Genomic DNA, 144,179 nt, shown 5'->3' on the forward strand with positions numbered 1-144,179 from the left:
GAGAAGTGCTTCGAGTGCCTGCATCTTGAGATTTAGACTTCTGGCGTTGAGCAGCATTACCCTTAATTTTTTTCCATTTTGTTTATTACGGAGGTTGATTTGTCTTTTGAGCATTGCCTAAAAAAGGCACTATGGGGGTGGCAAGAGCCTTGGCTTTGTTTAGTGCTACAGTAGTGCTTTGCATAGAAATGAAAAGTAGCATAAATGCCATAGAAGTTCTGGCAATTGGCAAATCACTGGCAGATCTTTGACTAAAGTCAGAAAATAATGATGACATTCAGGACATCAGAAATAACATTTGATTTTCAGACTTCATCCTTCAGAAAATTTATGCTTTGCAAAATCTGTTATTCTGTCAATGTTCTAAGTTTACGGAAGTGCAATATTTAAAAAGTGTCACTATTTTTGTGCCTTTGTTTTGTCCCCCCATTATTTGTGGTTTTGTCCAGATTTTTTGCTTTAAGCGATTGAGAGTTATGAGCATGAGCAGTCTGTCTGGCTATTCTGAATCATTATGAGCTAAGAAAATATGCATATGTTTATAATCTGTGATCAGTAGCCTTTGGAAAAACCTTGCTTTCAAATATAAACTTTTGAGAAGCTACCTTAAAGCTGAAGGCTGAATGCATTTACATTTGTAGTGATAATCTGGAGATGAAGCATGAATGTAGTCTTAACAGCAGGTGCAGAAGCAGTTGATTTTATTTTTATAAAACAAAATCATATTTTAGTTTTGCACAAATTCAAAGTTTGATACAAGTTTAAATATTAACACAAATAAAACAGTATTGTTCTGTTTATTTTCTATTTAATATTTTGTTCAGTGTGTGTTTAAAAGTCAGTATCCAACAATTCCATTGGAGTGGGTGGGGTTACATAATTATGCATGCAAATTTTCTGTTAATTGTCTTACAGATTTTTGGCCAGCTGTACCTATTTTCATGGGCCTTTCTTCAGATTTTTTATGATTCCAGGTTGAGAGGTATATATATATATAAGATATTAAGTCAAGAAATATTCAGAGACTTTAAGTATAGAAGAACAATTCCTTTTATGAAAAGAAAGAGAAATATATAAAATTAATCAAATTAAAATTAATAACTTGTTATATTAACAAAAATATTGTTTTTGAGTAAAATAAAGGCAGGAAAAATAATCAGAGAATTAAAAAAATAAGGAAAGTAAGCAAATAAGACAGCAAGAAGGAATATACAAAATAATTAAATAATATGTACTGGAATTATTTGTTAAAAGAGAAGAAAGCAGAACAAATTTATAAAGGTGAAAAATTAAATAACAAAGATAATGAGTATTTAGAACAAAAATAACTATGAAAGAAATGAATAAAATTCTAAAATATATTAACATGAATTCTGCAACAGGACTGGACATAATTGAATATGGTATATATAAAGAAGTGAAGGAGTGACAAAACAATTTTTATAGAAGTTATGAATGAATGTTTAGAAACTGGAATTAAAAAAAGAGATATGTACAGGAGTTGTACAATGTATATTTAAAAAGAAATAAAGTGGAGATAAAAATTGGAGACGTATAACATTGAATAATAAGGATTATAACATTTTTATGAGAATAAAAACAAAAAGGTTACAAAAATGGATAGAATATATGACCAAAATGTATTCAGAAGAAAAAGAAAATGAAGTCAAGAGTTATTATGAATAATAAGATAAATAATTGATTATATAAATAAAAATGTAGAAGCGAAGGTTAGGATAGGGAATATAAGTAAAGCCTATGATAGTAGTCAATATAAATCATTATGGGGAATTTTGCAGGCATATAATATAAGCAAAAAATATTACAAGTAATAAAATGTGTTCATGAAAGGAACTATATGAAACTAAATGTAAATGGCTTGATTGGGGAATAAATAAAAATAGAATGTGGAATAAATCAGGGGTGCCCAGCTAATAGTGTAATTTTCTCATTAGTTATGAATGTAATAGTGGAGGAAGTACAATTGCCAGTAATGTATAATTATGTGGATGATATTGTACTAATTGTTAAAAATAAAGTATGGACGGAAGAAGTAAATGAAAAATGAAGTATATGCACACACACACACACACACACACACACACACACACACACACACACACACACACACACACACACACACACACACATATATATATATACATATATATAAGTTGGTTTAAGTATAAATAAAGAGAAAAGTGAAGGATTTGGTTTTAAAGGCATGATAGGAAGTATTGAGTTCAATGACAAATATATAGATATATTAGGAACAATATTTTGAAGGAATGACTACAGACAACAGTGAGATAATGTACTCAAGGATATAAAAGATATGACTAATTTTTGGAAATCATATAGATTTTCATATAGAAAAAAAGAACGTTTGTTGAACACTATGGTAATAGTAAAAATTGCTTATGTTGCTAACATCTATATGATTCATATTAAGTATGAAAAGGAACTAATGATGATTATATTTATGTTATATAAGACTATAGACTGAATCCAGTCAAGAGAGGGATTCTATATATGAAAGAAGAACAAGGAGGTTTGGGTTTAATAAACCCAATATTAGATGCAGCATCTTTAATTTTATATAAGGTATTAAAAGGAATTATAAAGGAAAATAAGAACTTGATATAAATGATACTATATTATAAATACAAAGAATTGTGGGTAGGAATGGAAGTTAAAAAGAAGTGAAAGCATTATGAATGAAGAAATGAAATAGTACCAAAACAAATTTGTGTTATGGAAAATAATAAAAAGAATATATGTGAAAAAATAGAAATGAATGGTACTTAAATATTATGAAAGCATTTTATTGCATTGATCCATGGAAACATTTAGAAGTAAATAAGAAAAAAAAATAATGATGAGATATAATAACTATAAAAAGATTAAAAAATGTAATGATTTTTTATGAAGATTGTCTATTAGAAAACTTCCAGTTAAGGCAAATATGCCATACAAGAAAAAGCAAGATAGAATATTTAATAATTGTGGAGAGTTTGAGACTACTGAACATGTGTTTTTGTAATGTGAAAGAGTTAAGAATTTGTGGAAAAAAAATATGTAAACATAATAGGGTGAAAAGTTTGTTAAAATCTGAGCAAATAAATATGGACATAATAGAATTTGCTTATTATGGTGCATGAAAACAGGAAGAAGTGAAGAAAATGGACAGAGTAATATTTTATGTTTCATGGACTATATTGAACGAGAGACTAAATTAAATCAAATACAATGAAAAATGTACTTTGAAAAATATTCTGGAGTAATAATGTTTTGGTTGTGGATAAAAGAGTGGGGAGGGATGCTTAAATTGAAGTTTATAATGTATGGAGATTTGTAAATAGATGTAAATAATCTAAATATGCAAATATGTAAATAATATGTAATGGATATATATATATATATATATATATATATATATATATATATATATATATATATATATATTCTTTGCAGTAGGGGAAGAGATTGGGTGTTACACATCCTGACTTCCACTGGAACTGGAACTGGAACCAGGAGGAACAGGGAGAAAACATGGCTGCTAACATCAAGGCGATTTGGAAGTTAAATGAAGAAAAAATTGTAGAATCACTACCAGAAATGTTTTCAGGCGATGTGAGAGCAGAAGAAATGTTGTCTGCTGATGGTGAGGATATCAGGAAGGAGATGAAGTGAAATGCAGTGGTGGAGATGGATTCAGAAGAAAATTTCCAACAGAATCTGTTTAAAATGCAGAAACGGCAGAATAATGTATCATTTTAACCCTCCAGTGGAGAGGGGTGTGGGATGAGTATCTGGAGGAGTTAATTAACCAGAGTGGGCCAGAAAGTGGTACTGCTGTATCCTGGAGTGACATTATGGAAAAAAATTGAAGCGGGAGAAAAAGAAAAGGAAAAGCAGCCAGAGAAGGTTCCAGAAAAAAAGTGCTATGCTCAGACAGTGGAAGAAGAAGCTAAGGAGAAGACAGAGATGAAGGAAATAAAGAAAAAAAATATGTTGTTTGGGTGAGCAGTAAAAAACAAACAGGCCTGGACAGATATGAGGTATGGGATGTTATTGCACCTCTGGGAGTAAAAGCTGAAGAGCTAAGAGCTTTCATTTTAATTAACAAGGAATATTCTCGGGACTTAATTTTTGAAACTGGCCAGGCTATGGAACATTTTTTTGGGGGGGTATGAAAAAAGAAAGCAGACTTTCCATGGTCAGAATATGTTGTGCAAGCCTTTATTCAGGCAAACAAAAAATGAATCTTGATTCAGTTTAGAACAGAAGTGGGAGCAAAAGAACTGACAGAATATTTGTTGACAATATGTAAGGAAGTGGTGGACTCTATTAAAGTCTATGATGAAAGAGGATTATGGACTGGGGTTTGGGAATGTGGAATAATTTAAAAAATAGAAAATGATAATGTGATACGCATACTTAGTATTATGAATGTGCATGGTAACAGAGGTTTTGTGAGGAACAGCATGTCGTTTATCCGGTCAGGATAAAACAGACAAACAGTTGTGGGTTTGATTCAAACAGCTTTATTATATACAAACACATCAGGATTGAGGCTTAGTAACTTAAACTTAGATAAACTTATAAACAAACTGACTACTGCACTCATGCATGCTAACACTCTGGCTGTTCTCTCAAAATGGCACCGATGCCTGCACATGCTCTCTATATGCATGCCCTCACTTTGAAATGCTTCTTAAAGTCATCACACACATCTGTTCTACATTCTCCCTCTTTGAGAAATGAGTCATACACAGTAATAATGACAGTAATCATTGACATGCAATTGTACAGAAATAATCCTTTGACATGCAATTATACAGAACTAATTAAAAGTAAAACAATCATGTCCAGGTTGCTGTGTGTTTTACACTAGGTCTAGAAGTATGACCTGATCATGTGACATAAAAATTTGGACTGGGTCTAGCAACATGGACTGTCTTTAATGAATGTTCAACTTCAGAAACATCTGAGACATCATCAGGAATGGGAATAGGTACTGAGACATGTCCTTCAACAGGAACATCGTCTGGGTTGCTCTGAGATCTAGAGTCTGTATCACAGGTACAATGCTGTGATATCATTTCAGACACTGGAAGAAGATGCTTGTGATTTCTTCTGTATTCTATACCCTCAGATTCTACTAAGTAAGATCTCGACTCAGCACATACACCTCTCACTTGACCAATTCGATCAAAGCCTCTCACTGTTTACATCCTTACTATCTCCCATTCATTCAGTGGACAAATAAATCTGCTCATTTTATCATAGCAGGACTTCTGGAATTAATGCTTTTTGAATAGTTTGGCATTGATTGTTCTGGTGTTTTTAGCATTAAGCACCAACAGACTGGAACTGATAGCAAGGTTGCTCTGGTTTGCCTAGATAGAAGTCGTTGAGCAGGTGAGCCTAGTAAATTGCCATGGAGTATATTTCTGAGATTAAGCAAATTCAAGAAAATATCGGTATTGTCATGCTTTGACCTCTCTAGTAATTGTCTTGCACTTTGTACTACATGTTACTAATGCTATTAAAAAACTTCTTAGAAAACTAAAGCTCACTTCTCTAGCTTCGGACCACTTACCACTTGAGTTTCTAAAACTATCCAGCGAAGTAATTGCATATCCAGTCGCCATTCTAATAAACAGATCTATATCAGAACAATATGTTCTCACCATCTGGAAAACTTCATATATCACTCCACTCCACAAGGCTGGCAATTCTACTGAATTATCTAGCTACCACCCTATCACAATTCTATCCCCACTGCCTAAAATACTGGAAAAAGTTGTTCACAAGCAAATCATGGTTCACTTGGGTGCTAACAGATTGCTAACCATAACACAACATGACTTTCGCCAACACCACAGCACCACCACTGCACTTATGTCATTTACTAATACAGTTAACAACCACAGAAATAACAGTAAGCATGTATCCTCCATCTTTTTAGACTTATCAAAAGCTTTTGATCTGGTAGATCATAACAAACTCCCACATGCCCTCTCAGACTTGGCCTTACCGCAGTCTACTCTTACCTTTTTCCAGAGCTACTTATCTGGAAGACAGCACGCAGTATGCTGGCACCAACATCTATCTCCTCTGCTTCCTGGGGGTCTATTCTTGGCCCCCTACTCTTGTCCATATTTACAAACAACCTCTATACTGCAGCCCTTTCTGCCAGAGTTATACAATACACCGATGATTCCACAATAATATGGGCTGACAAAACCCTTCAAGAACTATAAACACTCACTCAGTCATCCTTTCTCAAAATAGAATCTGTTAATTTTAAACCCCAACAAAACAAAACTCATGCTATTCCATCCCAATAAGTTTACTATACCCACAGCATCTTTCTACATTGCCTCCACAAATAACACTATTATCACCCCCTCTATTTATTAGGTGTGGAAATAGACACTAATTTGCGATTTGACATCCACATACCCAATCAGTTAAAAAAAGTCCACAAAAAACTAGGTACACTCTATAAGAACAAACAGTATCTCACAAAAAAAAAAAAACACAAGAGTAACTATAGCCCAAACTCACTTGACCTCAACTCTTCTTTATGCATCACCCATACTAATAAACCTCAGGAAAACTAAATTGGCAAAACTAAAATCTTGTTACAACAAAATAGCTAGGTATGCAGCAAACACTACATGCAGATCTCACCACTGTTCTGCATTAAAACAATCAAACTGGTTAGAGCTTCCCCAACTCTTACACCTTTCCCAGCTTAACAAGGCTTATAAAAGCCTTGATCATCCTGAAAATACTCCATCACTACAAGGACTACTAAAGCCCTATTCCTGTAGCAGAATGCTGCGTTCCAACAATAAACCCCTCTTACAGATCTCAATAGCACACAACTGTGCCGGAGAATCCATCTACTCACATTATCTTGCTAAGGTTTGGAATTCTCTACCTAGTAAGATCACATCTAGCACTACTTTAGCTAATTTTAAACAAACACTAAAATCTCACCTTACCACTAAATGGTCCTGCCTCTGCTTTACCCCAGATTAAATATGCTGTGGTAGCGTTGTCGCCTAACAGTAAGGCGCTGTCCGGTTCGATTCTCAGCTAGAGCATCTACTGCGTGGAGACATGCGTGAATTCGTTGAAGGTTGTGTGTCAGGGCTGTTAACTCGGCATGTAAAAATCAACTACCAATCATTAGCGGACCGGAGTTCCGCTGTGGCGACCCCTAACCGGGAAAAGCCGAAAGACACAACAACAACAACAACTTTTTCTTCATACTAACACTAATACCATTGACTTCTTTTTGATTTATGTATTTTAGTACTATTAACCCTTAAGCACCCACTCAAGTGGGAACTCTGCTAATCAACAAAATTTATACTAATTTAACTCATTTTTATCTTCAGTCACCTTATGTTAAGTACATTACTGTATCTTTATTTGTACATATTTGCTGATATCAACCTCTGTAAACGTATATACCATGTCCAATTTTATATCATGTTCTAAAGATATTGCCTCACTTAGGCTACTATTTGTTAACTCTTCTTTACATTGTTAATTATGTTTTTGTCTTTTGTATTTTTCTCTGTGAGGAGCTTTTCTCCCCAGGCCTCCACTGAAAAAGGATATGTTGTCCAGTCGGACTATTCCAGTAAACAAATATAAAATAAAAAAATAAAATAAATTGTTCAGCTAGGCCATTTGACTGTGGGTACTCAGGACTGGTGGGAATATGGATAAAGGACCACTCTTTTGCAAATTTCTGAAATAGCTGAATGATAAAGTGGGCACCGTTGTCAGAAATAACCTTGTGTGGACTACCATGGACTAAGAAGTAACTTTTCATCTTGGTAAAGATAATACTGGACTTTAGGTTAGGTAGCAGATCAATCTCGAACCAGTTTGAATAAGAGACTACCAACACCAAGTAATTTTGATTATTACACTCGAATATGTCAGCTACTGTTGAACAAGGTAGTTCAGGAATCTGGTGTAGCTGAAGTGGCTCTATTTGCAAATGCGGTTTAGTACTATTGCACACTGAAGAAGATGAAAGTACTTCATTGATATCTTTTGACAGAGTAGGCCAAAATACTAGTCGTCTCACGCTTCATTTGGTAGCTTCGAAACGTAGGTGACCACGATGCAAAATCTGGATGTACTCATGTTGTAAGGAAGTAGGAACAACAAATTTAGGACGTTTGAAAATGTTACCATCTTCCATCAACATCTCATCTCTGTAAGGAAAATAAGGTTGCACTTCTATTGGTACACAAGATTGCTTTGATGGCCATCAACATGGATGAAGTGGTTGAGCTTTTGTAAAATTGGGTCAGCCTCTGTATGATCTCTCAGCTCATCAAGTCTTGTGGTAGAAAAATTATGCACTTCCATGACATCGAAGTCAAATATTCTCTGCATCAAGCTATTCTGTAGTATTTATGGGTGATCTGGATAAGGTATCAGCCAAATAAAGGAGTTTGCCTTTTGTATAGACCATTTTGAAGATGTACTTTTGTAATCTCAGTATCATTAATTGTAGTCTTGCTGGAGCTGTTATGTACAGACTTCTTCAAAATTGTGACTAGAGGTTGATGATTAGTCTCAATCTGAATAGCTCAACCATAATACTTTGAACATGCGAACACAATTGCTAAAAGTTCCTTCTCAATCTGAGCATACTGCATCTCAGGTTTGGTAAGAGTTCTAGATGCATAGGCTACTGGTGTGCCCTCTTGAAGAATAACTGCACCAAGACCAAACTTTGAAGCATCACAGGAAAGAATTACTGGTTTGTGGTCATCATAGCATCTTAACATAGGTGGATTGGCAATTTTCTGTTTCAGGTCATCAAATGTTCTCTGGTGTTGTTCCAACCATGATCAGGTAACATTTTTGCCTGTCAGCTCTCTTAAAAACACTGATAATTGACTGAAGTCTGGTATAAACTTGCCCAAATAGTTAACCATAACAAGAAAATGCTGTAAGACTTGGCCATTGTCTGGAGATTGCATCACAAATGGCTGTTTGTTTGGAAGGATCTGGTCATAAATCTGAACTGGTAAATAAATAAACAACATAATTAACTTCTGGTAGCCTGAATTTACATTTCAGAGGATTCAGCTTTAGACTCACTTCACATGCTCTGCCCAGAACCTCCCTGAAGTTTCTGTCATGCTCTGCTTCACCATTACCTCCAACTAGTAAATTATCTACTATTACAGCACACAGAAAGCCTGAAATAATTTGCTCCATTGCATGCTGAAAGACTTCACTGGAAGAATTTATACCAAAAGGCATTTTGAGAAATTTGTATCTACCAAATGGCGTACTGAATGTAGTCAGTACTAAAGATCTGTGATCAAGCATTACTTGCCAAAATGAACATTTTACATCTAAGACAGAAAAAAACAGTGACATTTGGCAGGAGGGTAGCAACTTTCTTGACTGTACACATAGGATGGTGGGGTTTCTTTAATGCTTTGTTTAAGTCTCTTGAGTCAATACATATTCTGATTTCATCTGAGCTTGTCTTATGAGTGACCACCATGGAAGACATCCATTCAGTTAGTTCTGTAACTAGACAAATCACACCTTGCTGCACCATTTTATCTAACTGGACTTTGACATTGTCCTGCATAGCTATTGGAACTCTTCTTGCTGGTCTGACCTCTGGGCTGACCTCTGGGACTAATTTAATGGAGTACACAACTGGAAGTTTCCCTAGCCTGTCTTCAAAAATGTCAGCATACTCTGTGAAAATAGCATCGGTGAAACTGGAACTGGGACATGTGCTTACATAATGGGCTTCTTTGGAAAAAGAAAGCAGTTTCATTTTTAGACTGTCTCTGAGACCTAATAATGACTGTACAAGTCTTCTGAATACATAAAATTGCAAGCTGTAATTGCTCCCAGCTGAATGGCATGAAAGCACTACTGAGCCTTCAGTTTGAATCTTTTCACCTCCATCAGCTACATGCTTCACACAGTTTGCCAAATTAAGTTGTTCACCAGCTCTTACTCTAACAAATGTTCTGCTAACATAACATTACACTTTGAACCAGTGTCCACTTTGAGCTCCGTGGGTTTACCATTAATCAGCACAGTACAAAACACTTCATTTTTGCCAACAAATCTACTGCATTAACCTTTTCACCAGCCACTGATACACCATCTACATAGAAAGTAGAGTTGCAGCTTTCTATATGATAAACTTGCTTTTTTGAGTGACCTTTCTTAATAAATGAATGAGACTTGCTTGATTTACAAAGCTTTTGAAAGTGGTTCCATTTTTTTACACTTGTGGCATTGCTGACCAAATGCTAAGCACTTTTCTCTTTTAGACTCATGATTGGCACCACAATTATGACATTTAACAATGAGACTTGACTTGGGTTTTGCTGACTCACCCTTATGCTGCACTGAGCATGCCCATTTTACTGGGCTAGTCTTAGAACTTGCTGGAAAATTACGGGTTCTCCATGGAAATCTCACAGGGGCTGCAGCTACCATGTGCTTAGGCCTGTTTCTGTTAGCCACGTGTTGCATGCTGTCTATGTTTGCTCTAGAGGCTGCTGAAACCATGCTCTTATCACTTGCAAGCATATTTGTGTGCCTTTCTGTAAGTTCATATATTTGAAAGATCTCAATGGCTTTGCTCAACGTTACTGTAGCATTATTAACACCACACACAAGCCTATCCTTTATTAACTTGTCTTTCAAATCACCAAATCTGCACATTTTAGCCTTGTTTCTCAAGTCAGTAATATAAGCCTCAAAAGCTTCTCCTGGCTTTTGATCTCTTGTGTAAAATAAGTGCCTTCCCAATGTAACATTTTCTGGGGGTTATACATTTCTCTAAATGTACAGTTCAAGCACTCAGGGTCCTCCCTTGATTCAGCTTGTACAACAATATGATGGTTTTTCCCTTCTCCTGCATATAATGCTGGTGCATAAACAAATGAATTATCTCTTTAAATGGCTTCTGACCCCACTAGATTAAACAAAATAAACGCCCTTGTATGTGCATCTTTATCAGAAAAGCTGCTTGTATAAAACATCATATTCCTGTTCAAATACTCTCCAATTCTCTGCAACATTATGATCAAACACAAGTGGACTGGGTCTGTGAAATGCCTCTGCCATGTCAGTACAGTAATAAAGACCCTTGTAACTATGTACAAACATGCATACATACATGTCAGAAATTTATGTCATAAACTCGTAATTATGCCCAACTAGTACAATACACTCTTCAAATAACTTTACTTTGTGAAATAAGTCTCCATAGCACATGAACACTTTGAAATCAGTATGCTTTGTGAAACCACCCTTATCAGTGTAAGAAATACTTCAAAATTACTGCACTTTGCAAATGAACTGTACACAGCACAAAAACATCTCAAAATGACTGTACTTTGTGAATGAACTGTACACAGGAAAAGAAACTTTTCGAAATTACTGTACTTGTGAAATGACTCTGTACAGTGTAAGAAACACTTTGAAATGACTGCACTTTGTGAAATAACTGTACTTTGCACACTGTAAACTCTCCGAAATAACTGTACTGTAATAAAGCACACAGTGCAAGCACTAGCTTTAGGCAATGCAAAATAGCTCATATCAAAAAAGTGGTCATTTACTAAAAACATTCAGCTGCTTTGCTCTTCCATGTTCATTTTCCCCTTTTATTGTACTTATGTTAATTTGACTTGTATCATGCTTGTTTGACTTTTATCATGCTCGTTATACTTTGCTTGTGCTCATTTTACTTTTAACATGCTCATTATGCAAATCAGAAGTAACTCTAAATGCTCTCATAAGTATTTTGAAAACTTCTATCATATATTTTGGTTTCAAACATTTCATTTAATTGATGCCAACACCACAGCACCACCACTGCACTTATGTCATTTACTAATACAGTTAACAACCACAGAAATAACAGTAAGCATGTATCCTCCATCTTTTTAGACTTATCAAAAGCTTTTGATCTGGTAGATCATAACAAACTTCTACATGCCCTCTCAGACTTGGCCTTATCGCAGTCTATTCTTACCTGGTTCCAGAGCTACGTATCTGGAAGACAGCAAGCAGTACGCTGGCACCAACATCTATCTCCTCTGCTTCCTGTCACCCTAGGAGTTCCCCAAGGGTCTATTCTTGGCCCCCTACTCTTGTCCATATTTACAAACAACCTCTATACTGCAGCCCTTTCTGCCAGAGTTATACAATACACCGATGATTCTACAATAATATGTGCTGACAAAACCCTTCAAGAACTATAAACACTCACTCAGTCATCCTTTCTCAAAATAGAATCTGTTAATTTTAAACCCCAACAAAACAAAACTCATGCTATTCCATCCCAATAAATTTACTATACCCACAGCATCTTTCTACATTGCCTCCACAAATAACACTATTATCACCCCCTCTATTTATTAGGTGTGGAAATAGAAACTAATTTGCGATTTGACATCCACATACCCAATCAGTTAAAAAAGTCCACAAAAAACTAGGTACACTATATAAGAACAAACAGTATCTCACAAAAAAAAAAAAACACAAGAGTAACTATAGCCCAAACTCACTTGACCTCAACTCTTCTTTATGCATCACCCATACTAATAAACCTCAGGAAAACTAAATTGGCAAAACTAAAATCTTGTTACAACAAAATAGCTAGGTATGCAGCAAACACTACATGCAGATCTCACCACTGTTCTGCATTAAAACAATCAAACTGGTTAGAGCTTCCCCAACTCTTACACCTTTCCCAGCTTAACAAGGCTTATAAAATCCTTTATCATCCTGAAAATACTCCATCACTACAAGGTCTACTAAAGCCCTATTCCTGTAGCAGAATGCTGCGTTCCAACAATAAACCCCTCTTACAGATCTCAATAGCACACAACTGTGCCGGAGAATCCATCTACTCACATTATCTTGCTAAGGTTTGGAATTCTCTACCTAGTAAGATCACATCTAGCACTACTTTAGCTAATTTTAAACAAACACTAAAATCTCACCTTACCACTAAATGGTCCTGCCTCTGCTTTACCCCAGATTAAATATGCTGTGGTAGCATTGTCGCCTAACAGTAAGGCGCTGTCCGGTTCGATTCTCAGCTAGAGCATCTACTGCGTGGAGACATGCGTGAATTCGTTGAAGGTTGTGTGTCAGGGCTGTTAACTCGGCATGTAAAAATCAACTACCAATCATTAGCGGACCGGAGTTCCGCTGTGGCGACTTCCTAACCGGAAAAGCCGAAAGACACAACAACAACAACAACTTTTTCTTCATACTAACACTAATACCATTGACTTCTTTTTGATTTATGTATTTTAGTACTATTAACTCTTAAGCACCCACTCAAGTGGGAACTCTGCTAATCAACAAAATTTATACTAATTTAACTCATTTTTATCTTCAGTCACCTTATGTTAAGTACATTACTGTATCTTTATTTGTACATATTTGCTGATATCAACCTCTGTAAACCTATATACCATGTCCAATTTTATATCATGTTCTAAAGATATTGCCTCACTTAGGCTACTATTTGTTAACTCTTTTTTACATTGTTAATTATGTTTTTGTCTTTTGTATTTTTCTCTGTGAGGAGCTTTTCTCCCCAGGCCTCCACTGAAAAAGGATATTTTGTCCAGTCGGACTATTCCAGTAAACAAATATAAAATAAAAAAATAAAATAAATTGTTCAGCTAGGCCATTTGACTGTGGGTACTCAGGACTGGTGGGAATATGGATAAAGGCCCACTCTTTTGCAAATTTCTGAAATAGCTGAATGATAAAGTGGGCACCGTTGTCAGAAATAACCTTGTGTGGACTACCATGGACTAAGAAGTAACTTTTCAACTTGGTAATGACAATACTGGACTTTAGGTTAGGTAGCAGATCAATCTCGAACCAGTTTGAATAAGAGTCTACCAACACTAAGTAATTTTGATTATTACACTCGAATATGTCAGCTACTGTTGAACAAGGTAGTTCAGGAATCTGGTGTAGCTGAAGTGGCTCTATTTGCAAATGCGGTTTAGTACTATTGCATGCTGAAGAAGATGAAAGTACTTCATTGATGTCTTTTGACAGAGAAGGCCAAAATACTAGTCGTCTCACGCTTCATTTGGTAGCTTCGAAACGTGGGTGACCACGATGCAAAATCTGGATGTACTCATGTTGTAAGGAAGTAGGAACAACAAATTTAGGACGTTTGAAAATGTTACCATCTTCCATCAACATCTCATCTCTGTAAGGAAAATAAGGTTGCACTTCTATTGGTACACAAGATTGCTTTGATGGCCATCAACATGGATGAAGTGGTTGAGCTTTTGTAAAATTGGGTCAGCCTCTGTATGATCTCTCAGCTCATCAAGTCTTGTGGTAGAAAAATTATTGACTTCCATGACATTGAAGTCAAATATTCTCTGCATCAAGCTATTCTGTAGTATTTATGGGTGATCTGGATAAGGTATCAGCCGAATAATGAAGTTTGCCTTTTGTATAGACCATTTTGAAGATGTACTTTTGTAATCTGAGCATCATTAATTGTAGTCTTGCTGGAGCTGTTATGTACAGACTTCTTCAAAATTGTGACTAGAGGTTGATGATTAGTCTCAATCTGAATAGCTCAACCATAATACTTTGAACATGCGAACACAATTGCTAAAAGTTCCTTCTCAATCTGAGCATACTGCATCTCAGGTTTGGTAAGAGTTCTAGATGCATAGGCTACTGGTGTGCCCTCTTGAAGAATAACTGCACCAAGACCAAACTTTGAAGCATCACAGGAAAGAAGTACTGATTTGTGGTCATCATAGCATCTTAACATAGGTGGATTGGCAATTTTCTGTTTCAGGTCATCAAATATTCTCTGGTGTTGTTCCAACCATGATCGGGTAACATTTTTGCCTGTCAGCTCTCTTAAAAACACTGATAATTGACTGAAGTCTGGTATAAACTTGCCCAAATAGTTAACCATAACAAGAAAATGCTGTAAGGCTTGGCCATTGTCTGGAGATTGCATTAAGAATGGCTGTTTGTTTGGAAGGATCTGGTCATAAATCTGAACTGGTAAATAAATAAATAAACAACATAATTAACTTCTGGTAGCCTGAATTTACATTTCAGAGGATTCAGCTTTAGACTCACTTCACATGCTCTGCCCAGAACCTCCCTGAAGTTTCTGTCATGCTCTGCTTCACCATTACCTCCAACTAGTAAATTATCTACTATTACAGCACACAGAAAGCCTGAAATAATTTGCTCCATTGCATGCTGAAAGACTTCACTGGAAGAATTTATACCAAAAGGCATTTTGAGAAATTTGTATCTACCAAATGGCGTACTGAATGTAGTCAGTACTAAAGATCTGTGATCAAGCATTACTTGCCAAAATGAACATTTTACATCTAAGACAGAAAAAAACAGTGACATTTGGCAGAAGGGTAGCAACTTTCTTGACTGTACGCATAGGATGGTGGGGTTTCTTTAATGCTTTGTTTAAGTCTCTTGAGTCAATACATATTCTGATTTCATCTGAGCTTGTCTTATGAGTGACCACCATGGAAGACATCCATTCAGTTAGTTCTGTAACTAGACAAATCACACCTTGCTGCACCATTTTATCTAACTGGACTTTGACATTGTCCTGCATAGCTATTGGAACTCTTCTTGCTGGTCTGACCTCTGGGCTGACCTCTGGGACTAATTTAATGGAGTACACAACTGGAAGTTTCCCTAGCCTGTCTTCAAAAATGTCAGCATACTCTGTGAAAATAGCATCGGTGAAACTGGAACTGGGACATGTGCTTACATAATGGGCTTCTTTGGAAAAAGAAAGCAGTTTCATTTTTAGACTGTCTCTGAGACCTAATAATGACTGTACAAGTCTTCTGAATACATAAAATTGCAAGCTGTAATTGCTCCCAGCTGAATGGCATGAAAGCACTACTGAGCCTTCAGTTTGAATCTTTTCACCTCCATCAGCTACATGCTTCACACAGTTTGCCAAATTAAGTTGTTCACCAGCTCTTACTCTAACAAATGTTCTGCTAACATAACATTACACTTTGAACCAGTGTCCACTTTGAGCTCCGTGGGTTTACCATTAATCAGCACAGTACAAAACACTTCATTTTTGCCAACAAATCTACTGCATTAACCTTTTCACCAGCCACTGATACACCATCTACATAGAAAGTAGAGTTGCAGCTTTCTATATGATAAACTTGCTTTTTTGAGTGACCTTTCTTAATAAATGAATGAGACTTGCTTGATTTACAAAGCTTTTGAAAGTGGTTCCATTTTTTACACTTGTGGCATTGCTGACCAAATGCTAAGCACTTTTCTCTTTTAGACTCATGATTGGCACCACAATTATGACATTTAACAATGAGACTTGACTTGGGTTTTGCTGACTCACCCTTATGCTGCACTGAGCATGCCCATTTTACTGGGCTAGTCTTAGAACTTGCTGGAAAATTACGGGTTCTCCATGGAAATCTCACAGGGGCTGCAGCTACCATGTGCTTAGGCCTGTTTCTGTTAGCCACGTGTTGCATGCTGTCTATGTTTGCTCTAGAGGCTGCTGAAACCATGCTCTTATCACTTGCAAGCATATTTGTGTGCCTTTCTGTAAGTTCATATATTTGAAAGATCTCAATGGCTTTGCTCAACGTTACTGTAGCATTATTAACACCACACACAAGCCTATCCTTTATTAACTTGTCTTTCAAATCACCAAATCTGCACATTTTAGCCTTGTTTCTCAAGTCAGTAATATAAACCTCAAAAGCTTCTCCTGGCTTTGGATCTCTTGTGTAAAATAAGTGCCTTCCCAATGTAACATTTTCTGGGGGTTATACATTTCTCTAAATGTACAGTTCAAGCACTCAGGGTCCTCCCTTGATTCAGCTTGTACAACAATATGATGGTTTTTCCCTTCTCCTGCATATAATGCTGGTGCATAAACAAATGAATTATCTCTTTAAATGGCTTCTGACCCCACTAGATTAAACAAAATAAACGCCCTTGTATGTGCATCTTTATCAGAAAAAGCTGCTTGTATAAAAACATCATATTCCTGTTCAAATACTCTCCAATTCTCTGCAACATTATGATCAAACACAAGTGGACTGGGTCTGTGAAATGCCTCTGCCATGTCAGTACAGTAATAAAGACCCTTGTAACTATGTACAAACATGCATACATACATGTCAGAAATTTATGTCATAAACTCGTAATTATGCCCAACTAGTACAATACACTCTTCGAAATAACTTTACTTTGTGAAATAAGTCTCCATAGCACATGAACACTTTGAAATCAGTATGCTTTGTGAAACCACCCTTATCAGTGTAAGAAATACTTCAAAATTACTGCACTTTGCAAATGAACTGTACACAGCACAAAAACATCTCAAAATGACTGTACTTTGTGAATGAACTGTACACAGGAAAAGAAACTTTTCGAAATTACTGTACTTGTGAAATGACTCTGTACAGTGTAAGAAACACTTTGAAATGACTGCACTTTGTGAAATAACTGTACTTTGCACACTGTAAACTCTCCGAAATAACTGTACTGTAATAAAGCACACAGTGCAAGCACTAGCTTTAGGCAATGCAAAATAGCTCATATCAAAAAAGTGGTCATTTACTAAAAACATTCAGCTGCTTTGCTCTTCCATGCTCATTTTCCCCTTTTATTGTACTTATGCTCATTTGACTTGTATCATGCTTGCTTGACTTTTATCATGCTCGTTATACTTTGCTTGTGCTCATTTTACTTTTAACATGCTCATTATGCAAATCAGAAGTAACTCTAAATGCTCTCATAAGTATTTTGAAAACTTCTATCAAATATTTTGGTTTCAAACATTTCATTTAATTGATAATGCGTTTTGTGCTTTACATTTGATTAATAATGCGTTTTATGCTTTTTGAATGCTTCATATCATTTTCTTTATGAAACAAAATAATTTATGTGAGTTTTAATTACCTGAAATTCATTTCTGGCCTTTTTAAATTGTTTGAGCACTGGCTCACCCAAACTGCTCAGTGTACCTTCACCGTTAACTCTGCACCTCATGGCTTGAAGAAGTTTCATTCTGGATCCCATTCGGACACCATGTCGTGCGTCCGGCCAGGATAAAACAGATGAACAGTTGTGGGTTTGATTCAAACAGCTTTATTATATACAAACACATCAGGACTGAGGCTCAGTAACTTAAACTTAGATAAAGTTATAAACTGACTACCACACTCATACATGCTAACACGCTGGCTGTTCTCTCAAAATGGCACCACTGCCTGCACGTGCTCTCTATATGCACGTTCCCTCACTTTGAAATGCTTCTTAAAGTCACCACACATGCTCTATTCTACACAGAGGGCAACCAAAGACTTGTTATTTTTGTGGAAAAAAGTGATCATTTAATTAATGAATTGACAAAAAAAAAGATGTTATTTATGTGGTCAAACAAGTAATAATGCAAAGAAAAATTAAGTGAAATGTAAGAAATGTGGTAATACAGGACATTCATGATTAGAATGTGAGGTAGAAATAAAAGAAAATGAAAATGACATTATATAAAAAAGAGTTAGAAAAGAATGCTATATGAGAACACACAATACAACAAGAAAAAACATAGAAATGGTATTCAAATTTAAAGGGAATGACAAAAGGAAAGAAAAAGAAAAAGAAAGAGAGACAGATGAAACAAGTGAAGAAGAGTGGCATGTATTAAAAGGCAAATAAAAAGAAATCAATAGGAAAGACAGTTAGGGAAAAAAGAACATTTAAAAATATAATGGTAAGAAAGAATAAGCAAGGTAGAAGATAGAAAAATTATTCTAATAACTGTTCTATAAAGCTGAAAATATCAGCTTTAAATGTGAACAGTATAAACAATAGTAAGAGAAGAATTAGTAGATGCTGAAGTAACAGTATTAGAAGACATTATAATGCTAACAGAATCAGCAAGACATTGTCGCATTCGATTCTCAGCTAGAGCATCTTCTGTGTGGAGGCATGCATGAATGGGCGTGCCTTCGTTGAAGGTTGTGCATCAGGGCTGGTAACGCGGCACATAAAAATCAACTACCAATTATTAGCGGACCAGAGTTCTGCTGTGGCGACCCCTAACCGGGATAAGCCGAAAGACACAACAACAGTAGTAGAACTGGTCCGAATAACAGTAGTGGATATAAGATTGAAAATTATGTATATAGACTTATAGCTTTATATGCACGTGACAAAACAAGAAAGAGAAACAATGTTTAAGTATACCTAATTATGTCTGTGTTACATGGATATAATAATGACAGGTGAGTTTAATTGTGATTTGAGAAATAAAAAGAATAGTTGTGATATTAAAATTGTTACTGATATTATGAAAATTGGAAAATTAAAAATATGGGAAAATAAACTTTGGACTTAAAAAAGAAATGCAATTAAGACAGAAATTGATTATTTTTTTTATATCAGAAGGCCTAAAAATTATGCAAAAATGAATTAAATATAATGGTTCTCTGATGTGGTGATTTGAATAAGAATTCATGAAAATGAGGAATATATTAAATAGGTAAAGGCATAAAAAGAGTAAATGAAAAAGAGTTAGATTCGGGAAAAAGAAAAGAAATGACAGAATTATGGCAACAACATAGTATGAGAGATTTTTACAAAAATTGCACAATATGGTGGATTCACTTCAAAAAGAAATATAAAAAAGTATGTTTAGAATGTATAGAAAAGAAAACGAAAAAATAAAAAATGGAATACAACATATTAAGTCAAAAATATTTAAAGACTTGATAGAGAAGAAAAAAAATAATTTTATGAAAAAGAAAACAAATTATATAGAAGAAATCAAAATACAGTTAATTGTTATATAAGTAAAAATATTGCTTATAAGGAAAAAAAGAAATAGTACCATACTTGTGCAAGGTAGGAAAAAAAGGAAAAACAATAAGAGAATTAAAAAGTAAAGAAGGGAAACAAGTTAGAAAAATAAGGAGAAATCTATGAAATAATTAAAGAATATGTATTAGATTTATATAGTAAAAAAGAAGTTAACATAGAACAAATTTAGAATGGTGAAAAATTAAATAAGAAAGATAACAAGTATTTAGAGAGAAAAATAAATATAAATAAGTTGAATAAGATCATGAAAGATATTAACATTAATTCAGCTACAGGTCTGGATAAAATTGAATATAGTATCTTTAAAGAAATATATGACTGGCAAAAAATGCTGTTTATAGAAGTAATGAATTAGTGGCTAGAAAGAAGAATTAAGTATAAAGACATTTGCACAAGTGTGACAAAATTTATATTAAAGAAAGGGGATAAAGATGAAGTAAAAATGGTGGCAAACTGCACTGAATAATACAGACTATAACATTTTCATGAGAATAGTTATTAAAAGACTACAATTTAAAACTGAAAGATTATATGATCAGAATTTGGGAGAAAAGGAAATGGGAGTCAAGACCTATTGTGACTAATAAGGGAAGAAATTGATGATATTATTAATAAAAAAGTGGAAACAAAACTATGACAGGTGATGAGGTCAGTAAGGCATATGATAATATTCAGTATAAAGCATTATGAAGAATTTTACAAGCATACAACATAAGTGAAAAAAATATTACAAGTAATTAAATCAGTATATGAAAAGAATTATGTGAAATTGAAAGTAAACAGTTGGATTGGGGGAAATTTGAAAATAGAGTGTGGTATAAAACAAGGATGTCCTGCAAGCAGTATGATTTTTGCTATAATCATGAAATTAATAAAATGTCAAGTAAGGGAGGATATAGAATGATGGAGACGGTGCAGCTACCAATAATATATACTTTCACTGATGATATTGTAGTAATAGCAAAAAATAAAGTCTGGATGGAAAAAAGCAATGAAACATTGAGTACATAGTTGAAGAAATTTGGTTTAAGCATAAATAAAGAGAAAAGCAAGGGATTTGGGTATGAAGGTATTATATGAGGTGTGGAATATAAAGAAAAGAGTTTAGATATTTTAGAAATAGTATTTGGAAGGACAGAATATAGACATGAATAATGAGATAAAGTTATTAAAGGAATCAAAGACATGATTACATCCTGGAAGACATATAGGCTTTTATACAAAAAGAAGGCATATTTAATAAACTCCATAATAATAGACAAAATAGCTTATATTGAAAATGTTTATATGATGCCAATGAAATATAAAAAAGAAATCATGCAGATGATCTTTTCATTTATTTGCAGTCAAGACTGAACCCAGTTAAGAGGGGAATTTTGTGTATGGAAGATGAACAAGGGGGATTGGGCTGATAAATCTGATTGCACATGCAGCCTCTTTAAGTATGTATAAAGTACTAAAAGGAATAATGAAAAATAATAAAGATTTGACAGAAACAATAATGTATTGTAAATATAGAAAAATTGGGAAGAAATGGAAATGGAAAAAAAGAAATTAAAGTGTTATTAATGAAGAAATGAAAGACTTTTACAGTATAGCTGTATTGTGGAAATTTTGCAAAAGAATGTGATAGAAAAGAATGATATATTAACATTATGATATCCTTTTATTTCGTGGATCCATGGAAAGATTTAGAAATAGATAAGAAGGAAACAATAATGAGATACAGAAATTATAAAAAAAATTAAAGAATGCAATTTATTTTTTTGTGGAGGTTGTCCATAGGAAAATTACCAATTGGGGCAAATATAACATACAAGAGAAAACATGCTAGAATATGTAATAAATGTAAAGAATTGGAAACTACAGAACATTTTTTTTAATGCAAGTGAATTCAACAACTGTAGGAAGAAGTATATAAACACAATTTGATTAAACGTTATTTAAATTTTGAAATGTTAAACTGGACATGATAGAGTATGGGTTTTATGGGACAAGATCCCAGAATGAAACTAAGAAAATGGACAGAATCATATTCTATGTAACATGGACTATATGGAATGAAAGACTTAATGAAATCAGATACATTGGAAAATGGACATTGACAAAAATACTGGAACAATGTGGTTTTGGTTGTGGGTAAAAGAGTGGGGGAATACTTAAAAATGCAAATATCAATGTATTGAATTATGCTAAACTAAGTACATATTGTAAATATGTAAATATATAAAAATGTGAATTGTATATATGTATACAAATAAATACCCCTACTCATTAGGAGACTGCTAGTTCTAATTCTAGAGCAGCGGCAGCTGGGAGAACAGTACTCAAGGAGGTCCAAGATTGTGGATAGCTTAGAGACAAATGCAAGTGCAGTGTTTGAGGCTCTACAGGATTCTGAGGAGATGTTTTAGAAAATTTTGTTTGTTTCATTAGATGAGATTATCATAATGTACTGAAAATGATGAAAGAAAACATAATATTCCTAGTATAATACATCTAAAAGGCAACAGGGGTATTGTAAAATATCAGGGACAACCTAAAACATGTTTTTTTTTCCTGTGGAAAAGATGATAATTTGATAATGACTGTGATAAGAGAAAATGTTATATTTGCGGGGAAACAGGTCATGATGCAAAATAAAAAAAGTGTGAATTGAAGTGTTATAAATGTAACAAAATTGAGCATTAATAGATGGATTTTAATATAGAGAAAAAGGATGAAGAAGAAGCAAACAAAAGTGAGGGTAGTACACTGAGAGAAGAAACAGTCCCAATAAAAGGTATAGAGGAAGTAGGGAAGCAAGATCAGGGTAAAAATAAAGATAAGGATAACAAGAAAAATGAAACAGAAGATAATATGGAAGAAGGTTCTGAAATAATTAATGAGGAAGATATAGACTGGAAATAATGAAAGGTAAAAATAATTATATCGGCAAAAGAGTAAAAATGAGAAAAAGAAAGTTTAAAGAGGTAAGTGTAAAAGAGAAAAAGAAAAGAAATAGATAATGCAAATTAGATAAATGCTTTAGAGTTGCATAATTTCTAGTAAGCTACAGCACAGACATAATTACAATTTTCGAGTTCTTTCAGTAAATGTAAATAGTTTTAAAAATATAAGTAGACTAGGCATCTTAAATTGGTATAGTAAGTGTGATGTTAACATAATAATATTGGAAGATATAAGATCTGTTAACACAAGAAGACAGATTACAAGCAAAGAAACTTTGGCAAGGAGATACAATAGGGAACCTAGGAAAAGAGCTATGTTCCGGCATAGTTGTACTATGTAGGAGTCAGCAAAAATACTGAATGTAACTTTTGTAATGATGGTAAGATTAACTATTGTAGATCTCATATGGCATAATTAGGTTTGTCCCGGTCCCCTTCAATAAACACATCACACCAAATTAAATTTGACGACCTTTATTAAATTTCCATAACATAGCTTTGTTCAGCACATTCATTAATTACAACTATTCACAATATAATTGATTCTAAACACAGCATAACATCCTTGTAATGTTAATCAGGCCAGCGTACCTACTCACCCTGCCCCAGTAAGCAGCATCCATACCTCTGCTTGCTTACTTTACTTATGAAGCACCATCCTTGTAATGTTAATCAGGGCAGCATACCTACTCACCCTGCCCGACAAGCAGGGTCCATACCTCTGCTCACTTACTTTACTTGTGAAGCAGCATCCCATCTTACTTCATACACCATTCATTGAATTACCTTCACCAAATAAGCAGCATCCTTACCTCAGTTTGCTTATTTATTCAGCAAGCTTCCTCCAGCTGCTCATTTTTGTTTCCCCAGATCCTTGAAATGAACATCCAAACACCAGAGTGGGAACAGAAGAGGGCAAGCCTATCCCTCTTCTCTGCCTACCCCCACTGATTAACAACCCTAATCCCCCCAACCCACCAAAAAAAAAGAGGGAGGGTGGGTGGGTAGCAAGTTCACACCGAAATGTGATTGCTTAACCCAATTACACTAGACTAAACCTCTTAAGTCCCTCCCCATCCTTATCTCATTTCCTCCCAACCATCCTTGCCTCCACTTAACCCTTTCACCTCCTCAATGCACTTAACTTCCCCTAATATCAACCTAACCCCCCATGAAGATGTCCCGGGACAACTTGGTTTGTTGCCAAACTTCATTTGTCCCTCCCCTTCTATAAACACATCACACCAAATGACATTTCACGACCTTTATTAAATTTCCATAACATAGCTTTGTTCACCACATTCATTAATTACAACTATTCTCAATATAATTGATTCTAAACACAGCATAACATCCTTGTAATGTTAATTAGGGCAGCGTACCTACTCACCCTGCCCCAGTAAGCAGCATCCATATCTCTGCTTGATTACTTTACTTATGAAGCACCATCCTTATAATGTTAATCAGGGCAGCGTACCTACTCACCCTGCCCAACAAGCAGGGTCCATACCTCTGCTCGCTTACTTTACTTATGAAGCAGCATCCCATCTCACTTCATACACCATTCATTCAATTGCCTTCATCCAAATAAGCAGCATCCTTACCTCAGTTTACTTATCTATTCATCAAGCTTCCTCCAACTACTCATTTTCCTTTCCCCAGATCCTTGGAATGAACATCCAGACAGCAGAGGGGGAACAGAAGAGGGCAAGCGTGTCCTCCTTCTCCACCAACCAGCCTGACCAGGCTGTTCCCCCTCTCTTCTACCCAAAATTGTTCAACCCACTACTTTCCAAAAAGGGAAGGGTCAAGCCAAACATCATTTGGTGTACCCATCATCTGTAAAGCACTTTAGAATCCTGTCATAAACCCACCTTGCCATACCATCACTGAAACACACCCTAATGAAACTAAATAAAGTAGGATTACTGTGACCCTACTGTATCACCAGAACATCCACATCAAGAAAATACATACCCTTTTAGCCTGCTTCCTTCAAAGCTGAAATCATGGCTCAACCTAAACAGCTTGACAACCTATAACCACAACAAAAGCCACAAACTATAACCCCTTGAACTCAAATCGACACCCAGTCAAAACAACTAGTATCAAATCTCAAACCCAGGACCCTGTAACTGTAGCCTATCACCTTAGCCCACCAACTACCCAGTTCTGGATGTGCAACAACTCAATTACCGTAGGGAATAGTCTTACTCCAAATAATGTCCTAATCTTAGATGGCAGAAAACCATCACCCCTTGACCTAGTTCCTGAAAACTCTCCTGTGCTCAGCAATGAATGTGCCCAGCCATAAACACTCCTAATTCACTCATTACCAAACCATTCTTAACCCTTGTTTGTCCCTGGCCTTTCCCCTTGAAAGCTCTCTTTCCTTATGTTACCTATACCACTAATAGGTAATTAAGACCTGTCATACAGCTGCCTTATTCTGCAACCAAGCATCCTTTAAACCTTCTAACTCCCTTGTAACAACACACCCAGTTACTAAAACTACCCCAACACAGCCACCAACCTACCATGCTTCCTAAAAACCCTATAAAAACAAAAAACACTGCCACAGTCAGAGACCACCAAGTACAAATTAGCGTAAACTTCTTTAATCAATGCTTTCGTCAGCAAGACTTCATCAGAATTGTATAAATCTTACACACAACTGGCTATAAATACTCAAAGCATAATAGAAATGCAATACAAATCATTCAATGTAATTGATTATTATACAATTAAGAACAATACTCATTTATATATGTAACCACACATTAAAAAATGACAAAATATATACTCACTTTTTGACGTATACCCTATGGTTCTTTAAAAAGCATTTAATATTAATGACATTGTTCAAACCTGGTATTTTATCTACCCTTAAATTAATTTGCTATTTGGTCTCTCTTTGTTCTAAATACTTTTTAAAATCGCCTCCTCTTAAACTCAATCTACCCTGTTCTAAAACGGAGAATTAAAAACTTATTGAAACCAATGCATTCCATGCTATGTCTGTAAAGAGCATTCTTGGTGTCCCTTCTTTTCATACTATTTATGTGTTCTCTTATCCTGATATTTAAACATCTGGTGGTCATACCGACATAAAATTTTAAACACTTGGAACAGACAGCTATATAAACCATTCCATAACTTTTACAAGAAAAAACTCCTGGAACTGGAATAGTATATGAAATGTGGGACAGTTCCACATATGGTACCTCTAGAATGTACCTGCACATGGCACACCCATAGCATTTGTACATGCCATATGGCTTGTTTGTAAAATTTGTTTCACAAGTCACAGAATCCCTGCCCTTTTCCCAAAATGTTTTTAAATTATAATCATGTCTATACACAAATCTAGGTCTCAGCCATACCTCTGCTCACTTACTTTACTTATGAAGCACCATCCTTGTAATGTTAATCAGGCAATACCTCTGCTTACTTACTTTACTTATGAAGCAGCATCCCATCTCACTACATACACCATTCATTGAATTACCTTCCACCAAATAAGCAGCATCCTTACCTCAGTTTGCTTCTCTATTCAGCAAGCTTCCTCCAACTACTCATTTTCCTTTCCTCAGATCTGTGAAATGAACATCCAGACACCAGAGTGGGAACAGAAGAGGGCAAGCCTATCCCTGTTCTCCACCAAGCAGCCTGACCAGGCTGTTCCCCCTCCCTTCTACCCAAAATTGTTCAATCCACTACTTTCCAAAAAAGGGAAGGATCAAGCCAAACATCATTCAGTGTACCCATCATCTGTAAAGCACCTTAGAATCCCGTCATAAACCCACTTTGCCATACCATCACTGAAACACACCCCAATGAAACTAAATAAAGTATGATTATCATGACACCAATGTACCACCGGAACATCCACACCAAGAGAATGCATACCCTTTTAGCCTGCTTTCTTCAAAGTTGAAATCATGGCTCAACCTGAACGGATTTACAACCTATAACCACAATAAAAAACACAAACTATAACCCCTTGAACTCAAATCGACACCCAGTCAAAACAACTAGTATCAAGTCTCACACCCAGGACCCTGTCAACTGTAGCCTATCACCTTAGCCCACCAACTACCCAGTTCTGAATCTGCAACAACTCAATTACTGTAGGGAATAGTCTAACTCCAAATAATGTCCTAACCTTAGATGACAGAAAACCAGCACCCCTTGACCTAGTTCCTGAAAACTCGCCTATGCTCAGCAATGAAGTAGTCTACGTGCCCAGCCAAAAACACCCCCAATTTACTCATTACCAAACCATTCTTAACCCCTGTTTGTCCCTGGTCTTTCCCCTCGAAAGGTCTCTTTCCTTATGTTACCTATACCACTAGTAGGTAATTAAGACCTGTCCTACAGCTGCCTTATCGTGCAACCAAGCATCCTTTAAACCTTCTAACTCCCCTGTAACAACACACCCAGTTTCTAAAACTACCCCAACACAGCCACCTTCCTTCCATGCTTCCTAAAACCCTATCTACAAAATTCACCCAAACCCCAAGTGAAATGATCATTGTGCTATTCTGTAAAACCTTAACCTGGTATGTAACATTAACACTACCTACTGAAGGAACAAATTTGTCACCTGAAAGATACCACCCGTTAGGAACAAACTCTGGCATCCTGTCAAACACCTCATTGGCCCTTCCCCCATATATGGTTCAAACAACTGGATGAGTAAATACAACTACCCCAAGGTTCCAAGAAAGCAAGGATTGAACTTCAATGACCATAGTTTAATAAGTTCCTGTGCTCCTATGAATGTCGTAACTCTACTCATCCTGTGGGATCCCCACACTCCCAACAAACCTCCCCGACAGTTTTTCCCTTAGTCCCCCTACCTACCTCTTCCTTACTTGCCCCCTATACCAACGTAATAGTCAGCTCCCACAAATTAAACACAGAGCTCTAATATGCCTTACTAAGGTGATTACTCAGACCCTCCTTATGCCCCATTCCAGTGGCAAGAACATCCATCCTATCAAAACATCACATTTCAAATCCCCTTTTCAAGCCACTGCATGATGCCTTCTGCACTTTAGCAATCTGCAAAGAAAAGAATAAACAATAAATTATGTGTGCACACATACCAATAATTACTTAACATGGAGGCACTGACAAGGACCCCTGCCACCCCATCAAGTGTTTGCCAAACTCTGCCCCAAAGTATGGCACCAGCCCCCCCCCCCTTTTTTATGACTCATATCCCCTTGGACAAGAATAATAAGTGCTACCTGCAGAAAAAGAGCAGAACTTGTCTAGATTATAACCATCCCCGAGCCAGTAGCCTAATAACTCACTATGATACTAAGAGACTAAATAAATGCATTACCTGTAACCTCATCAAGCCCACTGCAGGAGCACACTCTTACCTCTGGCCAATGGCTGTTGCTCTCTTTTACTATTGAATGCAAATACCCCAAAGCAGGGACAACTTTCAACATTAATCTAACACACTGAATGGTTAATAGAACAAATTGCACAACCAATTAACCTTGAGATCACAAAATCAAATGTCTGTCCTACTCTGACTAGCAATGTAAATCCTCTACCAAAACTCAACAACTTGAAATCCACTTACTTCCATCAGTAACTATTGCCCACTTGTGCACCCTATGTATAATCTCCTCACTCGCCACTGCTTCCATCATCTGCAAATTCACTCTGGATCACCAAAACTGGTACTCGGCACACCACCATCTACAAAGAAAAGGACAAAAGTAAACCCTCTAATTTGTAAAGAGAAGGCTCCACCTTATACCTACCTATTCCAATTACAGCCGCAGCGTTCCAAGGCCCCATCTGCAAGAAAGAAAAAGACATGTAAATCATCCAAAATACATAACACACATTCCAAGACATCTTCAAAGACAACCTATCCTGCCAACCCAGGAAGGAATGTACCACGGCCACTCACATCTATGACAAAGTAGCCATAACTGAAGCTATGCTTTCAATGACCCTATCAAATACCCAAGATAAATTTAACTACCAGTCCAGTATGTTAAAACTAAATGCCACACATGAAGAGAGCTATCAATATCCACAAGCCGGGTAACCTTGTGATTCCAGACCACATCAATTAGCGCCCTGTATAAGCCACTCACATCTATGACAAAGCAGCCATAACTGAAACTATGCTTCCAATGACCCTATCAAATACCCAAGATAAATTTAACTACCAGTCCAGTATGTTAACACTAAACTCCACACATGAAGGGAGCTATCAATATCCACAACCCGGGTAACCTTGCAATTTCAGACCACATTAATTAGAGCCCTGTATAAGCCAAGCTAACTTATATTGTAAAACCATCTGCCTAGCTCTTAACCTTCCATCTCCAAATGAGGCACACTAACCAACATAATATGGAACAAATGGACACAATTCAGCAAACCTAATAATTGCTGACTAGCAGCTTACAAAATACAATCAGGTAGTATTTAAAATATTCATCTTACAAACTTAAAAGGTTGATGGAACAGCTTGTGGTAGCATGGATATTTAGAATGGTATGAAGTCCACAACTCAAATACCATAACTTGTCAGAAAACACCATTCTAAGGAAAGAAAATGGGGGAAAAGTGGGAAGCAAAATCTGAACATCCTGCATAAATCTGTACCATTGACTTTCAGGGAAATTAACTCATCTTTATATTGCATTTGAAGTTGTTATACAGAAATCACTAACCTGAATTCTTCAGATCCCCTAGCAGCTGTTAATACCTTTGTAAGTGCATGAAACACCATTATTATAGTCAAATGTCGGTTAAATGACATCCTGGTTTAGCACTACCATAGTGTAAGAACCAGGGTTAACTTTTAGAAGGGTGTTTAAAAAAACAATTTTGCACCCCCTGTGCTGTTAAAAATGGTGAAACAGAGTGTTATTAACTGATATTTCAGCATTAAAAAACAGAAGCAGAGCAGGAACTCAGTTTCTGTCTGCTATCTACATTTAATTAATACATTTCTTAACTGCCTACTCCAACTTAATCTATATTCCCCCACATCATACCATTACTTACTAACTTCAGCCCCAGTGTCAGTCTTTATCCTCCCTTGTATCTCTGAGTGCTAAAACATTATACAATTATACAGGTGAGCTCTTATTTTCTCTACTCTTCTTCCGCTCACCACCCTTCCATCCAAATAACTCCTGTAGCAGAGTATTGTGAAGAAGCCCTGTGCATTCCTTGCTCCTCCCCCTCTAAACTATGAATGCAGAACATGTTCTATGTATGCTGCCTAAATTGTAGAAAATGCTTGCCAGTAAAACGACTTACTGTGCTAATCATAACAGCCCCATCCACCAATAATGAAGGCATGATCACCGGTTTTGCAGCTAAAAATGCATGACAAAATTGTTGGACTTATTAAATCAGTCACCTTTTTGCTGACATCAAAACACATCAGCAACTGGATGAGGGTACCAACACTTATACAATATATTATTTATTTATTTTTTTAGCTGTGCTCAAAGGCATGTACCACCCTCCCCCCAATAGCTACCCCACTCACTGCGCATGCCCGGAAACAGCCGGTACTCACTGGTACCTCAAAGCCCACAAAAAAACACTGAGCCAGCCACCACAAAAACTGCTACCAGGGCCGTTACTCACAGGTACCTCCAAGCCCGCAAAACAACCTCTGAGCCGGCCACCACAAAACTCCCACCTGGAATCATGGCACACTTCATCCAAAATCTGGTCAATCCTCTATTGGGCAGGAACCCCAAACAAACTGAGTGAATGGCTCACTGCTGTATATCAATAAAGAATGCGCCAGAAGGAATCCTTTCTTCATTTTTTTTTCACATCCAACCAAGCATGATAAAGAAAAGTAAGCTTGGCCATTCCATTGGCTTTAAAAAGGAACCTCTAAGATGTCAGCAAAGACAAGCAGTCTGAGGACACAAGCAATCGAGCTAACATGCAATGATTCTGTACCATTTTCAAAGCTTCCTTTATGTACGTGCCTATCCTGCCAACAGATCCTGTTCTGTCAGTTAGGCTCACCATGGCCATGCACATGCACAACAATGAGCCATCACTCCCATGCACCCCAAAGCCCATGAAACGACATCCAAACCTTGAAATGGCCCTCAATCATAGTCGCCTACCATGAGAACTGCAACAACCACTGGAACAAACAGCAGAATTCACCCACCAAGCCCCAACACACTGAATCCAAAATACCTCCTCAGTTGCATCCCACCCCTTCAGCACTGGGGCTATCCCAACCAGCAAAGCGGCACAACTGTATTCCACCAGGAAGTAGGCAGGGCTGCCTTCACAAAAGGCACCAACACCAACCCGATGGACCACAGCTCTCAACCTCTCAAACCAAACCTGAACAAAGCCAAAGCAAGGGACGAGGGCATCAAAACCCCACATCAGGGACCAATCCACAACACCCTGACACCCGCAACCACAAAACAGCAAGATTTTGCCACCGTGCATTCCCCTAAAGCATGGGAAATCCAACTGCACACCACCACCCTCAAGCCAACCTACATCTCAAAACAAACCCTGACCCCCAAACTCCAATGATCACTGGCAATCACCAAATTTAGAAACGACCAGCACCCCCCAAAAAAAACTCCTGTCATCATGTCACAATGCACTAGTGCCCCTGCACCCAACAATGACCACCACACCCTCCAGTATCAGCCAAGGCCTACTTGCATGCAGCAGCACCCACAGGTCATCAAGGCATAAACTTGCAGTAGCAAACTCATGCCAAAATGTGATTGCTTAACCCAGCTACACTAGACTAAACCTTTTAAGCCCCTCCCCATCCTTATCTCATTTCCTCCCAACCATCCTTGCCTCCACTTAACCCTTTAACCTCCCCAACCCACTTAACTCCCCCTAATATCAACCTAACCCCCCCATGAAGATGTCCCGGGACAACTTGGTTTGTTGCCAAACTTCATATATAGAATTATAGCATTGTATGCCTGTGTTACAGTAAAGAAAGGAAACATGTATTTAATAAAATTCTGGATTATATAGTAATTAATATGAATATAATATGAATGGGACAATATAATTGTGACTTGACAGGAAAAAAGAATACAGGAAATGATGTTAAGAAAATGTTTAAAGTTATAAAATGTGGCAATTTAGAGAATTGCAATAATAATTTGTGGACGTATAGTCAATCTGTACAAAAGACTGAAATAGATTATTTTCTTTTATCACAAGACTTAAATTTAGCTAAGGGAGAGACGTATATCAGGCTTTTTAGATCACTCAGCTATATTGATAGAGGTACAGGAAAATAAGTAGTATATTAGACTGGGAAAAAGGAATACAAAGAATAAATGAGAAATTATTGGATAAAAATGGAAAGAAAATAAGTAAGGAATTATGGAGAGACCACATTTCCACTAGAGTGTGTTATAAAAACTGATGTGAGTGGTGGATAGCTTTTAAAGAAAAATATAAAACATGCTTTTTACGATGGCAGTCAGATGTAAGAAAAGTGTTAAAACAAATTATAAAACAATGTGTATAGATGCTTTAAAAGATTTGGCAATGAATAATAGAGAATATTATGTAACAGAACTTAGAATTTATGACAAGCATAAAAAGAAATTAAAGAATTATTATTTAAACAATGATATTACTTACAAGGTAAAAGAAAATAGGCATCGGCTTACTTGAGTAGCATAGTTAATGATAATACTATCAGAATGAAAGAAATGAAAGAAGACAGAGGAGAGGTAAGATGATCTTGGGAACAAATTATGTGAAGCATAATAAATTATGTAAAGAAAATATTTCAGGCAGATAGTATAAAAAAATATAAAAAATGTTAAAAAAATCAGCAGAACAAGAAAAAAAAAAAAGAATTCGGAAACTAAATTTCCTTATATGGCTTAGATAAGGTACTTTGACCAGTTAATTTATAGTTGGTTTCAGGACCAGGTGGAATAGGATGCCAATTTTATAAGAATTTTACAGATTGGCAGAAAAGCACTTCTTAAAAATTATGAATGTGTGGCTAAACGATGGTTTTGTGTATAAAGATTTATGCAGTGGTATACTTCAATTTGTATGGAAAAAGGAAGAAAACATACATTGAAAACTGGAGCCCTATAGTATTAAACAATGCAGATTATACGATTTTTATGAAAATAATTTGGAAGAGAATGAAAAGTAAAATAAAACATATTACAGAAGATGATATACATAATTTAAAGGGAAATGGATGTCAAAAATTGTGGGTAATATTATAACCAGGACTGATGAGACCAAGATCATGACAGGAGATTTAAATACAAAATTTGATACAGTACAGCACAAACTTTTGAGGACAATTAGGAAAGAGTATAAATAACATTAATGAGAAAATTAAGAATGGATGTTGCTCTGCATATAATAAAAATAAAATAAGCATTTTAGTGAATGCATAGTAAAGACATAAACATAAAGAATGACATATGTCAGGGATTTTCTATGAGTAGCATATTATTTGCATTAGTTATGAATGTGTTAGTTAGAGATTAAATTTGTGTTTGAAAATGCTACTTATATAATTAATGAAGGAATAAAAATTCCAGTTATGGTTACTTATACAGATTATATTATATTGATTAAGAGAAACAAAATCTTGATAGAAGAATGTATATTTTATGTACATGAATATTTAAATAAAATAGGCATGACTTTAAATAAAAAAGTAAAGGACTAAGTGATATAGTAAAGATAGGAGGAGTATATTTTTCAATGAAAGGAATCTCTGAGTTAGGAATAAAATTTGGGCGTAAAAATGTAAGTGAAAAAAACGATGAAATAAGGGAGCTTTGTTGTTTTTGGAAAACATACAGGCTGTAATTTAATAAAAGTTGTATTTGATTAATTCAGTTATACTGGAAAAGATTGCATATTTGACTAGTGTCTATATGTTGCCAATAATGTTTGAAAAATAAATATCACAAGTCATTTTTTTTATATGGATTTTAAGACTGAATCCAGTGAAGAGTGGAAAATTATATATGGATAAGGATGATGGAGGTTTAGGATTAATACATGTAATTGTTTATGTTTTTTCTTTGAATTTGTGTAAAGTTTTGATTTGGGTAAATGATAAAAATGAAAAGTTAGTCGTAAATTTACTAAAGTAAAAATATGAGTGGCATTGGGATATGTTAAAAATTTCAAAAGAGGAAAAGAATGTTTAAATGAAAAAAATATTTTATGGAAAAGAAAAAAATGATAAATTAGAAAATGAACAGAAATTGTGGTATAAAAATATAATGATACAATATTATTATTACGTCAGTGCTTGCAGTGAGCTAGCAAATGAAAACATTAAACCTATAAAAGTATAAAAATCATGGTGTAATAAGCTAGTAGATGGAGATTTGTGACTAATAAATTACCAGTAAAAGGAAATATGCCATAGAAAAGAATCAGTGAAATGATTTGTACATATTGTGGTAAAGAAGAAACTAAAGAACATGTTTCCTTCTAATATATAAGGGTTACGAAACTCCACAAAAGGGGTAAAATCACTCTGAAATCAACCAAAACCAGAGAAGGGACAAACAAGAAGGTCAAAGCAAGAAGCCAGCTTAATTCATTCAGCACTGACAAAGAGAAATTAAGTACTTTTGTCCCGCTCGGGGGACTTCATCAGAATGCCTATAAAGTTCTTCCCCTTCTTTATAAACCATCAGTTTCGTACCCATTAATTAAAACCAAATTAGGAAAAGTAAATTAAAAACATTTAAAGTGATAAACACTGTGTAAACTTAACCAGTAAAATATTCTTATGTCTAATGTTCCTTGCTCAAAAAAGCTTTTTCTCATCCATCACTAATACTTAGGTTCATAGGTTCATAGGACAATACTAGGCTTTTGTCCCAGAGGCCCTTATAAGCCTAGTCAGGAAATTCACCCATGTGCCCACAAAGTCAGCACCTGTTTCCCCTGTCCAGCAGGGACACAGGTGGGATCCTAGGGGTGTATTTTCTGTTGCCCATCCAGTTGTCCAGGTTCCTTTTAAAGAGGGCTAGTGGGATACTCTGCTTGACATGGAGATGGAGTCTCTTCCACAGATGGGGAAGTCTTTGGGACACAAATCTATCCCACCAAGTTCTATTAATGCCACAGAGCAGGTTGAAGCCTTGTGTGTGGATTGCGCAAGTGGAGTTTGACTTACAGATATGCAGTAACTCCAGCAAAGCTGGCTCTGAGACGGCCTTGTATGCCAGACATAGGTAACCTCTATGCAGTCTGTACAAGACTGAGTAGAGGGACAGGGCTTTTAACCTGTCTGTATATGATAGGTGTTTGAGACCCTGTATTTTCCTGGTCAGGAACCTCTGTGGTCTTTCCAGCTGCTGCATGTGCTTGGCAAGGCACATGCCAAAGGAGGCATTGTACTTGATAATGGGTCTGATAAGGGAGGAGTACAGGGATGTTACAACCTTCATGTTTCTGGATGAAATATCCTTAGTTATGAGGTGGGCAATGTAGAAAGCCTTCTGTACAACGGAGGCCATGTGGTGGTCACAAGTTAGGTTGCTCTCAACCTGGGTGCCCAAGTTCCTCATGACTGATTGCGTGCTTAGTACATTGTTATTAATGTGATAATTAGTGATGAAAACTATTTTTCCCAAAGGGAATAATGATGCATTTCTTGGAATTCAGTTTGAGGCCATGCTTCTGGCACCAGTCATTACTTTGGCTAAGGCCTTTTGGAGGATGTTCACATCTCTAGGGGAATTTATGACAGTGACCAGCTTGCATTTATCTGCAAACTTGGTCAGCCACAGACCACTGGTTTTGGCTTGCACCTCAGAAAAGTATACTCCAAACAGTGGAAGGCCCAATACCGATTCTTGAGGTACGCCGCTTGTTACATGTCTACATCTAGATGTGGCTTCCTCTATTTTGACCGAGTGGGTTCTATCAGTGAGCCAGTTAGCTACACATCTGGTAACATACAGGTTGATGCATAGCTGGGAGAGTTTATCTGTTATGCCTGAGTGGGGAGTAGTATCAAAGGCTTTGGCTTGGTCAAGGTAGGCAGTGTGCACTGTCTTCACCTCATCCATGGCTTTGGTGACTGTTTTGAAGAAAATGACCAAGTTTAACAGGCATGATCTCCCTTTGACAAAACTAAACTGTGTGAGGTCAAGTGTTTGGAGGTTGCCAATGTCCTTGTTTATAAGGTCCATGACAATGCATTCCATGACCTTGCAGGTGAGGTTGGTTAGTCTGATGGTACTATAATTGCCTGAGTCAGTGGATGCTCCACCTTTGTGTAGATGGTTGACAGTGGCTGTCTTCCATTTGGCTGGGATGAAGCTGGTGCTCAGGCTTTGGTTGAATAGGGTGCCTAATGGAGCTAACAGCTCATGCCTGAGTTCATGTAGGATGCAGCCAGGGATGTTGTTGGGTCCCATGGAGGCTGTATTTTTGTACATACAAATGTTATTCCTATGCTCATAAAAGCCATTATCATATCCAACACTAATGATTTTACATATTATACACTGTAGGAGATATAAAAAGATATATAAGACATTTAATATTTAAAAAAAGCATATAACTATGACTATATATATATATATATATATATATATATATATATATATATATATATATATATATATATATATATATATATATATATATATATATATATATATATATATATATATATATATATATATATATATATATATATATATATATATATATATATATATATATATATGAAGAATATAAAAAAAACTAATTACTCATAATAAGTTGAATAGTTATAGTGACAGTTAAAATTCTTAGTTTTGTTAATAGATTCCAAGGAAATTAAATATTTCTGAAACACATAAAACTATGTTAAATAAAATATTCAAATTTGCATTGCTCTTAGTTTTAGGGCTGGTGCAAAGTTATACTATCATTTAATCCGGGTGGGAGGTGACTTCATGCAACCTTATTTGCCATATTATCTCCCTGTATTCTAAAATGTTCTCCCACTTTTCCTTCCCCTTGGATTCCTTTCCATTATTTCAATAATGGCAAACAAAAATCTGTTATAGTTGGAAAATGTTTCAATGTGCCTAGTGAAGGCGTTGTTGACATTAGAATTTGAATCATTGTTAAGGTGATTTTACTCTCTTCTAACATCCAGAGATACTGGTTACACGTCCCACACTTAATAGTTCTATTTTTAATATTTCCGTCCATCCTCCCATTTTTACCTTCCAATAATTTATTTTTAAATTTAATAAAGTTTTGTTAATAAAAATGGTCCACTACTCACCAATCTAACTACTTTGTCATTACCCCTCAAAAACTTCCAATTACCTTTCACTACATTCTTAATACTTACAGATAACTCATAGTAAGCCACAATGCAAGCCCTTTCAATGCATTCATGACCATCTCATCCCCTGCTCCTAGAAGAAGTTTGAATTTAGTTCCCCAGCCACTACTAACCTCACTGATAATTTTATGAACCAGAAATTTCAGATATCCCCTCTCCATGAACATTCTCTTAAGTATACTCATCTCTCCTTCTAAATAATTCAAACAGGAGGTCATCCTTGCCAGCCTTATGCATTGGACCCTCACCATATTTTTGTTAAATGCAAAGGGGTGCAAACTTGTTTCATAGTTTCATAGTAGTTTCATAGTAGTGTACTAGGCTATCTGCCCGGGGGCATTTATAAGCCTAGCCAACAGTGATATAGTTGCCTCTCTAGTAGTGACACATGTGGGACCCCATTATTTAGTAAACTATACCTCTGTCTAGTAGTGACACTGAGGTGACTCCCGGGGTAAACTTGAGATCTCCCATCCATGCATCGAGATTTTTCTTGAACAGTGCCAATGAAGGGCTCTGTCTCACATGAACTGGGATTTTGTTCCAGAGTATGGGTAACCTCTGTGTTATGAATCTATCCCTCCAGCATGTCCTATTCATATTTGTGCAGAGGTTGAAATCTTTAGCTGGTTCTGGTGGATTTGGATTTTTGAGATGGAGCATGTCCATCAGTTCTTGGTTGGACATGGCCCTATATGTTAGGCACAAATCACCTCTGAGCAGGCGGTATGCTACTGAATAGAGCTGGAGTTTCTTTAATCTAGCTGGATAAGGCACATGTTTGAGACCTATGATCCTCTTGGTGAGGTACTTCTGGGGTCTTTCCAGTTGTTGCATGTGCCGGGTGAGATACATCCCAAATGGAGCATTATATTCAATCCTGGGCCTGACAAGGGAGGAATATAGAGGTACAATGACCTCCTTTGATCTGGATGAGAATCCCTTCATGATGAGATGGGCAAGGTAGAATGTCTTTCTGACCACTTTGGCAACATGGTTGTCAAAGGAGAGGTCACTATCGACTTGAGTCCCCAGGTCTCAGATTACTTCTTCCGTATTCAGTGGGTTATTGTCTACGTGATAATTTGTGGGTACTTTGTTTTTCCCAAAGGGATGACTATACATTTTGGCGTTAAGTTTGAGGCCATGATTCCGGCACCAGTTGTCCGTTTCAGTGAGACCTTTCTGTAGGATGTGTGTGTCAGCGGTGAATCAACTATGGCACCCAGTTTGCAGTCATCTGCAAACTTTGTCAGCCATAATCCTCCCATATTTGCTTTCACATCTGAGAAGTAAATGCCGACAAGAGTGGTCCCAAGACTGAGCCCTGTGGGACACCACTCGTGACTGTTTTTGAGTCTGACATGGCTCCAGCAATTTTGACCTTATGGGTTCTGTGTTTTAGCCAGTTTGCTACCCATCTTGTGACATATGGATTTACATTTAGGCTGCTGAGCTTGTCTATGATGCCAGAGTGTGGTATCGTGTCAAAGGCTTTAGCCAAGTCCAAGTAGGCAGTGTGGACAGCCTTGCCCTCGTCGATGGCACTGGTGACTGTCTCGAAGAAGTCAAATAGGTTTAAGAGGCAGGATCTGCCTTTTACAAAACCGAACTGGGTGGGATCAAGGGTCTGCAGATCCCCAATGTCGCCATTTATGAGTTCCATGATGATTCTTTCCATAGCCTTGCAGACCAGGCTGGTCAGACTTATGGGGCGGTAGTTACCAGGGTCAGTAGAATTTCCCGCTTTGTGGAGTGGGACCACTGTTGCTGTGCGCCAGTGTTCAGGTACATATCCTGTAGTGAGGCTAAGATTGAATAGCGTTCTTAGGTGCGGGTTTAGTTCATCTTGAAGTTCACGTAACACGCAACCGATACCATCGGGTCCCATAGATGCTGTGTTTTTGCTTTGTTGAGTGCTGATTTCACCTGTATGTCTGTGATGACAGGTAGGTTACATTCAGCAGGGATAATTACTTCATCTTTAGGGGTGAGGGAGGGAGAAATTTGCACTGAACCTATCTGCCAGAATATTGGCAATGTCGGTAGGGTCAGTGAATTTTGTCGTTGTGTACTAACTCAGAGCATATCTGAGAATTTCCTCCCAAGGTTCTGACATAATTGAAGAAGGCCTTGTGATTGTCTTTGGTATCCTTGCCAATCTTTTTCTCAAAGTTTGCTTTAGATGTTTTTATGAGTGAACGTAGTTTTTACTTGTGCTGATCAGGGAAGCCTTCCTTGTGATCCCTTGGCTTTGTCCTGCAGTAGCTTCCTTCTTTTGTTGTACAGTTTGTTTATAGCCGGGTCCACCAAACCGGCGTTTTCCTTGGTGGAGAGGGTCTTGGTTTTAGTTGGGATTGCTTGATCCATGCATTCTTGGAGATGTCCGTAGAAGGCTTTTGTGAAGGATTCAGCATTTTGGGATGTGGTTTCCATTAACCCAGTAGGCTTAAAGATATCATTTCTGACTTAAGGAGAGTCAGCTTTTGAAAAGTTTTTCACTGTATTTTTTTGTTCGGGGGGGGGGGGGGGGATATGAACACCCAACGTGATCAGTTTATGACCAGATCTTACTAGTGAGGGGTTTATATCCGAGCATTTGGACCCCATGTTTGTGATAATCAGGTCAAGTATATTATCTCTCCTCGTAGGAGAAGTGACCAGTTGCTCCATAGCATTTGAGTTAATGAATTCCAGGAATCTTTGGGCTAGGGTTTTAGGGCTAGAATAGTGGGCCCAGTCTATGTTGGGGTAGTTGAAGTCACCCAATATGATGGTGTTTGGTGTGACATTCATATCCTCCAGTGTTTTCAGGAATGCTTGATGGGATTCCTGGGATTGGGAGGGTGTTCTATAACATGTTGTATGGCAGTTTTGCCTATGGTGAGCAAAACTTGTATGGTTTCTGATGCTTCATGGGTAGCCACCAATCGAGAGGTGTAGGTGTCCTTTATGAAAATGGACACTCCTCCTTTGTGGTTCGCCTGGAACTTGAGGCGCATGATATGAGGTATAGCCTGGTAGCTGGAGTGCTCTCAGGAGCCTTGAACCAGGTTTCAGTTACTGCACAGACATCGATGTCCTCCATACTGAGAAGTGCGGTGCCTGCATCTTGAGATTTAGACTTCTGGCGTTGAGCAGCATTACCCTTAATTTTTTCCATTTTGTTTTTTATGGAGGTTGATTTGTCTTTTGAGCATTGCCTAAAAAGGGCACTATGGGGGTGGCTACAGCCTTGGCCAGTATCCGCAACCCCAGTGCTGACAGGTGCAAGCCATCCCTTGGCCTGTCCAGGATGTCATCCCAAGCTGACAGACATTGGATCGCCCAAGAATGACACCAGTGATTAAGCCAATTGTTAAAACTGATCATTTTGTCTTTGTACTGAGGCATCATTTTGGTGAAGGCAGGATGCTGCTCAGGGTCAGGGTCATACCAGTCTGGGCTACATAATCGGAGAGCTCCTCAATGTCTCTTTTCATGTAGTCCAGGGAGGTACGTCTTAGGTCATTCACACCAGCATGGACAATGACTGCATCATACTTGTACTTGCTTTGGAGTGACCTGAGTGCGTGTGTAATGTGGCGGATCCTTGCTCCCGATAGGCAGCTCACCGTTACCCTCTCCTTATTCAGCCTGGTAAGTGGAACATTGGTGTGTCTGACTATAGAGTCACCTATTACTAATGTCTCTGGCATAGTGTTTTGCCTTAGGGGCTGTGATTGTGTGACACACCTGTTGCTTGAGGTATGTGTTGTAGGTATTGTGTTTTGTGGGGGTGTATTTCTGGGTGTCTGCTTTGGAGGCCTCTGTTGTTTTGGTAAGTTTTTTATAAGAGCCTCCGAGTATGTCATTGTGTTCTTATGTGTTTGGTTTGTAGTAGTGGTGGTTTTATATGTGACCGGTTTTGCTTCGGGTGTGGGTACCTTCTCCTCCTGTCTGGTCTTGCCAGTCCTGAGTTGAGAGAGTTCAGCCTCCAGTCTGGCTATATAGTTGCATCTCTCACAAGTATATGTGTTAGTAGGAAGGAGGAGAGAGTTGTCTGTGTACATGAGACAATTGTAACATTGTCTTAAGATTCCCAGATTAACCAGCTGAACAAGAGAGGATGCTAGTGGTCTACCACTCGACATACTAGAATATTATAGGGAGTGCTGTGCCTTTAAGGGGAGTGGGTATTCACAGAGGATAGTGGATGCCTGTAGTGCTTACTTTAGGATAAGAGTGCTTATTTTATTATGAGTGCTTGCTAAGGATAGAAGTTCCGAAAACAAGTGCTAATATATACAGCTAAATAGACTGAGTAGAGCTTCTAAGGGAAAAATTGAAGAGCAGACTTGGCGAGCCAGAAATAGTTTAAACCTGTATAAGATTTTTATACAGGGAACTTGAAAAGAGCTAGAAATGGTCCAAAGCAACCAATGATTTACAGCTCAAGTGCTGAGGTCACTTCCCCCAGGGACAGATAGGCTGCTCAAGGCTCCCCACTCCCACTGGTGAGCTCAGAAACTTCCTTCTATCCAAGTAAGGCAATGGCAACACAGGAACTACACACAGCCCAGAATACAGCAAACTTGTGAAATCCAAGTAGCAGTTACTAAAGGTGGGTTTCATATAAACTTTTCTTTTAAAACCTACCCCTGTTTGCTCCAGTTGTACATCTAAAATAATTATGGTTTTATGAGTAAAAGTGTATGTAAATTATAAAAAAATTGTTTGAACTGTGCAGAAACTCTATAAACTCTTTAAAAATATAATCTAGGCTACTCCATAAGATTAATATAGCATTAAAAAGTATAGCTTAATAAACCTGAAGTACTTACGTGGAAAGATGTTACTTATTTCCCAAGACAGTAACACAGCATTAGTGTATAACGGAGCACATGCCACCCCCATTGCAACTCCCTTCAGTTGTTTGAATATCTCTCCATCAAAATAAATAAATTTTTTGTTTTTTACTAAATCTACTAGATCCATAAGAATTCTAATGTTGTCACCTGTGAGGAAATCATATTCAATCAAGATATCAAAACAGTGTTAATCCCTCCTCTATGGGAATGGATTAAAAAGATCAACATCAACAGTTAAAAAAAATCAACTGACTGGTCCCATGTATCTGGTACCAAACTCTTCAAAAAAATCAGGAATCCTTCAACAGGTGGGATTCATGACTATAGATAGATTTTAAAGATGGTATTCTCCATTTGTGTGTAGCACACACTAGTGCCTGGCTACCTTTTTATTGGTTTTAAAGTTTTACCAACACAGATACCTAAAGGGAGAGTCTTAGAAACATTAGCAGAAATGATAGGTCTGTAGGGGGGATTTACCACATCTTTATGAACCTTTGGTATCCCAAACATGGTTGCGATAAATGTTTTTCTACCCTTAAAAAATGTACACTTCAAGGGTGATTTTTTTTCTCTATCAAAAGTTCTTCTAAATAAAGGTCATTTTGTCTGTATGCTATATTAACTTTATTTCTTGAAACCATAGTGGAAGATTCAGAATCATGTAAAATTTTAAACATACTGCTGATCTAACTGATAGTGTCACAGATTAGTATTCATCCACCTTTGTCTGTTTTCATAATTCTAATTCGTCTATCTTTAGTCAAGGCAGTTAATAATTCAAATTCTTCCCTACTCAAATTAAACTTACTCCTTTTATTATTATTTTTATATAACTTATAAATGTCATCTATGACAGCTTTTTCAAAAGCCATTAAAATAGGATGTTTGGGGGTGGGGGGCTAAATCCACTCTTTCTCATAAAATGATTTTCTGTAACCTTGTCCTTTGACACCCTTTCATTCTTGCTGAAGAATAAAGCTAAATTTAATTTCCTCACATATAACTTAAATTCTAAAATAATATCTGCCATATGAGATTGCTTGGCTGGAATAAATTTAAAAGCTTTTTCCAATAATTAAAATGCTTCAGCATAATGACTAATTGACTATAGTTAGCAATATTAAATCTATTCCTTGTTAAAAGAACTCTCTTGTGTATGTACTCAATCATACCCTTCAACAATTTGTCTGTTTGTGTCCATGTAATTCTCCTCCATGCCCTTAAACCCCTTTTTCCTGTTGTTTCATAAAATCCATTTGGGTGACCATTTATTGGCCCTGTGTACCTTAATTGAGACTGTCAATTTGGTAGCCTTTCTGATCTTTGGAGTGGTGGAAAATCCTGAGAATTGTCTACCTGTTGTTATTCCTCATTACAAAATCTTAGTGTGTAAATTCTCCTAACTATCCCCATCAAACCCGTTGAACTTGGAGAAATTATTGGCTTTCAGTTCTGGGTAAGTTACTTTATTCTTATATTGCTCAATGTCCCTTTTTACTTTCTTACACTTCCTTTTAAAAATACCATCCATTTGTTGTCAGTCTTGGAAAAAAACATTAAAAAATGTGGAACTGTAATGTTCAAACAACAAATAATTTTGAATAGATTCCATCAAGTTTTCTACTTCCATTATTAATTGATTAATTATCTTACTATTCCACTTAATAATGAAGTTGATCAGTTCAAAACCATGTTCTGATGAAGTCCCCTGACTGGGACAAAAGTGCTTAATTTCTGTTTGTCAGTGTTGAACGAATTAATGCTTAAGGGTTGCAAAATTGTGCAGAAAATTATGTGAATAAAAGTTCTTTGAAAATATAAAGTAGGTAAATGAAATAAATATGGATATGATTTTGTATGGCTATTATAGCCATAAAAATAAAGAATACATTAGTAAAATTGATAAAAGATTATTTTACATTGTTTGGATCATTGGGAATGAAAGGATAAATTAAATCATGTTTAATGGTAAAAGGAGGTTAGCAGTAATGTTAAGAAAAATTAGATGATAATTGTGTAAAAAGGAGTGGGGGGCCAAATGATGGTAATGAAAATAGAAGTTTATATAATGAAAAGTAAGATATTTATGACTGTATGACAATAACAGAAAGGAATGGAAAATTGTACACTGTAAAGATTGTAAATATCTAAACATGAAAGTCTGTAAATAGTATTGTAAATAATGTGTTAAATAAAGAACCCTTACTGTTTTGAATAGGTGCCATGGGATCTTTTTTATCCACCTGAGCTATCACCAATTTAAGCAGATGGGGCCTTGGTTTAATGTCTCATTTGAAGGGTAGCAGGTGAAAAAACTATGGCAGGCCTAGCCACCTGGTGGTGTAAATCTCAGCTGTAGATGATTGTCATTGTTGAAGTGACACCACGACCCCATGTGCAAAAGTGGGAAAAAGGGGTTGTGGATGGATGGATAGATGGATGGATGGATGGATGGATGGATGGATGGATGGATGGATGGATGGATGGATGGATGGATGGATGGATGGATTCAGCCTTCTCACATCTCCTTGCCATATAAGTACTATCATGTATGTGTCACAATATCAGGACTTTAATGCCACAGGAATTGAGAAGAGCACAGGGAACAGCAGAAATGCTTTCATTGTTGGATGTCGCAGTGGTGCAGCAGTAGCGTTGTCGCCTCATAGCAAAAGGTTCCACGGTCTGATTCTCAGCTGGAGTGCCTTCTGTGCAGAGTCTGCATGTCCTCCCTAAGTCCATGTGGTTTTTCTCTGGGTATTCTGGTTTCCTGCCATGTTACAAAGACATGCATCTGGAGTGTTTCTCCCTGGGCTGCCACTGAAAATTGGCTTCATTCCAAGTCTGGCTTTCCCAGTAAACAAATGTTAAATAAAATAAAATAAATTGTTCACACAGCACACACATCTAATATTGACATAATTTCCAGGGACTTATCTGTCTGTGACTTTTAGTCAATACTGACCTTACTTGAGCTTCCCACATCAATGCATTCATACACCAAAATGAGTCAGTATTTAGTATGACCTCCTTCAATAAAATGATCTGTGAAAAGATTTGAACTCTGTATCATCTGCACTGTTTTTCTCTAAATTTAAAATATTTACACATTATGTCTCAGACAGAGGAGTATGCCAACTTCAGTTTCTTTACTCTTTATTGCCCAGACTCCTGAGGAAAGTGGAACAATGCCAGTTTTCATTGTGCTATTGATGGCAGTCCAAATAAAAAAAATATCAGTTGTTACCTTGGACAGTGAAATGCCATTCACTCCTATTGATCACTACTAGTCAATGCAGTACAATGCCAAATGTGGTACAAATTGTAAAAGGAAATAAATGTTGATCAAATACTTTAAATGCATGTTTAACCAACTTTATTATCTTGCAACAGCAATCTGTATGGATATGAACACTCAAACAAGAGTAGTGAGAAGAATCATAAAGTATTTCCCATAGCTGCCCCTCCAGACAAAGACATATATCAGCATGGAGAACAACTGTTTAGATGTACTGATAATGTGGCCTTGTAGCAAGTCACATTGAAAGTGCAAGAGAAACAGGTTGCGAAAGTTGTCCTTTCTCACTTGAGTAAATGTCTGGATGTTTGGGAAATTGCCAACAGTTAGGATACCCATGTACTCACACAATAATAAATAAAGACTGAAAACTCTGCAGGTGCATTCCCTTCTTTCTTTATGGAGCCTCATTCCCTTATATATATGCTTTCTTAATAACAATTCTATCTTTATTTCATTGCATATGTTATATTTATCAATGCTTAAAGCCTCCCCTTGAATATGAACAGCATTTCTTACTAAGGGACAATAACTGTGGTCATTAAAGCCAGCATATGAATGTTAGGAATGTCACTCTTCTAAATGAATGCACTTCAGACTTTCTGGTAAGTCACATCTCCCTGACGCATCCTCAATATGTGTACTTCAAAAAGGCGATACTATCAGAGCATGATTTTTCCTGCAGTCAGAGTAATCATAGACACTTGCACACCATCAACAGTTAACACTTCTTAATGCTCATCCTTGCAGTACTAGGGTGTATTCATGTAATCATTTAAGTCCTTCCAGCACATTTACATTCAATGCACTTAGTACATGTGGTATTCAGGAATGCTAATGATTTAACACCTTATTTTCATACTCACAGTGCTCAAAGGGCTGAATTTGCACTACATAAAGGTAATTGTGTAGCTAATACCCTTGTATCATAATGGAGAGACTGGATCTAGAGAGCTCACAACTGTTAAATAAACACAACTTTTGTTGAATCATCTGTTTTCTGTATTGCTGTATTGTTAAGATATGTTTCTGTTTCTGATATAATGCTTTACTGTAACATTTAAAGGTTAATTGCACTGAACAGTGAAACCATTTTTTATCTTGTTTTTCTCTTTATCCCTTTCTTTTGACATAGCCACTTGGCTCTAGATTATTGTCAGTGTTGAGATGACACTCTGACCCCATGTGCAAAAATAGGAAATGGGGTTGTGGATGGATAGATATCTGCAATAAAAAAGGTGTGCTACAGAATGCTACATGGTGTATTTTTTTTAATTTGGATTTAATTTAGAGTTTGCAAATTTATTTATTTATTAATTGACATTCAATTACCATGAAAGTCTGACTAGGTAGAAGCTCATTTTCAGTGGAGGCCCAGGGAGAAAAGCTCCAAAAATTATTGCAGATGAGTATATTATAACTTTGTATGAAGGTCTGGCATTTTACTTGTGTTAGCAGAATTAAAGATGAATTGCACTGACCACTGAAAAGTATTTTTTATCTTAATTTTTTTCTTTATCCCTTTCTTTTGGCATACCCATGTTTGTGTAACAAAAAGTATGTTACAGAATGCTACATGACCTATTTTAATTTGTATTTAATTTGATGTTTGCACAGCTATTGCAGATGAGTGTATTATAACTTTGTAGGAAGTCTGCTTTTTTGCTTATATTAGCATAAATAGGTTCATAGGTTCATAGGTTGGTACTAGACTATTGGCCCTAGGGCCTATACAAGCCTAGCCATAACAATTCCTGGATATTTCTTCCCACAATATTTACTTCTCTGGACCCATGTCTAGCAGGGCGACTGACATAATCCCCGGGATGAATTTCCTATCTCCCATCCAATCATCAAGGTTCCTTTTGAAGAGGGCCAATGAGGCGCTCTGCTTGACATGTATGGGCAGTCTATTCCAGAGTATGGGGAGTCTTTGGGTCAAGAACCTATCCCTCCAGCATGTTTTGTTCATTGTGATGACAAGGTTTTGATCCCTAGAGCATGTGGCTCTGAGGGATTGAGATTTCTTTAAGTGGAGCATGTCCAACAGCTCAGGGTTTGACATGGCCTTGTATGTTAAGCAGAGATCGCCTCTGAGTAGATGATATGCCACAGAGTATAGCTGGAGTTTTTTAGATGGTCAGCATATGGCATCTGCTTTAGGCCTGTGATTCTTTTAGTGAGGCATTTCTGTGGCCTTTCCAGCTGTTGCAGATGTCTTGTGAGGTACATACCAAACGGGGTATTATACTCTATAATGGTGTAGAAAATGCATTATGTTTGTGGATTTCTACCTGACTGCCCTCCACAGCGTTGGAGAGGCAACTTACAATAATTTTGTCTCCCATTTCTACTGCTACATTTTGAATTGTTATTTTTAATGTTACAACAGTTAAACCAGTATTATCTGCATTACGAACTGTTATAGATAGCTTCTGATATTTGATTTAGAATTTTATATATATATATATATATATATATATATATATATATATATATATATATATATATATATATATATATATATTTATGGGGGGCTGTACTAACTTATGTGTAATCATAGGGAGCATTAACTTTTAAGTTGCTGTGTGCAAGCTGGATGCATGCAGTCACACATAACTGAGCTCATAGCTATCCTGTCTATGTACTATATATTTATTTATGTGTGACTGTTTTCTGTTTCATCTCATGAAAGGATATGGCACCCAAGAGGAAATCTGTACCCCACAAACCACCATGCACAGATGGAAAAAAATGAGTCATTATCCAGTCCTTATGCCAACATGGAGCTTTTCTGTTAGTTAGTGGTCGAGGTGACCAACTTGCTCAAGACAGGATATGGCAGTAGATGTTTGATGACATTAATGCTGTCGAAGGGCATGGGAGAATGTACTCCCAGATACGACATGGGAAAAGTGATATGATAACCTTTATCCACTGTAGGGCAGCTCCACTTACCCAGGAGCAGGTGGCTATGGAGGGGGTGATCCTGCTACTGAACCATCACTAACTGAAACAGAGGAGTTCCTGTCTACTGTCAGAGATCCAGATAGCTTGGCAGAGGGTTCCCACAAAATAGATATAGATAGCCAATGAAAACTGTGAGTCAGACTGTAGTCATAGGGAAATAGTTGAGGTTATTTTGGGGTAGAGGAGTCCAACTGTTCACCACATCTTTGTATGAGAACATTTCTAATCTACACTTGTGAAGGAGTTTGCTCTCTTTTTCTTCTTTCATTTGCATGGTGATACTTCTCAAACTTCTTTCCTTTCCATTCCTCTCATATAGACACTTCTGGATTGCAGGCTGCCAGCCCACCTGCACATGGTAAGCACACATTTGGTTATTATTATTATTATTATTGTATATAAGGTAGATTTGGGGGTATATGAGAGTAAAGTTTGTATAACTTTAGCATCTATTACAGTTTAACATACCTTTTGTATAAGGAAAATATGTGTTCAATTTTATTTTCTCTTTTTTCTGTTTGTTGTTTTTATTGCGTATCATAGGTGATCCTGAGAGTGGCACTATGGAACTCCTAACACCTGATATCAGAGTACTGGTAGCCTCTGATGATTATGGTGGCAATGAAGAAAAACAATCAGGGGTGCAGAGGGTTAGTCTGACACTGAGGTTGTGGTTCCCACATCCCCTGCCCATATTTTGGAAACAGTAAGTATGTCTGTGTATACCCATGGCATGGAGACCTCTGATATAGGATAAGTTGAGCGTGACACAGTTGATCAGGGTAGTGTGGTTATTCCAGTTGTAGAGCTAGTTGCTTCACCCAATAGTCATCATGAGGGCATGGTGCCACACAGAAGGCTTGGTAGGGCTGGTCAGTGGAGGTCTGCTGTCCACTCTCCTCCAGATGTTGGTGTGTCATTAGGGGCTGCCAAATGTATGTGCAGGGCCGTAGTGGAGGCACAGGCACATTCCCCTGGGACCTCGGAAGAGATAGTGCAACTACTAAAAATCATATGTTCTGATGTTAGTGAATCCCTGATCTATGTAGGCAACTACTTGGATAGGGTGAAATTTCATATTGGATCAGGCAGTGTCTGTGATAGGACATCTGTCAGGGGGAGGGTGGTTATCCAAGTAGCTGGAGAGGAACTACATCTTCCTGTGTTACCAGACGTGGCGATACAAGATCTTTCAACTGTAGTGACACTACCTGCACTGCATTGTCAGTGATTGAGCTGTCTACACCCAGATGTGGTAGGCCACTGGTTCATGGTCCTGGATGTAGTCATGAGGAGAGCTCATCCAGCAGACATCACTTGCATTCAGATGGCACCCCAACTTCTAGCCAGGTCCATGGATATAGCAGTGCAACTCCTAACAGAGGTGGCTCTTAATGTCAGGGGCAAGGACGCTGAACTGACTTCTCTACCATGCATGGCTCATACCTGTCCAAGATGCAAGGATGCAGTGCTAGCACAGTGCATGATTGTGTTCATGCAGACACACACACATTGAAAAAAATTCCCTTGTCCATACCACTTTACACACATGCACACTATCTAAACAGTGCTGTTGAGTGCTATACATCTGCTATTGCTGGCTCTGATCACTGTAAACTCTGGAAGATAATTGTGTTTCTTACTCGCACACACTCAGCCTTGCCCTGCTACCAACCTCCCCACAACCCACACCCACAGTGTCTGCAAGTGATGATCACTGTGATCTGCACTTTGCACATGTTGGACAGCTAATGCTTACTTATTCACAAGCTTGCATTTATCAATATGTGTTGCAGAAGAAAAGTTACTGGTTTCATATTCATGCTCATTTGTGAATTATTGCTTATATAAATGCTGAACATCATTGCATTTCAGTTAGTATTATCATTATGGCATTGGAAGCATTATATACTTCAGTCTTGATTCTTGGTATAGTTGTGCAAATGGTGGTGCAATTGACCTGTTCCATATTTTATAGATGATGGTCAGTTGAAACGCTTGATGCGCATTATTATCTGTAATAAATACAGGCAATCCCAAAGGACACAATTTGTACCTGCAGTAATGACAAGGTAAGTGTGGAACTCGTAAAGAAAAAAGGATTCTGTGCAAACCCTCTGACAAGCTATATGGATCTCTGACAGTAGACAGGAACTCCTCTGTTTCAGTTAATGGTGGTTTAGTAGCAGGGTCACTCCCCACAGCCACCTGTTCCCTGGCAATTGCAGCTGCCCTACAGTGGGCAGAGGTTATCATATTACTTTGAATACAGCAAAAATCTGACAAAGGAGATATTACTGACATAACTGTACACCTCAGACAAATGTAATCAGTTATATAACTTTTTTTTTCTTTAAAGGTTGTGCACTTACCTTGTCATTACTGCAGGTAAAAATTGTGTCATTGAGGGTTGTCTCTGTCTGATAATATCACAACATAGTCAATACATGGTTAAGTAAAGGTTGTGGTGTCTGACAGACATCCGTTTTCCTATCTGTATGCAGATGGGATCTTAGACTTTGATCTAGGTAGTGCATGTGTGCATCATCCTTTCCCTCTTAGTCAGTGCCAGGGCATATTGTGCACACCTCTGTCTGTCAGCACCATCTGCAGCGGGTGGTTCTCCTTCAGACTCCTCCTCTGTACCTGTTGCTCATCCTGTTTGCTGTCTAAAACTGTGGCCCTGTCCCCTGCTGTCCTTGTTGAAGTTGTTTCCTGAGTAATATTTTGTGTATCCTGCACAAACTCTAAGTATTTTTAGCAGAGGTGCCTGGGACATACTGTAGTGCACCTCCTGATGTCTCTTTTCTACTAGATTCCTAGTTTGAGCATGAGCATCATTGTATCCTTGCTCAGTGGGGTTGTGTGATTTCCTCATGGGTGTCATCAGCCATGGCTCCAGTGCATAATCTGCATCCCCCACTAGATGCCCTTGAGGAATGTCACTCCTAATAAACCCTGTGTACAGCTCACAAGTGTGCCATATGTGTGAGCCATGGAAACTGCCTGGGCTACCTGCACATTGTAGATTTTCCCTTGAGCATTATTGACAACCTGACAGTTTACAGAGTTGAAACATATTCTGTTGATGTTCCTCCTTCTCTGTTCCCAGATACGGCCTTTTCTTCTATATGTGCGAACTCTATGGCCCTCAACACTTCAGGTAAATATGCAACTGCATAGAATTCCTTCATGGTTCTTTCTCTCTCTTGTGGGGTTTGTAGGAAAACAGATATACTCCCTTGCATGTAGTAGCACTGCATTTAAAAACTGATGTAATATTTTAGGGGCTGATGAGTGTTACACCCCTAATATATCCCCTGTTGGTCTCTAAAAATGACCAGTAGCTAGTATACATAATGCTAAACATTCCTTATTTTCCACTGGGATGGGTTTTGCACAATATCCCTGGGGCTTGAGGTAAAGAGAGTAGAGGCTACATATTTCCTCCAGTATTTCGCTGTCCACCGTGAATCTCACAACTATTTCTGTGTCATGCAGTCCATGATAAGAAAGTGGGGTCTAAACACCCTTCTTCTTCTTGCCCAATGTCTGGCAGCAGTACCCCAATTTAAAGTCTGTAGCACATACAGCATAATAACAGCAGCAGCAACCCCTAACGTTTTTTTTCTAAGTGTAATCCTGTTGTAGTCTAAAAAGTTTTGGTGTACAAGGGAAAAGCTTACACTGAGTGTACATGATTGCTTTATATCTTCCTGAATTGCTGTGCCACATTGGATTAGTAAATTAGCCTGTACTTTAGCTCTTTAAGCTGTCATTAGCATATTCTGCCATTTCTCTTATTTTTTTGGTTCTACACATAATGTAGAGCTGCTTAATCAATACCAAATAGCTTGTTAATGCTTTGGCTGCATGATGTACTACTAGCATAGTAGCTACAGTATGGGTAGCTGTTAATGAATCTGGCCCAATGTCTGCAAGTTGTGCCAGCAGTAATGACCTTTTTGGGGGAATTTTTCCCTTTCTTGACGACTTGGTTTGACCATGTAATTGGTATATATAAGTTCAGAGGATGTATTTTTGGCAGTGTTTTTTTTTCAGAGAATGCAATTCAGGGATTCTGATGCCTGCTTGGTGCATTCAGTTTCATTCACTTATAGTGGAAGTTTTATTTAGATAGTATTTTTATATAATTTGCCATATTACAGCTTTTTGTTTGCCTAAATACCTAAGAGATACTTTAGCACAAAATGAAATTAGAGTTTATAACTATAGCGTCAATTCACTAAAAGGTTAAGGTATTTTCTTAGATGACAGTTTCAGAAAAACAGTTGCTCAAAATATTCCCTAAAAGTATGCTGCCATAAACAAAGTGGCATGACAACAGAAACAATAATATTATTTCACTTCAGGTGTCTCTGGAGGGTGTACAACATCAGATTAGCATTCCTGTTTACTGATTCTAAAATGTTGAAGAAAGGGATTAAAATGCAACTCTTTTTGTTTCACAATCACATGGGATCATAGGAGGTTACTAGACTAATGACCCTAGGGTCCTTTTACAGGCCTAGCCAAGTTTTACCCTTATTTCCATGATCAGAACCTATCACCCCTGTCCAAGAGGGACATAAGTGGAACCTCTGTGGTGAACTTATGGTTACCCATCCTTCACATGAAGCAGGAGTCTGTTCCAATGGTGTGGTAACCTCTGGCCGACAAATCTGTCTCTCCATCAGGTTTTGTTAATGTCAAATACCAGGTTAAGGCCATTAGAGCAAGTAACCCATGTACTATTTGACTTACGGATATGCAGCATTTCCAGTAAAGCAGGGTCAAAGATTGCCTTATATGCAAGGCAGAGATTGCCTCTGAGCAGTCTGTATAAAATAGAATAAAGTGACAGTGATTTCAGATGATCCTCATAGGATAGATGCTGAAGACCTTGAATTTTCCTTGTGATGAACCTTTGTGGCCTCTCCAGTTGCTACAGGTGCTTGGAAAGCTACATACCAAAAGGGGCGTTTTACTCAATTATTGGCCTGATGAGGGAAGAGTACATTATAACTTCTTTTTTTCTGGAAGCAATGCTTTTACTTATGAGATGAACAATACAGAATGTCCTTCTTACCACTTGTAGAGTCATGGTGATCAAATGTAAGGTTGCTGTCAACCTGTGTGCTTAGGTCAATCACCACTGAGTGCGTACTTAGGGTATTGTTATTGATGTGGTAGTTAGCAGGAACATCACTCTTGCTGAAAGGGTTGATAATACATTTTTTGCATTGAGTTTAAGGCCATGACTTTGGCAACAGTCATTTGTTTGTGTAAGACCCTCTTGTAGATGTTGACATCCTTTGGAGATTCTATGACAGCTCCCAGTTTGCAGTCATTTGCAAACTTTGTCAGCCATAGATGTTTAGTTTTAGCTTGCACTTTGAAGAAATAGATTCCAAACAGTTGAGGTCCCAAGACTGATCCCTGTGAAACACCACCAGTTACAGGTCTACTGTTGGAAGTGGAATCCCCTATTTGACTATATAAGTTCTATCAGTGAGCCAGTTAGTGACCCATCTAATGATATACGGGTTGATACATAGCTGGGTGAGTTTGTCAATTATGCCTGAGTGGAGGATAGTGTCAAAAGCCTGACTAAGTTAAGGTAGGCTGTATGCACAGATTTTCCCTCATCAAGGGCCTTGCTGACTGTCTTGAAGAAGTCCACCAGGTTTAGCAGGCATGATCTCCCTTTGACAAATCCAAACTGAGTAGGGTCAAGTATTTGCAGGCTACCAATGTCTTTGTTGATAAGGTGCAGGATGATTCTCTCCATGGCCTTGCAGATAAGGCTAGTCAGGCTAATAGGTCTATAGTTTCTGGGGTCAGTGGAAGCACCACCTTTGTAGAAGGGAATAACAGTGGCCTTTTTCTATAAAGCTGGGATGAAATCAATGTTTAGACTATGACTGAAAAGAGTACTCAATGGCATTGCTAATTCTTGTTTGAGGTCATGTAGGGTGTAGCCTGGGATGTTATCAGGTCCCGTGGATGCTGTGTTTTTGACCCTAGAGAGGTCGTTCAAGACCTGCTCTTTAGAGATACAAGTACAAGGCTAGGTGGTAGGGATATCTTAGGGCAAGTGTGGCAGGGGAAAGGGGGGTGAAGTTTTCACAGAACCTTTTGGCTAACAGGTTAGCAATGTCCACAGGCTTGGTATATGTGGTATCATTAATTACCAGTTCAGCACAAATCTGAGCCTTTCCTTTTAGCTAATGGATGTAACTAAAGAATGCCTTATGGTTGTCCTTAGTTGAGCAAGCTAATTTGGATTCATAGTTAGCTTTGGAGAACTTTCAGGGTCTTAATTGCTTGTTTAAGCTGAGGAGGTAGTGTTTGGAGCTCACTCTCTCTTACTCTTAGACAGCAATTTCATCATCTTATTGTAAAGCATGTTAATGAAAGTTGTCCACCAGACAGGTTTGCTCTTGTTTGAGAAGCATGTTTTGGTTCTAACAGGTATGGTCGTGTCAATGCAGTTGTTCAGGTGTTTGTATAAAGCATTTGTGTAGAACTCAGTATAATTGCCAGTTCCATCTTAGGTAGGAGGTGTGGTGAAGCTATTTATACCATCCTGTAAGAGGTTATATTCTGCTTGGGAGAAGTTTTTAGCTTAGTTTGTGCTACGGGAGGGGGGGGGGTCAGGTGTGATCAGATCTCACCAGGGAAGACCTCAAAATGGGGGTGCTACAGTGTTCACTCATATTGGTAAGCACCAGATCCAGGATGTTAGCACCCCTTTTAGGGGTGTTAACTAGCTGGTCCAGGGCATTGGAGTTAATAATGTCGAAGAACCTTTGAGCAAGTGAGTTTCCCATGAGTAATTTCCCCAGTCAGTGGATGGGTAGTTAAAGTCTCACAAAACCATGGTGTTTGGATGAATCTTGATAGACTCAAGTAGATCCAAATAGACAGAATGGGTGTTCTGATTCATGGAGGGGGTCCTGTAGCTGGCAATGACTTGAATAGGTCTGACATACCAACAGCTAATTGAACATGAAGTATCTCCAGGGAATCATGCTGTTTAACCAATCTGGAGGTGTACTTGTCTTTAATTAATATTGACACACCACCTCCTTTAGTTTTCATGCCTTCAGTTTGTGGTCTGAGCGTGTGGAAGTAGGTGTAACCTGGTACGGCTGGGGTGCTCTCTAAAGCCTTGACCCAGGTCTCAGTGACTGCACAAATGTCTGTGAATACCAAGGTGAGGACTGCTTTCAGTGAATGCAGTTTCATGTTAAGACTCCTAGCATTTAGCAGCAAAACCTTGAGATTGTTTTTAGATGGAATTTTTAAGTCGGGAATTTTGTCCTTGAGACACTGCCTAAAAAAGGCACTATGGGAGTGGTAAGAGCCTTTGGCCAGTAGCTGAAATCCCAGGGGTGACAGATGAAGACCATCTCTGGCAAAGCATCGAGGTCTGTTGATCATGTCATCCCAGACTGATAGATACTGGATCCTCTTGGAATGACACCAGAAACTAAGCCAATTATTGAAGTCAATCATTTTCTGTTTGTATTGAGGCATCATCCTGGGTGAATGTAAAATGCTGCTTAAGGCTAGAGACATACCAGCCAAAGACACATAGCCCGAAAGCTCAATCATGTCTCTCTTCATATAGTCCAGAAGGTACGTCTCAAGTCATTCACACAAACATGGACTATGACAGAATCATAACAGTACCCGTTGTTGAGAGATTTGAGTGCATGTGTGATATAGTGGATCCTGACACCTGACAGATAGCTGATCGCAACGTTCTCCTTATCCAGCCTGGTGAGAGGGACATCTGTGTGTCTCATGATGGAATCACCTATGATTAATATGTTTGGTTTTGTGTTTTGACTTAAGGGCTTGACAGGTGAGACACTGGTATGTAAGCTATTATGTGTATTGTGTTTTGCAGAGGAAGTATTATGTGTAGCATGCTTGTGTTTGTGTTTGGGAGGTCTCTGGTGTTTAGGTATGTTTCTGGTGAGGACCTCCACATTAGGAATGTGGGATGTGGGCTTGAGTGGAGTAGGAGGTGAATTGTGCATCCTGATGACCTGCTCATTGTCATATGTACTGACTGATGTGTGAGAGAGCATGGATTGAAGGTTCTTACTATAGTTGCATCTCTCATATGTTGAGTTTGTGTGGTCTAGGAGCAGAGGGTTCTTGGTGAACATGAGGCAGTTACTACACTGTGTCAGGATGCCCATGTTGACCAAACTGGCTGGAAAAACTATGAGAAATTGTATATCCATAGTGGTGGCAAATTTACCTGGTCAGGAAGAGAGGTTGCACTTAGGAATGACTAGTTGGTGAGAGGTGTGTTGGAACCTCTGGAGGACCACAAGCAAAGTGTTAAGGGAAAATTTAACAAGCAAAACATTTGCTACTATAACTACCAATGGTAACTACTGCTATGTGGCAATGCACAGTGGTGCTACATGCAAGAAGAGCAGATGCATGGCTTATATAAAACAAAAAATAACCCTGTTACCTCAGACTAACAAATAAGTATGGAAATGTTCAGAGGTTACAAAACAGACCCAGAAACAGCAAGCCTGGAACTGAGCTATGCTACAGTCAAACTAGTACAGTATGCAGTAAAATGTGGCCAAAAACAATTCTGACAATGCAAACAAAGAGTAGAATGCAAATATTAATTAAGATTGCAAAATAAAAGCAAAAAAACCACTTATAATTAGTTGGAAACAACGGATGCCTCAGATCTTTCAGTATCTCAGTGGAGAGCTGGTTTTAGTGCTGAAGTGCTACAGAATCTAGCCTATGCTAAGTGCAGAGGTATTTTAAATTTAAAGTGCTTAAAATCACAGCCACAACAGCAAAAAACAGGATAAAGCAGCAATTCAGCAGAACAATTTTCTCAATGAAATCAGGCTACTAACAAGCAATAATAAAACTGGCAGTATAAATGCAATTGAACATTTTAAGAACAGCAGCAAAAGCAGACTAAAGTATTAAAGATGGGATATTTGATGCATTAGGAGTTACTTTTAATTTGGTTGGCAAGGTACAAGACAGATCATATTGGGAAAAGTGAGCAAGTTTTGAGAGAAGTAAAGATGCATTGCTATGTCCAGTAGGGTGGGCAATAGCTTGGAGGAAAGTGTCTCAGTTTTGTGAAAATTTAGTTTTTAGGTTCTTAGATGGTAGGCCAGTGCAGCCTAAGCAGTTTGATTTTATTTTGAGGAAGGTATTGCTATGTCAAGGAGTGATATAGAATAATTATTCTCATTTATTCAGGATTGGGAAAGCATCATATTTGGTAGCAGCAGGTAGTTACAATGATATTATTAAAAGGAAAGGTAGGCAGTGTCTTAAGGGTTTAGTAGTTATATAAGGTAATTAAGTCATCATTGGGCTTGTACTAGATATAAATTCTATGCAGGGTATTTAACTTCATGACTAAATGGCCAATTATTTGTTTGTTTTTCAGGGAGATGGACGATTTTGATTATTTGGCATTTTTATGTGTTTTGGTCTACAAACAATGCATCAGTTAGATGGTTGCTTGGCTCTCGACTTGGATAACTGGGATGGCACTCGGGAAGTGAGAACAGGTATGTGGTGGTACTAGCTTTACCTTTAGTGGATGAGCTTCGCATACAGTGTGATATTGTTAAGGTTATTATTGTTATCTTGGAGGTAATGATTTGGTCAAAGTCCATAAGTGAAAGATTCCTTCTTGGGTCATTAGAGATTTGTTATGTTTGCAGCGAAAGGTTTCCAAAGTCTATTACTTTATGGTCAGAAATTATTCTCTGGTTGGTCTGGTTGGGAGAAATTAAGTTTTCAGGTATTGATTTATCAGTTATAAGGTAGCCAGAGTAACTCGTTCATTAGATATTCGAGTGATTGAATGATGGAATTTCACAGATGGAGACCAGGTATGGTAAAGAGGGAATGGGATGCATTTATGTGGTTTAGGTTTGTATTATTCAATGTTCATATGTCATTACTTTACAGGGTATTGTGAAGCAGTTTTTTGGGGCTGAAGATTGGTTGAATCAAGGGGAAAGGGGTGGGTGACTACTTTGGTGCAACCTGGTGGGCTATTTTGTTCATGTGCCCCTTATCCCCCTTTTCTTTGGCACTGGCAAATATATCAATGTTGTTTTATACTCTGCCATGTGGAGTGAAAGGCTTTACTGGGGGAGTGGTCAAAGATGCTGCTAGGGAGGCTGACAGTATGGGAAAGCTGCTTGGGAGGCTAGGCAGTATGTGAATGCCACTAGGGACAGTACGAAAATGCTGCTAAGGAAACTGAGTGGTATGGGAGTGCTGCTAGGAAGGCTGTGCTGCATGGGAATGATGCTCGGGAGGCTAAGCGGTATGGGAATGCTATTAGGGAAGCTGAACAGTATGGGAATGCTGCTAGCAAGGCTAAACAGTATGGGAATGCTGCTTCAGAAGTTGAACAGTCTGAGAATGCTGCTTGGAAGGCTGGGCAATACAGAAATGGTGACATACCCCTGGTGAACTGCAATTACTGGAAGATCATTGCTGTGTTGCTGTTATTCCAGATTCACAGTTTTATTTATTATGGTATAAGTAAAATATATTGTTGGCCTGACAAATTAATAAAATGTTCACATGACAAATGTTGGTATAGTTACAAAAGGGGTTCATGGACAATGTGAGAATATTAGTTACGAAAATACATAAGGGCAATCCAGTTCTTATGTAATATAAAACTGGATGAAAATAAGCTTATTGGCCTTGTTATATAGCTAGTCACTTGATGTATGCCAGGCCCATAAAAATGTTAAAGTTAGTGATTAATATAGCCAGATTGTTCTCCCTCTAATATCTCTCCCCCTTAGCTACAGCTGAGACCTTAATGGATATCTTAGACCAAGCTATTAATTTTAATAATATAATGAATACAAAGTTCAGTAAATGTCTATCATGCAATTTAGAGTCCAGAAAAGGCAAATGTGAAAAAACTGGTTTGGGTGGTAATGGAATGCTGCTAGAAAGGCTTTGCAGTATGGGAATGCTATTAAGGAGGCAGAATGGTATGGGAATGCTGCTTGCAGGGCTGAACAGTATGGGAATGCTGCTTAGAAAGCTGGGTGTTATGGGAATGGTGCCATCCCCCTGGTGAACTGCGGTTACTTGATGATCATTATTATGTTGCTGTTATTCCAGATTCACAGTTTTTTTATTATGGTATAAGTAAAGATGTTGTTGGCCTGGCAAATTAATAAAATGATCACATGACAAATGTTGGTATAATTATGGAAGGGGTTCATGGACAATGTCAGAATATTAGTTCTGAAAATACATAAGGGCAATCCAGTTCTTATGTAATATAAAACTGGCTGAAAATAAACCTATTGGTCTTGCTATGTAGCTACTTACTTGATGTATGTCAGGCCAATAAAAATGTTAAAGTCAGTGACTGATATAACCAGATTGTTCTAACTCTAATATCTCTCCCTCTTATCTACAGCTGAGACTTTAGTGGGTGTCTTAGTACAAGCTAATAAGTTTAACAATATAATGAATACAAATGTCTGTCATGCAATTTAGAGTCCAGAAAAGGCAAATGTGAAAAAACTGTGGTTTCTAGTGTATTGCATAAATTAATAGTATAAGCTTTTATATGAATACAAATTAGGAGAGTAACTTTCTGGGATATAGATAAGTGCTCTACCTCAAAAGCTGTTATAAATATCATATATGTGATGCTTTCATAAACAGTCTTAAGGGAGAGGGGACAAATGCACAGAGGAGACAAGGCTAAGGATATGAGGCAAATTTGTTATTAGACAGTAATGGTGCAGGCATAGATTTGTCTGGGTGTTTTTAAAAAGGACTTTGCCTAAAGTGAGGACTATCCACAGGTCTGAAATGATGGAATAAAAGCAGGCATTATGCTAATTATAAGTTTGTTTGATTTGTTCTGTATATAGTTGTTTATATTGTCACAAAAAGTCTAGGGTTATAGTTAAGAAAAAAAAAAACCTTTTGGCAGAAAAGAATACACATGTAGTCTGTCTTTCTAGCAGGAAGGCTGAGAAACCACTTCACAGTTTAGGCACTGGATGTGACTGTACACATGGATTGCTAATGAATTGACCAAATCAGCTAAAAAAAGTAGAATTTTAACATATTTGAAGCAATCATGCCTTTGAATTCTGGCATTACAGCAAAATATCTAAATGGAAATAACATTTCATTCAAAAGTATTTGGAAGAGTGATGTATCATCTGCTTTTCAAGTTGCCGCTGACAGATATGAATGTTTACTACGCAGGAGTTATGGTCTTGGGGGTGGTAGAATTGATTTAGTGGGAAACATTCAACCAGCAAGTTTAGCATTACTAACTGGTAAAAGTTTTGGAATATACTTGGTTAGTATTATGACATCAGATAACTGTCTATGGGTATCCAGTCTTATGGATTATCATCACTATGGATTTATACATAACAGGTGTACTCTGATAATTCTGACCATATAGTTCATGACTTCTTAGCACAAAAAAATCTGGAGAAAGACAAAAATAATGGGGGAGGAAAGCCTCAAAAATAGGGACAATTTTTGAATATTGCTCTTATAAACTTAGAATGTTTTTAGAATGACAGGTCTTGTGTTACCATGCATTTTCTGAAGGATTGGAAGTCTGAAGGGGTGGGAAGTTGGTTAAGGTCTTTACCTTACAAACATAAGATGCAGTTTTGATTCTCAAGTGGGGTAACTGACTAGGCTTAAAATGACCCTCATAGGCAGTTAGCCTAGAACTAACCTATGAAATCAAATGCAATACTGACTGATTTGCAAAAAAATCCAGGAAACCACCCATTTTATGAAGAGCAGACCAAAAATGTGAGGCAAAAATCTGCACATTCTGTGAAAATCTGGGCAGTTGAGAGGTAGGAATGTCAGATTTTTATGAGAGACTGAGCATGGCCATAGACTTCAGTTTGCAAGTGGTAACCTTGGGCCTTTCAAAAATATTTTGCACCTTAAGACATGCTGCAATAGTAACAAGTATGTTGAAACCTAACATTATTATATAGCATAATGGGTGAAAACATTGCTCACCCATAGATCTCAAAGAATAATTGTGCAAGGCTAACTGGGCACCAATAAATTCTGGTGTACCAAAAAGTTTGGTTTTAGGTCTTATATGCTTTAACTCAGCCTCTGACTCTATTTTATTTATCTTTGTTGACTGAGAAAAAATACTTGGAAATAAATGTTTTTCACTGGCAGTCCAGGGAATATAGCTCCACATTTAAATGTAAACAACGCCAACATTTTTTTCAAAGAATAATACACCAGTGGATAAAGAAGTATGCAGATGGTATTAAAATTCATGCAACAGTGATCAAAGGTGCTGACACTGACAATATAAACTGGATTACGAGTATTGGTCTGGCTTTCAATATAAAATAATGCAACTTGATGAGATTGAGTAAAATATCATTTAATATACAATTACATCGTAACAGTACTATTGAGCAAATAAGTCTTATAAATTACTTAGCCATATGGATTAATGGCAAATTGTAGTATACTGAAAATGCATTGAAAGGCTTATGGCTCTGGACTGATATACTCTATTACCTTGTTTCACCACTATTACAATATAATTCCAACCCCAAAGAAAATTTACTAAAAATACTATATCATGCAAAAATGTGGATTATCAAATGTACTTAATATATCTTAATTTATACACCTTAAGTTACTGTCAATATAGAATGAATTGTGTCTGTCATATAAGGCTACACATAATGCAACATTATGTCAATTCTAGGGGTTGAATTAAATATGAATTAAAAACACACATAAAAAATTGGGAACTTACATTTCTTATACCCACCATTAATCTTTAAAGGTTTTAAAAGAATGAAAATGTCACTGTTTACTCCCATAATGCAGAATAAACTCCCATGCTTTACCAATTAGGCTGAAACTGTGTGTGTATTTAAAACTTTATTAAATAAATAGCTTGGGACACATTGTGATCAGATAATCATCTTGGAGCCTAAGTTTATGCTGGCCGTTAGTTCAGTTGTCTATTCAAACTTATGAAAGTGTTGGGCTTGGCATTTCACTATGGTGTAAGTGTCAAAACGTAAATGCTTTTGTGTTCTCTTAATAGTTTATATAGTCCAGTTTATTTAATTAAATACTTGGGTCACTTATTGAAATTAATTTCAGATATGATAATATACTTTATTTGGAATGGTGGAAACCTAGAGTGTCCCATGAAAAGTTGGCGGTAAGGAGAGAGCTAGATGGATATGAGATCTTGGACCCAAGCTTATATCACAGTGTAGTCCAAATGAAAAATGTAAATTAAATTAGATATGACTGTATTAAGGGGCAATAATAATTAAGGTTTTGGAACAACATCTTTTAGGCTATAATATAGGAAGATGAGTAAATGCCCCTATGTTCTGAAACAAGCACTGGGGACTCCGAATCAGATGTCTTCTAAGAGCCTGAAAGCAAGGACAAATGTGTTTTTACCAGATGTCCAAGGTGAAGGAGGTTTGAACACATAAACAGAGAGAAAAACTAGTCTAATGTCCCAGAAGAAGATGAAGTATCGAGATGCACTAAATAATTGGAATCAAGTAAGACAGAAAAACTTCACTTAAAGACCAAGTTGAAATGTGGGAAACAAACTTTTCTTTTTATGCAAAAAAAGTTTTTGTATGCATCTCTATGCATGCAGACAATTTTTTTGTGTGAAAACAAAAGTTTATCATGCAGCATTTAAAAAATATGTACATTTACAGTTTGCTTCCACATGTGGAAGACTAAACATGCACACCATATTGACAGCATTAAAATTAAGAGATGGGTAGGAGGAGCTTATTTTACTTTGGATGTATAGGTGTACAGCTCTAGTTATGCCGGATTAGTGTGGGTAAGTAATTGTATATTAGTTACTGTACATAATTACCAAACTGTTAAATTAACAGCTTGGCAAACAAAAAAGCTAAAATTAGACTGGTGCATTCCCCCAAAAATGTAGATATTTTCCAGGGGGTCTGATACAAACAAATAACTGGTGCCAGAACCATAGCCTAAAACTCTTATACCCTTTGGGAAGATAACCACCCCTGCAAATTATAACATTGATAACACTCCACCTAAAAGTAGACCAAGTGGTAATGGACTTGGGAGCTCAGGTTGACAGCAATCTGAACTTTCCTCAGCGTTTGTTCATGGTGATGAGAAAATCCTTCTACATGGCACAACTAATAAGTAAGGGCATGGCATCCATATCTAAGGAGGTCATAGCCTCACTGTACTCCGCCCTCATTAAACTAATAATTGAGTACAATGCACCCTTTGGCATGTACCCGACCAGGCATTTTTAACAGCTGGAGGGGCCACAGAGGTTCTTCATTAAAGAAAACAGGGTATGAATAACATGTCCTATGCAGAGTGCCTCAAGGCCCTGTCCCTGTCCTCAGTCTCCTACGGACTACTGAGGGGGGATACACATCTAAGCTACAAGGCATTCTGTTATTCATCCCTGATGGATCTGCTACACATTCACAAAGCAAACAACATTAGAATTACCCATTCTAAGGATCTAATCCTCATCTATGACATAAACAAAACATATTAGAGGGACAGGTGTGTGTCTCAGAATTTACCCCTTCTCTAGAACAGACTTCCCATTCATGTGAAACAGAGCTCTTCCCTAAGCCTATTCCAATGTAATTTGCCCAAGTGGATAGGAAATCACAAATTCACCCCTGACTTGTCATCTGTGGCTCTTATGGACACGAGCAGCTGGCACATGCTCTATGGCATAGGCATATACCAAATCCATTTTAGTCTGTGGGCAATGATAATTGGGGAAATTGGGGCATGAATGGCTAGGCTTAAATAGGCTCTAGGGCTGTTAGCCTAGTAACCTCCTATGATCCTGTAAGACCTGAATTCACAACTACACACTGTATTGTATATTGTTCTTGCACTGAGCTGTGCTGCTCTATCATGTGTTACAGTCTCAGATTTCCTATTATCTTGTTGTCAACACCTGCATTTCCCTGGTTAATTACTGCTATTCTATTGTCTTGCCTGCTTGAACTTGTACTGCCTTTCTGTGTTATCCTTTTCAAAAGGCAGTCATTATGTATTCCCTTCCCCTGTGGTAAACCATATATCCAATATTGTCATATTTTGTTTTATAACTATTTTGGAGTATAGTACCTACCTGACTTTTGTCTTCACATACCAGATATCAGCTAAATTCTGCTCTTACTCTATTACCAGCCTCCTAGTACTAGGCAGTTTGAAGAAGTACAGCATAAGTGCCTTATGAACTGTGGCAACCACTTACTGATACCTAACCTATACTCCACATGTAAGAAATACAAATATTAGTTCAACTTACAGACCAACTCCTCTATCAGTGTTGTCAGTGAACATTATAGTCCTATCCCACAGCTCTCCGAATCTAATACAAAACCCACGTATGCTGACATGATTAAAAAAAAATCCTTTAATAAGGCTTATAGGGAACTCGGTAAGTAATCCAGCCCTCAGCCATTTGTTCACTTTGCACCCACTACATCTGCATTCATTATTACTAAATCACCCATACTTCATCTTTAAGACACCAGGGTCATCAGAGCATACTATCACTCATGACAATATTCTAATCATAGGGTGACACAGTCATTCCAATCTCCAGGCTGAGCAAGGACAGAGAGAAGGTAATTGACATTAACAATTAATTAATTAATTAATTAATTAATTGATTGATTGATTACTTAATTGTTAACAATTGGCTCTGTAACTGCTATCATCCCAGGCAGATTTATTGTGTGTCAGCATGTGAGCTGATGGTCAACAGTCATGCCTGTTTTACCAGAGATGATCTGTACTTCTCTCCACAGGGCATCCATATTGACTATCTACTCATAGTACTTGTTTTATGCATTATCAGTCTTCAAGATTTTTAGACTTAATACATTCAAATCAGGCCTGTATAAATTTGGCACCCTCAATGACAAGAGTCTAAACAAGTAAATGCCTGAACTTGAGTCTTTCCTTACCCTTAAGCAAATACACATTTGTGTAATTACTGACACCTGGTTCCAGTGTAGTGAAAACACTCTCTGTTTACTTGGGTGTATGCTTATCATTTGCTCGGATCTTATGATAATGGTGGGGGACATATCCATGTTTATCTGTAACTTCATTACATCATGATAAATCCAGCGCAGTAATTATCATGAAATCTAAGCTATATTAGCATCAGGAAGGGAATCAAATTACCCTATCACTGCTAATTATAGAACCTCCTTCTATGTCTTCCACTCATAATTTCTACATAAGCCAACTTGTGTGCTTAACTACTAAATCAAATACAGTTTTTCCTGGGTGATTCCAACTACCCGTCCCAGTGATGAAATTCTGATTATTCTAGAAACATCATATACGCATGTACGAGCATGCATATATGCTTCATCACACACACACACACACACACACACACACACACCTGTCCCACTGTCCTAGGATGTTATGGAATGCATGGGAAATCTGGATTTTTTTTTTTAGTTGTAAAGCTCACCTAAAACATGCTGGCTATGCCCCCTTGCCTCCTCTAATGTCATCCACCCCATCCAACCACTACCTTACTTTTAAAATGTGTAAAAAAGAGAAAAAGAAAGCATGCTATATTATAGTAAGGCAAAGGCCTATGCACTGCAGAGATGTGACAGAGATGTGATGCATGTTAAAGTGCACATGTAAAAATACAGTTGAATTTAATAAGACTAGACTGCATACTATTATAAGGTACTTATGTCAATTTAGAGTGCCCAATCCGCCTCCATATGACATATACAACTGTCCATCCAACATAACGAAAAAGAAAGCAATGTGCTCTCTTTCTACCCCAAAAAAATTCTTCGAGAGCCTTTTTTTTTAAGCACGCACCATTTGTTCAGCTTAACAACACACAACACATAAAATAGTGAACAATAAGTTGTACGCAATATATTTCATCGGTACCTGTAACATTGAGCAGGTAAACCACAGAAAGAACTGTCCTCTGAGCAGACCCATCCACAACATGGTGAACATATACCACCATCAACAAATATGCACAGTATTTCTTCCAACATTATTATCACCACCACTTTCCTAGACAAGATGGTCTACTCTACCTCTAGGGCCTTGAATACTCAAGTTCATCATCCTAATACAAAATCTACATGGTCCAAACCTAATATATTCCCTCTGTGGTCAAAATACCCAACAGGGCTATCACATTCTACCTGCCAACTCAGCACAGGAGTATGACCACAAACTCCACAGTATTCGGGGATTTCTTTAAGGCTAGTGTAGTCCTTTTGGATGACATAATATAATGTAAAAGCTCTAAACGTACTTAACAGGAGACCAGCTAGCTAAAGCATATGTTTACATAAACTGTTACTCCCTTTTGAATTCCTGCATTGAGATATTCATCACCACCCACCAAAAGTATAATGGCGAATTTATATATAAGCCAATATATAATGGCAAATTTATGTATAAGACATTATGATGTAATTTTACTTTTAACAAAGTCTATAACAAAAGAAAAACATCTCCTACATTAATGGAATAAAATCAATTCTCCTCATTCTGAGGCATTCTAAGGGTAACCTCAACGAGTGCTGCAAATATGTCATGTTCTTTATTGAATTCTCATTTGTGACATAGGCAGATTTACATTTATACAAAAGTAATCAAACTGTATTAACACATTAGCAAACATTATACTTCATATATATTGCTATATATCATATAATTTATGTAACATTACATAAATTAATCAATTCCTGTGCCCTTTTTTTAAATAAGAAACATCTTTATTAAACCATCACTTATGACGTGAGCAATGATACATTTATATAATTGAAAACAAACCAACCCAACGCAATCCTAGTCGCAAGCATTTTACATCACAAACCATGCTGACATATCGCCAGTTGCAGACATTATGCATCACTTATAATCTACCAATCATTTTCAGTCAAACATTACATAGCTCATTTAAGTCCTGCCTTCTTTTAAACCTCATTCCTCTCCTGTATATATTGTTCCCACCATTCCCATTTTTCCTATGTAGTTTACTCGTACCCTTTTCTAAAGATCTCAATGCCAGTTGTTTTATCTCTATTTTATTAATTTCTTCTAATATAGTTTGTTTAGATTTTGATTTCCATTTTCTAGTAATTGCTTTTTTTGGCAACCACCATAATTAGACACAGCAAAGCCTTACCATGTCTAGGCAATTCCGATTCTGTATTATAGCTCAGAAAAATCATCTCCCTCATCGCACCAATCAGCCTACCCAGCATCCTGCAGGGAATCCTTAATATTTTCCAACTCACCACCATCCCAGAAAATATGTTCCCAAGTACCTCTTTCTTCTCCATCACACCTCCAACATTTGCTGTCTACCTGAGAAAAAGTTCTCTGGAGTCTACTTGGGGTATAAACTTATTTATGTAAGCATTTCCAAGCAACAATCCTAAATCTTCTAGATTTTGTTGCATATTTGGGAGACATACATATATTCTCCCATTGTTTCTATCTGAATTGTTTATCCAATCTCTCTTCCCAATCCTTTCTCACCTCCTCTGATTGATTCTTATAGTTATCATGCAATATTTTATATGCTCTACTAATTATTCCTTTTATAATGGCAGCCTCTATTCTAGATTCTATTAAAAACTCTACCAGTGCTGGTCTTTCAATTAGGACCCCCCTATTTCTTTCTCCTTGCCTATACTCTGCTATATCTTGGTTCCTTTGCCAGTTTTCTTCGAAATATTCCATCCCCACTTGCCTATTGTATATATCCCTAAATGCATTCATTTCTATTGGCAGAACCTCCTTTCTCCATTCTTGTGTTGACTTAGTTCTTAGAATATGCTCTGCTACTTTATGGATATAATATTCTGTATGATTATTGTTATTCTCCTTAAAGGCCTGCATCCAAAATCCCAGTCTCTCTTTGTTTCATGAGCTTCCCCCCGATTCAGTATCATCCTTTCCACTTTGAATTATAGTTTTCTGCTTGTGCTATGTAAAGGAGCCTTTACTGAGTAGCTCTGAAATACCCCTTCAAATTGGGTAGTCCCAATCTGCCCTGTTCTACTGGAAGAATCTTTAGAGTTTGTACAGCTTTATTCACAGCCTATTACTGACTATTAAACTGTAATGCAGAAAAAGATGTAGAAGTATTGCATGCACTAAGTAGAGTTTTCTGGTTACACATTTAACACATCTTGGTTAAAAGTGATTTGCACAAGCCACAGATCTTTTGTTGTGGCACTTCCATACTGTATGTGTTACTGTATTATTCATATCTTCTATGCAGAGCTTTCAGCTGCATCTGTGGAGAGGATGTTTGTGTCTGAAGAAACAATCATTTAACATGATCAACAATGAATGGCCTAGAAAAAATACAAGGTTTTATGCTGTTACTATGTACATATCATCTTAACTATAGTAAATTCTGAAAGAATTTACATTGTTTTCATCTGACAAATGTTCTTTGGTCTCAGATGAGTGGTTAAAGAATTTTCAGAATGTTCCACTTGTGGTTAGAACATTGGTACAAATGACAGATGACAGCATGTGTGACCTGACGACATGGTTGAACCTGTTCCTCTTCCTGGAATAAATCTACTACCGCAAGTGCCTCTGCAGCATGCTTGCAGACTATGATTTGCATGAAATGCTCAGGTGCATCTTTAACTTCCACTACAGACTCATTAGGGAAACTCCCATCTTCTAACCATTATAAGGCCATCTGTAAAAATAGATACCACTAGGCTGTTTACTGTGTATGGCTGCCCGTGTCAGTTAATACTGTTAAAGCTGCTGATTAACAGAAATCATTGTTTACATGAATTGTATGTCAATGTTTGCAGAACTCATAACAACAGTATTATTTTGAAGGCTGCAAGTGTTTTACTTTTAACCATCTTACAGCACAGAAAATTACTAAATTGTCAATGCTGAGGAAATCCATCATTAGAGGAGGCAGCCATTCAAGAATGCCTTAACCTTGGAGCCTACTTGCCCCAACCAGCGAATCACACTGACAGAAGCACAGCACAGACATTGACATCATCGTACCACTTTCACACTGAACTCCAGTCACACTGCAAAATAGACCACTGGATGACATTAAAGACTGAAAGTGGCATTGCAGTAGAAGCAGTGTGGTAAAACAATATCTGCCTGACTATAAGTTTTAGAGAACATTTGTGAGATGGAGTTAATGAAATGTAGAAAAACCTATGCCATTAATGTCACATTGTTTTTGTCAATTTATGTTACTGTAACTCAGAAAATCATTTTTTTATATATTTATTTTAGTTATTTGTTGTATTATTGGTTTTTGGGCAGCCGCTGTGGTGCAGCGATTGGCATTGCCGCTTCACAGCAAGAGGTTCTCTGGTTTGATCCTCGGCTGAGGTGCCTTCTGTGTGGAGTCTGCACATCCTCCCTGTGGTCGCATGGGTTTCCTCCAGGTGCTCTGGTTTCCTCCCACATCCCAAAGACATGCTGTAGGTGGATTGGATACTTTAAATTGGCCCTAGGCATGCATGTGTGTGCCTTCTGTGGAAGGTTGGGTGCCAGGCTGGCAACTCAACACCGTAAAAATTCCACTGCCAATCATGAGAGGACAGGTGATCCACTGTGGTGACCCCTAGCTGGGAAAAAGCCGAAAGAAGAAGAAGAATTGTATTATTGGTTTTTCACACTTTTATCCACCTACTTTTTGGACTGAAATTTTTGCATTAGTATACTATTTACTTAATGTAATGTTCTTTTAATAAAATTAACTAATTTTGCTTAATTGATTGCCTACCTAATTAGTTGATTACTTTTGAATGGCTGTTGATATGCATTTAGTAGGATGTATTTAGTTAATGGTCTTATTCTGATGAAGTCCTAAGTGTTAGGAAGAAAGGGCTTAATCTTTTATAATTCTGATTTACTTTCATTAAAGGCATTGGATTTTTTACACAAATATTGGATTTATTCATTACTGATACTGTTCTGTGGTGGTACAGTGTACTGCGGAGACAACGTGAACCTTATTTGAGTTACAAGTATTTTAGGTTGCACGGCTACACTCCTTCTAGTTGGTTCACAGAAAATAATTTATGGCAGGAACATAACTGCCTGCAACAGAATGTTTTTAATTCAATATTTCTTCCTTTTTGTTTTACATTTTAGATTATATTTTTATACAACATCAAATGACATGCATATCTGGCTTTCTCTTACATTCTGATAAAATTCCCATAACACCAGTGCAGGGTTTAACACATTTGCTGCAATAAATGTAGGGTTATGGTACAAGTACTATTATTAGCACAGCATCATAGTACAAACTGTGTACAGCCCATAATATTAAGGCATTCTGTACTTGATGTGCAAATGACATGTTAGGATGTCTAAAACGTCCAAAAACATTCAAAAACAGATGTATGTGTTAACTGGAGTTATAACTGACAAGTACAGAAATGGGAAAAGATATGGGAGTTCGAATTATACCACACTGAACTCATCATGAAAAAAGAGAAAGGACAGAACGTGAGGCAACAGGAATGTTGAGGTGCATTTCTAGAAGGGTGGATACAATCATTAGCATAAAGTCTACATTGTGCAGTAATAGGGACATTTTAGGGAGAGAGAGAGTAGTCCCGCAGACAAAATGCAGCTGAAGGGAAGCAGGATGAATTCAGGAATGAAAGGTTTAGGATGTGAGGAATAACCAAAGAAAATGGTAGCAACTGAGAGGAGGCAAAGAAAATGTGAGGATATGATATGGACTCATACAATACTCAGTGAATAAAAAAGGACAATTGGATTTTAAGAGAAAAAATATTAAAGAGAGGCAGATGGTTTATGATACATTTTTGAAAAAGATTTGACTGGATACAAGAAAATATTTTATCAAGAAAATGTTGGCAGTGACTATAACTACTCAATCCAAAGACATAGTGGAAATGGATTAATTACCGAGTTTTAAGAGGGTAGGAAGTACGTATTATGTGGCAGAAAAGTATCCAGCAAGAGGCAGTGGTGACTGGTGACTTCAAATTGAAGGAGGGCTGCAGGAGACAGCTGAATGGGTGGGGCCAATGGGAAGGGTGTGGCCAACTCGAAAGGGGAGGGGCTATGCTCAAAACCACAAAAAAATGGAAGTTTAATTAAATATGCTGCCCTGGGTACCAAACTGTCATTATGAGAGTCCAATCAAGACAATGTGAAGTGTAGAAGAAGAAAAATATTTCAATGCATTGGCTGCATGACAGCTTACTTAATATCTAGATGGAAACAAAAAGGCTGTGAGGCATGAAAAAAATAAATTACTTTTTAAATGCATTACTGGAATGCCAGTCAAAATCAAGTACAAGAAAAATAAGCAGCGCTCACCTCAAACCACTTCTTGCACTGCAGTTCTAATTATAATTTATATTCATCTTTATAAAGTACCAAGTAACATGCTGGAAGTAGCAATCTCTGTGATATCCCCACTTGTAAAAATGTTTCTTATCCAAAAAAGACCTGCTGCCTTGCAACAACTATCTACTTGTTTTATTGTGAAAACATGATCAAAGTAAAAAATGAACAGCAAACAAGAAAGAAGCTCAAGATAAAATTGCTTAAAGGATTGCTGCACAGGTTATGGACCACACATGATAGATTGGCATTCTATCTGTTTAGTTTACGGGTAAAGCCTGCAAAGATCACTCCAAATCTCCAACAAAGCTAATGAGCTTCTTAAAATATTGTAATTCTGTCCTTTATTAAAATATTGTCATATGCATTTCATTACCCAAGGATTATACATTATCTAGTTATGTAAGTATTCTCTGCATGGCAACAACAAAAAGGGTTTCAATGTCGGTAATTCTTTAACAGTATGCTTATTAAAGCTTACTTACATCTTACAATCTCAGACAAGCTTACCTGATGGTCATGAAATCATTGCTACTTAAACACAGAGCAACGGGCACTTTCTGAATAATAAGCATAATCAACAGTATAAAAATATGACAGAAAACCAGAACATTCTGCAAAATCAAGCAAGGACAGATGAAAAGCCACTATAGTACTTGTGCCTACCTTGGATAGAGGGATACTCTGCACACTTACACTGCATAACTGCTCCTTGCCTTGCCTGAACACATCTAGAGTCTCTACATGGCTGACTGCGATGGCCCTGACACAGTTGTCATACCTCTCAACCTCAGAGCAAGAAATCTGGACAAAGCCATACACAGAAGTTGGACAAAGGCCCAAAAATAAGGACAATATTTAAAGATTGCTCTTATAAACTTTCTAAATGAATAGTAGGTCTTGCATTAGTATGAATTTTCTGAAGCATATGAAATCTGAAACTCAAATGTCTGTCATTATTTTCTTACTTCAGTCTTTAAAGATTTGTCACTAATTTGCCAAAAAAACACAATTTTATGAAAAATGGACCAAAAATGTGATGCAAAAAATATAAAATAGTCTCACAATACAACTAGAAACCTGTCAAAGGGACACTTTTTAATATTAGTACTGTTAGCTTGAGCAGCTGACAAAATAAATGAATCTACATGCATTTCTGAAATAAAAGTAATCTATAACTCTGATTATTACATGTTTTCTTCCAAAATTGCCATTTTGCGGAGGAATTATTAGAGGGAGAGCAACATTTTGAGCCAAAATTGGGGACAGTTGGGAGGTTTGGATATGCCCAATTCTATGAAGCAATTTGCACATACATCTCAACCTGTTGACACAGGAAATCTGGACAAGGACAAATATATTGGGGGAACATACAAACAGTACTAAAATTGCTCTTGTATAAACTTAGTTATTAGAACAACAGGTCTTGCTTTCGCATGCATTTTTTTAAAGGTTATGAAGTCTGAAACTCAATGTCATTATTTAGTGACTTAATTCCTAAATGATTTGCCAGAAAACCACAAATTTTATGTGGAACAAAGAAAAAATAAGAAGCAAAAAGCTATTCATTCTGTGAAAATTTGGACAGTTGAAAGGTATAGCTCAGCAGAGCTGGGGCTGTATGAGTTTGCCATCCTTCCCCCTCAAAAAATCATGGTCGAATGGAGCCACCCCCTGCAGCCATTCCAATGTCCCATTACTCGACTATTTCACCCCATTTACCATAAACACTGCAATTTGCATACTGCTTTACTTCTACAATGATTTGGATTTCATTTGAAAGTTTTATTTTGTATTTTACAGCACAAACACAGACATCTGCTGAACAATGCAATGCAGTCTTACAATGAAAATAGACTTAGCATTAAAACTCTGCCCTTGAAACTCACATTCATTGAAACAGCATTGAAATCCACATTCAAAGAAAATACATTTGGGTAGTATAAAGATTAACTTTCGGCTGTTTTCAAATGATAGGCCCCTTACACACAAAACACACGTGTTGTGTGATACACCTTCCTGACTGCATTAAATTATATTCCTTGTATAATACAGTACAGTTGTTAGAGGGTGTTTTAAATTTGTTTTGAACATTTTTCCAGTAAACAATGACACAAAATGTGTGCACCAATAATGACAAAACTGCCCAATTAAGAACATTTCCATCATAAAAAAGTCTACTTAAGCTTATACAATCCACCAGTATCAGTAAGCATGCACCAATAATGACAAAACTGCCCAATTGAGACAACTTTATATTTCATTGTTTCATCTATAAATAAAGTGCCTGTTGCCTCTGAAGAATAAAATGCCTATATTACATTAACAAAAAAAAAAGATAGGCTAGTAATATTGCAATAGGAAATGGATGGTAAATTGATAACAGGTTCATAGTTACTAGGTATCTTCACCAAAGAGGACATTCTCAGTACAGCATCCACTCACTGTAGGAGTAGAACCTACAGCCTTCTGCATCAAAAGCAAGTACACTACCTGTTGTGCTATTAACAATGCAAGCAGACTCAGCATAAGCAGCACTAAACTTTTCTTCCCCTGCAGCTCTCAGCTACTTGTAAAATCTACCCTATACTCAACTATATCTCTCAACTTCGCAACACAAGAAATCTGGAAAAAGCCAAAAGTTATTGGGGGGGGGGACAAAAGCTCAAAAAACAGGGGCACATTAAACATTGTTTGTATAATCTTGGAAAGTTGCTAGAATAAAAAAGATGCTGTGTTACCACCAGACATTTTACTGCCCAGTCTTGAACCCAGGCCCCTGTTCAAAACACTCAGAGTAACATACCACTATGCCAAATCAGCTGTTTTGTGAAAGAGAGAAAGACTGAAACTTAAATGGCTACCAGTTAATGAATTCAGTTCTCACCATAGCTGTCAACCTCTTAGCACAAAACACCTGGACAAACCCTGTAATGGGAGAATATAGCCCTCAAACATATTCGGTGAATTCATTTCTCACCATAGCTCTTAACCTTAGCACAAAAAACCTGTGCAAAGCCAATAATGGGGGAATACAGTCTCAAAAATAGGGACAAATTTCAAATATTCATCTTATAAGCTTAGAAAATTAAAAAGAAAACCACATGTGATGATGGAGCACTATATCACTGTCTCATTTTATACCATCATCAATACACATCACACCAATCAAATCTCATTTTACTTAAACTTAATGAGATTTGAAAATGTAAAATGAGATTTGATTGGTGTGATGTGTATTGATGATGGTATAAAAATGAAACCGTTGTTTAACATTTTGTTCTGATGAAGGCCTAATTCCTGGGCTGAAAGTGCTAAACCAGTAGATTAAAGTTCATTTTGTGTGATATAGTGCTCCATCATCACTTGTGGTTTTCTTTTTATTTTACCAAAGTTGCACAAAGTGTGAGGCAAGCCTGCAGTTTTCGTTATGCTTAGAAAATTGCTAGAATAAAAGGTTTTGTGTTACTATGTACTTTCTGAAGAATATGAAGCCTGAAATTCAAATGCCTGTCAATTTTATTTATTTAATATTTGTTAAATAGGAAAGTCTGACTTGGAACAAAAAACAATATTCAGCAGAGGCCCAGGGAGAAATAATGCAGACACGTCTTTGTAACATGGGAGGACACAAGAGCAAACCCACACAAACACAGGGAGGACATGCAGACTCTATACAGAAGACAAAACCACCACCATAAAAAACACAACAATGAAAATAAAAAACACAAACCAGTGACCTCTAAAACTTGTTTATTGCTCCTGACATCTTGGCTACAAGCCTTTAAGGAAGCCGACACATCAGGCGCAATAAACAACTTTTGGAGGTCACTGTTTTTTTTATTTCTATACAGAAGGAACCCCAGCCAAGAATCACACACACAGACACACACACACACACACACACACACACACACACACACACACACACACACACACACACACACACACACACACGACACACACACACACACACACATACACACACACACACACAATCCCACTCATTCAAAATAATAACATCACACAGCTAAGTTAACTAACTCCGTTCATGGCAGCAATCATCAGCAACTCCATGGCATCACAGCTAACTTAACTAACTCCGTTCATGGCAAGGCGTCAGCTTTGTTCCCGGCAGCAATCATCAGCAACCCCACAGCAAGGCAGCAACCCCACGACAAGGCAGTTAACTCCATTCATGGCAAGGCATCAGCAACACCACAACAAGGCAGTTAACTCCATTCACGGCAAGGCATCAGCAAATAATTACACAGCTTAGGCATCAGCAAATAATCACACAGCTAAGGCATCGGCTAATAATCAAACAGCTAACTTAAAGCTAACTTAACTAACTCCATTCATGGCAAGACATCAGCTTTGTTCCCGACAGCAGTAATCAGACAGCTAATTTAACTTTAAGGCAGCAACCCATAATCAGACGGCTAGCTTCAAGGCAGCAACCCGCCGGAATGCACAATTCCAATTTCCAGTTCCTGTTGCTCATTCAAGACCGCAGACATTGCAGTCCAATCTCCTTCCAGTCTATGCGGTGCTAACTGCATAGACTTCTGGAGAATTAGCAGTTTGCTGCCTTCTTCCTGAATCCGGACTGGGAAGGCAGCAGTCCGGATTATGTTATGTAGGAAGGAAATCTAGGAATATACTATTGTGGGTCACAGCTGGGGGGGCTGCAGTCCTGCAGTCCTATAAAACGAGCTGCCACTGGAAATGTGACCCTTAAAGTCAGTGTCACCTCTAGATGTGTTTATGAGGAACCCTTTCTGCTTTCTCCCACATCAGTTAGACCAAACTTTGTGAACGTAAACGAAAAGATGAAAGGTTAATATTGATAGCCCAAGATAGTGGAGTACATACACTTTGGTTTACAAAGTCCATTCAGCAACTGGGAGAAATAGACAAATGCAGGTTTTGTAAAACGGAACCAGAAACAGTCACTCATCTTGTTGCTGAATGTGATACACTAATAGCAGAGGGCCTGTATACTGAAAGGCAAAATAATGTGTCAAGACTGTTGCATTGGGGATTGTGCAAACATTACTATACTGAAATAGCTCATAGGTTCATAGGTAGGTACTAGGCTATCTGCCCGAGGGCATTTATAGGCCTAGCCAGAGTGTGTCATCTTTCGCCACCCCATTGATTAATTAACTGAGCCTCTGTCAAGAAGAGCCAATGAAGTGATCCCAGGGGTGTATTTTCTGTTACCCATCCACTCGTCAAGGTTTCTCTTGAAGAGTGTTAGTGTGTGGCTCTGCCTAATGTAGTTATGAATTTTGTCCCAAAGCATGGGGAGTCTCTGTGACAGGAATCTATCCCTCCAGCATGTTCTATTTATTATTGTGGCAAGGTTTAGCTCACTAGAGCAAGTGGCTCGCAGTGACTTGGATTTCTTTAGGTGGAGCATGTCCATCAATTCTGAGTTGGACATGGCTTTGTAAGTCAGGCAGAGATCACCTCTGAATAAGAGATATGCCACTGAGTACAGCTGGAGTTTTTCCAGTTGGGCTACACAGGACATATGTTTGAGACCAGTAATCCTCTTGGTGAGGTACTTTTGTGGTCTTTCCAGCTGTTGGAAGTGTCTTGTGAGATACATCCCAAACAGGGCATTGTACTCTATGATGGATCTGATAAGTGACGAGTAGAGGGGCACTATAACCTCTTTATTTCTAGATGTGAACCCTTTAGTAATTAGATGGGCTACATAGAAGGATTTCCTAACTACTTTGGCAATATGATTGTCAAAGGAGAGATTACTATCTACCTGGGTCCCCAGATCTCTTATTACCTCTTCTGTATTAAGAGGGCTGCCACCTATGTGGTAATTCATGGTTGTTTTGTTTTTCCCAAACGGGATGACTATGCATTTTTTGGCATTTAGCTTGAGACCATGACTTTGACACCAGGTGTCTGTCTCAGTAAGGCCCTTTTGGAGAATGTCTGTGTCAGCCAGAGAGTCAATTATGGCTCCCAGTTTGCAGTAATCGGCGAACTTTGTTAGCCATAGTCCTCCTGTGTTTGCCTGTACTTCTAAGAAATATATGCCAAACAGTAGGGGTCCCAGGACCGAGTCTTGTGGGATACCACTTGTGACTGGTTTAGAGTTGGACCTGGAGCCCGCTATTCTTACCGTGTGAGTTTTGTCTGTAAGCCAGTTGGCAATCCATCTCATGACGTAGGGGTTTATGTTCAGGCTGGTGAGTTTTTCTATAATTCCCGAGTAGGGAATGGTGTCAAAAGCCTTGGCAAGGTCAAGGTAGGCTGTGTAAACTACCTTCCCCTCATCTATGGCCTTGGTGACTGTCTCGAAGAAGTCAACCAGGTTTAGTAGGCATAATCTGCCCTTAGCAAAGCCGAACTGGGTTGGGTCAAGTGTTTGGAGGTTGCCAATGTCTTTGTTAATGAGTTCCATAATGATGCACTCCATATCCTTGCAGACCAGGCTAGTCAGGCTTATGGGGTGATAGTTACCAGGGTCAGTTGTGGCCCCTCCTTTGTGGAGCGGAATAACTGTTGTTGTGCACCATTCTATGGGCACATATCCTGTGGAGAGGCTGAGGTTGAACAGTGTGTTTAGGTGGGGGTTAGTTTGTTCTGTAGTTTGTGCAAGACGCAGCCTGGGACACCATCTGGCCCCACTGATGGTGTGCTTATGGCTTTTGAAAGGGCTGTTTTCACCTGTGCGTCTGTGATTTCTGGGACACTACACTTTTCTGGTATTGTTGTGGGCCCTTTTGGGGGTGAGAGGGGGGTGAAGTTTGCACTGAATCTATCTGTCCGGATGTTGGCAATATCAGTGGGTTCAGTGTATTTTGTTCTATTTTGCACTAGCTCAGAGCATATCTGTGAGTTGCCACTTAGATTCTTGACATAGCTAAAGAACGCTTTGTGGTTATCTTTCGAATCCTTGGCTATTTTTCTTTCGAAGTTAGCTTTGGAGGATTTTATGAGGGATCTCAGTTTCTTACTGATACTGATCAGGGATGTCTTTCCTTCTTGGGATTTGCTTTTTTCCTGAACTAGTTTCCTCCTTCTATTGTATAGCCTGTTTATGGCAGGGGTCCACCAGACTGGTTTCCTTCTCTTAGGGGAGCGAGTCTTGGTTTTGCTAGGGATGGCATAATCAATGCATCCTTGTAGGTGCTCATAGAGTGCATTTGTAAAGATTCCTGCATCTTGGACACTGTTATTCTTTAGCGTGGGGGCTGTGAAACTTACCACCTCTGTCTTAAGTAAGGTGAAGTTTGCTATAAAAAAGTTTTTCACTGTGGTTTCCTTGGTTGGAGGTGATGGTGTGGTGTGGACATCCAGAGTGATTAGTTTATGGTCTGATCTAACCAGTGATGGGTTGACCTCTGGTGTGGAAAACCTGTCGCCCATGTTGGTGATGACCAGGTCCTATATGTTTTCACCTCTGGTAGGGGAGTTTACCAGCTGATCCAGGGCATTTGAGTTGATAAATTCAAGGAAGAGCTGGACCTGGGAGTTTGTACTTGTGTAGTTTTCCCAGTTAACAGCAGGGTAATTGAAATTGTCCAATACCAGAGTGTTTGGTAGGACCTACATGTTTTCCAGTGTCTTCAGAAAGGCGGAGTGGTGGTCCTGGGTCATGGAGGGTGATCTGTAGCAGGCCACAATTTGCATTGCAGATTTGCCTGATGTTAGTTGCACATGGATGATCTCAGAGGTATCATGCTGCGCCACTAACCTGGAGGTGTAGGTATCCTTGATGAATATGGATACACCCCCTCCTTTTGTGTTTCAGTCCATGTTCTGTGGCTGAAATGTGTGATATGAGTTGTAGCCTGGTAGTGCTGGGGTGCTCTGTGGAGCCTTGAACTGGATGTCGATGTTCTCCATACTGAGGAGTGCTTTGGGCACATGCATTTTAAGATTTAAACTCCTGGCGTTGAGTAGCATAACCCTAATTTTTTTTATTTGTGCTATTTACGGAGGTGGGTTTGACTTTTGAGCCTTGCCTATAAGAGGCATTATGGGGGCAGCAAGAGCCTTGGCCAGTATTCAAAAGCCTAGGGGTAACAGATGCAAGCCGTCTCTTGTGAAGCAACGAGGCCTGTCGCGCATGTTGTCCCAGGCTGACAGACACTGGATTCCCTTTGAATGACACCAGAAGCTTAGCCAGTTGTTGAAATTGATCATTTTTTCTTTATACTGCGGTATCATTCTTGGTGAGGGCAGGATGCTACTCAGGGTCGGGGTCATACCCGCCTGGGCTACATGATCAGAGAGCTCTTCCATGTCTCTTTTCATGCAGTCCAGGGAGGTACGTCTCAGGTCATTCACACCAACATGAACAATGACAGAGTCATATTTGTACTTGTTCTGGAGTGACCTGAGTGCTTGTGTTATGTGGTGGATTCTGGCTCCAGACAGGCAGGTAACAGTAACCTTCTCCTTATCCAGCCTAGTGAGTGGGACGTCAGTGTGCCTGACTATAGAGTCACCTATTACTAGTGTGTTAGGTATGTTATTTTGCCTTAAGGGCTGTGATTGTGCAGCACACTGATTTTGTGTTTTATGTGTTGTCTAGTTTGTGACGAGAGGTGCAGGTTTTTTGTGTGTCTGCTTTGGAGGTCTCTGATGCTTTTGCAGGTTTTTATTTAGAGCCTCCGAGTATGATTTTGTGTATTTATGTGTATTTTTTGCCAGTGCTGGTTTAGTATGTCTATGTGAGACTGGAGGTGTGGTGCAAGTGTTAACCTTCTCCTCATGACTGCCTGTTCCAGTCTTGGGTGGAGAGAGCTTAGCCTCCAATTTAGCTATATAATTGCATCTCTCGCATATGTTAATGTTTTGTGGTAGGAGGAGTGGGTTGTCTGTATACATGAAGCAGTTGTAACATTGCCTCAAGAAACCCAGGTTCACCAGCTGGACTGGAGAGTATACCTGAAATTGCCCTTTGGTCATGCCTGAAAAGTAGGGTTTGCTGCTTAGACTCTTGGTTGGTGAGGGGTAAATAATGAGCCTTGCCCTGCTGGGAAATCAAGTGTTGGGGTATATTAGTGCTTGCTATTAGGTCTGAGCAAGGGCTGGACTGTAGGATGCTTTTTAAGTGCTTAGGTTGAGAGTTAGAGTACTTTCAAGGGAAAAACTGAAGAGGAGACTTAGTGGAGCTGGGATAAATTTAGCCCTAGCTAACCGGCGCTGCCTGGACATGCAAAACCGTACAAATGCGGTTTTTACAGCAGGGAATGAAATAGATAGAAATTAGCCCAAAATGGCCTATAAATTACTAACTTCTGTGCTGGAACCACTCCTCCAGGGACAGATGGCTGCTCAAAGCTCCCTCTCTCACAGGTGAACAGAGAAACCTCCCTCTATCCAAGTAAGGTATGGGCAACTCAGAAAATTGTAACACAGCCCTAAATTCAGCACTAGCCAGAAAAGTGGACTATACTAGTTTAGAAAGGTGGGAAACAAGGACATTTATTTAAAAAGATAAGGCAAAAACAGTAAAAAATACACTTAAAACAGCTTTAAATAACTACAGACAGTAAATAATACACTTAAAACAGCTTTAGATGACTACAAGCAATCAGAAAAGGCTTTTAAACAAATTACCCAATTAACCAGTAAAAAATCTCAAAACTGAGCCCTGTTCCTGTAGCCTTCAATCAGACAAGTTCTAACTGCACACTCCTGCCACTGGGGTGCAGGGGAACCTTCTCCAAAAAAGAAGGCCTGGATTAGTGCTCAAGTTATACAAACAAAGCTAGATTCAGCAGGCCTGGATCTAGTCTATGCTACAGCAAACAAGGCGCACCAATTTCAGTAAGAAACAGTTCAAATATGCAGGCACTATAAGCCTTTAACCAGAAATTCCCAGCTCAGAAGGGCAGAGTCCAGCCTCTCCTCCCACAAGAGTGCAGACCATGAACCTTCTTAATGTAAAACAACTGGCCTGAAGCCCAAGTGCTTAAACCAGAACTAATACACTTTTAGAATAACAGACACTGAGCCGTCAATCAGCAGTTCTCAATTTAGAAGGATGTAAGCTACCTGTCCTGCCACAACAGTGTAGACCACAAACCTTCTGAATGTTAAAACAACTGGTCTGAAGCCCAAGTGCTTAAACCAAAAGGCTTAGAATGATAGCTACACTTTAATCAGGTTACTACCAAGCAGTAATAAATACAATTGAATACTTTTAAGAAGGCCTGGATTAGTGCTCAAGTTATGCAAACAAAGCTAGATTCAGCAGGCCTGGATCTAGTCTATGCTACAGCAAACAAGATGCACCAATTTCAGTAAGAAACAGTTCAAATATGCAGGTACTATAAGCCTTTAACCAGAAATTCCCAGCTCAGAAGGGCAGAGTCCAGCCTCTCCTCCCACAAGAGTGTAGAACACGAACCTTCTTAATGTAAAATAACTGGCCTGAAGCCCAAGTGCTTAAACCAGAACTAATACACTTTTAGAATAACAGGCACTGAGCCTTCAATCAGCAGTTCCCAACTTAGAAGGATGTAAGCTACCTGTCCTGCCACAACAGTGCAGACCACAAACCTTCTTAATGTAAAACAACTGGTCTGAAGCCCAAGTGCTTAAACCAATAGGCTTAGAATGATAGTTACACCAAGCAGTAATAAATACAATTGAGTACTTTTAAGATGACGCAAAAGCAAAATAAAGTAGGAAGAAACACAAATACAGTAAAAGCAGATGAAAAAAGTACAAATTTTTTTTTTGAGTGAGCAAATGAGATGGGCCCAGCTGAGAAGCATTTTAAACATGAGCCGCAAAACATTATAGAGAATGATGTAGTTTATGTCACGTGGGATAACCCATTACCAACAGTTCAAAAAATAGACACGAGAAAAACAGATATAGTAGTCCATGAAAATAAAATTTGTACTGATAATTGAAATTGCTACACCCAGTGATTACAGTGTCTTATGTACAGAGAGACACAATTTTATTTATTTATTTATTTACATTTGTTTACTGGGAAATTCCGACTGGATGCAGGTCCTTTTTCAGCAGATGCCCGGGGAGAAAAGCTCCACATCATGTACATGATAAACAGAGATACAAAGTTGCAGCAATAGTAAACAGCATTAAAGTTTGTTGGTTTTAATACAATGACAAGATATTGATTATCAACAGTATATACAGTAAATGTTGCAAGTTACGATAGTTTAAGTCATAAAATACCAGGATTTGCAAGTAGGGATGAGAAATTGTGGAAGAAGGATATCCATACAGTTCCAATAGTGGTATGGGTTTCATAAAAAAGGATTAACAATCTTATTTGGATATGCTACCTATACATGTAACTCCATATGAATTACAGAACGAGTCAGTTCAGGGCACATTGCGAATGCTGCAAAAAGCACTTTTGGCTGACATCAAATATTGAAACAATACTAATTTTATGAGCTTTAATTATACTTTGACTTAGGAATGGGGTCCATTCCTGTTATGGTATTAGAAACCCAAAAGACTTGTAGAAATTAAATGGGGATCAACTATATCCTCTTTTATTATATATTTATTATTTATGTATTTATTTTACATTTGTTAACTGGGAAATTCCAACTGGACCAGGTCCATTTTCAGCTGAGGCCCAGGGAGAAAAGCTCCAACATCAAGTTATACAAATACAGTACATCCAGCATAATACACAAAACAGGTTACATCATGTATGCTGAGCATAGTAATATAACAAGAATTAATAAAAACACTCCAGGTAAAAGAAGACATAGAACATGGGTAAAAAGACAATGTCAGTCATACATTGGTAAGAAAAGAAAATATATCAAGTAAGATTCTACAGTCAAAAGTACCCTTTCAGATGACCAGGCCTACAGGGGATCAGAGCTCCAGCATGTGATCAGAGAGGAATTTGGGGAGTTAATAGTAGTATGGGTAGTGTTATGTGATACAAGGGCATAACCAGGTACTAAGAAGGTGCGATTTGAGGGAGTTTTTGAATATGGATGTGGAGGGGGCAGTGGACACGAATAGGGGAAGAGAGTTCCAATTTCTGGCAACTGTGTGGGAGTAGAGCACTTTCCCTGCATTATTGTTAGCCTTGGTGATGGACAGGAGAGATTTTTCACTGGATCTTAGGTACCAGTTTGCAGTATAGATAGTAAGTAGGTTGGATAATGGAGGGGTTTTTTTTCAGGATATTTGAGAATATTGTAGGCTGTGCCCAGCTGGTGATAGTTAAGTAGCTGTGGTAGCTCAAGCCATTTTAGTTCTTTTAGTGCAGCACAGTGATGGGTTCTATAGGTTGAGTTAGTAGCAAACTTGGCTATTTTATTGTAGCATGATTCTAGTTTGTCTAGGTCACATTGTTTGATTTGGGTAAAGATTGGTGCTGCGTATAATAGAGTTGAGAGGAGGTGGCTTTGTGCAGGAGTGACTCTTGCTTTTTGTGAGAGAAAGGACTTATGCCTGTATAGGGAGCCTAGTTTTTTGTGTGCTAGTTTTATGGTATGTGAGATGTGAACATCAAAGTGGAGATTATTGTCTATTTCAATGCCCAGAAGTTTGGTATGTTTGGAAGGGGAGATGGTGGTGCTGTCTGTAGATGTTATGGTAAAGGAGAGGTTTTTTTTTATCTATTAGGGGTAAATAGTAGCAGTTTTGTCTTTTTGGGATTTAGAATTAGTTGGATACCCGATATCCATTTTTCTACTGAGATAATGGTATATTGAGTGAGTGTATATAGGGTGGTGGTTAGCTTCAGTTTCTGTCATTGGTGGCAGCTGCCTTATTATGGTAACCTCATTGTATTCTAGTTTTCTGCCTTCTCCTTCAACTTCTGGTGCACTATCCATTTTCTTTTCTTTAGTGAGTCAAAGCACATCTGTGCGGCTAGGTACCTCAAAACAGCTATTAGGTATCCTAAACACTTTCATCAAAACCAAATCAGAAAGGGGTTGTATTTTTTCTTGTAATGCATGTAAGTCTCACATTGTTCTTGTTTCTTTAAAAAGGGAATGAGGCTATTCAGCAGACTTCATCACTCTTCTATCAAACTATGACAAGAATATCTGTGTAATGAGTACAAAAATAATACGTTCATGTAAAGTATGGTTCATTACACCCAATGTAGTACTCCTACAACAGTAGTTAAGTGAGAAGGAGTTTACCTACTGCAATAAGAAACTGTTACGTAATGAAACTGTCTTTGTACAAATGTCAAAATGACAATTAATGCATGTAATACTAAATAGCATCTCATTATTTTGGATAAGCTTGTCATATCATATAAAATCCACAACTAATCATGTTTCCAGTTTAACAAATTAATGATATCAAGTATGTAACATTTTTTTACATGATCTAATTATTTCAAGTACAAATCCATGTGTAAAGGGCATATCAGCTACTCTAATACCCCTTCTGGGTGCACAGATACTTTAATGGTTACAATAATCTCACATTTCTTAGGAATAAAATGTATGTGAAAGACTGAAGCAACTGAGGAAAGGAAAATGCTGTTGTTGCCAGTAATCCAATGCATCTATAAAATTATTTCCCTAAACAGTACACTTTTTTACTACTGCAGATGTTAAGTCCCTGTTTGCAGTCTCCTCTTGCTTTATCAATTTAACTACTTACAGTTCTATTTTATATATATATATATATATATATATATATATATATATATATATATATATATATATATATGTATATATTCATCCCACACTAGCTGTGTTCTAGCAATCTAACATATAATTATATTCTGGTTTTATAAATGCTGTTTGTCACAGACTCAAAAGAAAATTGAAAATATTGAAGTTTTCTTTATGTTCTCAAATGTATGTTAAAACTCATGTCAAATATCATCAGTTAAAATGGATGAATAACAGCAAACCAATAACCAATCCAGTAAAACAGATTTTGCTTTAAAATTGCATTAGATGTTTGTTCATCTGAAACGGAGCCACATCTTTTTTATTATTTCATAAATTCAGCAGATTATCTAAACTGCTTTCTTCAGGATTTCAGCAGGCCTATCTATTCATGAAGATGTCTTCAAATAATTTACTGGAAAACTGTGTCAAAATAAGGCACTTTTCAAAAACACATGCATCAATACCGGCTATGAAATTAATGAAATGCTTATTTTAGTATTTGTGTGAACATATACTAACAAATGTACACTAATTATTTCACCGTTTAATTTCTTGCCACCCTACTCTCAGTATATTCTCCTGTGTGGATGTTTTTTTTTCCAAACTAAAACAATTATTTTGTTTATTTCCATGTCATTATTGTTACCTTCTTGTTTGTTACTAAGCCTCCATCACTTTTCTTGCATTAGTGTCAGAAGAGTGTGATTTCAGTTTAGAGTTTTTTATTATTTTTTTCACATAGCTCTTTAACATATATCTGAAGATTATAAAATGACATTATTACAAAGAATTTAACTTCAGAAGAATTTCTCTGCATGGAAAATGCTGCCCTGTCATATTCATCTACACTTACTTTGGGTTTCTTAGAATCACTTGTCCTGGTTTGAACAAATGTTAGTCTATGTACTTAAATAGTATTAAATTATAAAACAAGTCAACTTTTGTTCAGTGAAAACCCTTTTATTAAGTAAATCATTGTAACTATGGTTCTCGGACAGCAACTTTGATATGGGAAAAGAAACATTTAGCCAAGTGTTTTAAAATCAGATTGACAGCATAGAGAGAGATTAAACCATCCGTGTGCAATTTCATTACGGAATATTCCAAATAATTTGAATTTAATACAATGTGATAAAAAGGAAACAAATACAGTGCTTTCTAGATTATTAGACATAGTTTTATGTGTTAATAAACCAGTGTACATGCTATGTATCCAGAAAATCCCCCAACTTTTTAAACAGTTGTGACTGTGTATGGAAAGGTGTTTCTCTGAGCACAATATACAGATTTTCTTCCAAGACAATAAGCATGCTACTCCCAATGCCCAAAACTGTGATCAGAATATCATAAAATAAATATTTCACATGAATTAGTGTTTTATGTGGAGGCAAGTCTGCCCCACTAAAACATGAGGGGATACATGCCCCACATAGCCTGCTGTTTAATATAATCACTACTGTAATTGCCATTACTCAAAAATAAGCAAAATTTGCCTTTTCATAAAAAAATCTACCATTTGTGTCCCTTATTTCTTGATTGATTTTTTTCCTTTTTGGATAAAATTACTATTTTGTCAAAAGAGTAGTCAAATTTGAATGGCATGAGAATCTGGTTTCAGCAGAAGAAATAAGTTCCTGCATTATAACTGATTAGTTTCACACCTATTTGAATCCCAACACCTGTTGAAACATCCACGGATCCTTAATGCATACTGAATTAATAACTGGTAAAATTTTACCACAAGATCACAGGGTAGTGAGGGAAAGGAAGGGGAGAAATTGAATACCATCATGTAAGTATCGAATAGAGAAAACTACAAAGCAATTAAGACACAAAGTGTCGCTGTTAGAAGTTTATAGAAGAGGGAATAGATCAACAAAAATACTAAGAAAGATAGATGTGATTAAAGTACTGCACGGTATTAGAACACACCAGGATCTATCATGCACTATCGCAAATAAAAAACTAAAAATTTCACCACAAGTGGAAAAACAGAAGATATACAGATAAATATATGGGAAAAGTACAAAATAAGCAATTTATTGATGTCCCAAAAAAGTTCTATACAGAACTGGGAAATAAGGTAAAAGGAATTGAAACACTGCCAAAAAAAGAGGAAGTTGATACATTTTGGAGAAGTATCTATGAAGATCATGTGGAACATAACAAATATGCTAAATGGATAGAAGAAGTAAAAGAAAGAATAAAAAGTTTAAAGGTACAGGATATGAAATGGGATGAAATAACAGCCAGAGAGATTGAAACATAGTTAAGAAAAGCCTCTAACTGGAAAACCACAGGCCCAGATGCAGTAACTAACTTTTGTTTAAAGTATTAACATCTTTGCACGAGGATTTAGCCATGATTAAGAACTATCTATATGTGCACCCCGAACAGACACCACACTGGCTAACAATAGGGAAAACAATGCTCTTACTTAAGAGTGAACCTACAACCTATCCGAAAAATTATAGACCAGTAACTTGCCTTCTGACGACATATAATTGACGCTGACAGAGTTTATAGTCATTTAGAAGAAAACTCAATTATCACAGTATAACAAAAGGGCAATAAAAGAAAGTCATATGGAACAAAGGACCATTCTTTGTTAAATAAAGTTATAGTGAAGAACTGTAAAAAGGGGAAGAATCTAAGTATGGCATGGATTGATTAAAAAAAGCATTTGATAGTAACCCACATTCATGGATAAAAGAGTGCTTAAAAATGTATAAGATACACTGATTAACTACATTACAGTAACCATGAAACAATGGCAGACCACTTTGCAATTAAGCTATGATAAAGGACAGATTATTATCCCTGGGATAAAAATTCAAAGGGGGATATTCCAGGGTGACTCTCTGTCACTGTTGCTATTCTGCCTTGCCATTAAACCATTAATCTGTTTACTAACAGCTTAGGCCATGGCTACAATTTGGCTCTTAGAAAACAACAAAGTCTAATGACTTCTCATCTTCTCTTTGTCAATGATTTAAAATTGTATAGCTCATCAGATGAGGAACTGAAAGCACAGCTACAGGTTGACAAAACTTTTTCAGATGATATTAGAATGTAATTTGGTCTTGATAAATGTGCAAAAGCAACCTTTAAAAAAGGAAAACTGCAACACCAGGAAAACCAGTTTGGGACAAGAATGTGATATAGAAGAACTTGAGCAAGAGGAAGGGCATAAATACTTGGGAATTGATGAAGGATCAGCAATAAAACATGAACAAATGCAAATAAAACTCAGTAAGGGATACTTTAGAGGACTTAAATTAATCCTAAGAACAGGATTGACATCTAGGAACAAGATCCAAGCTATAAATCAATTTGCTCTTCCTGTCCTAATGTATAGTATTGGAGTGATTGACTGGCCCCAAAAAGTGTTGGATAGATTAGATATTAAAACAAGAAGGATGCTTTATGCTCACCAAATGATTTATAAAAGCAATGTATACCTAGATTTTATATTCCCCATTCTGAAGGAAGGATGAGCCTCCTTGAAATTGATTACATGTATAGATCTACAATCATGGGACTTCACACATATCTATTAACCTCACAAGATCCAAATGTAGTGAAAGTTTTGAAACATGAGGAGAATAAATCTAAGATGACATCTCTGCTTAATTTAGCAGAAGCAGATCGACGTCAAGCAGGAATAGAAATCAAGCCAGAAGTAGATAAAAACCAGGCAGCAACTGAATGTGCCAAGAAACAAAAGCAAGAATATAATGTGAAGGACCAGATGAGAAGGCAAGAAATGAGGAAAACACATAAATATAGTTGCAAGTATAGAAAACTTCTGGAAGAGCCTCATGTTGATCAAGAACGAACATAGGAATGGTTAAGGAGAGGTGAATTCAAACCAAGAAATAAAAGGTTAATATTAGCAGCACAAGATAGTGGGCTACATGCATGATGGTTTACAAAGTCCATTGAGCATGTGGGAGAAACAGACAAATATAGGTTTTGTAAAACTGAATTGGAAATGGTCACACACCTTGTTGCTGGTTGTGGCATGCTAATCGCAGAAGGACTGTATACTGAAAGGCATAATAATGTGGCGAGACTGTTGCATCGGGGATTGTGCAGACATTATGGTATGAAAGTGGCTAAAAAACACTGGAAACATGAGCCACAAAGCATCATAGAAAATGATGAAGTTTATATTACATGGGATCACCCATTAACAACAGTTCAAAAGATAGATGCTAGAAAACCAGATATAGTGGTCCAAGAAAAGAAGACAAAAGTAGCATTGATCATTGAAATCGCCATACCCAGTGACTACAGTGTCTTGCATACAGAGAGACACAAAGTCATAAAATACCAGGATCTGCAGGCAGAAATGAGAGCAATGTGGAAGAAAGATACCCAAACAATTGCAATAGTATTAGGAGCAACAGGTCTTAAAAAAAAGAATTTGTAATCATATGTAGATCTGTTAGCAATCCATGTAACTCCATACGAATTGCAGAAGAAATCATTACTGGGCACATTGCAGGTGCTCCGAAGAGCACTTTTGGCTGACATCAAAGATTGAAACAATACTCATTTTATGAACTTTAATTGTACTTTGACTTAGGAATGGGGTCCATTCCCGTCATGGTATTAGAAACCCAAAAGACTTGGAGAAATTAAAATAGACAGGTTAGTTAATGCCACTCAAGTCATTACATTGTATCTGTCAGAAACCAAGGTATAGTTGACTTTTTGCAAGAAATAATGCACAGTTGACTGCAGTGAAGGCAATTTCATATCATATAATGACACAACAACTAGGTATTGGGGTCTATATAACATTGTCTTATTGTAAGGAGTAAGGACATTTCAGTGAATTTCCTTGTGTTCTTTTATTGTATTTTAAGCTTCCATGTTAGTTTTTTCATTGTCTCCTTTATATGACCATTACTTAACCATGGATCCAGTTGTAAATCACAGTCACAGTGAAGTCAGCAAAATAAATGTAAAAAGAGAGGATACGGTATACTTTATTGTATGCAGTCTCAGAGGTGTGACATGAGAAGAACATTCGGCTTGAAAAACTTATCTGCTATAAGCAGTCTTCTTAAAGAAAGTTAATTTTTATTACTTCAAGGAAAAAAATGCTGCAGGGCAGCCCCCAATGCATATAAATGCCATGCAGTAGGCTGTGCTCCCTGATCCCCCACACTTAATATAGGTTTATAGGTTCATAGGTGTGCACTAGGCTAATGGCCCCGGAGCCTTTACAAGCCTAGCCCATAGGATTACCCTGGCATCGTGCCACCCGACCTTAGCTCCCAGTGCCTCTGTTGAGTAGAGTCACTGGAGTGATCCCTGGGGTGAATTTTCTATTTCCCATCCACTCTTCAAGATTTCTCTTGAAGAGGGCCAGTGAGGTGCTCTGCTTGACATGTATGGGAAGTCTATTCCAGAGCATGGGCAGTCTCTGGGTTATGAACCTGTCCCTCTAGCATGTTCTGTAATTGTAGTAATGAGGTTGAGGTCTCTGAACTGTGTGGTGTGGAGGGATTGGGATTTCTTTAGATGTAGCATTTCTAACAGGGCTGGGTCAGACATGGCTTTGTAAGTCAAGCAGAGATCGCCTCTAAGTAGGTGATATGAGACAGAGAATAGTTGGAGTTTTTTGAGTCTGTCCATATAGAACAAGTGTTTAAGGCCTAGGATCCTCTTTGTGAGGTACTTTTGTGGCTTATCCAGTTGTTGCAGGTGTCTAGTGAGGTACATGCCAAATGGGGCACAGTACTCGATGACTGACCTAATGAGGGAAGAGTAGAGGGAAACAACAACCTCTTTCTTCCTGGATGCTAAACCCTTAGTAATGAGATGTGCCACATAGAAGGACTTTCTGACACAGTGGCAATGTGGTGGTCAAAAGAGAGGTTGTTGTCAACCTGTTTTCCCAGATCTCTTATAACACCTTCTGTGTTCAGTGGACTACCATCGATGTGGTAATTCAAGGGAACCGGGTTTTTCCCCAAGGGGGACGATGACCCATTTTTTGGCATTCAGCTTTAGGCCATGGTTTTGACACCAGTTGTTGGTCTCAGTGAGACATTTCTGTAGGATGCCAACATCACTTGGGGAGTTAATAATAGTTCCCAACTTGCAATCATCTGTGAACTTTGTCAGCCAAAGTTCCTTTGTGTTGGCCTGGACTTCAGAGAAGTGGATACCAAATAGGAGAGGACCCAGGACCGAACCCTGTGGGACTCCACTCGTGACTAGTCTGCAGTCTGACTTGAAATCAGCTACTTTCACACTGTGGGTTTTATCTGTGAGCCAGTTTGCAACCCACCTAGTGATATAGGGGTTGATGCCTAGCTTAGTGAGTTTTTCTATGATTCCTTAGTGGAGAATGGTATCAAAGACATTGGCCAGATCACGGTAGGCTATATGAACCACCTTGTCTTCATCCACAGTTCTGGTGACTGGACTCAAAGAAGTTGACCAAGTTGACCAAGCATGATTGACCCTTCACAAAACCAAACTGTGTAGGATCCAGAGTTTGGAGATTCCCTATATCCTTGTTTATTAGGTCCATGATGATGCGTTCCATAGCTTTGCATATCAGACTCATCAGACTAATGGGGAGATAGTTCCCAGGGTCTGTAGTCACTCCTCCTTTGTTGAGAGGGATGACTGTAGCAGTGTGCCATTTGGTAGGGACAAACTCTGAGGTGAGGCTGTGACTGAACAGGACACACAGGTGAGGTGCCAGTTCACTCTGTAGTTCATGTAGAACATAGCCAGGGATATTGTCAGGTCCCATAGAAGGTGTATTCTTGGCGTTAGACAGTGCTGTTTTAACCTGTGCAGCAGTAATACTGGGAGCCTGGCAATCTACTGGTATTATGATTGGTCCTTTGGGGGGGTAAGGTTGGCAGTGAATCTGTCTGCCAGTATATTGGCAATATCTGTTGGTTTGGTATAGGAGATAAGATTGTGCAGTAGCTCAGAGCAAATCTGGGTATTGTCGTGGAGATTCTTTACATAACTACAGAAGCCTTGTGGTTTCTTTACTATCTGCTGCAAGAAATAATCAACTTAGGTTGCAAGATCTTGAGAGTAGGGACTTGCAACATTAATTGTCATTGCAGAGAGAAACTACATTTTCCAACACTGAACAGCTATTGAAATGTTTTTAATGTTAATTGGTCTCTAATACATGTGAATACATTTATAATATTTAATGAAATCTAAATAGAACAAACTACATCATTAAAGTGAGATTTAGTTGTAAGCATTTCAGTGAAACTGACCAGACTACAAAAGTCTACTCAAGGGAAAAAACAATTCTGTGGTATTAGGGACAGAACTCCATATCCTCCATGCAGGATGGATTTATGCCCAATTAATTCCACTTAATACACTATCTCCAAGGTAAGTGCAACTTATAGGTAGGGGCCATTTATTCACAATAGTGCTCCCAGGGTGCTGAGACAGTGAGACAGTCTGGTCACCCCACAGATAGCATATAAATAGCATACAGATAGTACACACACACACACACACACACACACACACACACACACACACACACACACACACACACACACACACACACACACACATAATCAAACTATGTTTTCTTTCAGTTTTCAAAACTGGAAGATCATTTCCTATACTTAGCAGACATCATCATCATCATCAACCCCCTTTCTTTCCCTGTTTTCTATATGGGGTCAGGGTGTAATGCCAACTGTCTCTATCTCACTTGATTCAATGACACTCTCCTACATTCTTTGACAGTCATGCCTGAGTCTCATAGGTCTTCTGTCACACAATCAGTCCACCTCTTTCCTGGATGCCTGTCTTTCTGTCTTTCCAAATCTTCACTTGATTATCTTCTGCTTTCCTGCACATGTGCCTGAACCACTGGAATTTGTTCTCTTTGACCTTCACAATTGGAGCTTCTTGGGCTTCTGCTCCGATATCCTCATTTCTTCATTTGTTCCACGGTATACAACTTAGCACCTACCATATGTACTTCATTTTTATCAATTCAGGCTTCCCCAGCTGCTCTGCCTTCACTACTGAGGTTTCTGTACCATGCAGTAGAACTGGTTGTACCACTGTTTTGTACTCCTTACTTTTCAGTTTATTTGCCATTCTTCTTTCACACACTACTCCTGACACTCTGTGGCAGTTGGCAGCAACCCCTCTGATTCTAGCTTTGATATCCTCATTCAGACTTCCCTTCTACTCAGCCATCCTTCCCAGACACTTGAAGCTTTTAACATGTTCCACTGTTTTTCCTTCTGTCTCAGTTCTCATCTGATTTCCCTCATTTGCTGCCATTACAAAGGTCCTATCTGTGCTCAGTTTCATCCTGTGTGCTTCCAGTTTTGCATTCCATTACCCCATCTATTGCTAATGTTTTTGTTCAGAATCTGTCTGTAATTCCACGTCATCTGCATACAGGAACTTTGTTGACATTTTCCCTCCAACCTGTTTGCCAGGACAGTTCATCACCAATATGAAAAGTGGTGTGCTCAGAGCTGAATGCACACTCACTCCCACTGGTAACTCATCTGTGAGTCTGAACACTGTTCATACTTGTGTCATTGGGTCCTTGAAAATAGCTTGCACTAATTCTATCAATGTTTCTGGAACTTTGAACCATCAAAGGACTATCCAAATCAGGTCACTTAGAACCTTGCTATATCCTTTTCCAGAATGTAATAATGCCCAGTTGGACTCTTTCCTCATCTTTAACTTCTTCTCAGCTATATATTTCACTGCATTGTATAGTTTCTGTGGGGTTTTCTTCATTCAGAAACTGCTGGAAGTCAGGGGATTTGTTGTGTTGATTTATCAGACATGTTCTGCAGATAAAAAGACTAATTTTACCAAGCAGGGTTTGCAGAGTTGCATGCTAGTGGTCTACAGATCACACATGGAGACACTCCCTTTCTCTTACTGCTATGTCTATTCCAGCCACATGATCTCCAAACACAGTTTCATCCACTCACCTATCCAGGCCACTTGTCTTCTGAAGCTATTTTAATCTGCTGTTCTCATAATGTACCTTCTATCTTCTGTCCTTTTACTGATATTTTCTACCCATTCATTCTATTTCTGTTGTGGCTTCTCTTTCCCTATAAACTGTACTGCCACATGCTTGCTTTCTATTACATATCCACTATACCCCATGCTTCTGTTGATAACTGGTCTATAATTGTGAGTTTTACTACTCCAGGATGGTTCTGTGGTGTTGGTTTTCTCCCTCATACCTGGATTTTCTGCATTTATGTTTGAGCTGTTATTGCTGTTTAAATTAGGTTTGGTAACAAACCAGTTTGTCCAGGGACATCTTCAGGTGGGTGTTGGGTAGAAATAATGGGAAGAAAGTTAGCTTGGGGGGATGGTGAAAGGGTTAAATGGGAAAATAGGAGGACTGGGAGGAAATGAGCTAAGTTTAAGAAGGGGCTTAATGGGTTTATTGTGAGTGTAATTGGGTAGGGAATCACATTTTGGAGTGAACTTGCTAAGCCAAGTCTTGCATCCAAGACGACCTGAGGGTGTTCCTGGAGAACAGTTGGGGCTTGAGTTGCTGCTTGATGGCTGGTTGTAGGAAGCAGGTGATTTGTGTTTCTAAATTTTTTTTTCTTTTGTTTGCTGGGCAGAGCAGTCATTTTTGGTTGTGGGGCAGGGTTGTTCTTGGGGGAGGGTCCAATTCCATTGTGGGGATTGGTTGTGGTTGTCATGTTTAGCATGTCTTTCTATGTTTGTGGTCTGCAAGAGCAGAAGTGGTAGGGTAGTTATAATTTTTCTTGGTCTGTGGGGCAGGGCTGTTCAGAGGGCTTTTGGTGCAGGTTGCATTGCTTCAGTCGAGATCTTGAGCTGGGTTTGCACAGCTTGGGAGAGGAAAGAAAGAAGAAAAAAATTGGGAAATGAGTTTGGTCGTGGAAGTGGTATACAGATTGCTTCTGCATTTCCAGTTTGGTCATCATTGTGTGTACATTTTGCATTATTTTCTGAATATATTTGGAAATGCTAGGGGTTGCTGGTGGTGGGCTACCACAGTGTGCTCTGTGCTGGTGAGGTTCTGCCCAAGGCATGAGTGACTTTTCGTGGTCAATGGGTTGTTTTGTTGATGGTGCCCCCCCCCCACCCATGTGTGGTGTGTCGATGTCCCTTCACTGTACAAATTTTCAGATTTAAACAGAGTGTCTGGATTTGTGCCACATGGTTTGCCCCCTTTTCATTGAGTGGTGTGTGTTTTGTGAACTGGTGGCAAGTCATTACAGACTGCAGTTTTTTTTGTTTTATATATATATATATTTATATATATCTATATATCTATATATATATATATATATATCTATATATCTATATATATATATATATATATATATATATATATATATATATATATACATAAAATAGAAAAGGAAAACAGGAAAGGCAACACAGTAGTGGTGGACATTTCAGTTTCACTGCAGATCTTTGTGATTCATGCTAATGCAGAGCTGGTTGTTGGGGAGCGGAGTTGTGATGGTTGTCCCTGTGATTGGTTCTTTGTCTCACTTTTTGATGGCTTCTTTCAGAATTCATGTTTTGAGAAGTGGAGAGGTATGTGGGGTGGCGTGGTCTGTTGGTTGATGCCCTTCTTCCATATTGAGGACAGCACTGTGTTTGGAGTGGGTTGAGGGAAAGGCAGAGAAGAAAGGATAGAAAAAAAACTTTGCTGGACAGCAATGTATTTCGTGGTTTGTTTTCCCTTGCAGACCTGTCCCCTCTGTGCTGCATGCTTTCAGTGGCCTTGGAGTTTTCTGATGGTTTGCTTTTGGTGTTGTGTGCCAAGAGTTTTTGGATGGTTTGCTTTCAGGTTCTTTTGTGATAGGGAAGTTTCCTCAGTCAGTGGAAACAGCTTTGATTGGTTGTGAGATGGCCATGAGTAACAGCCATCGGTAGCACATGCTCTGGTGTGTGACCAACAGTTGATGGAGAGTGGGGGAGAGCACATACATTCTTTGAGAAGAGATTGGGTGAACTGGAGGTAGAGAGTTCAATTTGACTTCAATATATGAACATTGACAGAGTGACTCACATTTGTTGTGGCATGCTTACCAGACTTCAAGTCTTTTCTTCATTCAGTGAGGTGAAACATTTGACATTTTGCGAGCAGGGGCTCTGTTATAATCTTTTGATGAAAAGAATATATATGAATGGCTGGGTTACTTAAAAGGATACAGGCAAAGCAGTTTTTCCTAGTGGCAGTTTGCTCATGGTGGATTGAAGATTGAATTCTTTGTGTCATTACAAATGTATATAATGGTGAAACTGTAGGCAATTTGATGTAGGCACTATACAGATTTTCACAGAATTATACCTCTCAAATGTACAGATTTTTGCAGAATGTTTAGTTTTTGCCTTGCATGTCTGGTCCGTTTTCATAAAAAGGTGGTTTTCTGGCAAATTAGTGACAAATCATTAAAGACTGAAGTTAAAACAATGGCATACATTTGAGTTTCAGACTTCATACCATTCAAAATTCATGCTAATGCAAAACCTGTATTCTGTCAACTGTCTGAGTCTGTAAGAGCAATATTTAAAAATGTCCCTAGTTTTTGGCTCTGTCCCACTTTTATGTATGGCTTTGTTTAGATTTTTGGTTTTAAGAGGTTGAGAGGTATGCGCAGAATGTCCAGTTGCATTCATTTGAGTTGGGGTTTTTTGGTCTTTATTGCTGGGGTGTTTTGCTGAGGAGAATGTGGTTTAGTGAGGGTTTCAAACGCGGGTGGTAGCATATCCACAGATAATGGTCAGTTACTGTGCATGCACAATTGAGCTGGAAACTGTTGGGGGATTTGGAGTCATTGTGAGTGGGGGAGGGTGGAGCATGAGTGAATCAAGTACATCAGTAATTAAACAGGCTGTAAGGGTGTAAGGGCAGAGACAGATTAAGACAGACAGCTAGAATAGGGCAGGTGCCGAAGAAGAGGTCATGCCTTTCGACTGTACAGAATGTTGTAGAGTGCCCGGATTTGTACCTTGAATTTTTGGTCTGCTCTTCATGAAGTTTATGTTTCTCTGGCTGGTCATGGGGATGGCCTGGTATTGAAGTTACTAGGTGGTGATATACAGTTGAGTTTCAGAGTTAGTTTTCTTCAGAAGATGCAGGTTGATACAAATCTTGCTATTCTGCCTATGTATTATGTTTGTGGGAGCAATGTTTGAAGTCTGTCTCTGGTTTAAAGCCTTTGTCCCCCCATTTTGTTGGGATTTGTCCAGATTTCTGGCACTAAGAGGTTAAGAGATATGGAAGAAATGCTATGCTCTTTTCACACAAGATTTCAGTTTAACTGACCATCTCATTGTAATTTCTCCTGCTGCTTTTTGTAGTGTAAGGAGGATGCTGTTGTGCCATCACATTCAGTCCATCAAGGTGGAGAATAGCACTGCTGCATGTTTTTCATTGTGGGAGTGTTTCACTGTGATGGCACGTCCTTGTTTACGTTGGGGAATGTTGATGTCTGCACGCCAAGTGCGCTGATGTAAAGGGTGGAGAAGGATATTATATGTAAAAAAAATGCAGCCCAGGTGCCACAAACCAGATCTTTAATTGCCAGTTTTACCAGTTTAAACTGGTTCATAGGTTCATAGGTAGGTACTAGGCTATTGGCCCAAGGGCCTAAGTAAGCCTAGCCAACAAGGTCCCCTGGCTTATGCCACCCAAGAAGGTTATTTTCCTGTGCCCCTGTCGAGCAGAGCCACAGAAGTGATCCACAGGGTGTATTTCCCATTTCCCATCCACTCATCAAATTTTTCTTGAAGAGTGTTAATGAGGAACTTTGCTTGACATAGATAGGTAGCTTGTTCTGAGTATGGGAAGTCTATGGGACAGGAATCTATCCCTCCAGCATGTCCTGTTTATTGTGGTGACAAGGTTTAGGTCCCTAGAGCATGTAGCTCAGAGGGATTGAGATTTCTTTAGGTGTAGCATGTCCAACAGCTCTGGGTTTGACATAGCTTTATATGTTAGGCAGAGATCATCTCGGAGTAGGTGATATGCTTCGGAGTAAAGCTGGAGTTTTTTGAGATGGTCAGTGTAGGGCATCTGTTTGAGGCTAGTAATCCTCTTTGTGAGGTACTTCTGTGGCCTTTCCAGCTGCTGCAGATGTCTTGTGAGGTACATTCCAAATGGGGCGTTGTACTCTATAATGGGTCTAATGAGTGTCGAGTAGAGGAGAACAATGACCTCTTTTTTCCAAGATGAGAACCCTTTTGTGATGAGGTGTGCCACGTTGAAGGATTTACTGACTACTGTGGTGATGTGGTTATCAAAGGAGAGACTACTATCCACCTGGGTCCTCAGGTCTCTTATCACACATTCAGCGTTAAGTAGACTGCCGCCTATGTGGTAATTCATGGGTACAGAGTTTTTACCAAAGGGGATGACAATGCATATTTTGGCATTGACCTTGAGGCCATGGCTCTGACACCAGGCATCTGTCTTAGTGAGGCCCTTCTGTAGGATGTCCACATCAGTTGGGGACTCGACTATGGCTCCTAGTTTGCAGTTATCTGAGAACTTCATTACCCAAAGACCTTCTGTATTAGCCTGTAGTTCAGAGAAGTAGATACCAAACAGGAGAGGTCTCAGGACTGAACCCTGTGGTACTCCACTTGTCACTCGTTTGAAGTCAGATTTGGAGTCTGCAACTTTTACAGTGTGGGTTCTATCAGTGAGCCAGATGGCAACCCATCTTGTGACATAAGGATTTATACTTAGTTTAGTGAGTTTATCTATAATTCCAGAATGGGGGATGGTGTCGTAAGCCTTGGCGAGGTCAAGATAGACTGTGTGAACCACCTTACCCTCGTCTACAGCTTTTGTGACTGCCTCAAAGAAGTTGATCAGGTTCAGAAGGCCTGATCCACCTTTCACAAACCCGAACTGGGTGGGGTCCAGAGTTTGGAGGTTACCAATGTCTTTGTTTATGAGTTCCATGATGATATGTTCCATGGCCTTACAGACCAGGCTCATCAGGCTAATAGGGCGATAGTTCCTGGGATCAGTGGTGGCTCCCCCTTTGTGGAGTGGGATAACTGTTACTGTGTGCCATTCAGTGAGAACAAAGCCTGATGTGAGGCTGGGATTGAACATGGTGCTTAGGTGGGAGCCAGTTCGTTCTCAAGTTCGTGTAAAATGCAGCCTGGGAAGTTGTCCACTCCCATGGATGCTGTGTTTTTGGCTTTACAGAGTGCAGCTTTTACCTGCGTAGTTGTGATTACAGAGACTCTGCATTCTTCCTGTATAGATATGGGTCATTTAGGGGGTGAGAGGGGGGTAAAGTTAGCACTGAACCTATCTGCCAGGATGTTGGCAATATCAGTTGGTTCTGTAATTTTCGTGCCGTTGTGCTGTAACTCAGAGCAAATCTGGGTGTTGCCATTGAGATTCCTGACATGCTATAGAATGCTTTGTGGTTGTCCTTAGAATCAGTGGTGATTTTGTTTTCGTAGCTAGCTTTGGAGGATCTTATAAGGGATCTTAGCTTCTTACTGAGGCTGATCAGGGAATTCTTCCACTCATGGGATTTTACTCTCTTTTGCAACAGTTTCTTCCTTCTGTTGTAGAGTTTGTTTATGGTGGGGGAGCACCAGATTGACTTCCTTTTTTTGGTGGATAGCATCTTGGTTCTGTTTGGGATAGCATGATCCATGCACTTGTGTAAGTGCTTATAGAGTGCATTTGTGTAGGATTCAGGAGTCGTAACTGTATTGTCCATCTGCATGGGTGTCATGAAGTTCACCACTTTTGTCTTAAGAAGCATGAAGTTGGCTTTGGAGAATTTTTTTACCATGGTTTCCTTAATGGGGGGGTGGGGGTGGGATGTGGATATCTAGGGTGATTAGCTTATGGTCGGATCTGACCAACAAGGAGTTGACTTCAGGTGTGGAACACCAGTCACTCATGTTGGTAATGACTAGGTCTCGGATATTGTTGCACCTGTTGGGGGTGTGGCTAAGTTGATCCAAGGCATTGGAATTTATGAATTCCAGAAAATGTTGAGTGAAGGAGTTGGTACATGAGTAGTTTTCCCAGTTAATGGTGGGGTAGTTGAAATCGCCCATTATTAGGGTGTTTGGCTGAACCCTAATATTTTCCAGTATATCAAGAAAACAGGAGTGGTAATCCTGGGGCATGGTGGGAGATCAGTAGCAAGCTACAATTTGGATTGCAGTTTTGCGCAGAGTTAGTTGCACTTGGATAACCTCGGATGCGTTATACTGAGCAACTAGCCTGGTGGTGTGGATATCCTTAATTAATATGGACACACCTCCACCTTTGGTGTTCCGGTCCAGGTTAGATGGCCGAAAAGTGTGGTATGCGTTATAGCCTGGTAATGCGGGGGTGCACTGTGGAGCCTTGAACCAGGTCTCAGTCACTGCACAGATCAATGTTCTCCATTTTAAGGAGTGCCTCGAGGGAGTACATTTTGAGATTTAGACTTCTAGCATTGAGTAGCATTACCATCAGTTTTTGCTTGCCTGTTCCTGTTACGGTGGTGAATTTGTCATTTGAACCTTGCCTAAAAAAGGCACTATAGGGGTGACAAGAGCCTTAGCCAGTATCCAGAATCCCAGGGGTGACAGCTGCAGGCCATCACTGGCAAAGCATCGTGGTCTGTCGACCATATCGTCCCAGGCAGACAGATACTGGATCCCCTTAGAATGACACCAGAAGCTTAGCCAATTGTTGAAGTCAATCATTTTGTCCTTGTACTGTGGTATCATTCTGGGTGATGGCAGGATGCTACTCAGGGGTAGAGTCATACCTGCCTGGGCTACAAGATCAGAGAGCTCTTCCATGTCTCTTTTCATGTAGTCCAGGGAGGTACATCTCAGGTCATTCACACCAACATGGGCAATGACAGAGTCATATTTGTACGTGTTGTGGAGTGACATGAATGCGTGGGTTATGTGGAAGATCCTGGCACCCGACAGGTAGCTGACAGTAACCTTCTCCTTGTTTAGCCTGGTGAGTGGGACATCAGTGTGCCTGACTATAGAGTCACCTATGACTAGAGTGTTGGGTATGTTGTTTTGCCTTATGGGCTGTGGTTGAGTGGTACACTGAGTCTGTGGGCTATGTTTCATTTGGGTTGTGTTGAGGTGAAGGTTGTTTGCGTTTCTGCTTTGGAGGTCTCTTTTGGTTGAGCAGATTAAAACTGGCAATTAAAGATCTGGTTTGGGGCACCTGGGCTGCATTTTTTTTTGTTTACTAGTATGCTGCAGTTACATTTTGGCTATATATATATATATATATATATATATATATATATATATATATATATATGTCAAAGGAAAAAACTTCAAAGACCAATACACGTAAGGTTCAGTTAAGGCACTTTAATTTACTTGTAGCAAGGAGACAAAAACATGCAAATACAAGGATTTGTCTAACTACTAACAGGAAGTATGTTCATTCTTATACTGTTTTACAAGACATGGCCTTCTAAGCTGACGTAATCAAACACAACTTTCAGCATTATTCTACAGCAGATGTTACTTCAGATTTTCTGCTGACATGACTAGATTTGTGAGAATCTTTTCAGAAAAACAACCTGGCCTTGGTGACTATTAATCCGTTTACAAGCGTCTACTGTACAGTGTTACATTTCAATGTACTCTTCTAATACAGATACAAGCAAATGCTGATTGCAGTTCATATTTTCAAGCGGGCTTTGTACTAATTATCTATAACTTCTACAGCTGTGTACTTTCTCATGGCACAGCAGAACTTCTTGTCTAAGTTTCATACAAGTAGTATTGTTCTATTCATTATTTTCCTAACGCAAGCAGAAATCACCTGCTTTTCAGTAAATTTCCAAGGCACAAGCAAGATTTTAGCTAACAGTACAAGGTCAGAAGGCAACTGCAGTTTGTACAGATTTATGCTGTATGAAATAGAATAAATGTGTTAACCCTTCTCAAGCACTAAATGCACTAAGCATATTTCTCTACCATATGCCTTACATCCATACTGATTTCTTATAATATGAAAGCATAGGCATTTGAAGAATGTAAAAATTATTTGCTGTCAAATTCAAACTTTGAGAGGTACACTAATTCTTTGTTGTGATCAACTGAAACTGACCTTCTTTGGAATGTTTTTATACAACTTTTTAGACAGAGAATTTATGGGGAAAGTTAGGTAAGGAATTTATGGAAAATCTTTGTAGGTAGGGAATTTATGGAAAATTAGGTAATCAGCCTTTTATCAGTAAGACTGTCTCCTAAATAAAGAATACTGCCTTTCATGACGTGGATTAAATGGGCAAATGGGGAACACTTACTAAAGGCCTGCTAACAACTGTAACTAAGAAGCAATGTTTGTTTAAATGTGATAATGTCATGATTCTGCTCTATTTATCATTGACATCAGTTGGATTGCTAACACTGAACTGGTTCCACTCCTTCAATGTGGAATTTCGAGGAACATGAGCATTTAAGACCCCAGATGAAGAACGTTCCTCAAAATGAGGTAGACTTTGGAGGTATGGGTATGTTATGGATGTATTTTACCCTTTTGTTTTAAGCACCTTTCGTTTCATTGCTGTTACACATGTTGCTGCTAAAGTCACTTATAGAACAAAGAAGCACGTGGGAGAAGCTGCCAAGGCTGCACTGTCTTAACAGATAAGTATGCTGTTTGTTTACATTTTTAATTTATGCAAAAGTGAGTTCATTGGGATGTTCTTGTAGTGCTTGCCTACAGATATGCTCCTAAGGCAGTTTCTATGAAATAAGTTAACTTGGCCCATATAGTGCTTTAATTGATTTGGTATGGAAATCATGAGGTAATCAACTTATTTTGTTATTTCAGTTATCCCTCACCTGTAGTGTGCTGTGTGCTGATATACCATATTCAAGTTGGTAGCTCACTTTACATACTGCGTTTTAATAGCAGTAATTTCAATGCCTAATTTCAGTTATTGCTGTTTGTCACAATATCAGTTTTGCTTCAGTATGTTCCCTCACTGGCTGCAATAGAGTTTGCTGATGGATAAGGGAGTGCCATGTTATTGGGGATAGGGGATACAAGGGAGTTTAGTGGTTGTGAAGTTGATGAACAAGGTAGGCTCTTAGCAGCGCTTAATGTCATCAAACAGTTTTGGTTTTGTGGGTGCAGAGGGTTTACGGCTTTCTTTTCTTTTGCAAATGGAAAGCGCAGAGTTGGCATCTGCCAGTGGCTTGAAAGAAGTGGACTTGAAGGGTAATGGATTCTGCTGTGCTGGATGTTCCAGTCACTGGAGTGGTGCACAAGGAGCTCGCAGATGAGGAAGCACAGAGTGGGCATCAGTCAGTTGCCTGAAGGAACTGGATTTGAAAGGTGATGGATTCTGCTGGGGTGGATGTTCTGGATGCTGGGGTACTGCACAATGGCGTTGCAGATAAGCCTACTTTATTAGGTGCTCATTAAGACACCTCAGAGTTGAAGCGGTGTGGGAGTAGTGTGGGGCAGGTGAGGTGGAGGTATGTCAAGGTAAGGGTAAAGCAGGTTTTGGGATTATTATGGGGAGTTTGCATTTGTCCACAGGTGGGGTGGAGTAACAAGAATGTGACATTGGTTTGGGTTTTGTGGGCATGGTAGTTGAGTTTGAGGGTTTCCTGTGGCAAGGCTATGCAGATGGGTTGCTTGAAGGCCTGTGCTATTTTAAGAATTTTGCACTGTTTTTCATTGAATTTGACAGCAGTGGGCAGGCAATCAGGAGGAGGTACATTATCTGGATGCTGTTAAGGCTAGATGAAGGGTTTGACAGAGTATTGCAAGGTGTGTGTGTGTGTGTGTGTGTGTGTGTGTGTGTGTGTGTGTGTGTGTGTGTGTGTGTGTGTGTGTGTGGATATGTGAGGAGCAGGTTTCTATTGCTGAAGCAGAAGTTTGAAGGGCTATTGGATGAAGACTATCAGGCCATGTTTTTTTTTGATTTACCAGATGTGAAGGTAATGCGATAAATTAATTAATTAATTAAAAAAACCTCAAGGGGTGAAATTTCGGGAGAAGAGCTTCGATTAGTATAGTTGCACAGGTGACAGGGTTATATGACTTTATTAAATCTTGAACTGTGGTTCATATGTTTGAAGGGTTGGGTTAGGTTTGATAGTATGAAGATTGACAGACTATGGCTTTTGATAAGTTTTGCTGTGAAGGTTGGCGTGGGGAAATAGAGTCACTGGGTTACAATTTGGGGGTTATTTCCTTTATGGATGTATCGAAGTCATTTAAAGAGTGTGGTTCACTGGTCAGCAAATGCTATTTTGGTCATTAGATGTTTTACCTTATAACAGATAGTGGATATAGTGGTAGGATTACTCTTACATTGATATTTTAGAAAAGGAAATCTCATTTTGGTCTTTATTATATCCTTTGAGTAGCAAAAGGACGGTGCAGTTAGGTAGGATAGCATGCAGTTGGGTTTGCTTTGTTTAGGATGGTGTTGGTATTTTTAGTGTTTTGGTGTTATTTGGCAGGTAATGACCTGAGAATAAGTACAAAGCTACCATTGATAGTAGGATAAGTGAGGATATATTTGATTTACAGAGGTTATAGATATTATTTTGGCATTGGAGAGGGTCATTAGTTTAATTTCAGTTGCTTAGGAAATTGGCTGCTTTGGGTATTTATATGACAGGGCTTTGGGAGGTTGATGACAGGGATCCAGTTTGGTGCATTGAGAATGGAGTACACCAAATGATGTTTGGCTTTAACCTGTTAACATATGGTTAGGTCTGTTTCGGAAGGTTTTGTTGGAAGTTTTGGAATGGAGGGGAACAGCCTTGTCAGGCTGGTGTGAAGAGAAGAGGGGCAGGCTTGTCACTCTTCTGTTCTCCCTCTGGTGTTGGATGCTCATTTCAATGAGTTGGGAAGTGAAAGTGAGCAGTTTAACACTGCTTGATAAGTAAAAGTGAGCGAGTGGAGGTAAGGACGCTGCTTATTCAGTTGGATGTCTAATTCAATAAGTGGAAAATGAAAGTGAGCATTGGAGCACTGCTTGATAAGTAAAATAAGTGAGTGGAGATAAGGATGCTGCTTATTTGGTCAGGGTGAGCAAGGTCCCACTGCCCTAGTTAATAATTATATGGATGTTTATGCTGTGATTAATAAATTAAGAAAAGCTGAATGGAGTAAATAACCAAGAGCACTGCACCAAAAATAAAAATCCAACAGTTTTATTCCACCACGATAAGAGTTTAGCGCTTTCATCAAAAGTACATAAAATTGACTTCTTCAGAACTACATGACACACATAATGCTGATTTAAACAGCCTGCCCTATTCAACAATTAGTCAAATAAGAAAGATGGCATTTCCTGGTAAAAAATGTCATTTCCTACTAAAAAAGTATGTCATTTCCTGTTAGAAAAAAATATCATTCCATGCTAAAAAAGTACCACCCCACTAAAATAATACAAACTGAATTATTAATCGATTGATCCCCCAAAAACAGAGCTTATGTTAAAAACATTATTTTATTGTGGTGGAATAAAACTGTTGGATTTTTATTTTTAGTGCAGTGCTCTTGGTTATTTACTCCATTCAGCTTTTTCTGGGTTTGGATATTTTCGTTATCTCTGATTAATAAATTAAAATATTGGTCAATAAAGTTATGTTTATGGAAGTTTAATAAAGGTTGTCAAATATTATTTGGTGTGATGTGTTTATTGAAGGAGACCAGGACAGGGAATCTACATCCTGTGGAAAGCAAAAGCCACCTTGTTTTCATTTGATGTATTCTGTAGGTTTTAGTCACCTGAAAGTATCAAGCCTTGTTCAGCTTCACTGGTTTCATGGCTGAATGAAGCCTGGATGTGTCCACATACCCTTTCAAAATCTGCATGTAATCAGACAGATGTGATGAAAAATAACTTTGGTAAAATTAGTCTATGTCAAATTTAGTTACTTGCTGTTCTATACTTTTGAAAGTCAGGTAACGGCTATTTTATTTTCATGCTTGCATTAGACTGGAAAAATAGTGTGAATGTAAAAAAACATAGAATGTGCACTGTTTGGGGGAGGAGGTGATGTTAGTAAGATCAGAACAGCCAACTGCTCTTCAAAGTTCAAACAGCTATCAGAATGATTATAGATGGCAGCTCGAAGGACAAAAAGTAGATTCACCATAGGTAGCTAATTCTGTAACACTGCATGGGATATAACATTCCAGATGAAAACTGTAATAACCCACTACTGGTCCAAATTAGACTATAAGCATATGACATGGTATCATATCAGGAAGCCTCAAAAGCAATGAGGCAGAGTAGTACAGAGGGTTTCACTGCTACAACACTAGTGCCTGGCAGCACAGCATAAACATCGGGCACTCATACATGTGCCAAGTTACAGGTGTACAGCAGAACGGGTACACACCTGAGTTCTGCATGAGCATGCAGAGAAGCTAAAATTAGAAAATACATAAGCAAATCCAACTAGTTACACAGTAATGCTTAGCATATCATCTATATTGGAGGAGGGTGCTGCAATTCAAGTTGTTCATAATAGTATGTGCAAAACCATCTCTGCTGCAAAGCATGAAGGGGTTCCCTCTATGCATAGCACAGCTCATTCCATGCGCACTCTGTGTGATCTGGGTATATGTAAATTCAGATCAATGCAAAGCATACAGAAGCCAAGTATATGAGCTACTTCATACGGAAATTAATTTTAAGGGCTCTTTTGTGCATAGTACAACAGAGCAACAAATATGCTGCACATGTATGGGAATGCACTGACACAATGTGCATTACTTAGAATGTAGTGTGATTTCCAAGGTATAATAAAACCTTGATTGTTAATCCAATAATATGATGCATAGTTATATGTCATAAACCTATCTTTACATATGTGTGTGTCGATGTGTAAGGCCAGTGTGGTTGTTTGATGCATATAGTGTTGTAAGAGTATAAAATGTCAGTGCAACATCATAGTATACCTTCTATCTCATCATGCTGGTTACATCATACATCATTACATGATATCCTCTATATATATATATATATATATATATATATATATATATATATATGGCATAATGGATCTACATTCTGTCATACTGCAGCCAGTTTGTCTGAAATGTCAAAAGTCATTCTCCTTTCTTCTGTCCATGGTACCTCTGTGGCACTGTGTGAAACAAATGGAACATGGACTTTTGCATCTTCCCTGTTTCCTCTTGCACCATATAAAGCTTATTCATGCACTATGCTATGCTGATCTCTAACAATATCCTTATAGTTACTATGCTTTCCTGTTGGATCATTTTATATAATTGGCTTTGGTGCATCAGCAAGTGCCTTGATGCTCTGCAAGCAGCAGTGAGAATGCTGACATCACCTTCATGCTTTGCAAGCAGCAGTATGAATGCTGACATCACCTTCATGCTTTGCAAGCAGGAATGAGAATGCTGACATCACCTTCATGTTTTGCAAGCAGCAATGAGAATGCTGACATCACCTTCATGCTTTGCATGCTCAGTGAGAATGCTGACATCACCTTCATGCTTTGCAAGTAGCAATGAGAATGCTGACATCATCTTCATGCTTTGCAAGCAGCAATGAGAATCCTGACATCACCTTCATGCTTGGCATGGTCAGTGAGAATGCTGACATCACCTTCATGCTTTGCAAGTAGCAATAAGAATGCTGACATCACCTTCATGTTTTGCAAGCGGCAATGAGAATGCTGACATCACCTTCATGCTTTGCAAGCAGCAATGAGAATGCTGACATCACCTTCATGCTTTGCAAGCAGCATTGAGAATGCTGACATCACCTTCATGCTTTGCAAGTAGCAATGAGAAAGCTGACATTATTCACATTCATTAATGTTAAACCCTAACAGCAGATATGGGATATCATGGGCAATGTTATTAACATTATGAGAAACATACCAAATAATGACAACATTAAAGTAAGGTAGCAAAAGTTGGTTCCATTAAGCAAATCTGAAAAAATAATCTATATTATACTAGTGACAAATCACCCTTACTACACAGAAACCAGGAATATTATGCTTGCAAAAGAATACAAATAAATAAAAATAAATCTCACTCTTTTGCAATTCTGCATAAACTAGATGACTAAATCTGCATTAGCTAAACTGTCACCTCAGAAGCCATACTTTCAAAAATTGGCAGTTGGACAATGCAGACTGAACAGATAAAATTCCATCAGCTGAATACATGTAATTATAGACACAAATCTGCCTAAATCATATTAATATACCTTTTGTTCAAGTTAACATTAGATTTTCCATTTGCATAAAATTAGCATCACAATAATTTTATATTGTGTCAGGTATACGAGTGTTAATAAATGTCTTAGTGGCAGAATATACTGCACTGTATGTACCCATGCAGATGGATCAGTCACTTTAACTGTTGTACCAGGCACAACTAACATTTGAGTGTACCTGCAAGGAAGACCTTTAGAGTTAAATTGCTCATTGAATTTTAAAATGAATAACCACATAGTATGGGTACAAATCACTCCTTGAAATCTGTTGACTCCTGCAGAAACGTTCAGTGGCCTGTTAGCATTTCATACTGCCCATCCTAGCAAATTTTGTGAAGTGTGGACTTTTGTTGTTGTACACAAGGAAACAAGGGCTGGAGTTTCCAACTCCATGAAGAAATATTTATGTATTTACATCAAGAAGGGGTCAAGCTAAATATACCAGCTTATTGTCAAATGCAATCTGCTTCTAGAAATACATTTCAGTTAATTAAAATGTGATTTATCAAAATTTTTTTTTCACTTAGGGCAGGATTCACAAAGCCTCCGTGTAACAGTTACAAGGCTTACACGGAAGCTGCAGTTAAATGGTGTGATGTCAGCATGTCATGCATATGCATGAGGGCATGCTGAATCACACCTAAGGCTTACACGGTCCGTGGAAGACAGTAGGGGGGCATGTCCGTAGGCCGAGCCCTGCAAACGGACACGCCCCCAGAAGAGTAAAAGTCCCGAAAGTAAACCCCCACGACAGAGCCCGTGTAAATGTGAATAAACACAACACAACACATGCCCCCACAGACTATGAACATAAAATATATAAATGAACATGTCATATTTTTTTTAAATTGTAAAGATGTTTGCCCGTGAGTGCGCTTGTTTGCGTGGGCGTGCCCGTAGCTTAGCCACAGTTAGCAGTCAGTGGAAAAGCATATAAGAACTACATATGCAAAGTAAGCCAAGAAGCAATAGCGTAGCGGTAGAGACGTCGGCTGAAGAGCAGGCAGTCATGGTTTGAGCCCCCCCAACATCAATTTTTATTTCTAGTGAAATAAGCATGAAACAAGTCCCTGACATATATGTACACATATAAAATTATATTTTATGTAAAATGTAATGAAATGGGCCATTTATTTTGAAGAAATGTGAGATAACAAAATAATAAAAAATGCCAGATGTGCCTATAGCTGAGCTACAGTTTAACAAGTTGAGTGCATCTGCCCGTAGGTGAGCAGTGGTTTAACAGGTGTAAAATGAGTGCCCGTAGGTGAGCAGTGGTTTAACATGCTGAAACTGTGTGCCCCTAGCTGAGCTGAGCGTAATATGTGTGCTGACAGCCAAATGAAGCGTAAACCAGCGTAACCCGTTTGCGCGGAGCTGCGCGCCATGCCAACAAGCTAACCAACAGGCAACGTTGAGCAAGCTGTAACAAAACTGCCTTTATACAGACACACCTCCTAGTCTGTGTAGACAGTCATAAAACACAGTGGCCAGTTTCGAACCCAGGATACCATGCACCATAGTCAAGGTACTGAACCACTAAGCCATGACAGCTGCACTTAGAAATGCAGTAATAGCAAATATATAGGAATGAATAGAAAGAGGAGCATGACAAAGCAGGTTTTGTGAAGCTGATACAATTCCAAAATGGCCAATCACAGATAAGTGTGGGAAAACAGCATATATAAGCCCCATAGGTGGGAATACACAGCATAACCAATTGTAGAACCAACTTGCAGCCAGAATGTCAGGTGTAGGTGAGGGTAGTTGCTTTTGAGCACAGAGGTGGGGCATTGAGGAGTCCAAATATATGGTTTGGCTCCTTGTCCACAATCATGAGGCCCAACTCATGCAGGGCCAGGTCCTGTGGGGAGCATATAGGGCTGAGGCATGGGACCGGTTGGCTCATGATCTTACCAGTGCCACAGGGATACCAAGGACTGGTGAGCAGGTCCATCACCACCATGCGGACCTGAAGAGATGGAAGCAGGACCAACTGAACCGTTGGATCCAGGAGGCCCAGCAAATGCCCAACGCCCCACTACTGAGTAAGTTACATCTAATTATTTATGTAAGAAATTAACCTAGCTGATATTATGGAGATGTGTATTCCAATATTACTTTATTTATATTACAGCTGCAGGTGTCCGTTCTGTGAACTGTAGAGCCTATGGCGATAGGCTGGTGCGGTTGCGCCACCAGGCAGGTCAGTAATCCTCTCCCTGTAACTGTAAATAAATATAAAAGTATGACAGTTAGCAAAAGAGTGCAGTGTAGTCACTAAGTAATAAAATGTGCAAGTAACAGTGTAAGAGGGTTTGCAAGTATTGCTTGATTACAAAAGTGTGATGCAGTCTGTAATCCAAACAGAAAAATGAAAAGTCTGAAATAAAGTCTGAAATAAAGATGTCCCACCTGTAATATAATAGTACATAACCTGCAGCAGGCTGAAAAGTACAGCTGCAGAAGCTGAGTAAAAACATGTGTGAAATATATCCCTGTTGAAATACAGAAACATGACAGAAGTGAGACTGTTGGAAAGGATTGTAATAACTACAGGTAAAACATGTCAATAAAGCCTAGAATTAAGTACCATCCTGAATTGTAAAAATAAAACAAGTGAGAGAGTGTGAGAAAGAGTTATGAATCCACCAATAAAGTAGTAATAACTCCTGAATAAAGTATACTGCAGTCAGTACAGAATGAAATGAATGTGACAAGCAGAACCAAACTGCAAAATGTGTTGAAAATGTTACTGCAGCTGGAATGTGTATCCCAAAATCTGGATATGTTGCTCTCAGTCTGCAATATGCAGATAGTATGGTTGTCTGAAATACCAAACATCCACAGTTGTCTATAGCTATATAAAGCAAATGTAGCAGGATGATGTAGCTGAACAGAGCCAGATATGAATGTGTATGAATAAAAATGAAAATGTATATTGATGTAGCAGTAACATTCCTATCACCAACTTGAAGTAGTTATCACATAGGAAACTGTAGGTAGAACTGTAGTGTGTATATATCTGCAGCTATTAGAAATGTACAGCATATGTATTGGTATTTGAAGTTGTTAATTAAATTTTCTTCACCCTACCCTATAACCACATATAATCCATTCCACGTGAAATTGGTATGTGCAATCACAATTAACACCCCTGGACATTTGTCCTGTTGGTTCATACATATTTGCATGTACGTTGATGCATCTGCCCTGTTCATACATCCAAACCTGATGGCCTGTTGCCATCAATCAACCCTGCATGTTGTTGGACTGTGTATTGCTGTTCAAAATATGCATGTGTTATGCTTGCTGTTCAATGGTTTGAATATCTGGGTGTTTGGTTAATGGGAATACTAATGCATGCTGTTACAACTAATTGTGAATGGTATTGTACGTTACTAACCCAAACTGTCATGACATAATGCAAAACATAGGATGACAGGGAAGGCGGGTTCCAGCGGACCCACCTCTCCCACCTCAGCTGGCGAGTGCACCTGGCAGTAGTGCCCAGGCCAGACCCTCCTCCAGTGGCCCTGTGCCACCTGCGGGTGGAAGCGCTGCAGGGGATGGGGCTTGTCCCCCCTCTGCAAGTGTGGCCGGAGGAGAACATCCACTCACCCTCCGTAATGTCCGGACTGTGGTGCATAGGGAGATCCGGGAAGCTGTTCTTGGGCCCCTACGCCAGCTTGAGGCACAGGTGGCACAACTAACGGGCGTGCCTGCTGCCCGGCCTACACAGCCCCCAGCACAGCCCCGTCCTGGGCCGTGAAGGCACAGTGGCAACTGCCCATGGGTGGGGATATCAGTTCCACTGTTGCCATCTGTGGGCTCATGGGCTCTAGATATCCAAACATCTGTCCCTGTCAATTGTGTAACCCCCTACATGTGTCATACAACGCCCCTGTATGCATCTTGTTTGTCTTGTCTGTTAACCTACCCAACCTACCTCCCCAGCTATACCAACTTCCCGTACCTGACATACCACTCTCACCTGAAAAAAAAAAAGCACTTTGTACCCACAAAAATTCATACATAGCTGCCCATTTCGCACACATGTCTGCTGGACATGGAAACTGTCAATTACAATTGGCTGTACAACAAGTATTATTGTTGTCCTTACACCTCTCTCAGGGGTGGAAGGTTTCAAATGTCACACCAAATTACAAACATATGCACAGCTGTTGCTGATGAAGAAATGGGCAGCTATGGGCCTTACCTACATCCCTCCTGCAAAACCCGAGCTTGTTTCCCTACTGTCTTACCCTCTTTGTGACCCCTTTTTCACCACTTTCCTGTCTCCCCATTTTCATTTCTTTCAAAGAAAATAGCGCAGGTGTGCGCAAGAGTAAGCACCTTTAAGTGGTTGTAAGCGGGTGTGCGCGGAGCTGAACGCCAGTGCGCATGCGTGAGCTCTGCGCAAACCAGCGCTAACCTGGTTACAACTGCTTAAAAGTGCCTTAGTCACTCTGAATGACAAGTCCTGTAGTCTGCTCAAAAGCAAAATAAAATCCCACTGTCAGTCCCGAACCCAGGACCTCGGAAAGAGTAGTCTGCATGACTTACCACTAAGCCATGACTGTTATATAAGAACATTGTGCTACAATAAATATATCATGTAATAGTAGGAATGAATGTAAAGGGAATATAGGATGTGTAGTACACAAAGCATGTCATGTATATTAACTGTCAAATGTAGTGGATTGCTATAATAGTAGTGTGTGAACAGAAACAGCCATGCTAGTTGGTAGCTAGTAGGTAATAATGTCACTGTAGCACCTTGCAAGCCACACACATACTCACAGCAGGATCATCACTGCCCATACCCCACAACCTCTTACAGGAACACATCTGGACTAAGTAATAAAAAATGTGGAGCAAAGGCCCAAAAACAGGGACACATTCCAAATAATGCTACAACAAACTTAGACAGTTGAGAGAGTAACAGGTTCTGCATTTTGTTGGATGTTTGGAAGGGTATGAAGTCTGAAACTGAAATGTCTGACACTATAGTCTGACTTGAGCCCAGAGTGATTTGCCAGAAAAAGCTGTTTATGAGATATGGACCAAAATATGAGGCAAAAATGTGGACAACCTGCAAATATCTGTACACTTGAGAGGTCTGACACTGCCATATTTGAATAGTTAAGAGCCTAGACATAGCAACAGTGACTGAGTTACAGGGATGCCCCACAGACTCCCTGTGAAATGTACAAACAGTAGGCAGAAAGGTGTTACAACACATGCAATGGTAACTATGAAGTACTGAAAGTATGCACCACTTGCACGGCAGAAATAGTGTAGTAATACATATGCTCATGCTATCCCACAGTCACAACTGCAGAATACCAGACAATTTAATGGGTGTACCCTACTGATATGTACCATTCCATGAGGCAGATAAAAGATGCACCTTAGAGTCTCTGGGGCCTGCTCAGCAGCATACTCAAATACCCTAATAGATGTCAAGGCCTACACCATGGCCAGACCACACTGCATGCAGTAACACCCTAGCAGATATAGCAAGCATTCCAAGGTGTGAATGTACATGGAAATTAGGAAAGCCACAGCAACACACTACAGTCAAGACACCTAGCAGGCATACAAGTAGTGAATGTAAAGGGCAAATATTGAAGCCATAGCAACAAAGTGCAAGAGCCACTGCTATATACCAGTTACACCACATGTCCCACAGGAAAGCACACACACCCACATTAACAGTAGTAGTAGTCATAGGTGTCAGTGTACATACACACTTAGTACAGGAAACTGGAGAAATGAATGGAGAAATGTTAATCTACAACACAGCCAGAAATATGAGAGGGATACTAACCTTTACACTCACAGAACAGTGTCCACAGCATACCAGCATGGTCCCTGCCCTTAAACTCTGAAAGGGCTATGCCTATCTCACATACCTTTTATAGCACTGTCCTGGAATCACAGTGAGAACTGCAATCAGTACACAACTGGCTGCATGCAATTAGCAAATGCTGGCTAACAATTGGTGCAGAGGCCATCACATGGACATATACAGATACCTACAAAAGCATGCTGTACTCCCAGTCCACACATGCAATACTTTCATTGCACCCTGTGGAGGTAGGGAGAGACAGAGAGAGAGAGAGAGAGAGAAAAAAAAACATACACAAACAAAACCAGTCAGCAACAACCACTCCAAAGCTGACAACTGGCAACTGGAGCAGCAGGACACCAAACCAGATGGCAACGCAAGCAGCTGTGACAAACACAGGTAATGTAAAGTAATACTTTAAAAGTCTACATACTGTGAACCCTCCATATGTGTCATTGGTCTGTATCCATATGTATATGAAGATGTGCATAGGGCAGGGACATACGGCAACTATCAGTGAAGGCTGTACATACATATGTATGTGAGGGCATCTATGTGCACATATCAATGTAGGTTGAATGTAGGTTGTAGTGCAATGTACAAAGTAGGTTTCACAGTTATGTATGTTTAGCAGTATGTTAGTGTGTGTATACAGTTTTGTAAACAAACATGTTGATATACCTATCTATCATATGGATATGTATGTATGTCAATATATGTATGTATGTATATATATATATATATATATATATATATATATATATATATATATAATATGCATATATGTATACATACATAGAGAGGGATGTAGGAATACATAGACAGATGTAGATAGATAGAATATGTACAAACATATATATGTAATACACACATACAGATATAGATATATGTAGATACATATACATAGACAGACAGATCTGACTATCTACAGATATGACTGTATATGATGATCTCACACTGCCCCTGTCCCACCCCCTCTGTCACTCTCACCCCCTCTCTGTCACCCCCTCTCCATATCTATAGCAATATATGTACACCGATATATATATGTGTATATGTATACAGACATATATATATATATATATATATATATATATATATATATATATATATATATATATATATATATATATATATATATATATATATATATATATATATATATATATATACATATACATATATATATATACATATATATATATATATATAGAGAGAGAGAGAGAGAGAGATGTATATATATTCTGAGTGAGGCACATGTGTACAGATGTATTGCAACAGGTGCCTGGTGACAAAGGCATGGAGTGAACACCAGTGTCAAAACTGGAGTACCATACCCCATTTCAAATCACCTACACCAGTAACCACCAGATATGTGATTGGCTGCCCACCACTGCATGTTTCAGGGGTGAACAGGGTCATAAATGTGTACAATAGTCCCCCCAATGATATTCACAGTGGTACACTATACCTGGAATACCTGCACATGGTATGTGTCAGCAGACATGGTGTGTCAGCTATGGACATGTAGGTCAGTGTACCCCTCCACACCACACAATGGCTGCCACGGTATGTACCTCACATGACAGCTACAGATATGGAGAAGGACACAGTGACATGTACAACACTGTGACAATGCACTCAAACACATTACCAATGCACAGTGACTGACAACACCACAGAGTACACACATACTACCCACATAGAGGTTACCACTCCTGGATTTACATACTTAAGTCACACCCATGACAGATGTCCAACAACCATAGTAACACCTCACACCATCCACAACCTAAATGACTGCTGTGTGTCATCCGTGACACTGCAGTAGAGCACATGGCGGAGGTACAGGTTCCTACCCACAGATAAGACATACCCTGCAATAAACCACACAGCATTAAGAAGCAAGACTCCCCATGAGTACATGTCACACATACCCCTGCTGAATGTTAGTCAGATAGGTAATATGCCATATGAGTCACCCTGTGTAACTGTTTGACAGGAGCAGGTACCATCACATCACATGTGTCACAATGGTCAGGGTAGCAGAACAGTATGCTGCTGTAGTCCCAGGGGCAATAGCATATTGTATTGTATTGTATTGTAATGTATTGTATTGTGTTGTATTGTATTGGTATGTAGAGGTGCCTCCTTCATGGAGTGGAACCACTGCTGCTGTACGCCAGTGTACAGGTACATATCCTGTAGTCAGGCTAGTGTTACATAGCACTTCTATATGTGTGTTTAGCTCCTCTTGGAGTTCATGTAGCATGCAACCAGGGATACCATCAGGTCCCATTCATGTTGTGTTTTCTGCTTTTCTGAGGTGGCTCTCACCTGGACATCTGTGATGACAGGGAGGTTACAGTCAGCTGGGATAAGTATGTCTTAGTTTGGGGGAGAGGGAGGAAACCTGCACTGAACCTGTCTGCCACAATGTTGCCAATATCTGTGGGTTCAGTGAATTATTTGTTGTTGTGTACTAACTATGAGCATATTGGAGGGTTTCTGACCAGGTTGCTAACATAACTGAAGAAGGCCTTGTGGTTATCTGTAGTGTCCCCGTTGATTTCCTCTCAAAGTTGCCCATGGATGTTTGTATGAGAGAAAATAGCTCCTTACTAGTGCTGATCAGACATGCCTTCCCTTTATGGAATTATGCTCTGTCTTGCAGTAGCTTCCATCTTTTGTTATACAATCTGTCTATGGCTGGGGTCCACCAGACAGGATGCTGTCCCTTTGTGGAGAGTGTCTTGGTCTTATATGGGATTGCATGATCCATGCATTCTCGGAGATGTCAGTAAAAATCATTTGTGAAGGGGTCAGCATTGTGGGTTGTGTCTTCCACTGGCCCAGTGGGCTTAAAGAATACCATGTCAGTGTTACAAAGTGTAAAGTTTGCATTTGAAATGTTATTCACTGTAGTCGTTTGTGCTGGTGGTGGAGGTGGGATATGTATATCCAGGGCAATTAGTTTGTGGTCAGCTCACAGTAGTTGATGATGTACCCCATACAGTACCTCGATACAAACCCCAGAGTGAGGAGGTGCTTTGGACCTGAATCAGTGTTCTGACTGCTGGGGTTTGGTAGTATGTCGTATGGAGTGTGCCAGGTACTGTTGCACAGTTGTGAGCTGAGCACTGATACCTGGCCATTTACATGTGTATCCACCAATAGACAGACAGATGCTATATATGTGAGATATGTTGTATCACAACAGTCGAGTAGCATGTGTAGTATGTGTGCCAAATTCTGCTGACATATTTTGCTGATATCATGTTATTTCCTTTTTCAGGACCATGGCTCACCAGCGCAATCCAGCTTACTCTGCAGCTGAGGATGAGGAGATACACCAGAGCCTGGTGCAGGATTATGCAATACTCTTTTCCCGCACCAGCCAGAATCAGCAGGAGAGGGCTGCACTGTGGCAAGACCTGGTCCATCGGGTAAATGACATAGGCATGCATAATAGGACATATGAGCAGGTACGACATCACTGCAGTGATTTAATCAGAAATGTCCGTCAGCATGCATCGGATATCCACAGGCAACAGGTTGCCACAGGTGGTGGGGTGGCTACACATCCCCCACTCACCAGACTGGAGGGACTACTCATAAGTGTTGTGGCTCCAGCCCGCCAACAACAACAACAGCAGCAGACCTGCATTATGATGGAGGCTGGAGCCACACAGCAGCAAGACTACGAGCATGCAGGTAATATGCCATATGTATAGTTGGCTGTTGTGTACACTGGTAGTTAATGCATGTGTGAGGTGTGTCCTTGGTTTGTAGCTGTCATCATAGTATTTAATGTGCAAGTGTGATATTCTCAATATCAGCAGCTGACCTGTGAAAGGCAACTGTTGTACTACTGACCTGTATCATACTCAGTAACAATGGCACAGTTGTGCCCACTGACATTAATTTCCTCACTTCTGCAGGTCCCACCGGTGTAACAGCAATGCAGCATATCCATGCTGGTGAGTGTGTATTAACAATACCTTTAATAGTCTTGATAGTAATAGTAATATTAGGCTCACTGAGTAGTGCTCTGTGTATGCATGCAGGTGTGTCTGTGTCTGTGTGTTGATATCTTGCATACTGGGTAGTGTGCATGTGTGCATGTGTGCATGTGTGCATGTGTGCACCTGTGCATGTGTGCACGTGTGCATGTGTGCACCTGTGCATGTGTGCATGTGTGCACCTGCGCACGTGTGCATGTGTGCACGTGTGCATGTGTGCATGTGCGCATCTGTGCATGTGTGCATGTGTGCATGTGTGCACGTGTGCATGTGTGCATGTGTGCACCTGTGCACGTGTGCATGTGTGCATGTGTGCACCTGTGCATGTGTGCATGTGTGCATCACTGGTAACATTGTGTATACATTGTAAACTGTGTTTCCTGTTTCCCTCCCACAGGTTTTGGTGCTGCTCTGGTGTCATGCTGCAGGGAACCTGAATCAGGTGCCACGGGTACTGATAATGATGACATCTGTGTAATGGCACAGGGAGGTATGCCAGGGTCCGTCATTGGTCAGCCAATTGACAGTACACAGCTATCAACCCCATCAATGCGCAGTTATCCTGCCAATACACCCTTTGTCACCAATGTCCCTAGGTGATGGACAGGATACAGTGGGCATTGACCAGGGTAATGTGGTATCTGTGGCACATGCTTCCCCACACAGCAGCCATGGGCATGGCCCTGAGATGGTACCACACAGACAGATGTCCAGGGGTTCTCGTGGGAGCATCCATGGGTGTACTGCCCCTGTCAGATGTGCCCACAGAGGTCTTACAACCTCAGCTATGTTTCGGGCTGACATGCAGGCACAGTCACGTATGGAACAGTACACCAGACAGGGTCTGAGGGAGCTGACAGCATGTCGCACAGCCATGACTGACAGTATGTGTGACATTGCGGCTGCCATCCATAATTTCACCGATGTCATAGACAGACGTTGTGGGGACATATTAGATCGGTTCCACAACTACATGTCCATGAGCCAGGGCGATGGTGGACGGTTGAGGCGTCGATGTGGTATGCCAGCAACAGCAGCAGCTGGCAGTTATTCGCGGATGACAACAGGGCGCGCTGCCCCATAGTGCCAGCAGCAGCCCCAGCAATGCTGGGTCTGTGCTGTCATCAGACCGCCCCAGGAGACCACATGGACAGGCCTGATAAGGATCTGTGTCCAGTCAATGAACAACTGCTTCTCATGACAGTACCCAGTCTGGATTGTACCGGATATGGTCCGTAGCACCCCTGCAAGGCACAGGTACCGTGTCCATGGCCAGAGACACTGATCTGTATGACCTGGCAGGTACAGTCTGTGGCTGTCCACAAACACCAGTATATGGCAGCCATGAGGTGGAACTGTGTGCATCCATACACACATGCAAATTGACAACACCTAGGGCTACCGCATACACGCACACACTGCATCAACATTGCCCCACCTTGTACTGCTGTCCCTCACCAACACACATACACATACATGTCAATTGGTGGTATCAGTGGCAGACTCAGGCATACCAAGTTCACACCCTGTGCATATGATGAAACTGTGCCACCTCCTGCAATCTGTAACATCAGTGCAGGTACAGGTTAACATGTTGCTGATGCACAGGGTGACTACATAGGCGTGTAGTAATAGTATCATGTTGTTAACAGTACTGTGTGCTGATATAATTGTGGGTATATCCCAGCATGCCTGATGCAGTAAGGGTATGATTGTCTTGTACTGTTATCTACACCCATGGTAAGTACCATAGTGTATCATCTGCACATGTTGGCATACTGGTGGTAAGGATGTCAACAGCAGGCTACATACATAGGTAGCACAGGGGATAAAGGTAATGAAAGTATTGATACACAATGATGGACATGTAAACTGCAAGTGGCATGTTGCCCACACTGAACTCTGCAATGCAGATGTTTGTGGATGTTGATATGTGTGCAGTACTACACGACTGGTACAAGACACACAGGAGCACCCTAGCACTGCAAGCTCACATCTCATACCATGCTAGACAGCCCCAACACACAAAACTAACTTTCACAGGAGGGAGAGTCCCCATAAATGTCAGGGATACTGTGGTGGCAGGCCAGGTAGCATACATCCTACTAAGTATGGAACCACTGAGTGAAGGCTCAGTGTCTGTTATTTGACTTGTGTATTACTGCAGGTATGAGCACCTGGGTTTCCATCCAGTTATTGTACATCCTGACGGTACATGGTCTGTACACTTGTGTGCGCTGAGACTGGACCCTAGCCATCTGACCTGTGTATTTCCATGTACATGTGTATAGTGCCTGCATATTTGCACTGTTACCTACTGGAAGTGGTACAGCTTGTTTGTTGTACAATGGACTACATGCAGCCCTGCTTACTGTAGCTTTGTTTGCATGCATGTTTGCTTGCAGTTACCCTGGAACACTGATCCCACCTGCAATGCAGAGTTACAGAGCTTCTGTGGACTCCTAGTGACATCTGCATAGCTTACTATATGTATGTCCATGTCTCACTTGACAGAGCGTCACTGTTTGTCCTGTTCACATGTACGTTGCCTGTGACACATTGCATATGACTTACCTGGCATTTGTCCACGTGAGCAGTCATATATGCCAGTGCTAACTAATCGCAAGCACTACACCCTCACATACTCACCTTCTGTTGAACCACCTGCTTTGCTAGGGACGGCTTGCACCTGTCACCCCTGGGCTTTCGGATATTGGCAAAGACTCTTGCTACCCCCATAGTGCCTTTTTTAGGCAAGGGTCAAAGGACAAACCCACCTCCATAGGTATCACAGGGGATAAGAAACTAAGATTAATGCTACTCGATGCCAGAAGTCTAAACCTCAAGATGCACGCACTCAAAACTCTCCTTAGCATGGAGAACATCGATATCTGTGCAGTAACAGAAACCTGGTTCATGGCTACCAAAAGCACCCCAGCACTACCAGGTTATACCTCATACCATGCATTTCGGCCCCAAAACTTGGACTGAACCACAAAAGGAAGGGGAGTATCGATATTCATCAAAGATACCCACACCTCCAGGTTGGTGGCAAAGCACGAAGCATCAGAGACTATCCATGTGCAACTAACAGTGGGTAAAACTGCCTTCCAGTTTATAGCCTGCTACAGACCACCCTCCCAAACCCAGGAACCCCACTCAGCCTTCCTGAGAACACTGGAAAATATGAAGGTCTCTCCAAACACCATTATATTGGGCGACTTCAACTACCCAAACATAGACTGGGAGCATTACTCTAGCTCCAACACCTAGCGCAAAGGTTCCTAGAATTTATAAACTCAAATGCTATGGAACAACATGTTACCACTCCCACAAGAGGGAAAACATACTGGACCTGATCATCACCAACATGGGGACTCTATGCTCCAGGCCAGAAGTGTATCCCTCACTGGTAAGATCAGACCATAAACTAATCTCACTGGATATTCACATCCCGACCCACCCCTGCCCAGAAAACCACAGTGAAAAACTTCTCTAAAGCAAATTTCACACTCCTCAAAACCGAGGTGGAATCCTTCAAAGCCCCGGGCCTGTGGAAAATATGGCCCAGACTGCAGAATCCTTTATAAACGCATTCTATGAACACCTTCAGGAATGCATGGATCATCTTGATCCCAAATAAAACCAAGACCCAATCCTCCAAAGGCAGGCGTCCTGTCTGGTGGACCCCAGCCATAAACAAACTATACAATAGAAGGAGGAAGCTACTAAATGATGAGCAAAATCCCAAAAGGGAAGGCATCACTGATCAGTATTAGCAAAAACTATGGGCACTCATAAAATTGTCTAAGGCCAGCTTGAGAGAAAATTGCACAGGACACTAAGGATAATCACAAGGCTTTCTTTAGTTATGTTAGGAACCTGGGTGGTAATTCCCAGATATGCTCAGAATTAGTCCAAAATGACAAAAATACACCGAACCCACAGACATTACCAACATCCTAGCTGACAGGTTCAGCGCAAACTTCTCCCCTCCACCAAAGGGCAAATATCTATCCCAGCAGAGTGCTGCCCCTGACATCTCAGATGCTCAGGTAAGAGCCGCCCTCTCCAAAGCAAAACACAGCATCAATGGGACCAGGCGGTGTCCCGGGCTGTATCCTACATGAACTCCAAGAAGAGCTAAACCCAAACATAAAACTACTGTTCAATCTCAGCCTTACTACAGGATATGTGCCCAAAGAGTGGTGTACAGCAACAGTGGTCCCTCTCCATAAAGGTGGTGCCTCAATGGATCCTGGAAACTATTGCCCCATAAGCCTGACTAGCTTGGTCTGCAAAGCTATGGAAAGGATCATCATGGACCTCATAAATAAAGATATTGGGACCTACAGACACTGGATCCTACCCAGTTAGCTTTGTTAAGGGCAGATCCTGCCTCTTAAACCTGGTTGATTTCTTTGAAACAGTCACCAAGGCCATTGATGAGGGGAGGTGGTCCACACAGCCTACCTGGACCTCGCAAAAGCCTTCGATACAATACCCACTCGGGCATTATAGATAAGCTCACCAGCTTAAATATAAACCCCTATGTCACTAGATGGATTGCAAACTGGCTCAAGGACAGAACCCACATGGTTAGAATTGCTGGGGCCATGTCAGACTCAAACCAGTTGCAAGTGGTGTCCCACAAGGCTCAGTCCTGGGACCTCTCTTGTTTGGTATATATTTCTCGGAGGTACAGGCCAACACGGAAGGACTGTGGCTGACCAAGTTCGCAGATGACTGCAAACTGGGAGACATAATCGACTCTCCAGCTGACACAAGCATCCTCCAAAAGGGCCTCATAGAAACAGACAACTGGTGCCAGAGCCATGGCCTCAAGCTAAATGCCACAAAGTGTATAGTCATCCCCTTTGGCAAAACAAAGTGCCCACAAATTACCACATAGGTGGTAATCCATTAAGTACAGAAGAAGTAATTAGGGACCTGGGGACCCAAGTTGATAACAATCTCTCATTTGACAACCATGTGGCCAAAGTGGTTAGAAAAACATTTTATATAGCCCACCTAATCATGAAGGGATTCACATCTAGATCAGGGGAGGTCATCGTGCCTCTTTACTCATCCCTCATCAGGCCCATAATTGAGTACAATGCCCCTTTTGGGATGTACCTTACCAGACACCTGCAGCAACTGGAAAGACCCCAAAGTACCTCACCAAGAGGATCAAAGGGCTCAAACAGATGCCATATGCTGCCTGGTTAAAGAAACTCCAGCTCTACTCAGTGGCATACCGCCTGTTCAGAGGCAATCTGTGCCTGATGTATAAAGCCATGTCCAACCCGGAATTAATGGACATGCTGCACCTCAGAAAATCAAATCCCATTGAGCTCTGGCTCGAGAGACTTGAACCTCAGCACTGAAATAAATAGGACATGCTGGAGGGACAGATTCATAACCCAGAGGCTCCCTTCACTCTGGAATAAAATCCCAGTCCAGGTTAGGCAGAGTCCCTCATTGACTCTCTTCAAGAGGAATCTTGATGAGTGGATGGGAGATCGTAGGTTTACCCTGGGTATCACTTCTGTGTCACTGTTAGACAGAGGCACAGTATACTAACTCTCGAAAAGGGCATAGCAAAATAAATTTAAAATGGGTGGCAAAAGCCAAACACATTCTGGCTAAGCTTATAAATGCCCTAGGGCAGATAGCCTAGTATGAACCTATGAACCTATGAACCTATGTACCTTGTTCCCCATTGGCCCTATGTGCTGTTAATCACCATAGCAATCACAATACTATGGTAGCATGTGCAAAGGTCACTTGTCAGTCACCTCTATGGTACAGTTGTGGAATATGTGGGTCATGTGGCAATGTCACAGCTGCCACATGTACACAGTCAACCCTCTCCCCTACACATGGACGTACAACACATGTATGAGATGCAACCACATAGCCAAACTGGGGACTAAGCACTCTGAACCCATAACCTGTCAGGTGGCATGACATACCACAGTGACTACAATACCAATGTGATGTAGACCTACACTGACAGCAATCCAAACACGTGAACACACTGGGCCATTCGTGGAGCCTCAGAATAGCATCCTGCCTGAGCAACAGACATCTCTGCAGCTGGCACACAGGCATACGTTAAGCCGGAACACAGCACATGCAACACATAGCATACAAATCCTGTGTGCCAGCCACAGCCTGTACGGCTAGACAAAACACCTGCTGCAGTTGTGTTAGGTACCTTTATTGTCCGGTACCGTGAGGTCCCGCTCACCGGGCTGGACAAGATGAAGGTCACAGTGATATGCCCGTGGGGCACTATGGTCCACCACATAACGCAAGCATACAGGTCAGTCAGAGGCATGGACACATATGATTCAGTCATTGTCCATGCCACTATGGCTGACCTGTGATGTACCTTCCTGGACTACATGATAGGGAACATGGAAGGGCTCCCTCAGCATGTGGCAGAGGCTGGTATGACCCTGACCTTGGTTGGCATCATACCCTCACCAGGAATGCTGATGTATTACTGAATGCTGATGAATTACTGTAGCTACAACACCCTAGCTGAAAGGTTCCTAGAATGTAGTCACTGCATTGCTATGGAACAACTTGTTACCACTCCCACAACAGGTGAAAACATGCAGCACCTGTTCATCAACAACATGTAGACTATATGCCCCAGACCAGATGTGTATCCCTCGCTGCTAGGATGATACCATATACATCTCACACTGTATATACACATACCACATGTAGCACCTGCACAGAAGACCACAGTCATAATGTTATCCAGTGCAAATACCATGTATTCACATGTGGCAGGTGTCAGACATGGGAACTATTGAAGGTCACAGGTACATATGTGTATTTGGCACACACATACATCACCTGTGTCCATTGCCATTACTGGTTTAATCGATGTCATGCATTATTGTGAACAACAACCCACACACATGGGCATTCTGTGTGACAAAAACACACGTGGCATGTCTGGAATTCAAAGCCATAACTAACTGTGCTATGACAGTAGTGAGAGACACAGTAGCAGAGTGTGCTATTTGCATTACTGGGAGATTTGCCCTCTTCCGCTATACTTGTAGGATGCTGACATCATCTCTGTGTAGAGATTGGAATATGCAGTAGCTGGTGTGTTGTACTGGTTGGCAAAAGGGTCAGTTCTCTCACACATGAAATTGCACACACCCTACTTCCACCCCACCTCACACACACTTGCAGGATTCAAACCCCTACTTAACTATGTTATGAAACACAAGACTGACACATTAATGGAGGGCGCTATTCGCATTACTGGGATGCTTCTCTTCTCCTGCTGTACTTATAGGGTGCTGACATCATCAGTGTTTAGAAAGGGGAATGTGCATCTTGTAGTGTGTTCTCCTAGTTGCCAAAAGGGACATTTCTTTCATACAGAATTGCACACACACTAATCCCCCTCCACACACACTGAGCATTTGCAGGATTCAAACCCCTACCTAAGGTATGTTATGACACTCGAGACAGACGCATTAGCAGAGCGTGCTATTTGCATTACTGGGAGGTTTCCCTTCTCCGGCTGTACTTATAGGGTGCTGACATCATCAGTGTTTAGAAAGGGGAATGTGCATCCTGTAGTGTGTTCTCCTAGTTGCCAAAATGGACATTGCTTTCATACAGAATTGCACACACACTAAGCATTTGCAGGATTCAAACCACTACCTAAGTATGTTATGACACTCAAGACGGACACTTCAGCAGAGCACGCTATTTGCATTACTGGGAAGTTTCTCTTCTCCTGCTATACTTATAGGGTGCTGACATCATCAGTGTTTAGAAAGGGGAATGTGCATCCTGTAGTGTGTTCTCCTAGTTGCCAAAAGGGACATTTCTTTCATACAGAATTACACACTCACTAACCACCCTCCACACACACACTGAGCATTTGCAGGATTTAAACCCCTACCTAAATATGTTATGACACTCGAGACGGACGCATTAGCGGAGTGCACTATTTGCATTACTGGGAGGTTTCCCTTCTCCGGCTGTACTTATAGGGTGCTGACATCATCAGTGTTTAGAAAGGGGAATGTGCATCCTGTAGTGTGTTTTCCAGTTGCCAAAGGGACATTTCCCTCCACAGACTTGCACACACACCAACCCCGCTCACCCACAGACTTAGCATTTGCAGGATTCAAACCCCTACCTAATTATATTATGACACTTGAGGAGCGATTAGCGGAGAGCCGCACTATCAAATTACTGGGGAAACCCCTTCCCGCAGGATTTTAGGGTGCCACATCTTTTTTAAAAGGTTGGAAAATCAGCAGCGGTGGGTTTATTGGTTTTGGCCCCCAAAGGTCAGTTCCCCACCAGGGAAATTTTTATACCCATTCCCCCCCAAAACCCCAGGATTTTTAACAAACCCAAACAACCGTTGCCATACATAGGAAACAGGAAAGTGCAAGATTTTGGGGGGGTTTTTTTAATTTTTCCATTCCGTTGGTTTAACTCAGGCGGTTTTGTTGGTTTGGAAATTCAGGCCCCCACAAAATTTACCCTTTCCCCCCCCCACCACCCAAAAAATTTAGCCTTTTGGTTTTTGGCAAAACCCTTCCCCACCCCAAGGGGGTTGACCACCCTAAAATTACCACCCCACCCCCAAATAGACCCCCTTGTTGATTCAGGCCCTTCCCACCTTTTGGAAAACCCCCTTCCCCCCCCCAACAAGGTTTTTGGAAAAAAGGATTTTTCAAAAAAGGCTTTACATTGTGAAGATGGGGTGGGAAAATTCAAAGGGGGCCCTCTTGGGGTAACCCGGGTTTCATAAACCTTGAAATTGGAAAATTCAGAGCTTTTGGAAGGTTTGGGAAAGGGGGAGTTCCCCCCAAATAATTTAAAACCCCCCCCCTTTCCTCCCCCCCAACCCCCGGGAACCTGCAGGGGGTTTGACTGGTTCCCAGACAAGTAAGTAAACCAATTCCCCCCCAACCCACGGAGGGAAAAAACCCTCTCTTTTAAACCAGAACTGGCAATTAATTTCCCCCTCTTTTTTATCACAACCCAAAAAGGTTGGGCATGAAATTGTTTGGACTGGCAAAAGGGCCCCCCCCATTTTTTAAAATTTACACACCCCCTTTAACCCCCCCCCCCCACCCCCACCCCCAAAACAACTTTTTGGATGGTGGCTTAACCCAAAATTCAACCCTATTCCCCCCACTGTGGTTTCCCTCCCCCCTTTACAGAGGGCCAAAAGGGGACAAATAAGCCCCCCGGTGCCCTTTTGGTTTACCTCCCTTTTTAAAATGGCATGAGCCAGCTGGGGGGGCCCCTCTGGCAAGGGTCATTCCCCCTAGGGGAAAAACCCCATTTACCCCCCCCCCCCCCCAAAATTTTTAAATTTTCAGAGCCTTTTGTTGGGTAAAAGGGGTTTCCCCCCTCTTTACCCCATAGGGATTTGTTTTTAGAAACCCAAATTTTGCTTGGGGAAAAGTTTTAAAGAGAGGGTCCCCATTTCATTATGGGTTTCCCCCTGTGTATTTTAATGTGTCACCCGGGAGATTGCTGAATGGGGGTTGGGCCTTTTGGAAAACATTAAAAAATTTTCCAATATTTCCCCCAAAACTGAGGGGTTTGGGCCTAATTGTGGGATGCCCCGTTAGGTTTTTCCAAAGGCATGTTTCTGGGGGAAAATTTTTTCTCTTTATTTAAAAGGGGGCGACATCCCGTGTGATCTTTTTCCCCCTTTTTGAATTCGGCAGCCCCCCCACATTTTGGAAGATTAACCCCCCCCCAACCCCCAAACCGAAGGGTGGTTTTGGAAGGTTAAAATTACTTCCCCCCAAAATGGGTTTGTGGCTAAACCAAAAAACCGGGTTTTACTGTAAAATCAAAGGTCAAAAATTTCATTAGGGAAACCCCTTCTGTGTATTTTTCCAAAATATTTTTAAATTTAAACAGATTTTGGTTTTTACTTTAAAAGGGCTTCCCCCCCCAACTTAATTTAAATTTAAAAACCACCAAAAAAAACAAAGGGGGTTTACTTTCAAAAGGGGGAATTAAAACCAAAAATTTAACAATTTAAAACAATTTAAAAATTAAAATAATCGTGCAGAAGTAGTAAACCAGTCCGATGCTTCTGGGAGTTTCCCCGGTTTTAAAGTAGGGGCCCCAAAACCATTCCCCCTTTTCAAATTCCCCAGGGTGGTTTGGTTTAAATTTACATGTGGCCCCAAAACTTTAAAACCCCCACCAAAAAAACAAGCCGGGTTTTGGTCAAAATCATTATAAAACATTATAAAAAGGGCATGGTTAAAAACCATAACTAATTAATTCAGTGAAGGCATTAAAATTCCATTTGCCATTATAAATTTGGTTCTCTGTAATTGTAAATGCCAAATCATTTTAAAGGGTGAATGGGGTGTTGTAAAAAGGGGGGTTATTCCTTAAAAAATTTTAAATAATTAAAAAAAAAAAAAAAATTTCAAATTTTAAATATTACAAAATGCCCCTTTCTTCCCCCCCAAACATTAATTAAAGCCAAAAATAATTTATAATTAAAAAAAATGTATTTTTTTGGGGGGATTTCCTTCAATTTTTTTTACTATTGGCTTAAATGGGCTTTTTTTGGCTGGAAAAGGACCAATGTAAATTTTCCAATTTAAAAAAAACCACTTTTTTTGCTTTTCCAAAAAGGGTTTTCCAAATTTAATTTCATATTACCCCCCCTGGAGTTAAATTAAAAATTAATAAATGTGCCTTTCAGGGGGTTTTAGGGAACTTTTTTAAAGTTGCAATTTTTCATTTCTGGGGGCCCCCCTGTGTACCTTTTAGGGGGTACTTTCTTTTAAATTTCCCCTGGGGTGGACGGGACCGGGTTTTTTTCCTACACTGTTTACATTTTCCCCCAAAAACCCCCAACCCCCCCGGTTGGGGAGTTGTGATTTTGCCTGGGGGCATTTTTCAAATGGTAATTAAACCACTTTCCAACATTGGAAAATTTTTTAACTGGTTACATTGGAAACATAGCGGTGTGGGATTTAAATTTTGGGGGATTTTTTTTGTTCTTTTTGACACATTTGTGTGGGGTTTGGCCCTGACATTTGTTTATGGTTGGAAAAGGGTCCGTTTTACCGTTTTATATTAAAAAATGTCCCCGGGGTTAAACCACTAACTTCAAGACCTTTGAGGAGGAGCGATGTGCTTTTGCAATTACTGGGAGGGTTTTCCCCCCGGAATTTTGGGGTGGCTTCTGTGTTTTGGAAAATTCAGCAGCTTTTTTGTTGTGTGCTGGGGAAAAGGGGCCCCCCCATGTAAAAGCCATCCCTTCAAAACAATTTTCAATTCAAATTCCAACTTGGGTTATACACAAGGACAGCTTGCCGGGCATTTGGGATTTGGGAGCTTTTTTTTGTTTAAAAGGGGCCACATCATCTGTTTAAAAAGGGTCCCTTTGTTCTCCTGGTTTAAAAGGGGGTTTCTTTTACAGTTGGTAAAATTTGCAGGTTCAAAAACCACCTAAAATTTTTAGCAATTGAAACCAGAAGGATTAGCAGAGCCACAATGGGGGGCCTCCTTTATTTAGGGGGGGTGACAACCTTTATGTTTTGGGGGGTATTGGTTGTTTCCCGTTCCAAAGGGACATTTTTTTTCCAAAACAGGAAAATTCAACCCCAAATTTTCCCCCACCTCATTTCAGGTTAAATACCTTTAATTGGGGTTTTAAAACCCTTTTGGGAATTGGGGGCACTTACTGGGGGTTTTCCCACAAAGGGGGTTTACATCATTTTAGTGGTTTGGGGAATTTTTGCACCCGGAGGGTTTTTTAGGGGGCCAAAAGGGAATTTCCCCTTTTTTAAAAAGTTCAACACATCCCTTTCCCCCCCTGACCTTTGGGACAAATATAATTTTACCAGAGGAGGTTCCCAAAGGACCAAGCCTTTGGGAGGTTTTCCCGGGTTTTAGGGGGCTGACATCTCAGTGTTTGAAAGGGAAGTTCTTTCCTTGGGGTTGGGTTTTTTCCCCTTTGCCCAAAAAAGGAATTTAAAGCTTGACCAACCAAAAAAACACCTGGGGTTTGAGGTTAAACCCCCCCAAAATTTTACCTTGAGGGGGAAAATTGCCCTATCCCAAATTAATGGGGCTGTTTCAAATGAGTAAAAATTTTAGGGGCGGAAACTTATTTTTAAAAAAGACACTGGGGATCCTGTCAGGGGGGGTCCCCTATTTTTTGCTTTCAGCCACCTTTCCCTAGTTGCAACCAACTTTTCAGGTTTGGGTTTTAAGTTTCCCCGGACCTTCAACCAAACAAACCTTTGTTAAAGGAAAACCCCTTTGTTTGGGGCATGCCTTTGGGGTTACATAAAACCGTTTTTAAGGGGCATTACAGGTTTTTGGGGTGGAATTTGGCCTTCCATTCCCTTAAACCATAAAATTTTGGGGTCCCGGGACAGGGAAACCCCTCAAACCCCGCCCGGGGTTTTGCCCTTTTTAATCTGGCCTGGGGGCCCCAGCCCCCCAAGGGAGGCCACCCTTGTTGGGGTAGAAAAATTTTGGCATTTTCCCCCCCCCAGGGGTTTTTGGGAAAAAGTGTTTTTTGGATTTTTTGTAAATTTTTGGGGGGATTCAAAGGCCCAAACTGGGGATTCCCAACCGGTTCCTTACCAATTCATTTAAGTGTGGAATTTATTTTCCTGTACCCCAAAATTTGATCTTCCCCCAAAGGCATTAGGTTCAACCTTTTGGCTTCCAAAAACCCAAAGGGCAAAAATTTTAAAGCCTAGCCCCGGGGGGCTTTGCCCCCTTGGGATTTAATTTAAACCCCCTTTAGAAAATTTACGTGTTGTCCGGGCTGCAATAAGGCCCCTGTCGATTACCCCCTTACTTTGGGCCCCCCAAACCCCCTTTGAAAAACCCCCTGGGGGGGCTTGCCAAATTAATGGGATTCCCCGTTCCCGGGTTTTAAAAGGAAAACCCTCCCCCGGGTTATGTATCTTTCCTCCATTATGTTTGGGGACAACCCAACCCCCACTCTGGTGGGTTTTTTTTCCCCGGGGGAAAACCATGTTCCTTAACCCCATGTTTAATTTTCCTTTTACAAAGGCTATAACCCCGTTTAGGCTTTTTTGCCTGCATTCCCTGGGGGTTTTTTAAAAACCGGACTTGGAAATTTTAAAATTTTAGGGGCCCTTTATCCTTTTTTGGTATTTTCCCTTTGAGGGCTTTTAATGTGGGGTTCCGGTAAAGGTAAATCCCCAAATTTTGGGCCAATTTTAAAATAGATTTGGGTTGTAAAAGCCCCGTTAGGGGGCCCCCGGCCTTTGTTGACAATGTCTCCTTTTCAAAAAGGATCCCCGGGGGTTTTCCCAAAATTTTTAATCTTCCCCCCCCACTTTTTGGGGGGAATGTGAATTCAAAAATAACCAGGTTTGTTTGTGTTCCCCGGGGTTTTTATTACTTTCCAATTTTGGTTTAAAACCCCCAGGGTTTTAATTTGTGAGGGTTTTTTTTGGGTATTTGGTTTTAACATTTTTATACTGTCCGTATCCGGATGGCTGGGTTTTTTTTCCTGTGGGGGAAGTTTGGGGATCCCACAGCTTTACACAAATTTGGGCCCAAACCGGTTAGGGGCCATTGGGGGGTCTCCGTTTCTTATGCAAAATTTTCATTAAAACCGGGAAAATTGGGTGTTTCCCCGGGGTAATTGGAAAAACTTCCCCCCTTTTAAAGTTTTTCCAGGTTTTTGGGCCCAAACCATTTTAATGGGGGTAAAAACCTGGTTTGTTTGTGCCCCCGTCAGGACTTAAAATGCCCCGGGGCCCCCACTCCCCTACCCTCAAGTTTCCTCTTTGGGGGGGTCAGGGGTGCTTTGGGTTTTTTGTCTGGGATTTTCAAATTCCCTTTTTTGGTTTCTTTTACTTTTATGTTTTCAGGGGGTGGGGGTTAGGGCTTTTCAAACCCTTTCCTTAAAGGTCAAGGTGGGTTTCCCTTATTTCCCCGGGGCAGGTTTTTAAAAAGGGCAAGCCTTCCCTGGGGGCAGGTGGGTTTTCAAATTTTTTAATCCCCGGGAACAAAATTTGGATCCCCTTTGGAAAACCCAGGGAATTTTGGGACTTTGTTTATATTCTGTGGGTACATCCCCCATTTTGGTAAGGGGAAGCTGAAAAGGTATGCAGGCCCTGGGCCCCCCTTAAACAGATCACAACCTTTTTATGTTTGGGGGGGAATTAGGTTTTTTAACCCCCAGCCCCTGGCCCAAAGAATTCATCAATTTATTTCTTTCTTTGCTTTGGGGTTAAAACCCCTTTTGGTTAATTGGGGGGCATTTTTTAACCCCAAAATTTCCCTTTTTTCCCTTGTTCGCTGGTAGGGCACCCGTTGTCTGCTATGGGCCCTTTTAAACTTTTTCAGGGAGGGGGTTTTCCCTTTGGCCTTGAAAAATGTTTGGCACACCCCTTTGGTGTACCCATGGGTTTCCAAAAAGGGGGGGGGGGAAAATTGTGGGTTTCCTTTTCTGGTTTGGAGGCCCCTGGTTTGGTGTTTAAAGTGTTTGTTTGGGCCCCGGGAATTTTTCTGGGGGTTTTTTTTTGGTTTTAGTTTTATAAGGCAGTGGGAATTTTGGGTTTGGGTGTGTGTGGGACCCTTCCCTCCTGACCTTAAGTTTTAAAAGTAAAAATGGTTTAAGGGGAGGTTACAAAAAACCCCTTTTCCCGGGGTTTAATAATTTGGGGTTTCATCCCCTTTTCCCTATTAAATTTTTAATTTTTTGGAGTTTTAGGGTTTTCGGAAAATTTTTGGGGCCCCGGTTTTAAAATTTCCTTTTAAGTTAACAATTCAATTGTTTGGGTTCCCTTTTGGATTGTTGGTGGGAACCCCTTATTTTTTTTTTTGGGCCCCCAAAATTTAACCCCTTTTAAACCTTTTGGGAAATTTTCAAAGGGGGTTTTTGGGAAAATTTTTAAACCCCTTTTTCCCCCTTTTTTTTTTTTTAAAAAGGGGTTTTTTTTGGGGGCCCCCTTCTTTTTAAATTTTTTTTATTTTGGGGGGGAAAAAAAATTTTAAAACCCTTTTTTCCCCTTTTTTTTAAATTTTTTTCCCCCTTTTCCCTTTTTTGCCCCCCCCCTTTTTTTTTGGGGGGTTTTTTTGGGGGTTAAAAATTTTGGCTGAAGGGGGGGGCCCCCAAATTTGGCCCCCAGGATTTGGGCCCCTGGGGGTTGGGGGCCCCATTTTCAATTTGGGTTTTCTTTGGTTTTAATTTTTGGGGAAAATTGCATTTAAATTCCAAAGGAAAAATTCCCTTTTGGCCCCCCGGGTTTTTTTTTCCCCTTTGGAATTTGGCCTTTTTTTTTATAACCAAGGGGGGGTTCCTTTGGGGGGGTGTGGCCCATTTTTTTTTGCCCCCCTGTTTACAGGGCCTTTAAATGGAATTCCACCCTTTCCAAAAATTTGGGAAAGGAGGGGGGCAAACTTTATAACAAAGTTTTTTCAACTGTTTGGGTTTTTTCTTTGGCCCCAGGGGGGGACCTTTTTGGGTCAAGGGGAAAAAAAGGGGGGTAAATTAAAAACCAAAATGTGGGAAATTACCCTTTCCCTTTATTTGGTTTTTTGGTCTTACCAAAATGAAAGGGGAATTACACTTCCCCATCTTGCCCAATCCAGGGAACCCATTGTTGCTGATTATTTTTACCATCCCAAGTAATGGGCCCTTTTTCCCCCTTTTTTGGGGGGGGAGGGTTGGGGTTACATTTTTTTTTTGCTGGGCCCCCTTTTTTTGGTTTATTTTGGGGGGGGGTTTTTTTTCTTTTTTTTTTGGGGGGAACTTTTTTTCCTTTTTCAAGGGGGGTTGGAGCTAGTTTAATAATTGGGGGTCCCCCAAAGGGTTTCCAAATTTTTTTCTTTTTTTGGGTATTTTCAGTCAAACCCAAATTTTTAATTTTGGTTTTTTTTTGGAAGGGGCCTTTGATATTTTTTTTCAAAAGGTATTCCAAGGGATTTTGGCCAGGGTTTTTCCCCGTTCCTGGGTGTTTAAGGATGGTTTTTGGGTTTTCCCCCCGGGTTTTTGGCCCAAAGGGCTTTAAATTTTTTTTTAAACCTTTTGGGAAAGGGGCCCAAGGGTTTTTTTAAGGGCCACCTTTTTACCCCTTTTGGACCCCAAAGGCTAAAGTTCCAAAAGCTGCTTTCTTTTTTTTTTGGTTTGGGGGTTTTTTAACCCAAAATGGGGGGGTGTTGGTTATTTCCTTTGGGGGGCAAATTTTTTTGGGGTTAGGTTTTTTTACCCTTTTTTTCCTTTTTGTTTTTTCTTGTTCCATGTTTTGAGGCTGTACAGCACAGTATGAGGTGTAACCTGGTAGTGTTAGGGTGCTGCTGTGAGCCTTGACCCAGTTTTCTGTTATAGGACAGATATCAACATTCTCCATACTGGGGAGTTTAGACTGCATGCATCTTGCTGTTTAGACTTCTGGCATTGGGTAGCATTACATCTAGGTTCTTATCCTTGTGGTACCTATGGAGGTGGGTTTGTGTTTTGAGCCTTACCTATTCAGGGCACACTGTGGGTAACAACAGCCTTTGCCAGTATCCATAAGGCCTGGACTGATAGGTGCACGCCACCCCTAGCAGGTGGAGCATCATGTCATGCTCAGCATGTCATCCCAGGCTGGCACACATTGGATCCCCTTTGACTAACTGCAATACTTCAGCCATTTATTGCAATTGATCATCTCATCATCATATTGTGGCATCATGCTTGGTGAGGGTAGGATGTTAGTCAGGGTCATCAAGTGTACATATACTACATGTTGTTACATTGCTTAACACATGGCATTCATGCCTCAGGTGGTGCTGCAGGGCTGCCTCTGTCGGATGCACATACTACACTCCCTGTACATGTTTGAGAGGAGGTTATGTCATTTTAGGCATCCCTTTTATTATATGAGTGAGTCAGAGAGGGGTATCATTTCCAGGTTCCTACTGAGCCAGTGTATGTGCTATGCGTTGCCTCTTTGCCAAGGCCAGGGCATAACTGGGCATGCCTCCTTCTGCCTACTGGGGCAGGCTCAGGTTGTTCCTCCTCCGAGTCACGCTCTGCCTGTGATGGCCTTGGCAATAGTGGGGGGCTGTTTGGCCCGGCCCTATGCTGGTCCTGCTGCAGCTGTTTTCGCAAGATCATATTATGTAGCATAGCACATACCATAACAATTTGGGTACATGTAGTTGGTGAGTACTGCAAGGCTCCACCAGATGTGTCCAGACATCGGAACCGTGACTTGAGCAGGCCAAACACACGCTCTATTTCATTACGTGTTTGTGCGTGTGCCTCATTATGGCGTTCCTGTTCAGGTGTGTGTGCGTTTCTGATGGGTGTCATCAGCCACGGCTCCAATGCATAACCTGCATTCCCCCACTAGGTGTCCATGTGGGATGTCCCCATTGGCAAATATCTGGTACAGCTGCATCAAATGCCAGATATGGGAATCATGGTAGCTCCCAGGGCAGCCAGCACATACATTCATTATTATGCCCTGGGCATCACACACGACCTGGCAGTTGATGGAGGGGAAGCCCTTGAGGTTAATGTAGGCCCTACCCTGCTCACCGGCTGGTGCTTTGATGCGTATGTGCGTGCAGTCTATTGCACCCACTACCTCAGGGTATTCTGCTATTTGCTGGAAGAGACGCATATTGCTGGCCAATACCTCACGGGCATTGGGGAAATATACATGATCACCATGTGCTGACATGGCATCCAGGAACTGGTGCAGTACCCTGGAGGCTGATGCCTGTGATATCCCCATCATATCACCAGTTGGTCTCTGGAAGGTACCTGTTGCTAGTATTCTTAGGCCAACACATACCTTGGTTTCCACTGGGATGGGTTCCCCTCTGTTGGTTCTGTGTGAGGCGTGGCCTGCAGAGCTCGACAATTTGCTGCAGGAGGTCTCTGTCCACTCTATAGCTCTACTATCTCCAGCTCATGTAACCCGTGGTAGGTGACCCTGGGCCTGTACACTCTTCTCCGCCTCCTCACTGTGGGTTGTCTGGCACCATTTGCATTGTCACCACCCTCAGCAAGTAGCCTATGTCTCCTTATGACAGCTATGGCAGCCCCTAGCATTTCTGCTCTGAGTTCAGCTTTTTCAGTTTTCACTTCTAATAGCTTACTCCTGTCTTGCAGTGTCTCTTGAGAGAAACATCCTGCACTGCTGTTTGCAGAGTTTTAAGTGCTTGGCTGAGCTACTATTCTGCCTGTGTAATTGCCTGCTTCTAATTGTTTTCACCTGCTAGCTCCAGCAGTATTCCTGCTAGCTTCCTACTAATTCTGTTGCTTCCTTTTTCCTTTCTGTTTCCTCAGGGGAGCAACGCACACCAGCAGAAACACGCTCACAGTGGCTTACCGACAGCACACACAGGCTTACACGGTTCCAGAATCTGCTTATTCGGGTTAAAACACGACGCACACCAGCGCAAACAGTCTTACAAGTCTGCCAACAGGCTCCCACAGTTCAGAATCTGCTTATTCCAGTTAAAACACGCGCACACCAGCGCAAACAGTCTTACAAGTCTGCCAACAGGCTCCCACATGCTCAGTCTGCCTTACATGCGCGCACACTGCCCTACTCGTGCTTCATGGTGCTCACACGTGTGCATGCATGCCCAACAAGAAACTTTGGTGTAAGTAACAGTGTACACCTTCCATTTCTTGACTTTCCCATGCTTATCTTGTGGCACTCCTCTTTCCATGATATGTGTCTGACATCTGTCATGTAACACTGACCTTCAATGAACTGCATTTCTTTCTACCATTCCCCCCTGTGATGTCACCTATCTCCTACTCTATTCCTCCCCCTTATGTATCTCTTACACTACTCAGAATGTGCTCATTTGCTATGTGACAGTGGAATTCAGTATCCTAACACTCATTTACATCAGATTGCCTACTAATGCTTAGTTACATGTCTTAGACTCAGCTTCCCCCCTTAGCAACCACTAAACGGTGGCCATGTTGTTTTTGGTCTGCTGGTCCCTGCATTGTAAATCCATGTATTGCATAAAACCCACATTTGTGGGTTTATAACCTTTATTTTTATGTTTTATACAGCGCAGCCCATTTGCGCGGGGTTGCTCTGCGTTTAAACATCGGCAATCGCCGAAAAAAAAAATGTATTTCTTATATTTGCATCAGTGTACCTTGCCAATGGCCACATATTTGGCCATTGGCATGCTGCCTGACACATATGCACCCTTTATTTGGAGCTGACATGGCTCCATTGTGCTTTTTGCAGAAACGTACTCAGTTGTCAACTGAGTACATTTCTGCAGCTAAAACGGCTCTTACATGGGCTGCTTTGGGCTTCCTGGATCGCTAATCTACCTCATTTGCATGCCTTTCGGCTGCAAGTGAGGTGATTAGCATATCCACGCCCACTCCGTGTAAGAGATGTTTTAGCTGGTCTCTTACACGGAATTGAGGGCTGTTCCTGGATCGCGAAGGCTGCATGAAGTCTTACACTACTCTTAGACTCCGTGCAAGCCTTCGTGAATCCTGCCCTTAGAGTTTTTGATGGATAGAAACAATGGTGCAAATCAGGTGAAGAAAATGTTTTTGAGAATACTGAAAAACACACATGCAAGTTGCTTTGAATTACCTTGATTAATTAGAACTACCATGCAGAGTTTTACAGTACAAATGAATCAGGTAGAATTAATGACTGTTTGCAGGGATGTTCCAGTAGCTGTCAGATTTCTTGCTAGATATATTATAGTCACAATTATTCTACCTTTAAATAAGAAAAAAAAAACAGAAGATAGCAGATGTAAGTTTTATCATAACTGTTTTTTCATAAGTGCTTGTAAACAATAATTTGAATTAGATGCCAGAACATCTGCAGATAACCAGTATCAATAAATGAACACGGTCATTTGCCTCTGTTTACTTAAGGGCTACAAGTGCTAACATTAGAGCTTTTGACTAATACACCCTGTCCTTATCTTTAACCCAACACATTGTATAACCTAAGGTGAAGAAGCTGGAACCAACACTGCTGACAAAGCCACCAACTTCAACAAGTGATTTTTCAAAGGCAAAGCTGCACATTTTCTGCAACACTTTATAGAAATGACCTGTGAAGCAGAGGGTCAAGGGAACAGTAAAGCCCTTATACTGCTCTATATCATGTTAGCTTCCTCAGCTCCTTGACACGTTTAACAGTACATTTTTTATAGAAGCATTAATCCCAACCACCTGCCTCCTTCCAGTCTGTAGGAGGGGGTTGACTCTAGCAATGATGTCAGCAGTGAGAGCCAAAGCAAGGAAGAAAAAAATACTGCAGATACTTTTCTTCTTAACAGGAAATGACTTTACTCCTACACTAAGAACTGCTATTAACCAGAGAAGGTATGTGCAAATGAAACATAATTTATGTCTCAGATATGTTTTGTTCTTATTCATTCCTTTGTTCTCCCAGTTAACCTTGGTTTTAATGAGTGATAGCTTATTATGGAAACACTTATTAAAGTGTCAAATACTTTGCAAGAAGGTGCACTCCATAAAAAGGAGATTGTCAGTGTCTTGCATTTGCAGTTTTCAGCATTAACTATTTTAAACTGCTGCTTCTGCATATTGTTAAGCACTTCATTACAGTAACATTCTTTGCAGAAAATGCAGGCTTTTTGCTGTATTTTGCCTTGCATACCATAACAAATGACCAGGGGTTGTATGCTGCATTGGTGTTTTCTTTGCCATATTTATTAAACAGAAAGGTTTATATGCTAGTTCCAGCAACTCTCAATTCTTATTGCTCTAGTCTCTCTTATCTATACTGTTTTTCCTCTTTACTATTCTATAACATTGTAATTTTTACACAGTGGGGACCTGTCTTTTCCCATGCAGCTAAAGTGAATATACCCTATTCCTGAGCAGAAAGAAAATGTGAAGTCTGTCCTGGTATTTGCTATACCAGTACAGCTCTTTACCTGTGTTGACTTATTCCTCATTAAAAGCAGAGGTTTTCTTCCCAAATGTCATTTGTTACTAGTTGTTTAGTTCCAATACAGATGAAAGTATTTTCTTATTTCCTGGAGATTGTACACCTACTATAACTTATGACACTGAAGTTTCTCCTAGCATCTTCCCTCATTTCTGAGATGATGTTGTTTTCTCTCATCAGGCTCATCTTTCTAGAAAATGTTGATTGGGAACAATCATCTCTTGATGCAAAATGCTGCACGTCCAGTGAGCAGTGTTGCTAATTCATTATAAGTGACCTTTGCCCTCTTTCTCATCTGTCCCTTTTCTCCTTTCATTCTACAAAAAAACTTTAAAAGAAAAACATGATTGTGATATCTGTTGAAAATAGGTAATATCTCTACCTATACATTTTGCTTTTAGCATGTTGTGCCTTATGTGTCAATCTCTTGTTAACTTTTGGAATAAAACCATTGTGTGTAACATCTTCTCATGTGAGAAGGCAAGAACCCATATGAAGTTTCATTGTTCTTTTGTGTCTAACTCAAGTGATCAGTGTGTGATTTTAAAATGATAACGTCACTATCTGAAGTGGTATTTGCATGTCTGTTACTTATATAGCCTGTTAGGTACTTTCTAGTCTATTGAGCCATGAGGATCTTTAGACACCTAGTCATACAGTCCCATAAAGTTTTAATTTCTTGTATTTTAAATATGAAGAAGCCATAGACAAGCAAAACATTTATGTGTTTACCCTATCCATGAGGGGCAAAGTTACTAATTTAGGGGTGAATTTGTGGTTACCCATCCATTTGTCCAGATTACATTTGAAAAGAGTAAGGAAGTGCTTTGCTTTATTTGGAGAGGAAGACAATTCCGAATGAGTGGTATTATGTAATACATATCTACCCTTCTATTTATGTTCCATGTTACTTCTCCCCAGTTCTCCGCTTAACCATGCCATTAATCATGTTCTGCAATACTGTATTGGTTTCCGATGTCAGCCTTTGCATTATCCTCAGTGCCCAGTGTTGTACCGGTGTAATTGCTTGCTAGTGACTGTGCAATAAAATATTATGTCTCAGTGCACCAACTACAGTCTCAAAAGCACTCTTGTCTGTTTTTGTAAATTAATCATTTTTATTTAAAGATCCATGGTAAATCTCACATTCCTTTAACATATTCTTTATTTGTTATGTGTGGGAAAGCTGATAGCCTACTGTGTTTTAAAGGAAGTATTATTCTTGGGAAATGTTGCATTTGGCAGGCAGTAATGATGTGTTAGCACATGTTATGACAACGACCACAAAAACACCAGTGAGTAACAGCTCAACTTTCTAAAATTGAATAAACAGAAAAATCTCACTTCTCTAGCGCCTCGGCCAACAGCCTTTACAGAGTAGAAAAAATAGAGTTAGCACATGTTATTTAATGTGTATGTTTTGGTGATGGGCAGAAGAACCTTGATTTGATGTTACTATGAGAATTTATTAGAATACTAATGCAGTTGCTGTCAGGAATTAATGGATAGGACTACATATGGTTTGCTAATGTTCTTTCCTCCAATGTGATATTTTATGATTGTTGATTTTGGCAGAGATGACTTTCATTGCAAGTTTGCATAAAGCCCATCCTGGATTAAATCTGTTAAATGAATTTAGAAATGCATTAAAAAGAACTAAATCAACAAAGTACAGTAACAGACAAACCTGACTGAAAACAAACGAATAACACCAATGTAAAATAACAAGGACAGACAGCATAACAATTCAGTGAAATGAACACTTATTACTGTGAGAGGTTGAATTTAAGGAAACATATTCCTTATGTGCATACATCTTGTGCTGTCTGCTGCAAGAGTGATGATGAGGAACCTGCTTGATTTTAGCAGTGATTTGGCAAGCAGAGGTTTGCCTTCAATGAGAAGAATTAGCTATGCAGGAGAGAGCTAGCACCAAGAATGGAAGTCCATTAATTCTGCAGCAGAACTTGCTGAAAAGCCATCTTCAGTATTTAGAGCAGCTTAAACCTCAATGACAGTAACTGATCACAAAATCAATGATTGAAAATCCTGCAAAGCATTCTTGTATAAAACACCATCTTATAGCTTTGGTGTATCTGTAACTAAAGTCGTGTGGCTCTGTAGCTCTGGTGTTTGAGCCCTGGTCTTTTAAACCAGGTGTTCATGAATTCAAATCTCATTCAAGCCTATGCTTCTTGTACAGAGGATTATGCTGTAAATAGTTAACAAACTATTTCCAGTACCTCTGGGTTTAATTTTCTCAATTTCCATTTACCTACTGTGTGATCTAAGCAAGTCCATTAACCAGAAAGTGTCCCAGGGCAATTGAGAAACTGAGCTAGGCTCCTCAGTGGCCATTTAGACCGTATGCTATGTAACTGCCTATTAACTTATTGCATCTGAGGGATTTTTTTCAAAGTTTAGGGACCATTTTCTGTGCGATGATGAAGTGTGCCAGTTTTCTCAAGTAATTAAATAAATGCTTACTTTGCAGGCTGGGATGCGATATCCTGTATATATTGCCTATGAAGGAGAACTGCCCTATATCTGACATACACAGTACTACAGGCAGACCAAGTAGAAGTTTGACTAATGTCCCTAAAGGCCTGCTAAGGAATGCAAAAGAAGGTTCTGAATGCATTTCGTCAGCATAATGTGTCAAGAAAGGTGTAAATGTGTACACCGGGAAGGGAAGTTTCAAGTTTTTTTAGGTATAATAGGTATAGCAAAACACAGCTAAGAAATAAATTAGTAATATATTGGTCAATTGGGCCTCTGCAAAAACAGAGAGATAAAGCCTTGACTGTGACCCAGATAGTCTTGGTTACAGACTGAAGTTCAGGGATATGGGCTAAAGCTGCAATGCTTTCACCACACACACACACACACACACACACACACACACACACACACACGCGCACGCACGCACACGCACGCACACACACACACACTTTGTAACCTTTCCTGCTATCATTAGAGGTTACACTCATGACGATACTCTGTGAATAGCTTGTCTTGACTAATAAATGTAAGATTGTCTTTGCCTTATGTCTTATGGTTTCCATGAGATGATATTTGCTTTTCTCATTCCTATTACTATATTGATGTCAGTCAGTATGCCTTAATGTATCTTTTATACTGTAAAGTGACATGACTATATCGATTGTAATTTCATTATTTATGTATAACTAATTCAGTTATGTCTGTAAAATGTTATCTGTAAATTTATTTTTGCCTGTATGTGTTTATTGACATTGCCTGTGTAGGCTGGGTGATGGATGAGTGCAGCTGCTGGAGCTTCAGGTGAGATGTTACATTGAGGTTCCATCTGACTGAGTTGGTTTTAGCTCAGGTAGACAGGATCCCACATCACTTATTGAAAAGAGTAGAGATCCTTTATTTAACAATCTAGATATACTACATATCTACATATGTACATATTTGCACACTTTGTTATATTTATGTGTACATTCCTGCATTTCTTTTTCCTTTTTATCCATTTTCATATGGAAAAACAATGTGATATTGTCTTTATAGTCTCCCGATCCCTTTTGCCAAACAAAAATTAAATTTTCCTTAGACTATGATTTTCATCCTGTTTCTCATTAAATAATAATTCCTTTATTCTAGCACTCCATATAATCAAAACAATTTCCGTGCAAATTTTATTCAGTTTCTTTACTTGCTTTTTTGAACAATCCCAATAAAAAAACATAAGCATTTTTGTTCATATTAATAATTCACATATTTTGTACTTTTCCATTTTTTCAACCTTGGCCATACTTTTTAATCCTTGGACATATCAAAATTGCAGTGTTTTTTGATATGACATTTTGCCCAAGTTGTTCATTTACTGCTTTGTACAAAATAAAATGTCTAATGAGTTGTTGTTGTTGTGTCTTTCGGCTTTTCCCGGTTAGGGGGTCGCCACAGCGGAACTTCAGTCCGCTAATGATTGGCAGTAGATTTTTACATGCCGAGTTGCCAGCCCTGACGCACAACCTTCAACGAAGGTACGCCCATTCACACATTGTCTCCACACAGAAGGCGCTCTAGCTGAGAATCGAACAGGACAACATCTTACTGTGAGGCAACAACGCTACCGCAGCACCACCACCGCAATGTATTTAGTTCAAAATCCATACAAATGCTGTTTTTTCAATTCATTTAAAAACCTGTTCATTTTTTTAATAGTTGTTTTTTTCTTACTTAATTCTACCCAAGGATCTATGCAACATCATCGCAATATTATATTTTTATAACATTAATTTCTATTCTTTCCTAAATTGGTCATATTAATTTTCCATTTTTGAATTAACTTCCTCAAAAGAGACACTGAAGCTTGGATGAAAGCTTGCTGCTCACCATTAATGAAAACAAATGTGGTACGGTTATAAGTGAGAAGTTGAACATCATTAGTTCATTCCATATCAGGGATATAGCCTCAAAATTGATACAGTAATTAAACATCTTGGTGTATACATTGACATCACCATGTCTCACTTGTGCTTAATAAATCATTTTCCTATCATGGTTAATCTCTTGGGGTATTTCTT

The sequence above is a fragment of the Protopterus annectens genome, chromosome 8.part0, assembly GCF_019279795.1.
Source record: "Protopterus annectens isolate FY-2018-M chromosome 8.part0, PAN1.0, whole genome shotgun sequence".
In the NCBI taxonomy this organism is placed as follows: Eukaryota; Metazoa; Chordata; order Ceratodontiformes; family Protopteridae; genus Protopterus; species Protopterus annectens.